This window comes from Gossypium raimondii, chromosome 6 (assembly GCF_025698545.1).
Source record: "Gossypium raimondii isolate GPD5lz chromosome 6, ASM2569854v1, whole genome shotgun sequence".
Lineage (NCBI taxonomy): Eukaryota > Viridiplantae > Streptophyta > Magnoliopsida > Malvales > Malvaceae > Gossypium > Gossypium raimondii.
Window position 1 is genome coordinate 1,345,462 of NC_068570.1, and position 144,179 is coordinate 1,489,640.

The 144,179-nt window shown below is 31.6% G+C and overlaps 12 protein-coding genes and 1 long non-coding RNA gene across 21 annotated transcripts; 8 read left to right on the plus strand and 5 right to left on the minus strand.

Moving 5' to 3' along the window:
- Positions 1-6,033: 6,033 nt before the first annotated feature.
- On the plus strand, positions 6,034-13,502 carry LOC105772498 (uncharacterized). Of its 2 annotated transcripts, none has more exons than XM_012593768.2 (16): positions 6,034-6,274; positions 6,800-7,222; positions 7,334-7,559; positions 7,666-7,905; positions 8,023-8,138; positions 8,382-8,480; positions 8,588-8,675; positions 8,802-9,031; positions 9,173-9,357; positions 9,527-9,726; positions 10,380-10,712; positions 10,801-10,902; positions 11,078-11,375; positions 11,499-11,647; positions 12,092-12,376; positions 13,068-13,502. In XM_012593768.2, exons 2-16 carry the CDS (start codon positions 6,930-6,932, stop codon positions 13,275-13,277), a joined length of 3,054 nt encoding a protein of 1,017 aa, XP_012449222.1. In that variant the 5' UTR covers positions 6,034-6,274; positions 6,800-6,929; the 3' UTR covers positions 13,278-13,502. The 2 variants fall into 2 exon arrangements, with proteins under 2 accessions (XP_012449222.1, XP_052488492.1); XM_052632532.1 differs by having other exon boundaries at positions 6,829-7,222.
- Positions 13,503-15,999: 2,497 nt separating this feature from the next.
- Positions 16,000-20,064, plus strand: LOC105772499 (patatin-like protein 2). Of its 6 annotated transcripts, none has more exons than XM_052632329.1 (7): positions 16,000-16,189; positions 17,033-17,214; positions 17,661-17,850; positions 17,921-18,148; positions 18,330-18,674; positions 19,515-19,687; positions 19,788-20,064. In XM_052632329.1, the coding sequence occupies exons 1-7, from the start codon at positions 16,058-16,060 to the stop codon at positions 19,864-19,866; spliced, it is 1,329 nt and encodes a 442-aa protein (XP_052488289.1). In that variant the 5' UTR covers positions 16,000-16,057; the 3' UTR covers positions 19,867-20,064. The 6 variants fall into 6 exon arrangements, with proteins under 6 accessions (XP_052488289.1, XP_012449227.1, XP_012449224.1 ...); XM_012593773.2 differs by having other exon boundaries at positions 17,921-18,082; XM_012593770.2 differs by having other exon boundaries at positions 16,001-16,189; positions 17,921-18,214.
- Positions 20,065-21,265: 1,201 nt separating this feature from the next.
- Positions 21,266-26,903, plus strand: LOC105772500 (patatin-like protein 2). The gene is made up of 7 exons (XM_012593777.2): positions 21,266-21,517; positions 22,363-22,544; positions 22,959-23,148; positions 23,858-24,019; positions 24,644-24,943; positions 25,897-26,069; positions 26,622-26,903. The coding sequence occupies exons 1-7, from the start codon at positions 21,386-21,388 to the stop codon at positions 26,713-26,715; spliced, it is 1,233 nt and encodes a 410-aa protein (XP_012449231.1). The 5' UTR covers positions 21,266-21,385; the 3' UTR covers positions 26,716-26,903.
- Positions 26,904-31,661: 4,758 nt separating this feature from the next.
- On the plus strand, positions 31,662-34,383 carry LOC105772501 (26S proteasome non-ATPase regulatory subunit 14 homolog). Its single transcript, XM_012593778.2, has 6 exons — positions 31,662-31,905; positions 32,470-32,647; positions 32,810-32,891; positions 33,420-33,596; positions 33,685-33,852; positions 33,985-34,383. The coding sequence occupies exons 1-6, from the start codon at positions 31,764-31,766 to the stop codon at positions 34,174-34,176; spliced, it is 939 nt and encodes a 312-aa protein (XP_012449232.1). The 5' UTR covers positions 31,662-31,763; the 3' UTR covers positions 34,177-34,383.
- An 811-nt stretch (positions 34,384-35,194) lies between these two features.
- On the plus strand, positions 35,195-38,157 carry LOC105772502 (succinate dehydrogenase subunit 5, mitochondrial). The gene is made up of 4 exons (XM_012593779.2): positions 35,195-35,470; positions 36,669-36,979; positions 37,076-37,261; positions 37,869-38,157. Exons 1-4 carry the CDS (start codon positions 35,296-35,298, stop codon positions 37,923-37,925), a joined length of 729 nt encoding a protein of 242 aa, XP_012449233.1. The 5' UTR covers positions 35,195-35,295; the 3' UTR covers positions 37,926-38,157.
- A 619-nt stretch (positions 38,158-38,776) lies between these two features.
- LOC105772503 (uncharacterized) lies at positions 38,777-39,766 on the minus strand. Its single transcript, XM_012593780.2, has 2 exons — positions 39,577-39,766; positions 38,777-39,486 (listed from the first exon to the last, which is right to left on the minus strand). Exons 1-2 carry the CDS (start codon positions 39,745-39,747, stop codon positions 39,022-39,024), a joined length of 636 nt encoding a protein of 211 aa, XP_012449234.1. The 5' UTR covers positions 39,748-39,766; the 3' UTR covers positions 38,777-39,021.
- A 4,091-nt stretch (positions 39,767-43,857) lies between these two features.
- On the minus strand, positions 43,858-45,053 carry LOC105772504 (uncharacterized). The gene is made up of 2 exons (XM_012593782.2): positions 44,734-45,053; positions 43,858-44,425 (listed from the first exon to the last, which is right to left on the minus strand). Exon 2 carries the CDS (start codon positions 44,365-44,367, stop codon positions 43,936-43,938), a length of 432 nt encoding a protein of 143 aa, XP_012449236.1. The 5' UTR covers positions 44,368-44,425; positions 44,734-45,053; the 3' UTR covers positions 43,858-43,935.
- Positions 45,054-46,228: 1,175 nt separating this feature from the next.
- Positions 46,229-50,761, minus strand: LOC105773588 (hypothetical protein). The gene is made up of 7 exons (XM_012595596.2): positions 50,294-50,761; positions 50,087-50,175; positions 49,838-49,976; positions 47,704-47,802; positions 47,462-47,584; positions 47,117-47,385; positions 46,229-46,714 (listed from the first exon to the last, which is right to left on the minus strand). The coding sequence occupies exons 1-7, from the start codon at positions 50,445-50,447 to the stop codon at positions 46,604-46,606; spliced, it is 984 nt and encodes a 327-aa protein (XP_012451050.1). The 5' UTR covers positions 50,448-50,761; the 3' UTR covers positions 46,229-46,603.
- A 9,622-nt stretch (positions 50,762-60,383) lies between these two features.
- LOC105773177 (probable protein phosphatase 2C 12) lies at positions 60,384-65,944 on the plus strand. The gene is made up of 10 exons (XM_012594878.2): positions 60,384-60,551; positions 60,902-61,199; positions 61,343-61,514; positions 62,408-62,561; positions 62,645-62,708; positions 63,180-63,287; positions 64,448-64,573; positions 64,694-64,923; positions 65,090-65,292; positions 65,389-65,944. The coding sequence occupies exons 2-10, from the start codon at positions 61,002-61,004 to the stop codon at positions 65,412-65,414; spliced, it is 1,281 nt and encodes a 426-aa protein (XP_012450332.1). The 5' UTR covers positions 60,384-60,551; positions 60,902-61,001; the 3' UTR covers positions 65,415-65,944.
- A 6,980-nt stretch (positions 65,945-72,924) lies between these two features.
- LOC105773178 (BRI1 kinase inhibitor 1) lies at positions 72,925-74,296 on the plus strand. Its single transcript, XM_012594880.2, has one exon. The coding sequence runs from the start codon at positions 73,125-73,127 to the stop codon at positions 73,986-73,988; it is 864 nt and encodes a 287-aa protein (XP_012450334.1). The 5' UTR covers positions 72,925-73,124; the 3' UTR covers positions 73,989-74,296.
- Positions 74,297-84,625: 10,329 nt separating this feature from the next.
- Positions 84,626-91,799, plus strand: LOC105772709 (phosphatidate phosphatase PAH2). 3 transcript variants are annotated; one of them, XM_012594123.2, is made up of 13 exons: positions 84,626-84,751; positions 85,287-86,826; positions 87,044-87,830; positions 88,094-88,671; positions 88,806-88,879; positions 89,175-89,259; positions 89,635-89,721; positions 89,866-89,938; positions 90,324-90,367; positions 90,476-90,604; positions 91,086-91,184; positions 91,272-91,414; positions 91,512-91,799. In XM_012594123.2, the coding sequence occupies exons 2-12, from the start codon at positions 85,435-85,437 to the stop codon at positions 91,326-91,328; spliced, it is 3,405 nt and encodes a 1,134-aa protein (XP_012449577.2). In that variant the 5' UTR covers positions 84,626-84,751; positions 85,287-85,434; the 3' UTR covers positions 91,329-91,414; positions 91,512-91,799. The 3 variants fall into 3 exon arrangements, with proteins under 3 accessions (XP_012449577.2, XP_052488276.1, XP_012449575.2); XM_012594121.2 differs by lacking the exon at positions 84,626-84,751 and adding an exon at positions 85,011-85,184; XM_052632316.1 differs by lacking the exons at positions 89,866-89,938; positions 90,324-90,367; positions 90,476-90,604; ... (1 more) ...; positions 91,272-91,414; positions 91,512-91,799 and having other exon boundaries at positions 88,792-88,879; positions 89,635-89,725.
- A 17,152-nt stretch (positions 91,800-108,951) lies between these two features.
- Positions 108,952-117,626, minus strand: LOC105771654 (probable calcium-binding protein CML23). Its single transcript, XM_012593070.1, has 2 exons — positions 117,474-117,626; positions 108,952-109,164 (listed from the first exon to the last, which is right to left on the minus strand). The coding sequence occupies exons 1-2, from the start codon at positions 117,624-117,626 to the stop codon at positions 108,952-108,954; spliced, it is 366 nt and encodes a 121-aa protein (XP_012448524.1).
- Positions 117,627-120,395: 2,769 nt separating this feature from the next.
- LOC128041821 (uncharacterized) lies at positions 120,396-122,086 on the minus strand. Its single transcript, XR_008196690.1, has 2 exons — positions 121,174-122,086; positions 120,396-120,712 (listed from the first exon to the last, which is right to left on the minus strand). It is a non-coding gene; the product is annotated as an uncharacterized LOC128041821 (long non-coding RNA).
- Positions 122,087-144,179: the final 22,093 nt, after the last annotated feature.

Here is a 144,179-nt window from a genome sequence, read left to right on the forward strand (position 1 = left end):
TATAGGAAAATTTAGTGGAGAAGATCATCATGGAAAATGAATGTGGGTTTGAAATTAATTGGGAAAACAGTGAAGCAAGATTTTTTTTTTAATTTTTTTACTGTTATAAATACAATTTATTCACATAAACATTTAACAGATGATTAGGGACTTCCATGAAAAAAATAATTCCAAAGGCCCACTTGATTGCAATTTATAATTCAAAGTGTTTATTTGATGTGATTTTCGATCATAGAGACTTAAGGAAAAGCACACTTAATTCACGTCTTCTTCATTAATGCAATAGCAACAACGTCATTAAAATTAAAGTTTGATCCACATATATTTTCTTTATACACCTTATCTCGACCTTTGAATTAGAATAAATACGCACTTACGTGCGGTCAAACCCATGCCCACCTCCCTATTGCAATAGCAATGGTGCCAACAGAGCTAAATCTCAATTGGCTTCAACCTTTAAATCAGAGAAAAAACACACTTACATGCGCTCAAATCCCAATCAGCCTCAACCCTTAAATCGGAGGGAAAAACACACTTAAGTACGCCTGAACTTGTATAGCAATAGTACCAACAAAGCTAAAGCTTGATAAGGGCATTTTTAAAAGATATTTTTCATGTCCATTTTACAATCCATGTTTGAGATTCGTGGCTGTCTCTACCATTAATGTTATCTTTAATGTTCAAAACAACTTTTTCTCTTTAAAAGTGAAATATACCTTACCATTTCACTTAACATTTGTTAATAGCGAAATATACTTTAGTATTTAAATATCAAATTTATATATGATAATGGATGTAAAACCACATGGGTTCCTTGCAACCGGTTCATGGGCCTGCTTTGTTTAAAGCAGAGCTCATTAGCTTTGGCCCAAAAAAAGTAGACCATTAGGCTCATATGGAGGACCAATGGACCCATATTGCGTATGCTTATCTTCAACTAGTTAGCCTTTTTTTTGGTTAAATATAATGTCGGGTACTATACTTTTGACAAATTTTAAAATTTAATCCTTATATTTAAAAAGCTAAAAGTTAAGTCTTTTAACTTTTTCGCTTTAAAAACCTCAGTCCAACATGTAACATCATTAGTATTTTTCATCAAAATTTGTCAATTTGGCATATTGATTAGGTTACATTTATGATTGAAGAAAAATAAATATATTAAGTTAACAAAAAATACTAATAATGTTAATGATTGAACTAGGATTTTTAAATTAAAAAAGTACGAGGATTTAATTCTTAACTTTTAAATTATAGGGACTACTTCTATAAAAGTAGAATGATTAACAACGGAGGATACTGCATAGCCACCCACTGTGGATGCGGTTGCGGCGGCGGTTGTTGTTATTGAGGCCGTTGATTCTGTTCCGTTTGTGAATCCGAACCACCGTTTTGCTGCATCCTTATCTCCTTCTTATTGCTATTAATTAAAAAAATACAAATAGATAATTAAATTTTCAAAAAAGACTTTGAATGTTTATTAAAGATTGAATTTGAATCTAATTTCTTTTTCTTTTTTTGAAATAAATTTCCTGTTCTTTTTTTTTAAAGCTAAATCTGAGTATTTTCAGGGGGGGGAAAAAGGTACGGCTAGGGTCTAATGTCTAAAGCACTTAAAACTATAAGCAGAGGACTTAAACGAAGGGTGACGGGGAACATGAAACGTGGAGATTAATTGATCGTTAGATGAGTGAAGATATAGTTTAATATTAACCGTTGGATTTTGACATGTTGTAGTGGTGACATGCACGTGATACTGTTTACGTGGGTCTCTATCTCCTACCCTGAATCCGCCGCCAGCTGCATTCTTTTAACCTTTTTCATTTAGGTATAATTGTGTTTCAGTCCGTGAACTATTTACAATTTGAAATTTAGTCTTCATTTTTATTTTTAATAATTTAATCCCTCTATTTGTTTGGTTTGGATTTAAAGTTAAATTCCTAAAATTAAATTTATGTTAATCTAATTATAGATATATTTGTGACTACCGCATGAGCAATTGGATCTAATATTTTAAAGAAAAATAAATAATCCTTCTGATTATTTATGATATTAGTTGTCTTTTAGCACGCCAGACATTATTTTCACAATCGAACTGATTGGTCAAATCGAAAATTGATCCATCATATAAGAAATCAGTCAATTGGATTGAGAATTGGTTAGACTATCGATCTGGAATGAGGAGTAGGATCCATTTAACTCGTGAACTGGTTAAATTAGGCAATCAATCCAGTTGAATTGGGTTTCTATTTTTTAATATTTTAAATAATTTATTTAATTGAACCTCACAAATCGATTGAGCCGGTCGAGCCAAGAATCAGAGGTCTAACCAATCCAACTACTGATCTAATTCTGAAAACCTTGACGTGAGTTCCATTCAATGCGATACATACACATATTTAAATTTTTTTTCATATTTTTTATTCTCCAACCTAAAATCCAAACTATCATTTTAACACCCAAGCTGACTATAAAGTTCGACTAAAGAATTTAATTGATATAATACCGATACTTTGAAAAATTAATCAAAGTATTTGGAAGTTTTCGAACTAATTTAAAATCTTAATCATAATTTAGGGATTTTAAGTGAAATTAACCCCTTGAGTTGTGCAAGTTGACAATTCTTTTCCGGCTCGATTACAACTTGGCCTGTTATTAGAACATGTTCTGTTTTAGGACATCAATCAAAATCCTGAACTTAGTAATATTTAAATTGGCATGAAAATATAAATAAAACTAAATTTACTTTTATTAATTATAACATAAAAATTCATTGTATTCAAATAAACTAATTCAAATAAATTAAAGGTGAGTTTGGATAGGCGGTGCGTTTACTTGCGGTTAGTGTAAAAACAGTGGTGGCGATGAGATTAGATACTGTAGCGATACTGTAACGTGAGACAAAAAGTAAGCTAAACGCACCGCACCGCACCCAATCGTCCATCCAGACCCACCCTAAGTATTAAAGAAGAGTACACATAACACATCACATTATCGTACATCGCTGACATATATATAATAAAAGGTTTATATTTAATACCGACAATCTATGCATCAACTATAAATTTATATGATAAGCGATAGACCTTGTTATGATCATCTCTGTTTGGTCCAGTAGAATGACCTGCGCCGGGGCTATGACCGGGAGTTTTGGGCCGGAAATCATCAGTACCATACTCCGTACCAACTTGTCTGCAACAAATGCTTCATAATGATCAGCTTTCAAAACTTTCCTCATTAAATGAAACTCCATAAGCAAACAACAACACAAAGAGAAGGGCAATTATTTAGCCATGGAAACTGAAATATTCAGTAACTGTAAAAACCTAACAATGGAATACAGAAAAATAAATAAAAGAAGTTGAGATATGGCCTTAATGCTTTGGGAAATATGGGTATTTATAGAAGAAGCTACCATTGTGGAGCTTGGTTGATTATAATGGAAGTCCCCTATTGAATTCCATTATGACAGGACATGTTTCAGTATAGTCCAATGTTGTGTTTAAAAAATCTTGAAGTGTGCTGTTTTTTTGCCATGCAACTATCTGTTCCCCACTGTTTCTTTATATTTAAAAACATCGTATATGTATGGTGGCGTTGGTAACTTCACGCTTTTGCTAAGATGAATGAGACTTTTTTTTTTTTGGTATAAAAGCAACATGTAGACCTTTTTTTTGGGTTCAATTTTGCTTCATTGAATCTCTACCTTTAAAAGTTCTTGGAATGTACACCGTCCATGCATTACGTATCACGTGGTAGCTAGATATAGACTTTGATTATTCCGAATCCGAGCTCGATCCAATTTGATTTTATCGTACAAAGGAAATTTTGATTTTAGGGGAGTAAGATAAGAATATAAATGGTTGGGGTAAACTTATAAATTTCATACTAAAAAGATTAAATTGGATTACAAAACAATACTAAGAGGTGAAATTGTAATAAAGCCACTTTATCCAGGGTTTTCCCCTCCTTGGATATGCTCCTCACAAATTCAACAATCTGAATTAGTCCAACTCTAACTTGAAAATAACTTGACTCAAAATTGATCTAAACATAAAATGACATAAACATTAAAAAAAAAAAACCCGACTAGCAAGCTTGACTTGCCTTAACTAAACTGACATGGGCCAAAAATAAAATAATCCAAGCCACGGTTATCTTTCTTTTTTCTGTCAATAAAAATTTAGGGAAGAAAAGGCTAATCTAATCTAGGGTTGGAGCATGACATCAATCTCACAAAGAGTTTGATAGGGGCATTTTAAAAAAAATATTTTTCATGTCCATTTTACAATCCATATTTGAGATTTGTGGCTGCCTTTACCATTAATGTTATTTTTAATGTTCAAAACAACGTTTTCTCCTTAAAATTAAAATATACCTTACCATTTCACTTAACAATTGTTGATAACGTTATCGACATATACTTTAATATTTAAATATCAATGATAATGGATGTAAACCACATGGGCTCCTTGCAACCGGTTCATGGGCCTGCTTTGTTCAAAGCAGAACTCATTAGCTTTGGCCCAAAAAGAGTAGACCATTAGTCTCATATGGAGAACCAATGGACCCATCTTGTGCATGCTTATCTTCAACTAGTTAGCCTTTTTTTTTTTTTTGGTTAAATATATTGTCGGGTACTATACTTTGACAAATTTTAAGATTTAATCCTTATATTTAAAAAGCTAAAAGTTAAGTCTTCTAACTTTTTCGCTTTAAAAACCTCAGTCCAACATGCAGCATCATTAGTATTTTCTATCAAAATTTGTCAATTTGGCATATTGATTAGGTTACCTTTATGATTGAAGAAAAATAAATACATTAAGTTAACAAAAGATACTAACAATGTTAATGATTGAACTAAGATTTTAAATTGAAAAGTACGAGGATTTAATTCTTAACTTTTAAATTATAGGGACTACTTCTATAAAAGTAGAATGATTAACAACGAATTTTGACCTTTTACTTTTTCCTTTCATTGTTGAATATTGGGAATTAACTCATAATCCCTCTTCAGCCCATAAATAGAAGAGTAATACACTTTAGCGTACCTGAACTCACGTCCTCTTGCCTTTGCAATAATGTACATGCCGATCAAGCTTAAGACTCAATCGACTATATATAAAATTTTGATTTAATTCAATTCTTGTAAATTATTAACACAATTATTGATAAAACATCGTTTTATGTTTATATATTGCATACATAAACAATTTGTATTTATTTTTTAAATGCGTATAATTAAATTAAAATCAAAGTTTCAAGTATATATTTCAACCACAATTAGAGTTTCATGTATACACGTGCATATTAAATTAAAGTTCAAGTAATATTTTGAGATTTATATCTATAATTTATCATATTTGGTCAATATATTGTTACTAAAATTATGTGAAAATAGTTTAATTTTAATATAAAATATTTATTTTTACATAAGAAATAATTAAATTAATTATAAATATAATAAAAAGTCTAATTTAATACCAACATACACCACAGGAATATTGTTTAAATTGGATTAAATCGATTGGTGAAATCAAAAATTAACCTAAGTATTTTTTAGGAGAATGACATTAAATCAATTAAATCGAAAATTGAAATGAAGTGATTGAATGTATAGGACGAATGATATTACCGGTTGGAAGTAGACCTGTCCAGCCGGGCCTGGAAAAAATTTCGGTCCGACCCGAAATATGGGCCTAAAACTTTGCCCAGGCCAGGCCCGGGAAAAAATAATAAGCCCGGCCCGGCCCGGCCCGATTTTTAATAAACACAAAAAAATATTTTAAAAATAAAAAAATAAAAAAAATATTTTTAAAGTATGTTAAAAATAAAAAATAAAAATAAAAATAAAAATATTTATTATATTCGGGTCGGGCTGAGCCGGGCTCAAGCCAAAAAAGTTGAGCCCGAGCTCATATTTTGGGCCTATATTTTTACCCGAAACCTCCGATATTTCGGGCGGGCCGTCGGGCCGGGCCGCCATGGACAGGTCTAGTTGGAAGAGGGGTTGAGTTCTAAAAACATTTCGCACCAGTAGCTCGTCTTCCACTTGTCGGATTCTCAACTCTCTTTAACCTTCAAGCAATCTGCCCCCAAATCAAACGGTTTTCAATACAATCCTCACAAATCCTGAACTTAAGAAATTCATTTTCAACATCACTCCCTCTTTAATAACAATAATTAAAAACTCTCCAACTAATTGGAGATGTGAAAGAGAATATGCCATTGCCATTATCAACTGCTTCTACATGCATCCTTTCTTTTTTCTCTTCAGGTACCCTCCCTATCTCTATTGAACTTTTTATTTTAAAATTTTCAAATGATCAAAGACCCTTTGATTGTTTTCTGGTTTTTTTTTTTGTTTTTTTGTTTCTGATTGTTATCGAATGATTTAAATGCTTTGTAATAATGAATTATTATTATTAATATTTTTAATATAATTTGAAGCGAAAACGAAAAACCCTAGTGGCATTTTTGATCGCAGAGGAACGTAGGAAATAGTTAGGCAACTAGAATTTTAATTTTGGGTTTACGTTAATTAATGATTTTGAAGTAGAAGATTACAGTTTTAACTTTATAATCAATGTGGTTTTTGCGTGTTGGTTTAGTTAGCCCCTTTTTTCTTTTTATAGAACATTTTAGCTTGATGGAAATGGTTCATTTGATTTTGTTGGATCGTTAGATTGTTTATTACTTTGGAAACTAAAAATTTCTTATTAAAATCTAGTAGTCTTTTCTGTTTTTGTTACATATTCTAATTTAGAAATTCTCTAAATTTTATGTTTTTTTTTCCTTCCAGTTTAAGGCTTTATACAGTATTGTTATCAGGAATCTGGAGCAGGTCATGTCCATGGTTTTCAACTTCCTTTGTGGGGGAAATGTGGGTGCAATTTGTGAGACATTGAATTAAGCTAAATAGTTCTTGAGAAATGGGTTCTGATAAGCGTTCAGCTGGATTGTTACCCAGAATGGAGAGGGTTCGGACGATTTTAACGCATAAATACCGTTATCCGCATGAACATTCACGTCATGCAATAATTGCAGTAGTTGTGGGTTGTTTGTTCTTTATCTCATCAGATAACATGCATACTTTGATAGAAAAGTTGGATAATAATATCAAATGGTGGTCTATGTATGGCTGTTTACTTGGATTCTTTTATTTCTTTTCGTCTCCGTTTATTGGGAAGACTATCAAGCCAAGTTATTCAAATTTCAGTCGATGGTGAGTGTTCTAATCTGATGCCTTCATTAATCATGTTGCAAATTGATATTCAGTTGGATGATAATGAGCAGCCATGGCTTATTTGTGGCTTCATATAACTTAAATTCACAGGTACATAGCGTGGATTTTAGTTGCAGCCGTGTATCATCTTCCGAGTTTTCAGTCAATGGGAGTGGACATGAGGATGAATTTGTCTTTGTTTTTGTCAATATATCTCTCTTCTATTCTCTTTCTCCTTGTCTTCCACATTATATTCTTTGGTCTGTGGTATCTTGGTCTTATTTCTCGTGTGGCTGGAAGGAGGCCAGAAATTTTGACTGTTGTCCAGAATTGCGCTGTAAGTGTTGAAGATGCAAATGATGGTTTTTTTTCTTTAGACAGCAGATTTTACCTTTCGTGTGATGCTGTTGCTTATAGGTATTTTCTTCTCTTGCCCTTTGTAGGTTATTAGTATAGCCTGCTGTGTATTTTATAGTCATTGCGGCAACCGTGCAATGTTAAAGCAGAAACCTTCTGTAAGAAAAAATTCTATTTGGTTTTGGGAAAAAGGTGAGAGAAACACATGGCTTGCAAATTTTCTTCGTATGAACGAGTTGAAAGACCAAGTCTGCTCATCTTGGTTTGCTCCAGTTGGCTCTGCAAGTGATTATCCACTTTTATCGAAGTGGGTTATTTATGGTGAGGTATGGCTCTTACTGAATACAAGATTTATATTGTCTGTATCACTCTATGGGTATTCTTATGGTGTGTTTTGTTGTTTTTAATCCTTACATATTTTTCTCTTGATATTTTATTTGCAGATAGCTTGCAGTGGTTCATGTTCCGGTCCTTCAGATGAAATTTCTCCTATATACTCACTGTGGGCTACATTTATTGGCCTTTACATTGCCAATTATGTAGTGGAAAGGTCAACAGGGTGGGTAGCAGTATATTAGCTTGTTCCAAAATGTGTGAACCATTTGTATTTGTTGCATGTTCTTGAATGAAATTGTAATATATCTTGCATGAGATCCACTGTTTAGATTACTAGGTATTCTTGCATTGAGGTTCATTTTCATAGCAGTGGCACTGGACAGTGAACATTGAGGTACACTTTGTTTCTACATGCCTTGATCTTTACTCTTTATCTTAAATTTTTGTTGTTCTACATCAAATTCAGGTGGGCTCTTACTCACCCTTTGTCTGTTGAAGAATATGAGAAGCTGAAAAAGAATCAGATGAAACCAGATTTCTTAGATATGGTTCCTTGGTATTCAGGGTAAATATTTAATATTTCTTTGTCTTTTACCTTTTGCTTCACCATGTGGTAGGAGTGAAAAGGTTTCAATCTTTTTAACTTTAGTATGCTTATCACAAACTTTGCAGAACATCAGCTGACTTGTTCAAGACTGTTTTTGACCTCTTAGTATCAGTAACTGTGTTTGTTGGCCGGTTTGACATGCGCATGATGCAGGTGGAGTTTTAAAATTTGATAATTTATGCATTTATATATTTTCCTTTTTTGTTTTGTAAGGATAAATCTCCTGATAAATATTCCATCAACAAATGACTTTCTATCCCCCTTTATGCCTTTTGTCAGGCCTCAATGAGCAGGGTCCATGAAGGAGCTCAACAGTATGATCTTTTTTATGATCATTTGAGTGAAAGGGAGGATCTATGGTTTGATTTCATGGCTGATACCGGTGATGGTGGAAACTCGTCATATGCTGTGGCTCGGCTACTTGCTCAACCTTCCATACTGCTTACTAAAGATGATTCTCTACTTACGCTGCCACGCGGGGACCTGCTACTTATTGGAGGAGATCTTGCGTAAGTTAGTACTTTCATATTGATTGTTTATTATTCGTGAAGCTAGAACCTTTAACATAGCTGTTTGAATTTTTGGTTGATGATTTGGTCATAAAGTACTCTCATAATACTAGTTATCGCTCATAACCTGGTTGCCTGTAGGTATCCTAATCCATCAAGGTTTACGTATGAAAGGCGCCTCTTTTGTCCTTTTCAATATGCTCTCCAGCCTCCACCTTGGTACAAACCTGATCACATTGCTGTAAACAAGCCCGAATTACCTGAAGGGGTTTCTGAACTCAAGGAATACAATGGACCCCAGTGTTTTATCATTCCTGGAAATCATGGTAGGTCGTACTTTTTAACACAAAATTTATCTTCAGTGATCTATTTTTCTCATGTAAGAAAAATTCAAAGAATTTGTTTTCATGTATTTGTTAATAAAAAAGTTCACTATTATTATTGCTATCTAAAGATTCAACTTAGTGCAATGGAATTATACTTCTGACTTTACAGATTGGTTCGATGGACTTAATACTTTTATGAGGTATATATGCCACAAGAGCTGGTTGGGTGGCTGGTTTATGCCACAAAAGAAGAGTTACTTTGCTTTGCAGCTCCCAAAAAGATGGTGGGTATTTGGTCTCGATTTATCACTCCATGCCGACATTGATGTATACCAGTTCCAGTTCTTTTCTGAATTAGTAAAGACCAAGGTATCGTTACTTCTAAGATCTATCCCTTTCTGTTATGTTTGCTATGAGAAAATACACTGTAGAAGTACTATGGAAGCCCTTGTAGTAGAAGTTAGATTGCATTTTGCCCCCTCTACTCAAAAACTGGGCAAATTAGTCCCTTTACATTAGATCAAGGAGCAAATTGGTCCTTTCAGTTAAATATTTCATCCATCTTTACTATTAAAAACTGGCGTGGTTGATAGAATAATCACAGTGCCACGTGTACCTTATGTTGACGTATAAGAATCATTTTTTAACGACAAAAATTGTCAAGACTTATTAACAGAAAGATCAGTTTGCTCTTTGATTTAATGTATAAGGTCTAATTTGCCCATTTTTTTAGTAAAGGGAGTAAAATGCAATCAACTCCTAGTAAAAGGGCTTCCATGGTACTTTTACTTAAAGTACACCTAAGTGAAGGAGGGAGTGTATTTTAACCTAATGGAAGACTCATCTATCTTTTATGGTTTCATAGTAATGTCATGCATTAATGCATTCCAAAGATTTCACATTGCTATAACTCTAGTTTTCTTTCCGAGTCCTGTATGATGCATTTTGATTTTGATGCCTAAGGCATAAGGCATACTGCGATTCATGCGTTATGCTGGTTGAACCCTACATTTTCCTTTCAGGTTGGTGAAAATGATTCTGTGATCATTATGACCCATGAACCACACTGGCTTCTTGATTGGTACTGGAATAATGTTTCGGGCGAGAATGTCTCACACCTGATATGTGATTACTTAAAAGGAAGGTGTAAACTTCGAATTGCTGGTGACCTGCATCATTATATGCGTCATTCATGTGTTCCTTCAGAAGGTCCAGTTCATGTGCAGCATCTTCTTGTAAATGGGTGCGGAGGTGCATTTTTACACCCCACTCACGTGTTTAGTAATTTTAGCCAATTTTATGGGAAAACATACGAGTGCAAAGCTGCTTATCCTTCTTTTGATGATTCAAGCAGGGTACTTTTCCATTTCTTTTCTATTTCTTTGAATCCATTTGTCTTGTTCCCTAAGTTCTCACTCAAATTGGGACTGTAACTTGATGCAGATTGCATTGGGAAATATCTTGAAGTTCCGTAAGATGAACTGGCAGTTTGATTTCATTGGTGGTATTATATACTTCATATTGGTTTTTTCTATATTTCCACAGGTATATTTCTTTTAAATCCTTTGAAGTTCGTTTTGTTTGACTCGGTTTTTCTAACTTTAACTCTCATTGAACCTAAAATGACCTGATTATTGGCTGTGATCCCCTTCTCTCTCTTAGAATGTTTCATGTAATATTGTAATGTTCTACCGACTAATCTGTTTCCCTCTTTTTCTAGTGTCAGCTCGATCACATATTGCAAGATGATTCATTTTCTGGTCATCTTAGGAGTTTCTTTGGCACGGTGTGGAATTCTTTTGTATACATGCTGGAACATTCTTTTGTATCGTTGGCTGGTGTGGTGCTATTGTTGATGTTGGCATTCACATTTGTTCCTTCCAAGTTGGCTCTCAAGAAACGTGCAATAATTGGAATTCTTCATGTTTCTGCACATCTAGCTTCAGCCGTTATTCTCATGCTGCTCTTGGAACTAGGTCTGGAGACATGTATCCGGCATAAACTGCTAGCTACTTCTGGTGAGTTACATTCTAATCACCTGTTCTGCTATCGTAGGATTGTTAATACGTGATAGTTTCGTGATGACTGTATTCATGCTGACTTTTTAATTGAAGTTAATGACGATTGGTTACTGTGTTCAGGTTACCACTCTTTGTACCAATGGTACCAATCGGTGGAAACTGAACATTTTCCAGATCCTACTGGTCTTCGAGCGCGTATAGAGCAATGGACATTTGGCCTTTATCCAGCATGTATCAAATATCTTATGTCTGCATTTGATGTTCCTGAGGTAAGAAACCTCTCCTTGTTTGGGAAATGTGATAACTTTCACGATAAAAGTACCATGAGGCCCTTGTATTAAGAGTTAGATTGCATTTTGCCCCCTCTACTCAAAAAATGGGCAAAAATGGGCAAATTAGTCCCTGTACGTTTAGATGAAAGAGCAAACTGATTCTTTTGTTAAAAAATCCATCCATTTCTATGGTTAAAAACCGGTACTTGTATGTCAAAATAAGGTACATGCGGCTGTTTTGGTTATTTTGTCAACCAAACCAGTTTTTATTGATAGAAATGGATGAAATTTTTAATAGAAATGACCAATTTGCTCTTTAATCAAACTTACAAAGATTCATGTAAAGGGGTAAAATGCAATTTGACTAATAGCATGGGGCCTCCATGGTACTTTTACCAACTTTTCACTTGTCAATATTGATGGAAAGAATTTGCCTGCCAGGTTATTGCTGTCACTCGGAGCAATATTTGCAAGTACGGAATACAGTCACTTTCCCGAGGAGGTGCTATTATATATTATGCTTCTGTCTTCCTTTACTTCTGGGTTTTCTCAACCCCCGTGGTTTCATTGGTGTTTGGAAGCTACTTGTATATTTGCATTAACTGGCTTCATATACACTTTGATGAAGCATTCTCCTCTCTTAGAATTGCTAATTACAAGTCATTTACACGATTCCACATTAACTGTGATGGTGATCTCGAGGTTTTCACTCTTGCAATCGATAAGGTAAGAAGCCAATATTTATTCACTTGTTACTATCTTTTTTCTTTAGGTTTCTCGTCGACATTTGAAATTGCCGTTTTCCTTTAGCTGCATGTTAAGAACACAACTATCTGTTTTCTCTCAACGATTTTAGCAGTTCAAATGGAATTTGGTTAAAACCAAGTTAGCTGACCGAATCCAGGCAATTTGGTTAATTTGGTTTCGGTTTCTGGATTAGTTTAGGGTATTTGTTAACTGACTTTATATTGCCCAAACACAAATCCTATGTGGCTCGGACTCTTTTGTTTTCTTGAAGTACTCGTGTCTGATACATGGATATGAAGATATGATTTACAAGGATCTTTCAAATACATGGAAAAAACTTAGAAAAACTTAATCATATCTGTGCCGGATATATACTCATATCCAATACTCACACTTAAGTTGCACTAACATAGCCTAGATCCATTATAATATTCCCCAAATCCAAATATAAAATAACAAAATCCATTAATATTCCTTATTTTTCTGTTAAGGCGGTCAATAGATCGAACCTATTGAGTTAAGTCAGTTTTGTTATTGCGGTTTTTCTTTAAAGTCAGTTCGGCCATCGGTTTTTATTTCTGAAAGGTCGGTTAAGTTCGTTTGTAAGTTGAACTGATTGATCACACACTTGGAATATATACATTTGGACACTCATCCATTTGACGTGCAGGTTCCAAGGGAATGGAAGCTAGATCCCGATTGGGACGGAGAGGCGAAACAGCCGCAGCAGTGGAGCCACCGGATAAAACATCCTAGCAAGTGGAGTGCATCTGTAAGTCATCAAGATCCACTGAATACTGTGAGGATTGTTGACCGATTTATTATTAAACAAACAGATAATCAGGATTTTGCATCAAGTAATGGGTCAATTAATAGTTGATTCTTGGTGCTTTTAACATCACTTAGATTGTCGTTTCATTGCATTAGGGGTTGTTAGTGGTGGTGTTTAAATGGCTATCATCATTGACATGTCACGGTTTATTTACGTTGTTCCGATTTTTTTATTTGAATTACCTGTGTTTATATTCGTGTCAGACCCATATTTGAATGTAAGAATCGGGTTAAAGATTCTTCTGAGTATATAGAGATTCTTGAAATTTTTTTAGTTGGGCTGGAATTAAATTATAAAATTTTGAGATCAAGATATAATTTTATCTTTTATTATTTTATGATTTCATCATTTTTAATGGGATTAAATAGAAAGGATTAAAGTGTAATTTTACTATATATTAATTTAAAATTCCATTATTCAAGAAACGGCTAAATTGAATATTTTTCGGGGTGGGGGGCTAAGTCCCTTGCCTGCCTCTTAAATTCGCCTTTAGTTAAAACTGACTTAACTGGTTGTATTCAGTTGATCCGGTTTAGTCAGTTTTAAGATCAGTTATAGTAGGTTTTAATAGACTTCTAATAAATAAATATTATTTTTAAAATTTTTAAATATAATCTATAATTCATAAGTAAACTTTCTGTTTTTCTCCTTTTTGAACAACATGAATTCAAAATGATTCAAACAAATAACTCAAAATGATTAACACTTAGAGTGATCAAAGTTCGTAATGATTACTTGACTCATGGATAACTTTAATCAAGACGATTCTAAAAGTTTGACCAGACTGATTGGTCGAATTAGTTGAATCGAAAATCGATCGAAATATCAGTTTAAAAAGAGCTGTAAATCAATATAGATAGATTGGATCAACGGTTAAATTAAATTTTATTATAACTATTTAATAAAAGTTTATAACTTTAATTTTTTAAATAATTTATTCATTTTAAATCAAACAAATTATTTAAATCAATCCGGTTCCTAAACATTATCCATCCTATCCTTAGTTGTAATTATTACGTGAGGTCCATTGTTTCTCCTTCTTGAGTACCTCACATCTGTCGTCAGCATCATAGGTATGAAACACTATTTCATTTCTCATAAGCCAAAATGTTGACATTGTAACACCCACAACCACCAATCATCTCTTCTTCATTGTACCTCTAAAAGAGGGAACCTTGCCATTGAATAATCAAATCAAACCCCAAATAATCCAATAGAAAGAGCATGAACCCAGTCCACTAAAGCTGCTTTACACACCACTTGGACATACAAATTGTCTGCTCAACTGGAAAGGGAAAAATTGGCAAGATATTGTATCCTAATTATGTGATATAATAAATTCTAAAATAATGTCGCTTAATTTAAAGGAAATAAGAGTTTTACTTTGAATAGAAATTAAATTCTGTTCATTCATGATTTGGTTACTTGATAGACGTACTGAATTAAAAGTTGATCATTATAAATTGATCCTCCCTCTATCTATTAGGGTTACACATGCAAAAATGCATTAAAGATTATAACCTCCATCACTTAGGGTTTGTATAATTAAGGAAAAAGATCAAGAGGGAGAAATCAATTTATCGCGTTCTTAAGCTTATGAAAGTCATATTATTCTAAAGATCTTAAAATAATTATTTATGATTTGAAGGAATTGATTTACATAATATTTAGATCTAATAGATCTTACAAAATTGGATTGCAAGAACATATAATTGAATGTTAGAAAGTAGAGAATGTTTCATAATACCAGTCATTAATTACCCCCCATTACCAAATCACACTTCTTCTGGAGCCACTTAAAAATTATGAGTTTGAATGCATTTAAACGTTTTTTTTTTAAGTTTAATTCATGATTTCACTTTTGAACTATAGCCGTTTTTTTCATTTTGGTATCTAAACTATTTTTGTCTCACTTTAGTACTCGAATTATTACTTTCGTCTCAATTTACCCAAAAAAAATACAAGTTGTCAATTAGAACGTGACATCACATTCTAATTGGATGTCGGTATTTTTTTTTTTGGGTAAACTAAGAAGAAAAGGATAATTCGAATACAAAAGTAGGACAATAAAAGTTTAATTACCAAATTTTAAAAAAAAACTACTTTAAGGGCCATATCAATACATGAACTATATCTGTTTTTTCATTTTGGTTTCTAAGCTTTTTTGTCCACTTTGGTACTTGAATTATTATTTTCATCTCAATTGACCCAAGAAAATAAAAGTTGTCAATTAGAACGTGAAACGTGTCACATTTTTATTGGAGTCGATAATTTTTCAGGTAAAATGGGACGAAAATGATCATGTAAGTACCAAAATAGGATAGAAAAATTTACATACCAAAGTGAAAAGATATGTATAATTTAAGTGTCAAATTCATGCTATTCTAGACAGGAATCGAGTGAATGTAGGATCGATTACAATGTAGAGTCTTGATAGATATGGTGTACTTGGGAACTAAGTGCTTAGAAGTTAGGTTATAGATCTTCAATGGACCACCTAACTCTTAAATTTCGTATCTACCATTCTCTGGGAACTTGGTCTAACCAACAGTTCTCCAAAAAGAAAAGTAAAACCAAAACAAAACCCTTCGATTAATGCTACAAACTTAATACACTTATATTTTATTTTTTCAAGTGGTCCATTGACGTACCATTAAAAGAAAAGTATAAAGTTTGGTCAAATTTGATGCAATTTTTCCACATATAGTACCATTAAGGATAGGATCAATGTGGTAGAAATTAATATAAACTAGACCAATATCAAAGCTCTTTAAGGTTTTATCAAGCTTCCCTTTCAATCACAAACACCATTTAGATTATATATATATATGGAGGGTGTAAAGGAACAATTACAAGCTCCTATATATAGAACTTTAACCACCGTACATAGCATTGATGGTGGTGGAATAAGAGGGATCATCCCTGGAATTATACTTGGTTTCTTAGAATCTGAACTTCAGGTACGTACGTGCACTCGGTCACTATAATATACATGCATGCACACAAGCATGTCTATATATATATATATATATATACATATACTATGTGCTATATTTTAGTCTTATTAATATGGGTCAAGTTTAGGGAGCTAGAGAAGTTGACTAGGACCCAGGTCATTTGAGTTTGATCATTAGGATTTTCAGATCAGGTTATTTCAAGTTCAAATCATTTTATTTTTTGATCGCTTCTAGTTACTTGTCAAGTTATCTTAGGTTATTTGTTCTGGTCATTTTGGGTTTGAGTCAATTTTGAATTCGAGTTGGGCACGTTCAAGTTTGTTGAGAAAATGTCAATGGACCTCTCAACTGGTTGTGGTATTGTCTATTGTCAGGGTTGTCTCCCCACTCTGCGAAGAGGTGACAGGTTTACAGAGTAGGAGCTAGATTATAAAGTAGTATCATGTGCTCCTCAAGATTACCTATAAGCCCTATGCTCACATTTCCTTTAGTAGGTAGCCGTGCACCATTCATGGTCCCAATGAGACGCTCCCGTTCTATCAATTTGTCATTTCTTCCGGCAATCTTAGGCATTCAAATTCTCTATTGAATTGAAGACAAAACTCTGACTAAGAACATGCTGATCTGTTGATGAATTTATCGTTACTTTAAAACCATTATAAAATAGAGACAATTTCTCTCCCAATAAAGGTATTAACCTTTTATAATCATATCCAATCAATAACAACGAATTAGAGTTGAAAGGTCTAATATATACAAACCAAATTGACATAGACTACCATAAGTACATTGACCTAATTTTGCTTATCACTAGGTACAGATTTTATGTTTTGTGTTATTACATAGAAACTGGACGGTGAAGATGCAAGACTAGCAGATTACTTCGATGTGATAGCAGGGACCAGCACCGGTGGCTTGGTGACAGCCATGCTAACTTGTCCGAACGACAAGAACCGACCATTATTTGCTGCCAAAGACATCAAAGACTTTTACTTAACTAATTGTCCTAAAATATTCCCTCAACCAGGGTACAGCACACTTTTTTAGCAGTAAAACTAAAAATCAAATTGTATTTTGTTCACTCTATTAAAAAAGAGTAAATTAGTCTTTGTATGTTAAATCAAAGAGTAAATTAATTTTTTCTGTTAAAAATTCTATCTATTTGTATTGTTAAAAACTGGTATGACAAACAGAATAGCTAGGTAGTAAAACGTGGCACGCCACGTATACCTTATGCTAATGTATAAGATCAGTTTTTAACAGTAAGAATGGATGAATTTTTTAACAGAAAAACCGGTTTGCTCTTTGATCTAATATATAGGACTAACTTACCTATTTTTTCGAGTAAGAAGAGTAAAATGCAATCTAACTCCTAGTAAAATGACTCCATGATGCTTAATTTTACCACCCAAATAATGATTCTAACAGTATTTTATCAGATAAAATTAAGTAACATTTTTATTTTTATTACTAGATTTCCATTGTTTTCTCAAACAACAAAAGTTCTCAAAGCTCTATCAGGACCAAGATATGATGGCAAGTTCTTACATTACATTATTAAAAAAAAACTAGAAGGGAGAAGGTTGAATGAGACATTAACTAATGTTGTTATCCCAACATTTGATATCAAGCTTCTCCAGCCAGTCATCTTTTCAAGCTTTCAGGTTCCCACATATACATATACATATACATATATGTATGGTTTGTCTTATCATGTCGTGTTTGAACATGCAGGTGAAAAAAAACCCTACTTTGAATGCCTTACTTTCAGACATATGCATAGCAACCTCAGCTGCACCAACATACCTCCCTGCTCATTACTTTAAAACCATAGTCTTCGAAAGGAAAAAAAGAGAAAATAACCTCATTGATGGTGGTGTGGCTGCAAATAACCCAGTATGCATCGACAAAGAGGAAAGAGAAAATAACCTCATTCATGGTGGTGTGGCTGCAAATAACCCAGTATGCATCAAAGAAGAGGAAAGAGAATATAACCTCATTGATGGTGGTGTGGCTGCAAATAACCCAGTATGCATTCTCAAAATGATAACACTTATTCAATTATATAGTCAAATATGCAGTAATGTCCTTGTAATTTTACCAAATTTACAATTTTGTCCTTAATTTGCATTTTTTTTTTCAGACTTTACTGGCTATGGGGGAAGTGAGCAGGGATATTATTGACAAAAACGGTGATTTGGGTACCCAAAAAAACAAAAACGATAATTCCAAGCCGTGTAATGAAGCCATAGACTATAGTAAATTTCTGGTTATTTCGTTGGGGACTGGCTCTAGCTCTGAGGCAAAAACCACAACGAAATACAGTGCTAAACAGGCGGCCAAATGGGGTATGTTAGGGTGGTTAACCAGCGGTGGTTCGACGCCGTTAGTGAATGTTTTTACTCAAGCCAGTGGAGACATGGTCGACCTTCACCTGTCTGTTTTATTTAAAGCTCTTGACCACTCAGATAAATACCTTCGAATCCAGGTAATTTAATGCATGCATTCGCACTTAATTTGAAAAATAATTTGGTTAAAATGTGCCTATAATTCCTATACTTTTTGAAAATTAGGAAATTTAATCCTTGTTCTTGTATTTCTAGAAATTTAATCTCTCTACTTTTTAGATTTTAAAATTTAGGTCAAACTGTTAACATTGATAATTTTTTTGTTAAATTTGTTGTTGTGACATTTTGAAATAAAAAACTACTCACTGAATAGTTGTGTAATTTTAAAATGATGTTATAATTAACTTGACTTTAACAAAAATATTTAACAATATTAACAGTTGGACCTACATATTAACTATCTAGTTCGAATCGGTCAAGCCATCGGTTCATCAGTCTGTCTAATTCAATTTAATAAATCATTAAAAAAATTAATTTTTTAAAAAAATTAAACATTTGGTTCAATCTGTTTTAAGTCCAGTCCAATCAATCCGTACAGGTTCCCATCTCATCCATATCTAAGGCCTTTCTTCCGACAAGTAGTATCCTAGTTGGTTCACGGTCCAATATATTTGAGGCCGATTCAAATAACCATGGGAAAATGACTTAAATGGCTTTCTTTTTACAAAGTAAATTATATTGTTAGGAGAGTATTTTTACCTTTTTATATTTCTAAAATTGTTAATTAATATAATCGTAAAATTATATTTCTTCGTTCTAAAGTTTAAAATTTAATTTCGGACCCAAAAATTTTCTACCCCACCCTTGCTAGCATTCCCTAATTGAAATTGTGCACCAGCTCGAAAATCATTAAAGAGACGACGGTTCTGGGTAACAATGTTCTAATCTACTGCTTGTTATCATCATTGAATTGTACGTAGGATGACGAATTAAAGGGGGATGTATCATCTGTGGACATAGCCACGAGGAAAAATTTGGATGAATTGGTCAGAGTCGGCGAGAAACTGTTGAGGGATCCAGTTTCTAGGGTTGACTTGGTAACCGGCAAGTTCAAGCCCGTCACTGAAGAGACTAACGAAATAGCCCTTAAAAGGTAATATATAGGAATTTGCCCCCCATAAATTTACATTTTGGTCCCAATAATTTTTTAGTTTTACTTCATCTCCTATTTAGAGAAAATTTGATGTTTGTAGGTTTGCAAAATTACTGTCCGAAGAGAGACAGAAACGACATCCTAAACCACTTCAAGAGAAGGCTGAAACACAAAATTAGTAGTTTTCACCCATAAATATTGGAAGTCAATTGCACTTCCAATAAAACACCACATATTTGTACCTTAGAGTACAAATAACTTTGTGATTTAATAAAAATCCCAAAATGGGATAATAACTTGTAATTCCTTGCTGTTGGAACTCTACTCATTTTCTTTGGATTGTATGCGTACAATAATAATATTTCATCATTTGTTTAGAGCGCCTGACTAGATATGTTTATGGGTTAGGTTAAGGTCTATTCGTATTTGGGATGGTTTGGATAAAAAAAATTAGACGCGTTTAAAATATGAGTCTAGTTCGGACTTGAACATTTAAGGCTCGAGTTCAACTAAATTTAAACTTTATCTAAAAAAACTTTGTAATGCAAAATATTTTGTTATTTTTATATATTACGTAAATTATAATATAGAAAAATTAGATCCATAGTAGTATATAATCCTGCTATAATGTAAACATTAAAAAAATGCTGACATGACTATATATAAAATTTTAATAAATTTAAAAAATATAAAAATATTAAATATTAAATTAAAAATAACATAAATAATTTTTATTTTTTCTTAAAAAATAATTTGAGCGGGCCTAAAATAGGAAAATTTTAGGTCCATATTTCAAGTCAAGTTTGAGCAAACATAGAGTGTGTTAATATCATGTCTAAGCCCAACTCGATTCGGTCCATGAACACCTCTAGTCACGAAAAGAAAAAAAATGATAAAATTTTTTGTTACACACAATAAATATATATTTTATTTAAAATAACACAAAATATGTCACAATGTACTTAGACATTCTAATATTAGATATGATATAAAAAAATTGGCACACATAAAGAATGAATATTTCGAATCTAGGGGATGCTCATAACTCCGTGACACAGGCGAAGTCCTCTCAAAATGGAAAACTCACCTTTCAGTTTTTTATAAATAGTAAATTTTACATTTTAGTCTCTAAAAATAGAATAAAATCATTTTAGTCCTTTTAAAAATAATAAAATTATAAATTAATAAATGATAAAATTACATTTTAACATCTCAAAAATTTATAATTCAATTCCGACCCCTAAAAAATTCCTAAATTTGCCCCTTCCCTACCCCCCGTGAACTTATGAAAGTGCTTAGCAGTTAGGTTATAAATCTTCAATGAATCACCTAACATTTTCGTACCTACAATTCTCTAAAAACTTGGTCTAACCAACAATTCTCCTAAAGGAAACGTAATTTTTAAATTGGTTAATGCTACAAACTTAATGCAGTCTTAGATTTTCTTTCAAACTTACCATTAATATGCCATTAAAAGATAAGTAGAAAGCTTGGTCAAATTTGATACAATTTTCCCACACATAGTACTATTATGGATTGGATCAATATGTGGCTATAAATACCCAAGTAGAAATCATTATATGCTCGACCAATATCAAAGCTCTTTTAAGGGTTATCAAGCTTCCCCTTTATAGCACAAAACTACTATCACAATACCATTTTGATCCTATATATATAGATAGATATAGATATATAGATATGGAGGGTGTAAAGGAACAATTACAAGCTCCTACATATGGAGATTTAATCACCATACTTAGCATTGATGGTGGTGGAATCAGAGGGATCATCCCTGGAACCATACTTGGTTTCTTAGAATCTCAACTTCAGGTACGTACGTACATTTGGTTTCTATAATATGTATGTTCATGCACACAATGACACAATCATGCGTATATATATATACTATATTTCGTACGTATCAATTGGGAGGGTCGTGTTTAGGGACGTAGCTATGGAGGTTGGTCAGGACTCTAGGGCCTTCTCCCCTTTTAAAATTTTTTTTATACTTGTTTCGGGTGGGGAGGAGTTTTTCGAGAGAAGTCTTTAAAATGTCCTCGTTTCCGGGTTTTAATGATTCGCAAAGGGAGAGCACTTTGATTGGTGGAGATACGACTTGTAAGGCTCAGAGGAGAGGCGTCATTATGTAGGTCACCTGCGTGCGGGGAGACTTGAACTATCAACTTAAGGCATATAGCTCACATGGTACTGCTTGAGCCTTGGATGGAGACAAAACCTAAACCGAGATGCTTCCCTTTGTGAATCGTACATGACTCTCAGTCGAGCAGGGAGACAAAATCTCGATACAAAGACAATATCTTACCACTATTGAGGTTTCGATCGGCTGAAGGAGTTGCCCCTCAACAATACTTCATACGTAGAAATAGTAATAAAAAAAATACTTCAAGTTTCTTATTCAAGTTATATAAAATTACTTGTTCTGGTCATTTAGGTTTGGAGAAATTTTAAATTTAACCAAGTTCAAGTTATTAATTAATTTAATGAAGTTGAAGTTATTAATTTTTAATAACTAAGTCAAATTTTATTAATTGAACCGAGGTTTTAGGTTCAGATCGTAATCGAAAGGTCCTTTTATCATAAATTTACGTAAGTACATATACGTGGCCTTTTGCTTATCACTAAGTAAAGATTTTACGTTTTGTGTGATTACATAGGAACTGGACGGTGAAGATGCAAGACTAGCAGATTACTTCGATGTGATAGCAGGGACCAGCACCGGCGGCTTGGTGACAGCCATGCTAACTTGTCCGAACGAAAAGAATCGACCATTATTTGCTGCCAAAGACATTAAAGACTTTTACCTAACTAATTGTCCTAACATATTTCCTCAACCAGGGTACAATACATCATCTTTGAGTTAGGTTGCATTTTGTTGTTTTATTCAAAAATTATTAAATTAGTTATACATTAGAGAAAAGAGTAAATTAATTTTTTTTGTTAAATTTTTTTATTCATTTGTACTGTTAAAATTGACGTGATTAACGAAATAATCAAAGTACCTTAGGTAGATATATATATATATATATATATATATTAGTTTTAGCAGTAAAATAGATAATTTTTTTACAGAAAAGCCAGCTTACTCTTTGATCTATTTAGAGGACTAATTTGTCTATTTTTAATAGAAAACGTAAAATATAATCTAACTTCTAATATATAAATCTCTATAGTATTTTTACCGACTAAATTATGATTCAACAGTACGTTATTATTACGTAAAATTAAGTAACGTTTTTTGTTTTATTACCAGATGTCCATTGTTTTCTCGAACAACAAAAGTTATCAAAGCTCTATCGGGACCAAAATATGATGGCAAGTTCTTACATAACGTTGTTAAAGACAGGCTAGGAGAAACAAGGTTGCACCAGACATTAACTAACGTTGTTATCCCAACATTTGATATCATGCATCTCCAGCCAGCCATTTTTTCAAGCTATCAGGTTCTTATATAAACATACACATATATATATTGATAGGAGAATACGAGTTTGGTGGTTGATGGCAGTTCACCCAGAGGCCAAGAATCACAAGTGTTTTTATAAGAGATGGGGGAGAATGCTTTTATTTCTAGTGTTGAGAGAAAGAAGGAATCCCCTAACTAAGCCATAGGCAAAGGCTTATATAGCCCTGTGAAATGTAAAGGTCACGCATGCATTGCTATGCAACGTTTGGCAAGGTCACATTTGAAGTTGACTGTGCAAGATCTTTCTGCGTGATAGTTGCTAGATGAAGTGGTATCATGTCTCCCTTCTAGTGACCTATATCTTATAGGTTTGGGTTTGCCTTATCATAGGCAAATACAATCACTATTTTATCGGGTAAGTGATTGTGCATCACACACGGTCTGACCCAACGAAATGCTCCTGTTTCATAAACCCGTGACCCAAGCAGCTTCTTCATGTATTCAGGCTCTCCACAGAGTTGGGAAACAAAATCTTAACTCGACCTGAGACAATACCAACCTATTAAAAGGTTCAACAATATATATATATATATATATATATATATATATATATAGATAGATAGATAGATAGATACTTCGAAGATTTCTTGGAGGCAACCTCCCCTCAACAACATATATAGAGATAGATAGATAGATAGATAGATAGATGTATGATTTGTCTTATTATGTTGTGTTTCAACATGCAGGTGAAGAAAAAACCTACTTTGGATGCCTTGCTCTCAGACATATGCATTGCAACCTCAGCTGCACCAACATATCTCCCTGCCCATTACTTTAAAATCCAAACCGACGATGGGGACGTGAGAGAATATAACCTCATTGATGGTGGTGTGGCTGCAAATAACCCAGTATGCATTTTCTAAATTGATATCTGTTTAATTACATGGTCAAATATGCTGTCATGACCTTTTACTTTTAGAAATTTTACAATTTAGTCCTTACTAAAAGAAATGGTAAAAATACCTCTCTGGCCCCTCCCAAAAAAATCGGAGCAATTTAATCCCTGCCAGTTTTGAAAGTAAGCAATTAAGGACAATTAATCGCAACATTAATGTTTTCCGTCAATTGTTCATATATATGATTGGTATAATAATAAATTTAGTCCTCGATTTTTACATATTTTGTCAATTTGGTCTTGATTGTAAAAGATTCAACAAATTTAGCCTCAACATTTACATAGATCTTGTAAGCTAAATTTGTTAAATCATGATCAAATTGATAGAATATCTAAAGGGATAAATTCATTATCATACCAATCAAAATTATGTATAATTGGTGGAAAATGTTGACACCGGTTAATTATTTTTAGTTGCTCACTTTTAAAATTGACAAGAATTAAACTGCTTCGATTTTTTCAAGAGAGATCAATTTTCTCTATATTGAAATTGAGAGAGACTGGAGAGGTGTTTTTACAAATTATACTTATGTTTGTATAAATGTATATTTTGGATTTAGCCCCTTTTATTTTTCAGACTTTAGTGGCAATGGGGGAAGTGAGCAAGGAGATCATTAAGGGAAACCCTGATTTTTTTCCAACGAAACCCATGGATTATGGGAAATTTCTGGTTATTTCATTGGGGACTGGCTCTAGAAAAGACGAAAAGAGATACAATGCTAAACAGTCGGCGAAATGGGGTATATTAGGGTGGCTAACCAGCGGTGGTTCGACACCGTTGGTGGATGTATTTACTCAAGCTAGTGGAGACATGGTGGACCTTCACCTTTCTGTAGTATTTGAAGCTCTTCACTCAGATAAATACCTTCGTATCCAGGTAATTCAATGCATGCATTTGCCTACTAGGAAAATGTTTGTTAGTTTTTTCTTTGAAATAAATATCAAATTTATACACGAACTTTGGTCCGATTTACAATTTAATACATGAATTTTAATTTGATACAATTATACACGTGAAACTTAAATTGTGGTTTATATATATATATATATATAAAGCTCTAATTTTGATTCAATGGTATACATTTAAAGAAATGGATGCATATATATATATATATATTTTATATTGGATTAATATAATTTTTATATACGCAATATATCAACTTAAAATGATGCTAATTCGATAATGTTGTTAGCGATTTGTGGAAATTAAATCAAATCAAAATATCATTTATAAAAATCGTATAAAATCAGAGTTTATATATACTTAAAACTCTTAATTGCGTTGATGTTACAAATCAATAAATACCAACTCAATTGGAAAATAACTTAAAATTTATTATTTTTACAAAATAAATTATAATATTACAAGGATAATTATTTATTTATTTATATGTTTATATAAAGTCAATAAAAGTTGCACATATTGAATTTCAACCTAAAATATTAAAATTTTAGATTTTAATTTTAACATTTTAGCCAAAATTTAATTTATTTTTACACATTTTTTGAGTTTATAATCTAGTATAGATATAATTTTGTGTCTTTATAAATACATAATTCTAAATAAATAAATTATGAAGTTTTTGCTTGAGGGGGGAGCCCATGGTAAAATTATAGTTTGCTCCTTCTAAAATTGTAAAATAGTAAGTTAATATAATAGTAAAATTGCATTTTTTCCTTTCCCAAAATTTATAATTCAATTTACCCCCTAATTTTTCTACCCCACCCTTGCTAGCGTTCTTAATTGAAGTTTGTGTGTACCCTTGACAACAATTTTCTGGTAATTGAGTGTTGATTTGCTGATTATTAACATCGTTGAATGGTATGTAGGATGACGGATTAATTGGGGATGTATCATCCGTTGACATAGCGACAGAGAATAATTTGAATGAACTGGTGAAAATCGGTGAGGGACTATTGAAGAAGAAAGTTTCTAGAGTTAATTTGGAAACCGGCATTTTTGAGCCTTTCAAAGAAGAAACTAATGAAGAAGCCCTTAAAAGGTAATAGATACATACATGCATGCATATATATATATATATATATACAGAGAGAGAGTGAGAGAGGAATTAAACACTACAAACTTTGCATAAGCCATATTTCATTCAAGGGCACGACATTAAGGGGAGCGCAAGGGCACGACCCTCAAAATGAAAACTTTGCTATATATTTGTTAGGATAATTCCAGCCAAAAATCTGAATGGGTTTAAGCTAGATTCTATTGTGCTCACAAACTGAACTCGCAAATCAAGCTTGCTCTCCTGCAAAGTTACACATGCATGAGACCGTATAAACATATGTTAGGTCTAAAGTAGGATACATGTCTTGTATGTATGAAACTTACCTAGTATGTCATATCAATGAACAATACCCATATGATCATATAAATATACAAACACCATTATCTTAGAGAAACAGAGAAAAATACTCAACAATATTATAAATTAAAACAATAATAAAATTCTTATTTTGATTTTTCAAAAACATATTTTTCAATTCCCACCCAATTTCATAATGTATTTAATTAGAAAAAAATTTGATGTTTCTAATTGTAGGTTTGCGAAACTACTGTCCCAAGAGAGACACCGCCGGCATCTTAGGTCACCCCAAGGGAAGGCTGAAGCACATAAATATGAAGTTAAAATTTAGTGGTTTCTCTATATTTATATGTTGTAAGCACAAATAATTTCATGATTTAATAAAAATCCCAAATGGGATGATGTTTTGTAATTCATTGCTATTGGAACTTTATTGATTTTCTTTGGATTGAATGTATTTCAACAACAACAATAACATTTCATTGTGCTAATTTAATCTATATGTCCCATTTAATTTCATCTATTTGTTTAGAGTTTACAATGAGCTGTAAATACATATCTGATTAAGGTAAAAGTACTATGGAAGTTTTTGTACTATAAATCAGATTGCATTTTGTCTCCTCTACTTTAAAAATGGGCAAATTAGTCATTGTACATTAGATCAAAAAGTAAACTGATCATTCTATTTAAAATTTCATCCAATTCTATTGTTAAAAACTAGTTCATGTATGCTAGAATGAGGTACATGTGACACGCCATGTGTAATTATCTAGTTAGTCCATCTGCCATGCCAGCTAATGAAATTTTTAACAGAAATTATCAGTTTGCTCTTTAATCTAACATACAGGAACTAATTTGCCCATTTTTTTAAGTACAGAGAGTAAAATGCAATCTAATTCCTAGTACAGTGACTTCCATGGTACTTTTAACCATCCAGTCAATTATAAAATAGAATCAAACTGGAATATAACCGAACACAATCTACACATGGAATATGTGTCTAATAAGACTAGAGAGTAGACATGTTCAATGGTTTATATATCCATCCAAGCCCGAGGCTCGCTTGAAATATGAGAGGGTTTGGACAAAAGTATGAGACTTGAAAAACAGGTGTGGGTAAATAATCAAGCCCATTTAGAATATAAGCCAAGTTTGTGCTCCGAAATTCAAGGTTCGAGCCTAGCTTGGCGCGTTGCGTTTTCTACTTTGTAATATATATATATATTTTATTTTTATGTATTATGTAATTTATAACAAATAAAATTCAATATTTAATACTATAATGTAAACGTTAAAAATTGTTAAGTTATCTATGCTTAAATTTTTAATAGATGGTAAAAAATCAAATATAAATAAATATTAAATTAAAACTAATATTATTTTTAAAAGAATTAAATAATAATAATAATAACATGGGCGGGTCTAAAACAAGATTGGGTTAGCCATTTATAAATATAGATGAGCTTTGACAAAATTTGAAGCTCATATTTTAGATCCGACCAAGCTTAAGCAAACATAAGGTGTATTAATATCATATATAAACCTAACCTAAACCTAATCCGACTCACATCTATTGAAAACCCACATATGACAATTACATATGGTGGGACTCAAATTCAAGTACTTAAAAATTCAGAGCTTTAACTTTTGCTAACAATATCAAAATTCATCCAATCACGAAAAAAGGAAAAAAAAATTCAAATTTATAAAAGATAAGAGCTTTTTATTACACAAAAATTACTAATAGATATTATTTTTTCTATTTGAAATAACTCAAAAATAGTTACATCATATTTTTTAAAAATAGTTACAACATACTTCGACACACAAGAGTTGAATTATTGTTCCATTACATCAACTTTCTTTTCATAACGATAAAATAAAAGATTTTGTAAGAATATTCTAAAAATTACTAGTAATATCTCGACATTTATGATTATCGAGTTTACAATAAAATCCATTCATTATCCAGAAACGATTGGACAGTAAAATTTATACATACAATTCAATTTATATTACAGAACTTCACACCCATAAATATAAAGTCTTTTTTAAAAAAACATATTAAAAATAAGTTTGTGAATCTAAAATAAACCCTAAACTCTAATAATATTAAGGAATCAATGTGAAATACTTAGTATGGGTTTGAATAGGTGGTGCACAGTGATGACGATGAAATTAGATGCTATAATGATATTATAACGTGAAACAAAAAAAAAGACAAAACGTATTGCACTGTCCATCCAAACCCACTCTTAATTAGCGTAAATTTAACTTTATGAAATTTCGTCACTATTGTCAATTTATACCCCATTAGGCAAGTTGAATTAAAAGTCAATTATTTAATAATAATTTGTTATTTTTATTATCAGCATGGGGGTTGATATTGAGAGTTTTTGGTGCTGAAATTTTGACCCTTTGGAATTTTGTTGATGTATGTTAGTATCTACTCGTCAACTTTGGTTAATGATTATGGTAGCTACCAACCTATTCCAAATAATTATAGTCTTTTGACGAGTTAATTGGTCATGGGTTTTAAGAATCCATACCCATTCATTTTTTGATTTTATCCCTATAAATTAAACCTAAAGTTATTAAATCATTAGTAAATTTACATTTTAGTCATTCAATTTTAAAAAGTTATAAAATGATCATTGAATTATTCAAAAGTTTTTATTTAAGTCATTGGGTTGTTAGGTTTATTTTTCTAAGAAAGCCTTGCTAACGAGCTCCAAGTAACGATTTGACGATCAGTGTGGTGGATCAATACACATCAAAGAGTAGAAGAACATACATTAGATCCAAGTCGATCTGAAGGTCAATGTCGGAGATAGGAAAAGAAAGTTGTTTAGATTTTAGTTCGCAGATTTGTGACATTCAAGTTATTTCATGGAAAAGAAAAACAGAACTGTAGAAGAAAAAGGTAAGGAGAGCTTTCAGTTTGTACAAGCGATGCGAACAGAGAAGGCTATACAGCAGCGATTTTAAAAGCCTAGTGAATTAAACGAAAACTTTTGAATAGTTTAATAACTATTTTATAACCTTTTTAAAATTAAATGACCAAAACGTAAACTTATTAATAATTTAATAACCTTAACTGTAATTTATTAACAACCATCATATATTTGAATTACGATATATTGAAAAAATCAAGTTGTTTAAGGAATATTCGAGGAAATAGTGACATATCGATCTTTAATACTATGATAGTGTTGGGAAAGTTGACATTTTTTGGGTTTTAAGCATCCGATTTGAGTTTTATCGCGTGGAATTAAATGTTGGAGTTGCCATTTTAGAACGGCTTTACTTAAATTCTACTTCTAACTCGAATATGACTAGTCTTAGATAGTAAAATAAAGGGATAAATTTCAAAATTATATATAAACTTTAATTTAATGTACATATACATAAACTTTAATTTGGTGTAATTATACACGTAAAACCCTAATTGTGGTTCAAATGTATACTTGAAATTTTAATTTTGATTTAATCATGCACATTCAAAGAAATAAATATATCAATTTATTTTTATATTGGATAAATATAATTATTCATGTATGTAATATATAAACATAAAATGATGTTATATCAATAATTGTATTAATAATTCACAAGAATCGATCAAAGTTAATGTATACAATTGCACATTAAACTATAATTCATGTATAGTTTTGGGATTTATCCTAAAACAAATTAAGGAACTTGTGATTATACCAAAAAGATATATATACTGGAAATTATGTTATGTGTAGGTTTTCCGTTAGATTATTCTAAGTTTGAGTCCCACCATGTATGGGTTTGTTTGAATTTATTTTGGTTTCCAATCCATCGTACGTAGTTGTATTGGGTCTCTTCGAATTCTAGCTAACCGAGCATGTATTAAATGTGATTTGTATTATACTTATCCATGTAATCATACTTTTAAACTCTTCGAAATAAATAAATAAATAATGCAAACCTAGTGAAAATGTGATATTGGTAGTGAAGTGTACCAAGAAATATGGGTATACCGAATGATATACTAACATGCATACATAGAAAGAATAGAAATCTAAAATAAAAGTAGTTGTTAACGCAATTCGGACTTAATCACGCTTGTAGGGCCTTGCCTAGAGAAGAATTTCACTAGGCTAAATCTCACATTTCCTACTAAACTCTTCCCCACTCACTTTTTAGGTTGAAGGAAAAAAAAAAGGCAAAAACACCTCTCCAATCCCTCTCAATTTCGATATTGAGCAAGTTGATCCATCTAAAAAAATTTCGAAGATGAGCAATTAAAGACAATTAGTCTCAAAGTTAATATTTTCTGCCAATTGTACGTAATCTTGATTGGTATAATAACAAATTCAACTCTCAAATTTTAGACTTTCTATCAATGTGGTTCTGATTTAACAAATTTAACATGCAACATGTGTGAATGTTGAGGCTAAATTTGTTTATTTTTTTTAGATTCAATCAAATTGACAAAAACATGTAAACATTAAGGACTAAATTAGTTATTATAGCAATCAAAAGTATGTACAACTAACAAAAGACATTAACGTCGTACTCACTTATAATATTAAAAAGAATTAAATTACTCTGCTTTTTAAAAAAAGCCCAATTTATTCGATTTTAAAAATATTGAGAAACAAATTGAATTATGCACCCTAAGCATCACACAATCCCATTGCAATACCATCTATTTATAGACCATTATAGTGTTTTCTATAAGAAATGGATAATTGTGGGATAATGCATGATTTAGTTTAGGATATTGCTACCAACATATATCAACATCTATTCACTTATTTGATTTGGGTTGGAAGTGTTTTGGGTTTTGAGTAATATTGATTTTGGGTTATTTGGTTTTAATGTCTCTGAGTCATTTCAGGTTCGAATAATTTTAAGTTATGATTAATTTTAGTTTAAATCATTTTAGATTATTTGTTTGGGTTAGTTCGAGTTTAGATTATTTTGTGTTTATATCATTTTAATTTAGATTGTTCCAGGTTTGGGTCAATTTTAAGTTTGAAATGAATTTAAGCTGAATGGAATTTTTAGAATCAAATCAAGTTAAACCAGGTTTGGATTCGATTTGATCAGAATGACCCGAATTTATTATTATTTTATATATACAAATAAAAAACCTCCATTGGTACCCTGATTACTGGGCTCAAATAAGCCCATCAATTTGATTTTTGGGCCATTTTAGGTCCACTATCTATTGCTTAAATTGGACCGGACCTGGATCGACATAACAAGCCGTACTATATATATTAGCCTTTACAGCCCATAAGGATTTACAGAGAGCTGCAAACCGAAAGGGACAGAAAAAAATCAGAGAAATTCTCACTTGTCTTGCTACCAAAGAAAAGTTCCCAAAAACTCCGATCGACGATGTCCGGTATGGAACGATTGCACAGGATGTTCGCCGGCGCTGGTGGTGCGTTGGGTCACCCGCCGCCGGATTCGCCGACTCTCGATTCGTCGGAGCAGGTCTACATCTCCTCTTTGGCCCTCCTCAAAATGCTCAAGCACGGTACCCCTCTCTCTCTCCCGGTGTGTGTATATGTGTGTGTGTATTTATATATACATATTTCCTATTCTCTTCTGCTGATTTTACTTGCTTAAGTGATTAGGGTTTCTCCGCATTATATTTTTGTTGAGAAAATTGATAGAAACAATCGATGGGCTTATACTGTTTTGCTTTTTGCGTTTTAGTGTTTACTTTATTGAATAAAAACTTCGATTTTCTGATCTGCCTTTCATTTACTTGCTTATGAGACATGTGAGCTGTTTCAATTTCGATTTTAGGAATAATTTAGACTTTTAAATCCTGACCTAAACGTGAAAGCCTAAATCTAAACCCGACCTGGTGTTATTTGACTATAAAAAATGAACAACCCGAACCAGAATTAACCTTATACGGAAGTGATCTGAACTCGAAACTGATCCGAACAATTTAAAACTTGAATTAACTCGATCCAGATTGACTCTACCTAAAATCAATTTGACCTGTCCAATTGTTAGGTCTAGGATAACCTATACCTGATGGTTGTTGTGATTCTGTTTCTGAGTTTTGCTTGATGTGAAAATTTTATAGGAAGAGCTGGAGTTCCCATGGAAGTTATGGGTTTGATGTTGGGAGAGTTTGTCGATGAGTACACCGTACGTGTTGTGGATGTCTTTGCAATGCCACAGAGTGGTACTGGTGTCAGTGTTGAAGCTGTGGATCATGTTTTCCAAACAAATATGCTTGATATGCTCAAACAAACTGGAAGGTATTAACTACTCTTGAGTTTATTTCATATTAGCTTATAATTGTTGCTGGAAATAACTCGAGCTTTGAAGAAATAATACTTTTTTAACAAGATTTGATGGTTTTGTACTCCTTGATTACCTGTTTCTCTCAATTGAGCTGATCCTTTTGCTTGGTCTTGCAGACCAGAGATGGTGGTGGGTTGGTACCATTCACATCCTGGATTTGGCTGCTGGCTTTCTGGTGTTGACATAAACACACAGCAGGTTGTGTTCAAACTTTTTTGCATAGTGCTGCATTAGACACATGCTAGGACACTTACTATTTTACTGTTGCTTAGAAGATTTTCTTGTCAGATCATGAGCTTTTTTTATCTTCCATCAGTGTTGGCATTGATGCAGCCTATTGATCATTTCATTCTTTTCTTAGAAAGAAACAAAAAATTCAACTTATCTAGCTCTTATATTCAGTTTCATGATATTATTTGTCTTATAGGGTTCTTTTTCCTCTACGTTTCAATTCTTTCTTTTCTGTAGGTAGGGGGTGGGGTGGTTCGAGGGCATGGGTATTGCTTTGATAACACTGTCCTTAATTGATACCTTTAAGGCAATCATTTTGGACGCTGCATTGTATTGATTGTGATTCATAGTTTTGTAAACTCTCCAATCTCTCCTGCCCCGTTCCTTCTCTCTTTTTCCACCTTTCCTGGTTTTGAAGCTTTGATCATTGGGAAGACATCAAAAACGTGTCAAAGTCTTTCATGCTCAGGATTTAACATCTTTTATTGCTTGCAGAGTTTTGAAGCTTTGAACCAAAGGGCTGTAGCAGTGGTGGTGGACCCAATTCAGAGTGTTAAAGGGAAAGTGGTGATCGATGCATTCCGCTTGATCAACCCACAAACCATGATGCTTGGCCAAGAACCACGTCAGACAACATCTAATCTCGGGCATCTTAATAAGCCATCTATTCAAGTGAGTGCCAAATGAATACGTCTTACTGTTTTAGTGTATCTTCTTTTACTTGTGAAATCTCATTCATCTCACCATTTTCATTTGTCAGGCATTAATACATGGGCTAAACAGACATTACTACTCCATAGCCATTAACTACCGGAAGAATGAACTCGAGGAAAAGATGCTGTTGAATCTTCACAAGAAGAAGTGGACAGATGGACTGACACTTAGACGTTTCGATACTCATTCCAAAACTAATGAGCAGACTGTTCAGGTGATTGAATAGACTTTATCATCCAAGCTATGCTGTTGTATGTATATGTGTATATATGTTGATGTCCCCCATGGAAGCGAGGTATCTTCCATAAAGTTATGATGTTTTGTTGGTTTATTTTGATATGTGCAGGAAATGCTGAATTTAGCTATAAAATACAATAAGGCAGTGCAGGAGGAAGATGAATTACCTCCTGAGAAGCTGGCGATCGCAAATGTCGGCCGACAAGATGCCAAGAAGCACTTAGAGGAACATGTCTCGAACTTGATGTCGTCAAACATAGTTCAGACATTGGGAACTATGCTCGACACGGTGGTGTTCTAAAACTCTTTTAGCACCTGTATACTCTTTTTTCATATTCAGGAACTATCATAGCTTGTTGGTCAAAAACTGCCATTGTATTGTGAAATTTGAAAGGGACTATCATGTTGTCTCATTAATCTCTCTGTTATCCCCTCTGATGTGTAAGTGGGATTGTGAAGATGTTTAACTTTTGTTACTTGCCTTCTGATAGTTTTCTGAGATTCTTCATATTGCAGTTATTGCTCAAGTTTTTTAAAACCAGACCAGTGGCTCAGCTCAATCAGTCGGATTAGGTTTAATTAAATAAATTATTAAAAATTTATAATAAAAAATGAAAAATATTAACTACAGTTTTTTAGTCTGGTTTAACTAGTTTCAAATGGTTCACTCAAAAAGTCAGTTTAAAGCCAGTTCATGATTTTTGGTTTAATTGATTTGATTGTCCAGTCCAATTTGATTTCAATAGTGGTTCTGCATGTTTTTGGGTTACATTCGTGATCTGGAGAAATTCAAATATAATTAGGTTATTATCAAGCTTTGCTCAAGTGAACGGAGTTTTGAGTATCATTAAATGGTTATTAAGACTATGTTTTGGTACAGAAATCCTCATTGAACTATTCGTTTTCATATAAGTTAGTGAGTTGTTAAGGTCTTCCATTTTAAAGTCCAGCTAATGAGCTGCTAGTGATGATTTAACGATTTGTATGATAGATCAATACTCATCGATAATATAAAAATACACATTAGATTTAAATTGATCTGATGGTCATTATTAAAAATCGGAGAAGAAAGTTGTCTGGATTTTGATCCGTGTTCGATTGATGTAGTTTGCATATGGTGCGAATAAAAATGGCATTAAGTTGTAATTTTAACAGATCAATGAATTAAATGAAAATTTTGAATAGTTTGTGTAATTATTTTGTAAGTTTTTAAAATTAGATGATGAATGACTTGACCCTTTCTAAATACTGTTAATTAAGAAGAGACTAAAGCCCAGCCCAAAATTGTTAAAAACATTGATTTGCCAAAGCTTCCCGTTTATTAAACAACGCTTTCGATACTCGGCTGACTCTGCTTTTCTCTGTACCGTCTCTCTGCCAATTTGATTAAAAACTAAAAAAATAAAAAGCTTCAAAAAAAATGGAGAAGATGATGGCGTTGAGATCCGTTTATAGAGCAGCACGTTTCAGATCTTCCCGTTTTACCCCCATCGCCGTCACGGCCGCCGTCAACCACAATCGCCACTTGGTTTCCCGGAGTTTCTTCTCTATCTCATCGCCTATCGCCCCTAATCTGCCTAGAAACACCCCTTCTGGTACTTTTTTCTATTCTTTTGGATTCTTTTTTGATTACCCATTTCTCGTTTTTTTAAATTATATTGGAAATCGCTGAGTTTATCTTTCTCCTTTTTCTGATTATATTGGGAATCGCTGAGTTTATCGACTTAGATTTAGTGTTTTAGTAATAATATAGCTCGTGGCTGACTTTTTCTTCTTGGGATTTCAAATTTGTAGCTATTTTTTTACGTCTGCGAGATTTGAACTTGTTGAGGGATTCTAACTGTTCGGGGAGAAGTCTGTGAAGTATCATTTGCCGAGGGCCTACCGACTCCTTAAGTCTATATTTGGTTTTATTTCTGGGTTTTATCTCCCGACTCTACTGAGAGTCCGAGTGAGTTCAGAGGCTGATTGTGCCAAGAACCTGAGGAGGAGGGCCCACGAACCTCTTAACAGGTCCGGTATTAGACCTTGGATGTCTATGTTCAGTTTTATTGTTGGGTTTTGTCTCCCGAGTCTATTGAAAGTTCAAGTGGGTTCACAGACTTAGTTTGCCAAGAGAGCGGGAGCACTTTCACTTATCAAGTAAATCTCAACATTTGCTCTTGGTAGGACTTGCAAATGTTGAGTTTTCTTGCTAGGTGGAGCTGGGAACCGCCACCACGGCAGGCTCTCAGCACAACCATTCTGTGAACGCACTCAGGCTCTCAGCGGATTTGGGAGACAAAACCCAGGGATAAAACCGAACATATACATTCTGAGCCCAATGCTGGACCTGTTGAGGTGTCTGTCGTTCCTCAATGGATGACATTTCACAGACTTTTTCCGGAGCAATTCTAAATCCTGTCAACAGAACTATACTCCTTGAAGGTTGGATTTTTAACCTCTTTAGAATCCCCTTAAGGTTGTGAGTGTTTTCTGCTAATTTATGGGTTTTTGATGTGTACTTGTGTGTATGATATTAGGACGCAGCTACTTTAATGAAACTATATTTTGTACCTGCTTACAATTAAGGGCTGGTATTTGATACACTATATATATGAAAGTGAACTAAATGCTGTTACCTTGATAAAGGCGTTGAAATTAAATTTAGACATAGACAGTGTATAGATTTGTAAATAGAGTGCATTAAATGTATACGAACTTCTAGTGGATTGTGTAGCATGTTGTAACTTGTAATAATACCAACTTGAATCAAGTTCCAACACATTTTTATTCACGAGTGAAAATATGCAGGTGGGAGGTCGTCCTTTGCGTTGAGATCGGGAAGCATGCGCTATTTTAGTGAAGATGCAGCTCATTTGCCTGACATAAACGACACTGAGATTCTGAATGTTTTCAAGGACTTAATGGCTGCAAGTTGGGATGAGCTTCCCTATTCGGTTGTACAAGATGCAAAGAAAGCCTTATCGAAAAATACTGATGACAAAGCCGGTCAGGAAGCTTTGAGAAATGTTTTCCGTGCCGCTGAAGCTGTTGAAGAGTTTGGTGGTATTCTAATCACCATGAAAATGGAACTCGATGACAGCATCGGAGTGAGCGGAGAGGTATTACTATAATATATAAAGACCTCGTTTTTCCCTTTTCTTTTCTTTCTATTGCCGATTGTTGGCATTTGATGAATCGAATCCTTTATTTCGTAGAATGTAAAACCTTTATCAAGCGAGTTTGCTGCTGCACTTAAGACAGTGTTCCAACGATACGCGACTTACTTGGATGCATTCGGTCCTAACGAAACCTACTTGCGAAAGAAGGTAGAGAATGAGTTGGGATCAAAGATGATCTACCTAAAGATGAGATGTAGTGGCCTAGGTTCTGAGTGGGGAAAGGTAATAAACTTATTTACAGCATATCTATGAATTCGGTTACGACTGCATGATCAGCGTTTATTCATGCACTTCTTATCATTTTTCATGTAGTTCATGTATTAATATGAAACAAGAGAATTATGACTTAGGTTAAAGTGCCAAAATGCCTCAGATTATATATACTATTTGCAACATTTCTATGAATTCAGTCACGACTTCATGATCTACCTCGACCATGTTTTAACACGGTTTATTCATTCACTTCACATCATTTTCACGTAGTTCGTGTTTTAATACGAAACAAGAGAATTACAATTTAGGTTAAGATGCCTCAGCTTGTACATGCTAATTGCTATTTGTTCTTCTGTGACCATGGTTAACATCTTAAATGTCCGGTATTCCAGAACACCAAGCTGAACCCCGGGCTAAACTTTAACCTGTTTTCCAATCCATCTTCATCCGCCGAGACTTATATGCATTCACCCGTTGTTTTCCTTTGCTGCCTTTTTTATATTTGACAATGTCACTGGTCACGGAAACAGTTTAACGCAAACTTTAGGTGTATGAATCATGCAATTACGAAAAATGTAATTCGGTCTAATATTTTTTTCGGTTGCTTTCGATGCAGATTACCGTTCTTGGTACCTCGGGACTCTCTGGATCTTATGTGGAACAAAGAGCTTAGCACTAAATTGTTGAGACATTTCATGTGAACTCTTTTTTTTGTTCTGTTTTAGATCATGTTTATGAATAGTAGGAGACAAGTTGGTGTTGTTCTCCTAGAAAACCTTGGAGTTTGCTTGGAAAGCTAAATAAAAAGGCTTATGTTGTCAACAAAACAATAAATCAAAGTGTAAAATCATGTTTCTGAAAATTTTTTTATGGGAAAATTTTGCATGGAAAATTTTATGGGAAAATTTTTCTCCAGCTTGAGGGTTGTTGGGTTTAGGTCAACTTTAGGTATGATATTAACACATTTATACTTACTTGAACTCAATTTAATCTAAAATATAAGTTTAAAATTTTGCTCAAATTTCATATTTGTAACTAATTAACTCATTTATTTTGGCCATGCATATATGACTTTTATTTTTCTAAAAATTATATTATTTATATTTTATTTTTTCATTTATTGAATTTTCATATGTAAGCAATTTTATTTAATGTTTACTTCATAGTATTATAAATTACTAATGATTTATTTATTTTATTATAAATTATATAATATAGTATATTATAAATTTAGAAAACAAATTGAGTTAGTTTGAATTCAAGTTTGAATGTTTGAGCTTAGATTTAACTTATGTTTTAAACAGGTTTAATTTTTTATTTAAACAAATTTTTAGATCTAATATTTTGACTTCAACTATCTCGAATTTGAGTAAATCTTCGAGTTTAAGTGATAATTCTATCCTCAAATAGGTCTACTATTGACCTTATCTTACCCCATATATTTGCAAATGAGGCTTAATAATATTTCTTATTAGGATATAAATACTCAAGTATAAATGTAATAGGGCAATTCTTCAAATATATAAAATATTCATATTAAATGTATATTCGGCTTTTATTGTCAAAATGAAAGAAAAAAGAAATTGAAACAAAAGTGACTAATATATCATCTGTCTTTGTACTTTATTTTAGTATCATAATTTTTCTCAGTCCAATTGTTGACACTAAAGACATTGATGGATGTCAATGATTGGACTAAAATTCTTTATAGATAAAAAGATTTTTTGAAGTAAAAGAATTATATCAAAGTATAGAAACTTGCAACATATTTAAATATATGGAGTCTTGGCTAATCTAGTCCCTTTACGCCAAGACCAAGATTCCGAGGGTGATTTAGGCAAAGGTGGTAGCAACACAACTTTCCTACATAACCCAAATGGCCACCCTTCACAATGACAAAACTCCCTAATGATCGATCGCCTTCGAAAATCTTCTGAATCAAACTTCCAAATCTCTGGGAAATCAACATTCTTTAAACTCGAACAACGTGAGAAATTTGATTTAGCCGACATAAACGCTTCCCTACTAACACCACTCGAACACAATGAGAAACAACTCCCTACTGAAAAGAATTCATCATCTTCATTATCGTTGTCTCTTCTTTTAAAATGATTCGAGCTTATGTAAATCTCTCCCGTCGATGGAGATAACACCCACGAAAAGCTTCCCGTCATTGAACTCGTCTTTCTGTTCATCTTTTCCATCGCTCGAGTCCGGATTTCCGAAACAACTACCTATAAACAACATATCACAAACAAAGAAAGAAACGAATCGAAACAAAATGAACATTCGTACGTATAGAAAGAGTGGGAAATTGTTGATACCTCGGACTCATCATCGATGTCACTCGTTGAGTGTTCGTCGTCATCGTGACCCGAACTCGAAAACCGACCATTGAAACTATGGCAATGGGAAAATGCTTCCTTTAAAAGTGTAGCTATGAATTTGCATCTCTTAGAATGATGAGAGTGCTCTTCTTGGTAAAAGACACTCATGTTTGGAAATGCCAAATTGATTTCTAAGTTACTGACTTTATATCATACATATTCTTATATAACAATGATTATTATAAGACTTTTATGGTGAAATTATAGTTTTGGTCCCTCTATTATGTTGATTTTGAGATTTAATTTCTATACTTTAGTTCGACATGATTCTTAGTTTAAATGGTTAACACGATCAACTATTCCAGTTAAATATAAAAGCACTGATTGTTATAGACATATGGTGGTCAAATTATGGTTTTTATCCTCTATTATGCTTCAATTTAGGAGTTAATCATTGTGTTTTAATATGATATAATTTGATCCTTTACTTTTATAATATCATTAGGACTTCCAGTTAAAACACCGATGTAAATTTAAAAAAAACACTTCTAACAAACAAAAAGGATCCATGTCTTCATTCAGAACCTGAAAATCTATAACCCCAATTGTTATAAGAATATCATTTAATTGACTAGTGACTGCTTGAATAGACTCGATTAATCCAGTATTTTTCTTTTATAAAAGTCAATATGATTTTTATAAAGCTCTTCTTCATACCGAAATTTAATCGGAAATAGTATAGAATATTAAGTATTTGGACTAACTAATAACATTGTAAGAACAAAGGTACCAAATTAAGGTATAAGAAGATCATAAAAGAAGTATACGGGCTAAATTCCAAAAACGAGCATAGTTGAAAGATCAAAATTAGAATTTAACCAACTTGGTATAGCTCCTTTATTTGTTTTGATGTTTGTGTTGATAATGGCTTTACAGCTTACTGAAAATAGTGGGATTCTATATCCTTTGGGGTAAAGACTAAGTTAAATTAAAACACACAAAAAAAAAGGGAGGCTAAAGACTTATCAACAAATAAATTGGGATTAAATAAATAAATAAATTCCCTATTGAGACCCTTCAAAGTGAATTTATAAATTTGTTTTCACCTTTTCCATAAAATAGTTTCCTTTGGAGTTACTTACAAGTAATTTCCTGAAGCTGAAGTCACGGTGAAAACTGAGACTCGGTACCAAACGATGACGGATTGTATTGGGACAATAAGGATTCTATCTTTTTTTTCAAGTAATTCGTATATTATTAACCTTAAATTTTATTATCGAACCAAGCTCGAATACAAAAATTGGTAAACGAGTTTAATTGAGCTGGAATAGCTCGATTATATCTTGAGTCAAGCTCAAGTTTAAATATAGATGTTTGATTGAGTTCAAGCCAAGTTTCGAGTTTCAAGTTGAGCTCGAGCTTGATAGTATCCGAGCTCAGCTCGTCTCGATTACACCCTTACAAATTATTCAAGTTTGACTCGAAAGAAAACTTGAATATGATTTGATCATTTATCGAGCCAAGTTTGAGTTATTGCGCAAGCTAAAGCTCGAGTACCTTAATACTTTGACCAATTGGTAAATCTAGTCTAGCTTTTTTTATAGTATGTTTTTTAAAAGTTTTGTATAGAAAACGAGTTTGAACTCGAACTCAGGTGTAAATCATGTAAACAAGGTTAATCGAGCTGAGCTTTAGCTTTTATAATAGTGTATTCGATTAAACTCTAAGAAAGTTTTCAAATAGTAAATTTCAAGTCAAGTTTTAAACTGTTCAAGTTGGCTCGTATAATAGTATACCATTGGGTCATTGTCAAGTCGAACTCGAGCTAACATACAAGTCGAGTTTGAATAACTTAAATATTCAATTTGAGCAATTCACGAGCTTAACATACCTTTTGTATTTATAATATATTTATATTAAATTACTAATTTAGTCTTGATATAATTCAAAAATATACCCTAAACATAAAATTTATATATGAAACGAGTTTGAACATGAGCTTAAAAGTACAAATCATGTGAACTAGTTTAATCAAGCCAAGTTTTTTATTGGTATATAAAACTTGTTATATGCAATTTTTTCTTTTAACCCCAAATTCTTGCACTCCTTGAAAATTTGAAATTTAGTCATTCTGCTTTTATTTTTAGAAAACTACTCTTTATAATTTTTAAATATTAAAATTCAAGTCCAATTATTAACCCAACTTCCAACTTTAAAATTTATGACTTTTTGAAATTCTTAATGGCACCTCTTTCGAGGAACTGGTCTTTCATGCCTGCAAGGATAAAGATAAACATTGAACTAATAATCGGAATATCCAAATGGTATCCATACATGATCAGACTTAAACCAGAATATATCATACGTTGATTACTTAATATCTAAGCTATCAAATCTTTCAACCAAGAACCAATAGTTTCCATTGATCCATCTCCTTCAAGTATCAACTTCCCTCGAACACATAACAAAACTCTAAAGTTGAGTTCTTTTAGAACGAGTCGGGTAAAAATACCATAAAGGCCCTAGTATTAGGAGTCAATTTGAATTTTACCCCTTTACTCAAAAACAGTTGAATTAGTCTTTATACGTTAGATCAAAAAGTAAATCAATTCTTCTGTTAAAAATTTTCATCCATTTTTATGGTTAAAAACTGGCATTCCTGACAAAATAACTAAACAGTACACATAACGTGCCACATATACCTTATACTGACATACATGGATCGGACTGATTTACTCTTTGATCTAACATGCAAGGATTAATTTGTCCCCTTTTTGAGTAAAGGGAGCATAATGAAATCTGATTCCTAATACAAGGGCCTCCATGATACTTTTACCCGAACCGGGGTATAGACAACCAGCAAATCAGGTAAAATATTTGCATGCATGCTTGGCAATTATTGTATGAAAAAAACAGAAGAACAAACAACTAGAGCAACTGTTTTGGTGCAAATAAACATACATGCTTCATGTTCCTAACACTCATTATTTACCCTAAGAAATTCAACCCTAAACCGTAAAACTATACTTCTAGAAGGGAAAATGTGATATCATCAATTAAACCATATCATGAAATATGATAGGACAGTCCAACTAATAGCATTTGCATTTGTCAGAAAAGAAGAAAAAGTGATCTCCAACCTCAGACAAACTTCATGAATGGAAAAAGGCAAAAGCAACAAATAATGACAAGCTTTTTTGTCTGGTTTCCCACCTAATTTTAGAACCAAACAGAAAAAACTAGAACATGAATGAATTGTACACAATGTTCAAATGTTAGAATTCGATATACTCGATGATTTAGTATGCAATCCCTAATAAACCTCGAAACAGTCTTTTGTATGGTATTGACGCAATGTATAGTTTACAGTTCTTTGACTCGATCATACGATGAGGCCATCTAACTTCACCGAGAATATTGTAAAAGTAACCACCTTGGATGACAGAAGTTGTATTGAAAAAGTTCAACTCGACCGCCAGTATCCAAATCCCGAATAAACCTCGAGGCGGTCTTTTGAATGGTATTGACACAATGTATGGTTTACAGTTTTTTGACTCGAAGAAACAATGAGGCTATCTAACTTCACCGAGAATATGGTAAAAGAAACCACCTTGGACGACAGAAAGTCGTATCAAAAAGTCTAAAAAACTGCCAGTATTTGAAATAGTCTTTTGTAGGTAAAAGTACCATGGAAGCCCTTATACCGGGAGTTAGATTACATTTTGCTCTCTTTACCTCATGCTGATGTACAAAAACCACTTTTTAACAGTAGAAATGGATGGAATTTTTAACAAAAGGACCAGTTTACTCTTTGATCTAACGTACAAGAACTAATTTGCCCATTTTTTTAGTAGAGAGGGCATAATGCAATCTAACACCTAGTACAAGGGCCTCCATGGTGCATTTACCATTTTTTGTACGGTATTGGCACACTGTATAGTATATAGTTCTTTGACTCGAACATACTATGATACCATCTAACCTCACTAAGAATATAGTAAAAGTAATCCAATCAGGAGGAAAACATGCTGCATAAGCAAACCTAGACGGAACTTAAACCGGAATCAACACAACAGCCCAAATTTCGAAAGGATGTGAAAGTTAAGTGTCACCTATTTAGCTAGAACATCTCTCTTGAGATGCACCTTTCCTTTTTCCGTAGCTACTAATCAAAACATGGTTTAAAATTGAAAACCAAGTGGTAATTAATCTAAGATTCTTACGAATATCCGAGGATCGAAGCAAAACACAAAGCAAAAGCATATGAAAGAGGCAACATAATGCAATAATTTTAACTGAAATTCAATTGAAACGGTGATAATGGAATTTAGAAAAAAGTACCCTACAAACACAGGGCTAGTCCGAAACAGGAGATTTGTTGAGTTGTTGAGAAGTAAGAGATATAAGAGACTGAAGCTTAGCAACAGCAGAGGCTTTCTCGGGCGGACATTTAGAGAGCGAAACATTCAAAGAATGAAAAGCTTCATCGAGCTTACCAGCAGCTAATGCGGCACAACCGGCTTTATAAGCCTGATCAGCCATCTGAGCATCATACTCGGATGAATCACAGCTTTTGTTTCTTGACAATGACGAAGACGGGGAATCGAGGAAAGCCGTGGCACGTGCGTATTCGAGATTAGTGATAGCAGTGTTGATATCGGCCATGAGAGCTTCGGGTGTTAATGAGAAAGTCTTCACTCCATCAAAAACACTGAAATGAGGGTTCCCTTCCCCAGAACCCATCTGCTTCGTTTTTAAGTATTTTCCGTCAAAATCCGTATTTTCCATCAAAATTCACCATTTTCCGTCAAAATTCGCCATCAATATGCTCATGCAATCATATCAACTTCATATACACAAACAATTATAAACTCAGTACACAGTTTATACTAAATTTTAACAGAAAATACTAACAATATCAACATTCGAACTAAAATTTCTTCTTCTTTTTTTACTAAAATCTCTATTTATAACCAAAATTTAACGATTTAATCAACTCTAAATTACTGAATTAACAACCTTTAACATTTATAAAACAAAACCCAGAAAAGTTATGGAACATGTTAATGATTAAAGGATCAAAATGAACAACTTTTAAACTAGAATCAAAATTCCAAAAAAAAAAACATAAACAGAAATAATAAAAACACTAACCTTAAATGATGATAAACGTCTTCAAGATTCAAAAACAAAGCTTCTTTGCTCCGATAATGAATTGGGTTTATCGATGTTGTCGTAGAATCGAGATTTGGAGCAAATTTCTATTGAAGCAAGCAAAATTTTCTACTTTAATTTTTTTTCTCCCAACAATTGTTTGTAATAATCAATTATATCCTTTTTTAAGTTCTAATGATCTAACTTCCTAAACTTGAACTTAAGTGATGATTAAAAGACGACGAATCGATTTGTTTCCAACAACCGATTTGATTGTGTTTTTTTTTTTTTTTGTTTCTGGGATAGACCGGTTGGTTTGGTCCTCAAAACGATCTTGAAATTACTGGTCAAACTTTATAATTAGTATCTTTATTTTACTCAACTTATAAATTTAGTCCCTTATTTTAAATTTTATAATTAGTCCCTGTATCTTACTCAACTTATAAATTTAGTCCCTTTTTATTAGTTTACCCGTCCCAACATTATTTTGAGTGGATTTTATCTTTTATATAAATTTTAAAAACAAATACCTAATTTAAACTCAAAAGCAAGGCTAAAATATTGTTTAAAGGACCAAAATTGAATAATAAATTGGGGGTTAAGGTACTTAAAAGGTAAAATTTTCACCATTATTAATTTATAATTTTATAAATTTTAAAAGAGCTAAAAAAAAAAAATCCAGGGCCAAGGCCACTACTTGCCCTTAGCTATTACCCTTGTCAAAACATGATATTTAGGGTTCATTTGGTTCAAAAATATATAAAATTACGTTTTATAATAAGATTACAAAAAGAAATGCGTGATATATTACATTTAGAGATATTTGATTGACAAATATAAGATAACTTAGAAGCACATTTTATTAAATTATCTTTATTATTTTCTTAAACAAATCTCATTCTTTAATTCTTTTTAATCTCAATTTCTAATAAATAAATCATTAGAGTAAATATAATAATTATAAATTTTATTTTAAATCAAACTTAAATCTTATTTGAAAAAAAATTAAGATAATTAAAATAATAAAAGAAAAAATACAAAATAATAAGATTATGCATTATACTACGAGATAAACGCTATCTACTAAAATGTTGAGCCGTAAGATAAGATTCAACCAACCGACCACATTTACTTTCTCAACTTTACCATTTCAATCAAAACTATATTTGATTTTTTTTTTATAAATTTGTTATATAATTATTTTAGCTAAATGCTTAAGTTGAACTTTTAAAGATTTCTGACATAGGAAAACTATTTTTTTTTTAAAATGATCAACTAAGAACAACCGTCATCAACATTCATCTAATTTTTACTCGTGAACTGAAGTGAGTGAAAAACTTACTTTGAGCAACCATTTACCCTAAAATTTTAGCCCGCATAAGTGTATCATAATTTAAAGAATAATTACTCAGATTCAACACAAATTAAAATAATGCTGCAAACTCACACCATGGAAACAATAACAAAACAAAAACTAAGAGGTCTAAAGAATTCATTCACATTCATATTGCCATTGCAGGCATTTTTTTCCATTTCTTTTAATTGTAATCTCAACCTAAGAACGATAACAGGGTCTCTTTCTCATCTCATAAAAGTCTATCAAATTCTGCTTGAGATGGAAATTAGGCCACATCCGATAGACACCATTACTGGTACAAAAAGAATTTCCATGTCAAAAGTGGAGGTGAAAAGGTTCCATTTTTTCCCCCATGTTCCAAAAAGACAACACATTATATTGTAACAACCATAGGTCTATTTGTCTATGATATAAATGGGGCCATCATCAAAAGATTTCAATAGAACTAGAGTCTGTTATGTTGTCTCGAATTGACTCTGCCTGTTCTCGGTGTCTCCGTTGATAAAAATTCAGTCATTCACTAATAATACCTGATACCCAAGGAACCATAACAGGTGCTTTTGGGTGTCTGTCTCGATATTGTTCGGAATATCGGTTTTTAAAGTTCAATCTTGGCTTCTCTGACTGCAAAATTTTTGTTTAAAATTCGGATTAGCTTTTACGTTGCAAAGAAGTGTAACTTGATGGTAAAAGTACCATGAAGGCCTCCTATAGTCGGAGTCAAATTGCATTTTGCCTCTTCTACTGAAAAAATGGCAAATTAATCCCTATACATTACAACAAAGAGCAAGTGGTCCTCCTAAAAATTTCAATCTATTTTTACTGTTAAAAACTGATCAGGCACGCCAGTTTTAACCGTACAAATAAATGAAATTTTAACAAAAAAAAAGAGACTAATTTACTCTTTGATCTAATGTATAGGGACAAATTTGCCCATTTTTTTGAATAAAATGCAATCAAACTCTTAATACAGAAGCCTCTATGGTACTTTTACCGTTAACTTAATGGATACAAAAGGAGACTTACGAATTTCAGCCAGCATTCCATGTGTTTGTGTTGATATATATCTGGGGAATAGCAACCGTTCTCTAACGGACAATAAACCCATATGTTGCATTTCTTTTCACCTGGCTTTGCATTTTTTGCTTGATCTAAACAAGCTTGGCAGCAATCGGCTGCACTTTCTTTGTGGTGGGTAAGACCCCATCTAACGGCTGCACCATCATAATCCGTGTGAAGTTCAGCATGGCATTGTGGTGGAAGCGGCCTCCCAGCTAAAATTTGGTCCACCTCTTCTGCAGTATAAAAGAGTTACACCTTAGTGACAGGCTTTCTTTCGATATCGTTAATATATCGATTTTGCACAATTACCTGTATCTTCCACACCCTCAGGTTTATCATCATGTTCTTGATTAATGACTTCAGTGGGTATCCAAAGGCCGATTTCTTCCGATAGTGCAGCCCAATTGGACTCCAAGGCTTTTACTAACATCCCTACAAAATGGTATGTTCGGGTAAAGTTAACATTCTGTAAAAAAGGAAGAAGGTTAAAGCTTTTATCTCAATAACATACAAAAAGTACCGAAACATGCTGTGTCCAGATTACAGGTTACCTGCTTCCTCTTGCAAAAGAGTTGAATTCAACCCCTCTCCTCCGAGGGCCAACGTTTTGGCTTCTTTTAGTTTCTCCTTGCGCCAGGTTTCAACCGCTTCTGTTAACCCGAGAATGATATCAACAAAAATAGTACATTATAATGAAAAAAAAACCCGAAAAAAGCCACAGCTGATTAGTTCGTCCCTAAACATGGGACCTATGCCATTGCTGATTACTTAACTCTTCTAACACACAGAAAATTCTTGTATGATAAACAGTAACTAATGCCTAAAAAATTCTAACCAAACCGTGTTAGTTAAAATCAAATTGCGGTTGATATGGAAAGAGCAACACATAGAGCAATACAAGCTTCCATTTCTGTCAACTCGTAAAACTAAAAATCTTTAGACTTAGAGCTGATCAGCATCCAGCAGAAAAGCATTGCCAGCTAAAAATGAAACCAATAAACATTCGATTTGGGCAATGTCAAACCCGTGAAACTTGCACTTCCCATCATAAATTATACTTTGGCCTCATTAAGACTATTCCCTTGGGCTTAAAGCAATTTTCTACCTATTTTACATTCCTAAACAGTCGGCAGGAGAGCATGTATTGAGGTACAAGTCAAAACCAACATCTAAAAGTAAGAACACGGTCCTTTCTACACCAAAGAGAAAAGTAAACAAAAGGACAAGTACAAGTTGCTATCCAAGTCAGTGTAAGCGACCATGTAAAGACACCTAAAAGTAATAATTATATCTATTTCTAAGAAGTCCATGACTGATTACAATGACAAGAGATAAAAAGGTGATAGAACATCATTTAATCATATATTCGGACCCAATATATTTCATAAAGGAATAAGGTACAAGAAAAAATGGGAAAAAAGGTAGCAAAATGTAAAAGCAGGATATGATAAGAGGACCATTATATACTAATATCTTACAAGTACTACACAAAATTCTTTGAGGATAATTTCTCATAAAAAATTAATGGACACCAACAAAAAAAGTGGGGGGTTTTCCTTTAAATTTATTATCAGAAATATATCCTAACCAATGAATCGAAAGCTTTCTTCAATCAAGAATCATAATGCATAATATGATTTCATTGATAAAAAAATGTTGCATTTCATCTTAATGCGATCAGTCAAATGAACCACAAAGTTCTGCAAATTGTGATTTAGTGGCTAGCTAACTTCGAGGAGATTATGAATATGAAAGAACTGATCTATGCTGTTAATTGCTATGAATTGAATATAAAGCATTTCCACCTCAGGACAATTGGATGATATTGAATCAATAAGATTAGAGACCTTAGCAAGATGAAAGGAAGGAAGAGAAAGCATAACAATGCCTAAGGAAATCAAACAACATGAATCCTAAAGCTTACATGCGTTAGGAATTGAACTTCCCTAATTTTATAAAGCTTTTTAAGGTAGTCAAATTATGAAAACATCACAAACACGCATCACGTATGATGGAAATAAAGTTTCAAAATGGATTTCTTCAGGATTTATAACAGAATTCAATTGGAAGCTCATTTTCCAGCAGTCGTAATGTTTCAACTAAAACAAGAGGGGACTAATCAGTCTGTAATAGGTAAAACAGCGCAACTTTAATATAACACCACAAGAAACCTAATACAACTTTAATATAACACCACAAGAAACCTAATACTTACCAAATGAGGGATAATACCAACTCTGCATACTCAAAAAGTGCAATGTCATTATAGCATTTCTCTCTCCTGCCGGGGGCATAGATAAGGGAGGGCAGGCAGTTTAAGAAATTTATGAAATTACAAGTTAATATAATGGTAAAATTGTACTCCCCCCCCCCCCCAAAAAAAAATTTATGGCTCATCTCTAGCAGGGCAAAGGTAATTTTCTGGCTTCACCCTGCATGCTAAACCAGCTAATCACACATCTAAAAGTTTCCTTAATAAGATGCAGTTTAAGACTCTGATTCATTCATTAACAGATACAAAGATACAATCTTTGAACTTAAACCTAACACTCCTGAATAGGATAAATCATAAATGTTCAATCTATATACTTACTAAATAAGAACATATAGAAATACAATAACTTTAAAACTGAAATACAATTAAACAAAACAATCAAAAAGTAAAAAGGGAACTAAGACACCAACCTTGCTGGTCACTGATACTGGCATTTGGTCTTAAACTTCTCAATCTCTGTAAGATTTCATCAGTTATCTTATGCTTAACCGCCCGTGGCAATTCGGCCAACGATTCGTCACTCGATAATTCATGCTTTATTCGCTTAACCTTTATATATAAAGGTCAAATAGTAATCTCATAATTAAAAGTGTTATCACCAACAAAATGTGAACTATCAAAAAAAAAAAGAAAGAGGAAATATGGGTGTTTTTGCATACCAATTTAACAAGCTCTATAGGTTCACTAGCTCTTCGAATCTTATCTGATTCTTCCATTTTCCTAATCTGATCTGGTGTATACTTTACAGCTACAAAAAGAAAAAAAAAAGAACAAAAACCCAGATATTCAAAACACTAAACAATACAAAATTTCTTACAAAAACTCCAAAAAAATTTGCGCAAAGCTGATAAAATTTAAAAACTTGCCATTATCTTTATTTGAATAAATGTAGAGCGAAGAATAAAGAGAACGAAGAACAAAGAGAGCAATAACAATGTTAACGAAGCAAACAATCAGTGTTATTCTTTTATACGAGCACTGCCCGGAACCCAAAGCCTTGGGTCTACTTTCTCTAGCCATTTTCCCCTCATCCCACCATATCCCTTTCTCCTTTTTATTTTCCCCTTTCCTTTTCTAATTTCCACACCTCCCCAACAGATCGATTAAACAGGAAACTTTTACCAGATCCCTGCAACCAACCAAACTTCCCTTAAACCACAGAAAAATGGAAGACCCTTAACAGCAGTGAACTTGATTTCCAGCTTTATGATTGCGTGCGTTTGAGGGTTTCAGTTTTTGTGGTTAATAACAAAGAACTAAGAAAGGTAATTATTTTTTTTTTTAAGTGGGGATTAATTCGGTGTTGGTTGAGGGTTTCCAGTTGATTGATCAACAAATTTTAGGTTTTTAAAAAGAAAATTTTTTACCCACTTTATCCTTTTTCTACATTTTTTTAAATAGACGTGATTATCTACAGTTCAATAAAACACTCGCGAGTGGATCGAGTATGAAGAAATATTATAATTATTATTTTAACGATATTTTTATGTACTTTTTAAATAAAATTTAAAATTAATGCATCTATAAATCATCCTCGTGAGTCATGTTTAATGATGTTATAAACAAATTTGTGTATTTATATTATTATTTAAGTTTTTCTTTAAATTGATGTTAATTTTAACCGGTCACTATCTTAGTTAGAAAAATTACAAAGTCATCAACTCGCTTATAAAATTATAAAATATCTTTTCATAATTAAAATAAATTATATTATTTGAGGGTATTTTAATTTTTATTTAAATAATAATAATAATAATAAGCATATTATGGAATTTGATCTCCAACCAATTGCATTAATACAATATTTAATTTACCACTAAGTTAAAGCTTTATTTTAATATTTTTACATATTTTAATTTTATTATTCACACTTTATTTTTAAACATACATTTATGTTCGAATTTGTGATTTTACACGTATACGTGTGTGATCGATTTCTAATGTACTTTATTAACAACTTTGATTTTCATGTTACCTCAATAAGTAAATTGCCAACTATAAAGTTTAAGCATATTTTTTATAAGGTTTAGTTTTACCTTTAACCCTTTTATTTTTACACTATTCAAATTTAGTATTTTTATTTTTAATTTTAGATTTTTATAAATATGAACATGAGTTCATTGTAAGGTCAAAGATTAGTAAATTGTGGTAAAAGTATCATAGAAACTATTGTATTAGGGGTCGGATTGCATTTTACCCATTTACACAAAAAATGGATAAATTAATCATTGTATATTAGATTAAAGAGTATACTGGGCACTGGCCCTTCCGTTGAAAATTCTATCCATTTTTGCTACTTAAAACTGGTCTATATACGTCAGCATAGGGGACACGTGGTGCGCCACATATCACTATTTGATTATTCCGTCAACCACACTAATTTTTAACAGTACAAGTGAATAAAATTTTTAACAGAAATGACCCATTGACTTATTAATATAATGTCAAGGTTTAATCATCACTAAAAAAAAAAAGTTAACCCATTAATATAATAATTCAATAAAAAATTTTATAAATATAAATATAAATATATATGATATCTAAACATTTTAATCTTCACTCGAACCAAAATTCAATCCTATCAACTTAAGTTTAATCTTAAAATTCACTCAATTTCAAATCATATAAATTAAAATAATTTAAAATTTTATATATAAATTAGATCTATTAAAAACACTATTAATATAATATTTCTTTATAATTTGGTTTATCTATAAATTCTTAATCGAGTTAATTATATATAAATTTAGATAATAATGGTTATAAAGTACAAATTATGTACCTAAAATTATACCAAGTCTTCATATTTTTCATGTTTTATTTTCGGATTTTTTTCTAACAATGATATTGATTTTCAACGAAAGCTCAATCATGTGTCTGATTGGCCACGTATATATGTCTGGTCAACTGCTAATAATTAGGTATAATTAATGTAGGAATGATATTAAACTCCGATATGATAGTTAAGAGTCACACTAGTCGTATTTGTTATTCGGGCTTTGTCCTGTTATTGTAATTCACCAAAAAAAATGATACGTCTTAACTCAATTAGCATGGGCATTGGGCATTGTCTTACTCCAAAAAATTACCAAAATACCTTTTATAACTATTTTTATGTATTTTATATTTTAAAAATCACAAATTTTTTAAAAAATTATAATATAAAAATATATATAATACTTCAAGATAGATAAAATTGAAGTTTGAGAATTTTGTTTTCGAGATTGAATTCAAATATTAAAATTTTAAATAAAATCGAATTAAAAGAATTATAAAAATCTAATCACATCAAGATGAGTAAAAAATTGTCCTGTTCGTCCGAAAGTGCCATCCATATTCATATTTTTTGGGATAAATCTCAAAACTACATATAGATTTAGGTTTAATGCGAAATTGTATACATAAACTTTGATTTTGTGCAATTTTATATATTAAATTTTGATTTGATCTAATTCTCACAAATTATTAACAGAACTATTGACGTAACATCATTTTTTGTTTATATATTGCATACATAAATAATTATATTTATCCCATATAAAAATAAATTGATGTATTTATTTCTTTAAATGTGTATGATTGAATCAAAATTGAAGTATCATGTATATATTTGAACCATAATCAAAGTTTCATATGTACAATTGCTTCAAATTAAAGTTTATGTACCAAATTACAAATTGAATCAAAGTTAATGTATAATCTTGAGATTTATCCCTAATTTATTTGCCTTTTTAACTTTAATTTGGAAAATGGTTGGGCTTTGGGGCTTTTCACACGGGGCCAGCACTTGTAACTATTGTACATAATTATTGTTAAAAAAAATGGACTTTGAAAACAAAAATTGGAAAAAGAGAAGAGAAAAGGGGTAATTACTTTTATTTAATAGATTTTGGTTCGAATTTAGTAAAATGTATTGGATAAATTTAGCTCCTAATATTTTCTTATTTTATTATTTTAGTCTTTTTTTGTCATTTTAGCCTTAAACTTTTAAAAATTAGTCAAATTGCTTGCTTTTAAGCGGAAAATTGATTGAATTGTTAAAATTTTAACGGCATTAATGTGACTACTTGTATGGCAGTCCACGTATAATTCATAAAAATTTAAAAAAATATTTTTAAAATCATCAAATTTCAAAAACTTCATAAAAACTTTTTAAAATTTATCCATATTAGCAATGAAATATGCGTAAAATGCCACATGAGTTGTTACGTTAATACCATTAAAATTTTAATAGTTCAATAAGTTTTTTTTGTCCAAAAGCAAGTAATTTGACTAAATTTTAAAGGTTGAGGGCCAAACTGACCCCTAAAAACCAAAATGACGAAATGAATAAACGTTAGGGGCTAAATTTATTTTTATTTCTATATTTGGGAGCCTTCCTTTCATCTTAAATTTTGATGTTGCTAAATAGGTAAGTTTGGTTCGATCGGATTTTTTAGATTTTTCAAACTATCCATGATAAATTAGTTTGGTTTGATTCTTGATTTTTTTCATTACTATTTTTGCTTTTCGTATTTTGAAATTAATTTTACAGCAAGAGATTTTATTTTATGGCTTTTTAAACATTATTTTATAAAGTTTGAAGTTTTTCCGTAAATATTTTGTTAAATTTTTAAGTAAATAAAATAATTAATAACTCTCGCATAGTATTTTTGAAAATAATTTTTATACAAAGTTTTAAAGTGTTTTTCACTATTTTAAAACTAAATTATATATTTTAATCATAAAATTGTAATTAATTACAAAAAAAAAAAAGAATTTTGTTCAATTTAAAGTGACCACAACTTTTTAACTTGTAATTTATAAATCGTCCAAATACCTCAATTTGGATCGGTTGTCATTTTATTAATTTTTCTTGCTCAGTCTTATTTCTAAAGAGTGGTGATATTTTTATTTTTACTATTATTATCATTCTTTAAGTTTTTCTTTTATTTAACTGGATGGTTCAACCAAATAAAATATTAAAATTGTAATAATAACTAATAAAATGAATAAAAATAAAAATTTGAATTTTTATTACTGATTTTAATTGATTTTTCATTTTATTATTCAATTCATTTGATTAAATCCGAATCAATCAGTTCTTGATTCAATTCAATTTTTACTATCATTGCACAAAAAAGGGCTTTAATCAAAATGATAAATATAAACTTCTAATTTGGATGTTGAAAGGCATACCAAAAGAGTGAGTTTTAGGTTATCATTTTGGTTGGGAGTGTCTTATAAAGTTAGATAACCATTGATATTTCTTAATTTCTTAAAGCTTTATCAAATGCTATGTTAGGTAATGATTGCAATCAAAATATCCAATGCAATGGAATCTTGATAAAGACATCATTTTTCCTTGTAACTTGCAAAATATGCAAATGTTTAGTCTTCTGTGATTAGTACTAGGGTATAAATAGGATGTTAGTGTACATAAATTATTTGAGTTTGATTTTAAAAAAGTTCGAATTTAATTCGGTAATTATCGAATTAAGTTTGAGTAACTTGAGTTTTCGGTTAAAACAACTTGATTTGGTTAAACGTAATGCGAGCCTTATCAATTTTTTTATATTTTTATATTATTAAATTATATGTTATTATTTTTAGTATATATTTTTAACCCTAAGCTTAATTATGGAGTTGAGCCGAGTATAAAATATGGTAACTGAGCTTAATTGAGCTTAAGTAGTTCAATTATATCTCGAGCTAAAATCAAACTTAAAAATAGATGTTTGATCGAGCTCATGTCGAGTATTGAGCTTCGAATTTCAAGACAAGCTTGATAGTATTTAATCTCGGCTTGGCTTATTTACACCCCTAATTGGACCTGCAATTTTATTTAGGATTCAGATATCTCTTAAACAATATCTCGAGTTTGAGTTTTGTAGATGAAGAAAATAGCATTAAAAGAGTTTTATTATTTATTTAAAAATTCAACTTAACTCGATTTTAAATTTAATTGATATTGAATAATGAAAGTTCTCGAACATAAAATATATATAATATAACATTGGATTCCATGTTTCAAGTAAACAAGTCCTATAGAACTACTATTATTGTTGTCTTTTAAGTTATGTCAAACAATATGGTTGGGAAAGTATATATTTATATATTTATTTAATCCTCAATATCCTGCAATATATTTCATTTACCGTTAATAGTAGGGATTAATCTTTTCATTGTGAATGCTTTTCAAAGAAGTAAATGGTGACCATGAAATATGTTTTATTCTCATGAACGAGGATCGAATCCTTGACTATATGATTATAGGATAAGGTGAATAATTATCACACCACATATCGCATTTTATGGTCTACATCTTATCGTTTTTAAACTTGAAAGGCTTAAAATGTGGTTTATCTTTTGAAGTATATAACTTTTACTATTTTTGTATCAAAACTTTTTTTTGTCCAAATTGATACCTAAAGTGTAATATTTTTCTCACATTGGTATTAATCCGAACAAAAAATTTGATATACTTTATTAAATAGTATATTGCTTGTGAAATTATTGAAAATCCGTTCATTTTATTAAATAACAAGCATTACCTTGATGGTATTTTGTCATTTTATATTATACGTAAAGTTTTAAAAATACACATAATAAAATTTGAACCTAAAATATCTGTAGTCTTCAACATCTTAAGTTTAATTTTTTAATAGAATTCGATTTAGTTCAGTATAATTATGTTTTTTAACTTGCTGATAAAAATCAAACCCAATTAAAATACATTTAAATAATAACTGAATCTAAACAAGATTGAACTGAAATTAAACACTACGATTCAAATCAATTCTTCTTTTACAATTTTTTTCTCATCATAATAATTTATTGTCATAGTATACGTGGATAATGACAATAAGAAAAAAATAAGAACACACGGATTTTACGTGAAAAACCCTTATCGAAAAAAACCCAAGACAGAGGAGGATAAATTTACTAATGTTAAAAAACAACAATATAAGAGATTTTTAACTATACGTTGTTTTAAGGTCAAACAACCCTTTTATAAATTAACAAGCAAGTTGTACCTCAAACTTTTCAGACCAGATTAAACGAGATTCGAGTGACATAATTCTATCATTTATAAATTTAAAATATGGATAAACATGACATAATTGTCAAAGTCTTAAACTACAAAGTCAAAATCCCTTTTAATTTTATTGTGGGGTAGGGGGGGCAATGGAATATGATGTGGTGAGCTGTGTCGTTGATTAGGCAAAAACAATCAGAAAAGCTGGCCCTTCACTCATTCACTTTTTCCAGCTTGCAATATATATATAATCCATTAACAATGCTAAATAACAAGAAAACGGACTTTATAAATCACTTCCACGCGCCTGCTTCTTTTGCCAATTTCGATATTTGATTTATTTTTTTCGGATTTAGATAATTATTAAATAAAATATTTTAAATACTTTAATCCTTATTATATTTATTATTCGATTTCATTTTACATTTAAAGGTAACGGGTTTGAATTTGGATAATGGATATCTAAATTCATTTTATTTATTTAAATAATGGGTTTGAATTTTTCTTTATTTTTAAATTTTAATTTTATATAATGTCTACATTTATCTATAACCCTTGATGGAAAAACATGATTCTTGATTACGCATTTGATTCCAAGTTATTTTTATTGTTACAATAACAACTATATCGATTAGGTTAAGACTCTATTGATTTTTCTAAAAAAAATTGTACTTACTAAATAAGGATATTTAGTGGAGTCAAAATAACTGATGATTAATTTAATTAAATACGGATAATAAATATATTCGAATTTTAAACTGGATATAAAATTAAAAACATACTCAACCCGTGCCCCTCCCCAATCTATAAATAGAAGGATAATGCATTTCAACGCACTCGAATCCACATCCTCCTGTATTGACAACAATACCCATACCAATCGAACTAAGACTCAATTAATCTTATTTTTTTTATATTTTAGTATTCTTTTGAAAAATATAAAAGAAAAATCAACGTAAAATTTGATAAATAACATGTAAGCCTATCAATTTTGGCTCAAATTAAAAAATTGATTCACTTCAACTCGACAAATTAACCTAAACCCAAAATAATTCCTAATGATTTAACTCGAAAAATAAAAACTTTAGACCAGAACGATCCGAATCCAATACAATATAAACTTGAAATGATGAAATCTTAATATATTTCAAGTGCTAAATTGATATATAAATTTATTAAATTTAAATTGACCCGAATCAAAATTAACTCAACGTAAAGGTTCAAAGTGCGACTGGGATTGGTTAGGATGAGGAGATGGTTAAATAGAGAGAGCAATTGGCTCCGAGAATTCCGCGGTCGACCGAGGGCTCCAGAGTCCAGATGGAGGTCAAAGGGTTAGGTTGGCAATCGGAGAAATTTTGGTTGCTTAAATTAAGTGGGCCCATGGTCAATGGGGCCCATATTAATCTCACAGCTACGTGACATTAACTGACGAAAAAAAAATATTTTTGACTAAAATTTTTGGATTATATATATATTGGTACTTGAGTTTAGTTTTCATGTTCAATTTAGTACTTGAGTTTAGCTTTAAAATTCACTTTGATACCTGAGCTTTTTCAATTTGATACTTGAGTTTTTTTTCTCCTATTTAAATATTTGAGTTTGATTCCAATGTTCAATTTGATACATGAGGGGGTTTTTTATTCTAACTCGGTAACTAAATTTGGCTTTAATATTCACTTTGATATTTGAGTTTAAGCTCAATTTGGTACCTAAGTGTTCTTTTTCCTAATTAGGGGTGTAAACGAGGCATTGGTGCTTACAAGCTACTTGAGTTCGACTAAAAAAAACTCAATCTTGATTAGGTAATTATTGAATTAAGCTCAAACATTTCGAGTTGTAGGTCGAGTTGAGTTTGAACGGCTGATGAGCCTTATCAAGTTTTTCATTTTTCATTTACATTTTAAATATTTTTATATTATTAAATTATGTTATTACTTTTAATATATTATTAACCTTAAGGTTAATTATCAAGCTGAACTTGAGCTCGAGCTTCAGTATGAAATTTGACAAACGAGCTCAATCAAGCTTGAGCTCGAGCCAAGTTGGAGTTTAAAAAACTAATTTTTGATTGAGCTCCAGCTCCAAATCTAGAGTCATTCATGAGTTCGAACTTTCCAGTATTCAAACTCGACTTAGCTTAATTCCACCATTAGTCCTAATTAAATATTTATCTTTTTTTTACTAGAGCACATGTTAAACAATCATTAGGCCAATGATACTATTAGGTCTGAGTACTAAATTGAACATTTAAACTAAACTAATATTTCAAGATGGAAATTTTATGTACCAAATTGAATACTGAATTCAAAATTTAAGTATCAATTTGTATATTAACCCCTTTTTAAAATAGTAAACATTTATTGATTATTGATTGATTTTGTTTTTCCTTTTTTGCATGATTTGCTTCGCTTTCCTCGTCTCGTAAGGGAGCTGGGTGGAAATTGACAATTTGACTTAGTCCTTTCTTAGTTTTCGCTATCGTGCGCCTACATGTCGTTTTGCTTAACCGGCGCCAACCATGTCTTAAATTAATACTCAAAATATTTTTAATAAAAACACACACATCAAAATCAATTCGCTAGTGGTCGGCTTCGTTCTATAAAGGGTTTAAATTTTACTTTAATCCTTAGCTTATGTTAAATTTTGATATTCAGTCTTCTACTCGAATTTGAAGCAATTTGATCCTTGTTGAGACATAATCCTTCTTACACTATGCTGTTAGGTACGAGGATGCATTTTTGGTCAATGGGGGACGGTTCACACATTTTTTTTATATTTTTCATATTCATTTCACGTTTCATGTTCAGGGTTTGTAACCGTCCCTATCAACAATATTGTTTCCAAAGTTCAAACCTGCATCTCCCGTTAAGAGTGCATTGTGCCTTATCACTAGATCCAACCCTTGTTGGTGACTGTTCACACAATTGAGAAGTAATATTGAGATCCACAAGTGATTCTGACTTTACTATAAAAGAAAATTATGAAGTGTAGTAAATGCTTGAACAAACCATCAAGTACGAGCACCTCATTGAACAGTTTATGCATGACGGGGGTTTGAACCCATGACCTGTATGGCACATAGGCCATTTATGGGTAAGATGTTTCCATAGTAGGTGAGGCTCTCCCCCTCTGCAGTTTCTTCAAATGCATACAAATTTCACAAACTTCTTTATGATAGAATGAACATCTCTTGTAGCTCATTTGTACATTGTTGTTAATTTGTGTGAACCACTCTCTATCGGCCAAAAGGACACTCTCATGCCCTCTTCAAGGATGAGGGAACAAAAGTTTGATACAAAAATTGAGCATAGACACCCTAAGAACACAACACCGAGGATGTTGTGAGTTTGACTCCTCAACAATCTTTTATTTTTACAATGTTATTAGTAGGTCCAAATTGATAACATTGTTAATTGATTCCACTAAATAAAAGTGACATTAAACATTTAATTTGGCATCTAAAAAGGACTGATTGAATTTTCACATAACCATAACTATATACATGAATAGTACAGGGATTGCTTTATATTGACCAAATTATACAAAGTTAAAACCAGAGGGATTAAATCCTAAATTTCTGCACAATAGAGGACATAAAACAAAATTAGACCTTTATGTAAAAAAGAGAGTAAAGGTGTGGCCCACGAATATTTCTCATTGTGGGCCATAGTACTGAAAATACGTTTGATTATGATCTTTAGATTCTAAATCAACCTTAATCCAACGGTCAATACACACCCAATGGTGGGACCCAAAGGTCAAATACATACATCGGCTTGAAAACGAACGGCTATTTCTGGTTCGTGCAGCCGAGTCAAGCAAAATCCCGCCGTTTTTGCCACGTCAGATATTATAAAAAGGCAAAAAAAGGGCGTTGTAAAAAAAAGGGAATTTGTTATTTATTTATTTAAAAATTTTCCCCTTTATGTTTCTCATTTATCCTCTCTCTCACAGAAAGAGTTTTTTTTTTTTTTATCGATCAACAAAATAAAAATTGTTTATTTGCAGGGCGCCACGATCTGCATTTCTCTCGATCGTAGAGATTAATTCAATTCCTCGGCGTCGTAATCTCCTCCTCCATTTGCAAATCAATCGATTTCTTTGTAATTTTCCGTTTCTCTTTTCGTTTGGATTATTCAATTTTGTTTTGTTTTTCATATCCATATCTAAGATTCGTTTTGTTTTTCTTTTCTATTATGGTTAACAGATTCAGAGGATTTTTTTTGTAATTTTTTAATGTCTACATTGATTCCGGTTTTCGATCAAGAATCTGATCGACTCGTTCAGATTTTTATGTAAATCGGATTTTTTTGTGGAAGATCTCGATGTTTTTTGCCCTAGCCATTGTTGTTTAATTGTAATTGTTTCAGATTATTGTTGATGGATTCAAATCTTAATTTCGGTTATTTCGCGATTTGATTATTGAAAAGCCTGCATCGTGTGCATCTTTTAGGATCTTTGAGTGTAATCCATGGAGGGTTAAGAGGCATTGTTTTTGAGGTGAATTTTAGCCGTTGACGTGGTTTTTTTTGGATTTGGAAAATTAAGAAACAATGTCTACGAGAGGTGAGCATCAAACGGTACCGCTGTCGGTTTTATTGAAACGTGAATTAGCTAGCGAAAAGATCGAAGACCCGGAGATTGTACACGGGCTAGCAAGTCACAGCAAGAAAGGTGAAGATTTTACGTTGCTTAAAACCGAATGCCAAAGAGCGCTAGGAGATGGTTTCACCACATTCTCGGTTTTTGGGGTATGAATTTTGGGTCTCTCATACTACCTAAATCAACGCTAATCTTAAAAGCATGTAATTTGCAGCACTGGAATATAAAGATTTATAAACTTTTATAGGCTGGTATTGCTAAACGTTATTTAAAAAAATATATATTTTGGCAGCTCTTTGACGGACACAATGGATCTGCAGCTGCTATTTACACGAAAGAGAATCTTCTTAACAATGTTCTAAGTGCCATTCCGGCAGATCTTAATAGAGATGAATGGGTTGCTGCCCTTCCGAGAGCTTTGGTTGCAGGTTTTGTTAAAACAGATAAAGATTTTCAACAGAGAGGTAAGAATTATTTTATTTTTATGTCAATACATCTGTGTATAGTATATGTTTTATAGGATAACCTTTGGATAAAAAGGAATATTTGTCTATACAGTTATGCACTTTCTTTGGGAGTGGTTGCTACTGTTTATGCATGTTGTTCATGCACTCCTCTATTGTAGTACTTATGCTCATATCAATGTAGACTTAGGTAGTATCCTTTCTTACTCAACTAACTGTTTTATGTCCATATAGATATGGAATTTTACTAATTTATCATTGTGAATATCCATGGAGAAAACGTTCTGATATGTAGGAAGAGTTGCTTTTCGGAAGTTGGTAGATATTGTTTTGTGATAGTTGATTTGTGCCACCTGTGGTTACTCAGGTGTTAGTGGGGTCACTGTTTGGTTGTGATGCTATCATGGAGCTGTAGTGCTTTCCCTTATACAACAAAAAGGGATAGCAGATTAGCAGATATTTATCTATAGATCAGCTTGTCTAATATTCACATGATCTTATTATTCTGATCTTTGGTTTTTGACTATTTGGTCAATAGTTAACTGATAGTCTGGATATGTCAACATGACATTGGTCTACATATAGTTAAGTTGGCACCACCGATCACTGTCCAGCTTGATAATTCACAAGCTCTACCAACAGTTACACCAGGCTGTTTCATCAATAATTATTATACCATACTTTTTATGATAATTTTACTTGACCATAAAAGTTCGTGTACATAAGCACGGAGATTCTTCCATTCATTGGACAGGGATTGCAATAAAGAGGATTGGACATATTATTATTAGCTTTTTATTTTGCTTTTAATTTTTAAAGTTTTCGGTAATAACTTCTTGAGTTCACTCTCTCATGTTTAGTATTTGATAGACATGCTATGGTTTTCTTTCCAGCAAAAACGTCAGGAACTACTGTAACCTTTGTGATATTAGAAGGATGGGTTGTAACAGTGGCATCTGTTGGTGATTCCTGCTGTATATTTGAATCAGCTGAAGGTGGAATATATCACTTGTCCGCTGATCATAGGCTTGAATGCAATGAAGAGGAGTAAGTCTTTGGCATAGTCTTTGCTGTATCTTAAAACTTTCCCCAAAATATTGAGGCCTTACTTTCTGTTTTCATCTTCTTAGGAGGCATCGAATCACTGCAAGTGGGGGTGAGGTTGGTCGGTTAAATGCTGGTGGTGGTGCAGAGGTATTTCCACTTCCCCTACGGTTGTGCATCTTAATGCTTTTGTGTGCTTTAACAAATTTTATCTAGAATGTTAGCCTTTTCTTTCCATCAGCAAAACGCAATGATACATTAATGTGAATGGATGTGCAACCACAATACTTAGAAAACACAATCCAGATGCTAGTTTCAGGCATGTGTGACACTTTTGACAAATGCACCAAAAAGACATTAAACTTATTTGATAATTTTGTGGATTAGAGGACCCCTTTGTAGACCTTACTAATTTTAGCTGTAACAATTGTACTTAGAAACAACATTTTTGTACCTATCTTGTTTTGTTGCAGAAATATGAAAGATGATACTGATATGTTTGTAAACAATGATAAGTTGATTCTTTGTCGAGAATTTCAATATATTCAGTATGGGAGAAAACTCTATTTGATCATTTGTGTGGATTGAAGCTGGTGATCTAATGGTAAAGTTATTTTACAGATTGGTCCTTTGAGATGTTGGCCTGGAGGCTTGTGTCTTTCACGATCCATTGGTGATATGGATGTTGGGGAGTTCATTGTTCCTGTTCCATACGTAAAGCAAGTAAAGGTTTGTCGTACTCTTTCATAATCTACTTGCATAATGTAATTTATATCTTTTAGTTTGCCTGTCCTGATATCTTGATTTAACTTGTGCACTTAATAGCATTGGATATCAATATTTTATTTGAAAGGACCAACTAAAATTATATATTTTTCTATTTTTGTTTCAGTTATTTCTTCAAAATTGTATAATATGAAAGATATATGCAAACAATATACCATTTAAAAAATAAAAATCTCATGAAATGCATTAGTTTTAGTGATTCATAAATTTCAAATCTGTTATCAATTTAGTCTTCATTATAAAATCTCAATAAGCAAAAGTATCTAGTTTTAAGTTTTGTAAAAGAAAAGTTTTTCATAAGCGGTTAAGATAAGCTGATTTATCTTGCACTAAACAGAGACATCAAAAGAACACCTGAATTTTGAGAAAAAACAGAACTTTTAAGATATTCATATGAAGGCAAGAATATATGTATATATATTTGAAAAAAAGCTTCTTAACAAAAAATTGGCTTTGTAAAGGCTGTTGGTAAGTGGTAACTCAAATGATTAAGCTGGAACATTGAAAACAATCACAAAGATATTTAAAAGATTGAAATATATAAGAGGATAAGTTATTGTGAGAAACTAGGAAGTGAAAATTTTTTTTCTTATCGTTAAGATAAAACTTAAATAATAATGTTGGAGGGTCCATTTAAGTGTATTTAATATGAAAACATATCCATGCTAGGGGATTTAGAAAATCTTTATTTTTTGGGGGGGGTGGCAGCGGCAGCAGCTAGGCTCCCATTATTGTCTGCCATTGGCGCCAAATATTGTGTTCTATACATCTTGCTTCACAACATGTTAATTTTTTCCCTTATGCCACTGTTTTAAGAGATTGGATATGTACTTGGTTGTAATGGAGTTCCTTGAACTTCCAAACCAGTAACATTTCTGAATTTGTGATCATTAACTCCATAGAAGAGCCATTAATTTCATATCCGTATCCTCATGTGTCCTATACTTGCAGGTTGAAGTGCTTTTGCATTTGGAATTTTCTTTCTTAATCAGTTTTCTTTAAAAGGGTCTGTTTGAACGAGTTAGTGTTTTATCTAAAATTAGAAGACATTTTCTTGATTGTTATTAATTGTTTTATTTTACCAACTAGCCTATTTTCTGCAGTTGTCTACGGCGGGTGGTAGGATGATTATCTCTAGTGATGGTGTTTGGGATGCTTTAACAGCTGAAGAAGCTCTTGATTGTTGTCGTGGAATGCCTCCAGATGCAGCGGCTGCCCAGATTGTGAAAGTATACTCCTGATATTCTCTCGTCTACATTGTGCTCTTTAACTATTGCTGCTGGGAGCAATATGTTGGTATAAGTTTGCATTTCTTCATGTATTCTGATTCCTTGGTATCTAATGAACAGGAAGCTGTAAAGCCAAAGGGTCTTCGAGATGATACAACCTGCATTGTTGTTGATATCTTACCACAAGAGAAGCCAGCTGCTCTGCCACCACCAAAGAAGCCAGTCAAAGGTATGTTAAAAGCCATGTTTCGCAAGAAGAATTCTGGATCATCTTCTCAAGATAAAGATTACATGGAACCGGATGTGGTGGAGGAATTATTTGAGGAGGGATCTGCTTGGCTTTCGGAAAGGTTATTATTATTATTATTTTAAATATAGATTTGATCATCGATTGTCAGATAAAGCATCGAATCCATTTTTAACTTTCTTGTCCATCGGTACCATGGGGCATGGCATGCTATGAATGACGAGAGGATGAGGTAGTTTATCTCATGAGGACCCTTCTATTGTATGCAGGTTGGACACTAAATATCCACTATGCAACATGTTTAAGCTGTTCATGTGTGCAGTCTGTCAATTGGAGATGAAGCCCGGAGAGGGCATTTCTATTCATGTTGGCACATCTAATCCAGTAAAGTTACGTCCATGGGACGGTCCATTCCTTTGCTCTAGTTGCAATGAGAAGAAAGAAGCCATGGAAGGAAAAAGACCATCAGGAAGTAATGACAGACCTCTCTCCCTTCCTATCTGTTCTTCATTTCTAATTTATGTTGCTAAAGTAAAGATCCTTGATCCTTTTTTTCCCCTTTTTTCAGATAGACATGGTAGTGATAGTGACTAGCTAGATCTTTCCAAATACTGTTGGGTTTTGTGGGCACTATCAATTGTTCCAGCGGTGGTCATAAACGGGGAAATAGTGCATTCTCAAAATAGTAACTTCCTTCAATTTCTTATCAGTGGGCATCGAGCATCCATTTGAATCTATACTCTCAAGTTCCGGCTTTGGGAGTAAGAAGACAAAAATGATTTAAAAAATAGCTAGAAGGTTTTCATAGACTCGGCAGTGGATACAAGCATGCCTTGAAGGTAATTCTTTTCTCCATCTCTATTCATCCCATCGTATACCAGTCGCTCCAAATTCATAGATCTAACACTAAATGACAGTGGACTTCAATGTAATGTTATAATATAGGGAATTTGATAAGTACTCAATACTCATTTGTGAAAAAGTTAGGGGGGCATGCTGAATGAAATTTATTCATGTATCATTGGTTATTCATTCCTTCGTAAAAATCTTTGGTATAGAAAATTCTGCAAAATTCCATTATTATTATTTCTTTTAAGCAATGCCATTCCATTATTAATTTTTAATCGTTTAGCCATAAATATACATATATACTTGGTTGATGTAAATATGTATCCCTGTACTGTCTTGATGCATTTATGATATAACCTAGTAGCTGGATCTTGCCCCTTGTGTGTGAGAATATAGATATGTATTACATTTGGGACCAGCTTTGCTGTGGGGACGAGTAGACACGGCTTGACTGGAGGATGTGGACTCTAGTCGACATACATGTGAACTCGCTTTCCACACCCTCTTCCTTGTACCATTGAAGTTCTTTTTGAAAGGCAAGTTGCCTTACTTTTATGAACATTAGGTAGAGTTTGGTTTTAGAAAATAAAATTACTAATCAATTGATTATAATCTATTTAAATCGAATAAACTAACTGATTAAGAGTAAGATTTTGATTAAACAACGTCGTTAATTGCATTAGAAACAAAAAAAAGGGGTCAAATTCTTGTTTTGGTTCTTTTACTATGCTGAAAAATAAGAATTAATCCCTCTAATTAAGAATATTTTGGCCTTTTACTTTTTATAATGTTATTAGTAGGTCGTAATCAATAATACTTTTAGTTCTCGATAAAATAATGATGTAAAATTTTTTAATTGTTATAATCTTGGTCATGGAACTAACCATTGTTAGGTGTTGTGGTAAGATACACTGCACAATCTCAAAGAGAAAATGTAGGTTCAAATCGTGAAGATAACATTATTGGGAGTAGTCACAAATTCTGAACATGGATCATGTTTAACATGGTTTACATAGTTTGTCAAATACTTAATTTTGTTTTACAGGATACTAATGGTGTTATTGAGTCGGGGACCTACTAATAACACTTTAGAAGTAGATGGATTGTCAAATTAAAGGGATTAAATTTTATTTTATTTTACATAATAAAGAGATTAAAACTATAATTAGATTAATAAAAAAAAAGTCCAAACAAAATACTTAGCATATAAAAAACATTTATAAGTTGTCGAATTGAGTGATAAAAAGATCAACATAGTTTTCGACCATGGAAGGAAAAATGGAACACTAGGAAAGTTTTACTCATTTTATCATTTAATTTTGTTGAAGTTGAATGTTTTGTAATATTTCCATCTCTCCTAGACCTAGTTGACTGTTTGTCTATAAGATATTGAGTGGCCAACGACAAAAGAAGAAAAAGGGGAAAGCAGAAAAAGCTTCCCTACCAAAAAGGATCTTAAAATGGGTTCTGAACGTGAAATCTTTGTTTTATATCCTGTTTGTTTCTTCATCTTCATCACCTTATCTTTTTACATAGAAATAAAATAATAGAATTATTAGATTTTTGAGTGGAGAAGATGAGTCAGTCCACCAAAAAAATAATGCCTCCATGATTGAGATGTTGACCTCTACTAAAATGAACAAAATTCCCCCCATGGTGCAAAAACCCAGAACCCTAAATGCTATAATGTAAACCCTAATAGGACCACTTTGTTATATACACGTGTGTGTGGGTCTACCATCTCTCACCAAACTGTCAAATGCCTCTTTTCTTTTGCTTCCATCTTTTTCTTATCAACCCCACCTTTTTTATTTTAATCAGACGGTTTAAACTTATTGTCACAAGATCATGTGTAGACTGTATACCTATCTTCACATGTTTTTTCTTCTCCTATTTAGTATGGGTTTGGATGAGTGAGGTAATGCGGTGCGTTTAGTTTATTTTTTGTCTCATGCTACAGTATTTAATTTCATCGTTACGGCTGTTTTTACACTAACCACAGATAAATGCACCGTTCATCCAAACCCATCTTTAGTTTATATATTCTTTGTTAATTAGGGTTGATATTTATAATTTCAGTCTTTGAATTTGCATTATATTATTTGAGTCCAAATTATTTATTGGATAATAAATTTGAATATTTAATTTCGTTATTTATAAAAATTAAGCAAATACGAATAATTTATATAGAAATCCATATTCATAAAAGTAAAAGCTGATTTGTGTGATGGGTATCGGAAGGTAAATATTCACGTGTGCTTCAAATTTATTGTGAATAGTAATTTGAATATTTGAACCTCATATTATCTAAATCCTTGAAAAACAATATTGTTTGAACTAGATTGGATAGGTTGGGGTATTGGTCTAGTGAGAGGTATAAAATCGGTTGATTCGTGGATCAGTACAGGTTGGTTGAATAGGTTTTATTTGTATTTTTTAAATTTTTAATAATTTATTTATTTTAAATTACCTTAGATCGAAAATCGATGGTTTAACCGGTTCAATCACCAATCAGTTTCCCAAAGCATTATCAAAAACCAAATAAAATAGGGATAAATCTCAATTATGCATGAACTTTGATTTAATGTGCAATTTGATACATGAACTTTGATTTGGTGTAATTATATAAGTTTTAAAAGATAAATACATAAATTTATTTATTTTTGTTTATAATATATGCATATAAAATTATACTATATAAATAATTGTGTTAATAATTTAAGAAAATTGGATCAAAATCAAAGTTCATGTATAAAATTACACATTAAACTAAAATTCATAAATAATTTTAAGGTTTTTCCTAATAAAATACCTACAAATATTTCAAATCTACAGAGTGTATTACAATCCCTACTTCAAAAATGGACTAATGAATGAAAACCAACCTATGCACCAATGCTTGATTTTGCAACTTCCTTACCACACGCTCATAGCTCTAAACTAGCCTTAATAGCTCATTCGTTGCAAGTAATGGTAACGCCTTTTTAGATGGTTGATTATTTTCAGTGTGATGCGTTTATATATATTTTTTAATTTCACATTACAGTATCGTTATGGTATCTAATTTCATTGTCATTGTTATTTTTACACTAACTGTAAATAAATGCACCGCTCATCAAAAGAAGCACTTAATTAATAATAAAACACTAGGTCTTATGACCCAAAGAAATAAGAAAAAAAAATCGTTGATTTTCCACATGGTAGGGAGGTTGGTCCATCTCCATCCTAACCATGAATATCATTTGCATTTAAACCTATAACCAAGTCATAGATTAAACTACACCTAAGGTTATTAAACTAGTAATAAATTTACATTTTAATCATCTAACTTCAAAAAATTACAATAAGAGTGACGGGAGGGGAATAGTAGGAAATTGACTCCCTCTGCAACGAAAAATTGTTGCTTTATTCCTCTCCCCCAAATTGTAAAATCTTAAATTAATGTGGTAAAATTATTGTTTGGCCCTCCTAAATGCTGGAATTTTAATTTAGTTTTTTTGAAAACCATAAAGATATAAGCCAATACAATGATGAAATTCCATTTTATCTCTCACAAAAATATATAACTTAATCTTGACCCTTTTAGAAAAAATTCTAGCTTTGCCTCTGAGTTACAAAATTGTCATTGGACTGTTAAAATCACTGATGTATGGCCTCTCTGGTCGCACCGCTTGCATCAGTCGGAAGCTCTCATCCCCATTCTTTTCTACAGTTAAGTCTTTTTTCGTGAAACAACTTTAACATCACGAATCTGCAAACCAAAATAAATAAATAAAATTATTCTTTGATCTTCGGCACTAGCCGTTAGATCAACTTGGATCTAAAATATGTTTTTTTACTCACCGATGGATACTGACACATCATACTATTGTCGAATCATCACTTGAAACTCGTTAAAAAAATTAACAATCCAATAACTTAAATAAAAACTTTCGAATAATTAATTAATCAAAAACATAAACTTTTAGTCAAATTTTACTTAAATTATTTTCTTAAAATAAAATATTATCCATTTCTGTCACGAAAATTCAAACCATTAATTGATAATCATAAAAAAAAATCCAACCAACTTAAAATATTGAAAGTGGTGGTGTGTCAAATCGGGTCCATTTCAAAGAGAAAATTATGATTGAGAAAATGCAAAAAAAATAAAGAAAAGAAAAAAGGTTGTATATATTTCAAATTGGTTGAACCATGGAAGTAGACTAGGGACTTTTAAGCCATTAAAAAAGAAAAGTGCCTTTAACACTATGGGTCGTTGCAACTTCGGACCTTTTCCTTCAATCACATTGTTTCCTTGTCAAGATGGAACATGTTGAAAAACAACCTCTTTGTGTGTATGTTAAACAAAAACTCCAATAGATTGGTAAAAGAGTTTCGGGTTTAAGAGATTTGATTCAATTTGATTTTAAATTTAATTAAAGTTTAATGTAATTACTGACCACTAAAAGATTTTTTTTTTTTAAGAAAAAAACCCAACTTCTTCCGATGAAAAAAGAAAAAGATTAGGGACATTTTCTTTCAATGACGTTGTTTTCCTGTCAAGATTGAACACATTGAAAAATAACTCTTTTTTTTTTATCGTAGAAAGCAGTTGAGTAGTAAAAATTTTGATTCCTTTTAAGTAAAGTTTCAAGTTTAGAGTTTGGAAGAATTTTGTCTTTTGTTTAAAAATCTAATTTGATTTGACTTTTAACTTTAATCAGAATTTAATATAGGGTAAACTATCAAAATAGTCACTTTTGTTTGGCTCAGGTTACATTTTAGTCACTTACGTTTGAAATGTTACGTTTTAGTCACTTATGTTATCACGTTGTAACATTTTAGTCACTGAGCCGTTAGTTTCTGTTAACGGTGTAACAGTAAACTGATGTGGCATGTTAAATCATCATTTCAAATAAAAATTTTAGGTTAATTTATACAATCAGTCCCCATATTTTTTCGTTTGGAGCAATTTAATTTTTTTCTTTTATGTTTTTATAACTTTCTTTCTTTTCCATTCTCTTATGCTTCTCCCTTTGTTTTCCTCCCTTCTCCATTTCTTTCAACGTAGTTTTTCTATGTTTTATTTTTTTGAACAATTTAATTTTTTCGAGTGAGGCGAGCTTGTGGACTAGTTACAAATGGAAAACATAGAAAAACTATGTTAAAAGAAATGAAGAATGGAGGAAAATAGAGGGAGAAGCATAAGAGAATGGAAAAAAAAAGTTAGAAGAACATAAAAGAAAATTTATAAATTGTTGAAATTGAAAAAATATAGGGACCAATTGTAGAATTTAACCTAAAATTTTCGTTTGAAATGATGAGTTAACGTGCCACATCAACTTACCATTACACCATTGTCGACAATTAACGACTCAGTGACTAAAACGTAACATTTCAAACATAAGTGACTAAAATATAACATAAGGCAAACAAAAGTGACTATTTTAGTAGTTTACCCTTTAATATAACTACCGAATACGTCAAATGAAAAAAAGAGAGCAGATTAGGTTATTCCTTGTAAGAGTGAAAAGATAAAAAGTGTTTAGTTTGGTAACTCATAGTTTTAATTTCTCTGTTGAAAATAAATATTTAATTTTATAATGTTATTAAAAATTTAGATTATTTTTTGAACAATTTCATTATAAATTTTGATTATATACGATCTTTTGATATAATATCAACTTATAAATAGGAAAATGATGTGCTTGAATACACTCGAACTCACATCCTCCTACATAAATTTAAACTATTAACATTATTAATTGTTACTATTAAAGTGATGATGATGTATATTTACTCGTATATATTGCTATTAAAGTGATAATGTTGTATAAATCCTTTTAAAATAAGCTTTAAGCATTTTATTTGTATATATTAATCACAATTAACTGGATTTCCGTATCACATTAATCACAGGGGCAGAGCTAAGGGATGGAAATTTTCACTTTTAGTTTTTTATAATTTAAAAAATTTAAATTAGTAAATGATAAAATTACACTTTGAGCTCAAAATGAGAAAAAAGTTATCTAATCTTTTAAAATTATAAAGATATAGACTATTAAAATGATGAAATTTCACTTTACTATCATAAAAATATACGACTTCATTCTGCCCCAAAACATTTTCTGACTTCGCCGTTGATTAATTATGTAATTAATAAAAATAATAATATTAATTTGAATCTATCAAATTAAAATAAAAAAGACTAAAGTCATAATGAAATCAGCAAGTCACATTTGAGGGAATAAAGTAACCATTCCATCATCTGCATGTTTGTGGGCAAATTTGGATGTATGTGATCTAAAAAAAAGAAAAAAAATATTTTCATCAACAATTTAAAAATAAAAAATAAAATAAAAGCTATTGGATTTAACAATGGACCTACCAACCTTTTTTGATCCATATACTGCTAAATGTATCATCTCATCTCAATCTCTTTAGTGAGCCATTAGCCACCACACCCTTTCCCTCCCTTGAAGCTTAATGCAATCAATCTAAATAAAATAAAATATATCAATTCCTATTCCAACTAATCTCGAAAACAATTTGAATCTAAAATTATACGTATTTAAAAAAAATTGTGATTCATTGATTGGGTGTCCATCTTCCTTAAAAATTGTTTGGGTTCAAATTGTAAGAGCGTATGTATTGACAATGATTTGTTCTTACCAATAACATGTGAATTATATCGATAAATTCAAATGACCAAAAAATTATCTAAACCTAAAACTTGTTTCACATGATATTTTGCACTAAAGACACATTAAATACAATTAAAGACGAAAGTTAGTTATTATACGTCGTGCTATATAAAAAATACTTAAATTTTAAATGTCAAAATCAAATGAAAAAGCTCGAAATAACTCAATCCGAAAATTTTGACTAATTCAACTGATAAACCCAAATCGATTCAAAATCAAAACTAGTTTCACATGTACAAACCAAATATATGTGGTATTTTGTATTAAAGAAGCATTAAACACGACTAAAGACATGATTTGCTTCTACAAGTAGTGCATGAATTGTATAAATAAATCAAATAAAAAGTTGGAATAACCCAATCCGAAAATTTTAACTAATTTAACTGATAAATCTATATCAACCAAAAATGATTTAAACCCAAAAATTGTACACATATATAAGATGAATACTTAAATTTTAAATGTCAAAATTAAATAAAAAATTAAAAATCCAAAAAATTTAAATAAATTAATCAAAATAGTCCAAACCCAAAACTCCTTTCACATGTATAAACCAAAACATATGTTGTATTTTTATACCAAGGACACAGTAAACCCAACTCCATTTTAACAATCTGTCTCTCCCACTAGCTCCTAATATCCTCATCCCCTCCATAAACTAAAGCTGAGAAAATAGAATAAAAAATTTTCATTTCAGATTCAGATACAGAATCTGATATCTTTGTTTTAATCTTTTTGTGAGCTTTCTTAGTTTAAAAATTTTGCAACAATGGATACTTCCCACCACCAACAGCACCAGCAAAACACCAAAGAAAGCTCATCATCAACAACAGATAACCAGCAACAACAACCATCAACGGCAGCGGCGGCGGCGGCGGTATCATCATCATCGTCTTCGTCTCCATCACATGAATTCTCTTTCGCTATATCTTTGAACAACAACACGAATGTTAATACAGATAAAGCCAAAACCCCACCATCTTCTTCATCATCATCATCAATCGCCATTGATTTAACACCAGCTGATGATATATTCTTCCATGGACATTTACTCCCTCTTCATCTCCTTTCTCACCTTTCTACAATCTCTCCACGCTCATCCACAGACAGCTTCACCACCACCCTTCCTGTGCCTACCAGCAAAAGTGACAGCAATAACAAGAGTACCAACCATGGTGGCAATAACAATACTGAATCAACAAGGTCAAAAAAATCCAAGTCTTTCTCTTTGTTCAGTTTCAACAAACGGCAGCAGAAAAGGGTTGTTGAAGATGATCACGAAGAGAAAAACAATAAGAGAAAGATTAGATTTGATGTAAGTGATGTGTTGAAAAGGTATTTAAAGATGGTTAAGCCATTGTTGTTCTTTAAAGGTAAGAAAAGAGATAATGAGCTTTATCATGTCCATAGGCAAGCTTATTCATTTTCTGGGAATTTAAGTACTTTGAGGAATAGAAAAAGTGGGGATCATCAATGTTCATCAGCTCCTGTTTCAATGAGGACATCACCTACAAATAGTGGTCTTCTTGTTTCAACAAGTGATAGTACTATGGAAGAGTTGCAGGCTGCAATTCAAGCTGCTATTGCTCATTGTAAGAATTCAATTAGGGGGGAAGATAGACTTCAATGCTAGGTTATAGCTAAATTTGGGGTTTTTGCATTTTGTATCACTTGTTCAAAAAATGGTTAAATTAGTTTCTATACATTATATTAAAGAGTAAATTGATCTTTTTATTAAAAAAGTTTATCCATTTCTACCGTTAAAAGCTGGTCCCTATATGTCAGCATGAGGTACACTATTCGCACGTAAGTTTTTAACGGTAAAAATGGATGAAATTTTTAACAAAAATGATTAATTTAATTTTTAATCTAATCTATAGAGACTAATTTATCAATTTTTTAAATAAAAAAGGTGAAATACAACTGATACCTACTACATAAGTCTTTATAGTACTTATATCGTTATATTTTTGTATATAAGAAAGAAGTATAAAGAAAATTAAGAATTATGAAATTAGTTTTAGAATAAAATTAAACTTTTTTTTTTGTTTTTACTGTGTCCTGGTGACAATAATGTTAAGGGCATTAACTTAATAATGGAAGTGAAAATTGCTCTAAGTTGATTGCATTTCATATAATATAGTGGGTATATTTAATATTTTAATATTTGCACAAACTACAATGCAATTATGTTTCATAATCTTAAAGATTGAGGGTGGGTTTGGATGGGCGATTGGGTGCGGTGCGTTTAGTTTACTTTTTGTCTTACGCTACAGTATCGCTACAGTGCCTAATCTCACTGCCACCGCTGTTTTTACACTAACCGCAGGTAAACACACCGCCCATTCAAACTCACCTTGAATTTTATTTCTTAAAATTGTGTATTAGAATTGGTCAAGTATTTGGATTACCTCTAAAATTGTAAGGTCAAATAGGTTAAACGGGTAATATTTTGTGTGAATCATGATATTTAGTATGAGAGTCAGCTTTAGTGTGCTAATAATGTGTTGTATGGAACAATGGGCCTGATATTGGAGTTATGAATCCCGCATCAATTTTGTACTAAAGTTGATCTTAAGATACACAAGTGTTTATGTCTTATAAAATATTTTTTATGAATAAAATCGTGAGCGTTAATTAATTGTAACAAAAAAAGATGCACACACTTTTAAGCTAAAACCCCATAATGATTCATTTTAGTATCAAGTCAAGGATCGATTTTTTTTTTCAATAAAAGGATGAACACTAGGGCGGAGGGAGAGGGGCAAACAGTGCCAAATGCGAGTTTAAGGGGTTGGCAGGGGTTTTGGCCCCCTAAAAATGAAAATTATGCAATTCAATTCCTTTATGAATAATGAAAGTTTAGGTTAATATATGGTAAAATTACACTTAGACACTTTTAAAATAAATAAAAATTTGCATTTAGCCCCTTCAAAAATGATGAAATTATAAATTAATAAATGATAAAATTATATTTTGACCTCTAAAACTTTTATAATTCAATTCTGTTTCTTACTAAAAAAATTTCTTGATTCACCACCTGAAAGTTGCCTTGGTCCCTAAAATGAAAAATAATCTATTAATCTCTTTAATTTTAAGAAAATACAAATTAATATAATAATAAAATGACTCTTTAACCCCAAAATTTTAATCATTTCTGACCCCTAAAACAGATTTCTAGCTTTAGCCCTAATCTAACTCCTCACCACCAAGCTACCATTTTCTCCTTTTTCCTTAAAAACTGTCATTCTTTACCATTTCCCATGAATCAAACAGTGTTTAGTTGTGAAACCAATAGTAAAAAGGCCATGTTAGTATCTGCAGCTAAAGCGAGAACAGTGTGGCTTTATAATCAATAAAGCCAATGAAAAGGGAACAAAAGCCATTGCTGGTCTTAGGTGCCATAAAAAGAAGTGGTAGTATCTATGAGAAGAGATGTGGGACATACATTTATTGACTTGATAGTATCAAGTACAACAACAACAATGTGCAATATATGCTTTTTATCAACCAATGTTAGGAAGCTTAAATATTATATCAAATGTGGATTGAGTCTTAACTCGATTGATATGGGTATTGTTGTCAATACAGGAGGACGTGGATCCGAGTATGCTGAAATACATTTTTCTCTTATTTATAGGTTGAGGAGGAGTTATAGATAATTTTAAATATTACGTTAAAAAAGAACATATATGATCAAAACTTATAATATATCAAATAATTTCATTTCAGTGCCATTAACAAAGCATTGATATTAATAATGTATGTTGGATGGTTGATTGTAATGATGGTAACCATTGATTGAGTTCTCTCCTTTTGTATGGTCATATAATATTTTGTATCTGCCTGGTGATACAGCCACACACTCAAATATATGAGTTATGGATGTGCTTTTTCTTTGTTGTTTTAAGGGTAAATTAAGGTCGAGATAATTAAAGTATTAGTAAATTTATGTTTTGGTCACTAAATTTTAAAAAGGTTATAAAATGATCATTAAAATATTTGATAGTTTTCATTTAAGTAATTGAACTATTCGAAAATTTTTATTCAAGTCGATGGGTTGTTTGAGTTTTTTTTTTTTAAAGTCTAGTTAATGAGCTCCAAGTGATAATTGGACAATTGGTACGGTAGATCCAAGGGCGAACTGTTACAAGGGCCCAAAATTTTGGGAAATTTTGATTTTTCCCTTAATTTTTTTAAATTTTAATTAATCCCCCCTCAAAAATTTAAAAATTTTCATTAATTTCACAAAAAATATTAAAATTTTAATTAGCCCATTTTTTTTAAAAAATCATTAAACTCCTAATTTTTGGAAATTTTATTAGCCCCCAAAACTTAGTCTTAGGATCCGCCATTGGGTGGATCACTACCTATTGACAAGTAGAAGAACATACTTTAGATCTAAGTTGTTCTGACAGCCAACGTTGGAGATCGAAGAAGAAAGTTGTTTAGATTTTGCTTTGTAGATTTTTGACGTTTAAAATATTTTATAAAAAAAAAACTAAACTGTAGAAGAGAAGAGTAATGATGGCTTTCAATTAGTGCAAGCGGTGCAAACAGAGAATGTCATATAACAGCAATTTTAACAGTTCAATAATTTAAAAGTAAACTTTCTAATAATTTAATGACTATTTTATTACTTTTTAAAGTTAATTGACCAAAATATAAACTTACGGCTCCCATGAATGCATTGCTGAGATTAGTGAAACCAATATTTAAGGGCTGAAATTTCATATTAGTTATACATGGGAATTGGTGAAACAACCTAATAGGCCCCTCTATTACAAAGACTTAATCAAATTAGTTTATTTACTATTATATTGTATTATTAAAATGAATCAAATTAAATTAAATATTAATATTCTTTATTTTAAAAAAATGTTATTCGTTGTTTGAAAAAGTTAATTTTTTTAAAAAAAAATTATGATTTTAGAAAAAAAATATTGTCAATTGAGTTTTAACTTAATTGAAATAAGTCAATGCAGGAGGAGTTTGAGTGTGCTGAAGCACATTATCCTCCTATTTATGGGTTAGGGAGGGGCTATGGATAGTTCTAGGCATTATCTCAAAAAGAGTAGATATGATCATAAATGTTAACTTCATTACATTTTGATCTTATTTAATTCTTTTTAATAATATAAAAATTAAATAAAAAGACTAATTTGATCCGATCTTTAAAACAAAGGGATGTAGAAGGTACTTTCACCCATGGAATTTCTATTTATAAAAGATGATAGTTGCATGTATTGCTTTGAATCATTTCGGATTAGAGTCATTTTGGATCGGATCTATTAAGTTTGCCAGACGTTATTTCAGGTTAAGCTATCTAAATTTGAGTTATTTTAGGTTTAAATTATTTCGAGTTCGTTTTATATTTTGTTTAGGCTAATTTCGAATCCGTATTGAATAGATTAAATTTATTAACTTTTTATTATCATATCGAATTGATAAAATTCGACAAATTTAAAATCGAATTGATTAGGTTGATTCTGTGATTCATCTCTAAAAAATCATGATGTGCCACGGTGAAGATATAAAATTCAACAACAACAAAACAGAAACGACCCCAAAAAATTGGGACAATCTCTAATGTTTCTTACCGAGGAGAAATTAATTACTGTAACAAAATTCAAAGATCCATATTGTCGTGAAACTGCATTTATATATATGTATATATATATACACATAATTCAATGAACATGAAACATTAAAGAGCAAAAGAGTGTTACGAAATCATAAGGTAAGAGAAAGAGACATTGAGATTTCTGTGATATATATAATTATGATCTGTCTATTTCATTTGGACCAACATTAATATCTCATATTTACAATCATCTTTAAAAAAAAATAGTGTTATGAGAAAATTAATGGAAGATTTTTATTGATGTGAAAAAATGTTTATAATTCATCTTTAACCTTTAAATAAAATGATAAAAGTATTTTAGTGCACTCAAATCTATATTTTCGATGCCAATTGACACAACACACACTTATATATAGGATAATATTAGATGCATCCATTGGTGTAACGAGAAATTTTTTGGAGGATCAAAATTACATTAAATTTTTTATGAGAACTAAAATGTAATATTTTTCATTGTAAGATTAAAACTTTATAATTTTAGAAAAATAAATCATAAGTTTATCATTGTAGGGCCTAAAATGCAACTTTATCATATATTGATTTATAAATTTTGAATTTTATAAAGACTAAAACATATATTTTTCATTTTAAGGGTCGGAGTCCTTACCTACCTTCTCTAGTACGACATTTGGATGCATTGTTAATGCATGAATGTTAGTGAACTATAACCAAAAAAAAAAAAAAAAGGAAAAGGCTTTATTGTGATTCCTTACCATATATAAGACTTGTGTGCTTATATATATTACATTATGTCACACTTACAGTGTGATAAATAATAAATTGATATAAAAATGTTGAAACCGTAAAGTTAATATTTTAAAGATTATGGTGTTTTTGATTTAAATCATATCATATATAAAACTACTCTCATAATAATATCTATTACTTTGTAAAATAAATGAGTTTTGGGTACTTTTTCAATGAATTGATACTCGATTGACTCGTGACACTAACTTAATAAAAACTTAAGTATTAGTATATATATATATATATATAATACAATTAGCTATCAACCACATATTTGAAAAAAGATAAAAGAGTTGAGTTGCAAAAAAAAAAATCCACAACAATCCAAAGCTCTCCCATTTGTGGTTTATAATGTTAACATCAAAAGCAATGGCTTAGAATAAACTATCTTATCTAAATATACTATTTGATTCAATATTTCTTTTCTTTGAATTTTATTGAGTTAAACTCAATTTAGTTTAGTTCGTTTTTGGATTTTTTGAACTCTTTATGATAAATCGATTCGATTTGATTCAGTTTTGAGATTTATTTTGATAAAATAAATTTCGTTTTATGACTTTGGCATCATATTTGATAAATTTTCAAAAGAAAATATAATAAAAAAATCAATATCTCTTATGTAATATATATTTTTAAAAATACAATTTTCATAAAAAAAATCATCCAAAACTCTTAATTTGAATACTTTTTTTTTTTTCTTAATGACCCAAGCTAGTTTGGAGTTAAAATGGACCCAACTAGCTATGAACTAGAGGGCTTGGGCTTCGCTTATTTATCCATCCAATACCAATATTCTTCTTTATTGCTCTCCAACTTGAAATTAAGGGGTAATCTAGTTGAGTCGAGTTCAAATACTGTTTAGTTACTCGAAATTTGAAATTCGATACTTGACTTGGACTCAATCGGATATTTTTTTAGACTCGAGCCTAGCTTGAGATATAATTGAATTACTCGATTTTGAGCTTGATTAAGCCAATTACTAATTTTGGTACTCAAGTTCGAGCTCGACATGATAATTAATCTTAATGTTTAATAAGATATAAATTGAGGGTAATAATGTAATTTAATAATTTCATGAGCTGTTCGAGTCAATTATTACTAAACCTGAATTTGGCTCAATTGATAGCTTGAGCTGCTCAAGCTCTACTCGATAATTACTGAATTGAGTTTGAATTTTTTCGAGTCAAACTTGAGTAGCTTGCGATTATTAGTGTCTCGTTTACACCCCTACTTGGATGATGATTAAAATAGCAAATGAAAAAAATAATAATTAAAATATAGTATAAAATAACATTTCTTATAAAGCTTAGGGGATTTTTTTTTAATTTTGATAATAATCCAAGTCCTTTTTAACTTATTTGGCCAAATATTATTTAATGTTGAATGTATAAATATGAAAAAAAAATGGTACATTTCAAAATTTAGGGATTTACAGCTTAGAAAATTATTTTTAACACTATATTAAAAGCCTCTATGGTTGAAGTCCAACTAGTTGTTAGATTAACCATTTAGAAAATAAATAAATTGACAAGAAATTATCAAAAGTAAAAATATAAAAAATTACTCGAATAGTGTTAAATCCAAATTAACTTGAACATAAAGCTAACCCAAATACTGAAACAATTTAAATTCAAAATGACTCAAATAGCTAAACTCGAAAATTATTTAAACTAAATTTATCCATAGATTTTAAAACTCAAATTTACTCGATTTAAGATAAACCTAATCCAAAACCAATCGAATGTGCGAAATTAATATATACTTGGGACTTGAAGCTTTACAAGTCAACTTTTGCAAATAGACCAACAACTTGTTGAGAGACATGTCAAAATCTTTAACCACTTATAAAATAAAGAAAGACATAATATCTTCATGTATTTAATTCATCTATTTTAATTAGATTAATTTTAATTTTTGTATTTTTCGAATTGGTCGATTTTAGTCTTTATACTTTCTCGAATTTTGAAATCCTAGTTCTAACTGAAATAGTAACAGTTAAATTCGTTTGGGTAAATTTAGTTACTAGTTTTGTATTATGTTTACTGTTGTAGGTTTAGTCAATATTCTTCAAATTGATCGTTCTAAGTCTCTATACTTTTCGAATATTCAATTTTCAATCTTGACAAAAATGACAATCATTAATCCATTTACTGAATTCCAAGCGAGTGATATATGAAACTAACAAGCTTACAATGGTATTGAAAAAAAGATAATTTGTTTGCCTCATCAATTTTGGAAATAACAGAATTTAACAGCGGGCATTTAGTAAAAATTGAAATTCTAAATTTTAAAAAAATACAGAAACTAAAATGACTAAATTAAAATATAAATACTAAATCCACAACTTTCACAAAATATAGAAACTATAAAATATAATTATAACACAAAAACAAACCAAAACATCAAATACACTGATTGTAAGCCAACAAATTATAGGTAGCACTAATATGCACACATGCTGGCGTATTTGCAATTCACCAAACTTGCTAGGAGGGGCCTAAAGGGGGGGGGGGTACTCTAAGCCCCAATGTTCTTCTTTCACTTTCAAATCATTTACAAATTTTAATTTTAAAAAATATTTTCATATTTAAAATATAAAAAAATATTTTTATAATTTAATAATTTTTAATATTATATATTTAAAGTAAGTTTGAATGGACGGTGCATTTACCCCATCTAAATCCATCCTAAAACTTTAACTCCGTGAGACGGTAAGTAGTTGGCAATGAGCAGCAACAACTTTGTCTAGTGGTCTAAAAAGATACCATGACAAGTAGCTGAAATATCTAAGAACAAGACAATGATCCGCCTAACACAAACCGTTGTTCATGCTCAATTCCATTTTAGCACGAACAGTTGGAGGTATATGGTTTAATTCTAGTTTTAGTCCCTGTATTATTACTAAAATTCAAGATTTAATCCTACAAATTTGATATGGTTTTTTTTCTTTATAACATTATTAATAGGCCCAATTTGATAATATCGTTAGCTGTTATCCTTAAAAAGATGATTTTATTTAAGAAAAAGGGCCTTAATTAAATTTCCACATTGTTCTAAATATATGATTGAATAATAATAATAAAAATTTCCTTAAAAAATACATGGCTTTGATAGAAAAATTAATGAAATTGTTATTTTGAGCTTATTAATAATACTATACAAATAAAAGAAATTTTAAAGTATAGAGATTAAATTTTAAATTTTAGAAGAATGGGTGATGAATAATCTTTATTTATCAACCATTGACGGAACTAAAGTTGGCCTTGGCCTTCCAAAAATTTTGAATTTTTTTTCATTATGCCCTTTAAAATTATTAAAATTTTTAACTAGGTCCTCTCAAATTTTTTTGAACATTGTAATCAAGCTCTCTGAAAGATTTGAAAATTTTAATTAAACCTGAAGTTATTAAATTGTTGCTAGTGATTTAACTAAGTGTTTGGAATGAACAGTAGAGAAGTGGACACTTCTCTGGCACCAAATTTGAAAACCAATAATACAAAGAGCACACATGAATTGTTTACGTAGTTCGTTTTCTTTATGTTTACAGAGCCTAGCTCAAGGAAAAATATTCACTCTCTTCAACAATTACAACAAGTGACCCTAACCCATCATACACCCCGTAATGATTCAGAATTCTTAGTACAAAAATCTATACAAGTCTCTCCCTTAAGTAGATTTATGTTCAAAACTTGCTAACTAGAAGGTCTATCACAATCCCATTAAAACAATAATAAGATAACTTGTTTACAATGTAAAAATAGAGAATAAACAATCGTATACTTTTAGCAAGTAGACCTGAGGCTCGGCCCGAAGGTTCGCCCGAAAAGTGAGCGGGTTTGGGCAATGAATTGTCTGTCCTCCATGTGAGTTTCCCAAGTAATACGACGTTCGTTGTTGGGCTTAATGTTCTCGAAATAATAGCACAACTCATTTAAAACTGTTCAGTAAATTGCCAAATTTTTAAAAAGATTCTCATTAAGCCCTTCATATCTTAAAAATTTTGATTAAACCCCAAAATTTTAAAAAAATTAATCAAACCCCCCACAACTCAACTCTTTTCAAATCAATACCAAGAGTGAAATCAAACAAAAGGGGTATTAATTATAAAAGGATAATTAATGGTTTGCCAGCAATAGCCAACAATTTTAATCACTCTTCCCTGCTGTTTTAGTGTCTCTATTCTCTGCCAATCATTTAAGAAGATTATCATTCTTAATTTATCCTATTTAGAACATTTTTGTCGGCGCTTTTGTTTGTTTTTTAATCTCATTTTTATATATTTAATTAAATTTGCTAACAAATTAATTTAATAAAACAAACCCAATTTAACGTTTGAACAATTTATGTAATATTATATAATTAACAATTTTAAAAATTTAAAATAATTTTTAATTTATTACATAAATTTAATTTATTGTAATGCAAATTGAGAGGTTAATTTTTAATTAATTTGTTAATTAATTGATGCATAATGATGAGTTTCAATTTTATTTTTGGATAAGAGAATTATTTATGATATTATTAAATTTATTTTATTAATTTATTAATGCCAATGTCAATGTCAAGAAGCCAGAAATGTACAGCCTGTCTTCACACTTACGTTTCCTAATAAATAATAAAAATTGTTTGAATAAAGACTTAAATTTAATAACAATAAATAAATACCAACAAATGAATTTTTGGGTATAATTTTTTTTTAAATGATGACTCTTGTTTTGATTGTATTTGCAAAAGGGAGAAAAAACGACCAAAGCTGAAAATAGGTAAAATTGTTGTTTTAGTCCTTTTAGATATAATTTAGATTAATTCACTTCATTTTATGGATTGCTGTAATATAACACTTAGCTATTAACTATCTAGGCTTCTTAATTGCATGTTTAATCATTGTTCATTCTCCATACACCCGTTCTCTTTTGGGTTCGGCCGTTGAAATGCTTTAAATGTTCCATTGTGCACTTACAAATATTATAATTGACCTGTCACACTCACAACCACAGTTAAAACCGCTTTTAAATCTCAATATTTTGTGCTAATTCTCTGCTCAGTGTTCGTAATTTGTACACTGGCACACGGTTGAATATTATAAAATCAAAAGAAGGCTTGATTAAAGGATATAGACTGATAAACAAAGTCATATAAAATTATTATTTGTTGGCATCATACAAGGTTCGAATACTCTATCACCCATTCTTCTCCCCTTAAAAGAAGGGTAAACTACATTATTAGTCACTAAACAATATGCAAGTTTTCGTTTTGATCACTTAATTAAAAATTATAATTTGGTCACTAAATTATTCAAAAATTTTCATTTAAACCACAAAACTATTTAAATTTTTTTAATTAAGTCACTTGATTATTAAGTTTTTTTTTAAAAGTTCCGTTGACGAATTCCAAGCAACGATTCGACAATCGGTATGGTAAATTAGTACCCATTGACGAGTAGAAGAACATACATTAGATCTAAGTTAAATTGACGATCAGTGTTGGAGATTAAAGAAAAAAGTTGTTTGAATTTTGATTCACAGATTCTTAGCATTTAAAGCTGTTTCATGAAAAAAAATAAATTATAGAAGAAAAGGAGAAAGAGAGCTTTTAATTGGTGCAGGCAGTGTGAACAAAAAAAGCCATATAACATTGATTTTAACAGCACAATGACTTAAATGAGAACTTTCAAATAGTTCAATGATCAAATTATAACTTTTTTAGTTAAGTGACCAAAACAAAAACTTACCCATAGTTTAGTGACTAATGGTGTAGTATACCCTTAAAAGAAAGCATATAGACTAAGTACAAAAATTGAGCATAAGAGAAGGACCAAAACCGTAATTTGACTCTTTACTTAGAATAGCAAAATGGGCTTTGGCTATTTTCTGCTGACACGTAATCTCTTCTCTTCTTTTTCCTACTCACTCGAGTCTCGACATTTCCGAGGTACACACCCAATATACAAAATCTCTCTCTATTTTGCTCATAAGCCTCACTCTCTAAGCTTTGAATTTTCCCAGGTTCGTTTCATTTTTTTTAATTTTTTGTTATATATATTTTTCTAAAAATTGTTATTTGTTGGGTTTTTAATGATATAATTGTTTCTTTCTGGGTACATTCTAATGGTCAAAAGAACGAATATGCTTTAATTCCATCAACTGTCCTCTTTTTTCCCCATTTATTTATTTTTATTTTGATTGGTTCAATCAAGTATTCAAATCCCTTTTTTTCTTTTTTCTTTTTGAGTTTACAACTGAGAAATATACTATAAAATAGAAAAAAACCCAGAGTTTCTCAGCTGTTTTTTTTTATTATTAATCTTGTTTGGTTTGCTTTGATTCATGTTTTTATTGTTTCATTTTTGTGGAGTTCACTTAGCATTGAACAATTCCCAAATTTATACGTTATTGTCTCGCTATTGTTTTGTTCATCAGTTTTGTAACTTTCTAACTGGTGCGTTATTTTTTCTTTAGCTAAGAAAAAAGCATTTTTTTTTATTGATCGGGTTCTTGAATTATGTATTGATTTTGAGTTTTATAATCTGGGTATTTGCAGAATTGTAAGTTCTATACTTTTCGGAGTGAGATTTGAAGAATCCTAATTGACAAAAAGGCAATCTTTTGGGATTGGGATTTTATATTATGGTTGAATTTTCAACTGTTTAAGATCTGGGTGTGTCTTTAGAATTTTCAAAGGGAAGAGGATGTATGCTGTGGGGAGACTAGGTAGCTATATATCTCGTGGTGTTTATACTGTGTCTGGTCCATTTCATCCCTTTGGTGGTGCTGTTGATATAATTGTAGTTGAACAACCTGATGGGACCTTTAAAACATCACCTTGGTATGTTCGGTTTGGTAAATTTCAAGGGGTTTTAAAGACAAGGGAAAAGGTTGTTAGTATCTGTGTTAATGGAATCGAAGCGAATTTCCATATGTTTCTTGATCATAAAGGGGAAGCATATTTTTTAAGGGAAGTAGATGGTGAAGAAGGGGAATCTGAAGGTGTTCCATTTCCTTTTCCTTCTGGATATGATACGGATGAGCCTATGTCTGGTAATAGAATGCCAATGAAGTCTAAAAGTTGTAACTATGATGCTGATAGGTCTAATTCCGCGGGTGAAGTTGATGTGAGTAATGGGAAGATTTTGGCTAGGACTACTTCTCGGAGGTCACGGATATTTGGACTTGTTTTTGGACGGAGGTCGATGAAGGAGGATGGTTACCAGGAAGCTATAGGTGCTGCTGATGTAATGAGGTTAGATCCATTGGAGCGTGCTGAAATTGCTGCTGACTTGTTGGAGGTGAAGTGGTCTACTAATCTTATATCTAATAGATCAAATACTAATGGTTCTGGATTACCTTCCACGAATGATGCATTGGATGATAAAGGCTCCGAAGAGCATACACTGATTACTCGTGAAGAAAACCAGTTTCAATCTTCAGTACATGATGAGGAGGGAAAGAATAATGTTGAAGAAAACCAGTTTCAGTCTTCAGTACATCATGAGGAAAATGGTGTTGGTCACCAGACATTACTAGAGGAAACTGAATGCTGCAACGAGCAAAAGGTCAGTTCTCATTCCGGCCTTGAGAATGTAGAGTATTCTGTCGAGGAATCTAGCATACAAGTGTCTTATCTAGGCATGGAGCAACAACTTGATGAAACCTCATCATTAGGTGAAGGTTTTATGGAAGATAAAAGCAAAGTAATAGTCAATAATTCAGTAAGTATTGATGACCTAAGTGTTGTAAATTCTGATCACAATGAAAACGACATGGGTGCTGTCTTAGACATGAGTGGTCCTGATCTACAATGTCAACTTAACTTTGAAGAATTTACGGACAAGCGGTTTGGCGAAGAACCCGATGGTAATGAAAGGAATGTTGTTTTACCAGTCCCCGGGAATTCCAATAAGGAGGTTGTTCCAGAGAGTCTTCAATCTGTTGTTTACTCCAAAATGTCAGAGAGCTCGGTAATAACTTCGGATGGTTCAAGCGAACAAACTCATCAAATAATGAGCTTTTCCAATGTAGGAAATGGGAAATTACGTGTTCATGCTGAAACACTGGTTAAAATGACTGCGCTAGTGCCAGAGGTGAAACGCTTATTCAAAATGTTCCATATAGTTGCCGAAACATTTTAAACAAATCTGATTTTAAGTATATTTTGCACCTTATTTAATGATGCATTGCTCTTTTGAAGGCAACCACATTTGAAATTATATGAACCTAAGCTTTTTCTTTGAATAATATTCTCTTGATTGATAATTAAAAATTGTTACTGAAACTGATGGAATAGATGGTTAAACTCAGGTTACGGTTCTTAAGCAAACAGAGGACATGGAGTTGGATTCTGAAGGGGAAATAACAGTCTCGGAATCCTGCTCTCAAATGGCTAGTGTTGACCCTGTAATTGGTTTAGAAGAAATGAAGTTACATAGCTTTCACACCTCTTCCCCCATCAGTGATTTGGGTGATCAAGCTGAAGATGAGAAAAATACTGACGATGTTGTCCATTGTTCTTTGGAGTCCGTTGATGATTCTCAAAACTTTTATCATGATCGTGACCCCAAGAGATGTATTCCACCATCAGAGAGTTCTGATGATGAACAATTCCTTTTTAGTGACCTCGATGAACTCAAACTTTGTGAGCCAGATTCTGTAAATAAAGATCTCCATCCTTCAGCTTGTATAGAAAATGAAGGAAATGGTTTGTGTAATGTTAATAACAAGTCATATTTAAATCCTGATAATTTTGTTCAGGAGAATCCTTCAAATGATCTAGAAGACTCTGTAGGAAAGTCAAGGACTATATCTAATCCTATTAGTATTTCTAGAAATCATAGAGTAGCTGGTGAGAATAATGGGTTGCAGGTGGAATCTCTTCCTAATATGTGGTCTCTTGATGCCAAGTTTGATGCAAATAACCATCGTCCTGTAAGCCATTCTATGGACTCAAGTTCTGGAACCATGAAGTGGACATCAAGCACGAAAGATGATATGAGCTGTAAAAGGTCGGATGCAGAACATGGAAGGTCTAGTAGTGATGAGAGCGAGACTTCAGGGAAACTGAAAAATACTCTTTATAATCCTGCTGTCGGTAAGAGCAATTCATTATCCTTTTGTTTTTCTTTTCTTTGATCGTTAAGAGAACATGGGTACTATGTACCATATTAAAATAGATTTCTTGGTCCCAAAAGGACAATAGAAAGCACTCAAGAAATTAATTATCATGCTAAAGTACAACATGCCTGCTACTTGTTATGATTTTTGGTTAAACATTAAAAGAAATATTGTCTTTTTGGTGTAACTGCTCTCTAGGCTATAAATTGTGGAAAGTGACATCCATTGTGCTTTATGCAGAGATATCTCTTTGCAAACACTTACTATATGAAGGGATGGGGGCTGAAGCTGCATGTGAAGTGTTTGATGCTGAAAAACTGGATAGCAAAAAAATTAGCTCTTTAGGTCCTCCTGTTGTGAAGAGTGATAAACTTGTTGTTCGAATTGGTGGTCGTTACTTTCCATGGGATGAAGCAGCACCTATTATTTTAGGGATGGTTGCGTTTGGAAGTGAAAAAATATTTGAACCCAAAGGCATGATACCAGTTGACAGAGTGGAGAAATCCATTGAAGGGGATCCATCAAAAGATGTTTCCCGTAGTGGTAGCTGGAGGCTTTGGCCTTTTTCTTTGAAAAGATCAAGATCTAGAAAGGCTGTGCAACTGGCTTCAGCCGATACCAGAGATTTGGATGCTGAGATTGCTGCAGAGGTTACTGTTGCTATTGACGATGATAAAAATTTGCTTAAATCCAAGCAGATGAAGAAAATGATCAGGGCAATCACTCCAACCTCTGAACAGTTGGCTTCGTTGAATCTAAAGGATGGGATGAATCATATAACCTTCACGTTTTCAACCCCAATGCTAGGGAAGCAGCAGGTCCTTTTTGTTGAATCCTTACTTGAAGTTACATATTCTTTCTGAAATCTTATTTAGTTTTATGTTGTTAAGATCATTCCTGATTTATCACTTGTTGTCCTGGATGTGCTCACTCAAAAGCATGTAATAAACAGGTTGATGCCAGAATCTATTTGTGGAAATGGAACACTCGTGTAGTAATCTCAGACGTAGACGGGACAATTACAAAGTAAGGATGTTTCTTAGATTTACTGGCATTTAATTTATTCTTACTGGCATTATTTATTCTTACATGCAGCTTTAACATAAACTTTTGGATAACTTTCAGTGATATTTTGTTTTGTCTGCAAGTCTTAATCTTGGCTCAAGTTCATGAATGACTTAATATAATCTTGAATTCCTTCTTGAATTTTTTTTACAGTGGTTTCTTTTATAATCTGGTTCTTTCCTAAGTTCTTAAGTGCAGCAGCTAAGGATTTTCTTGGTCATTTCTTGCTTCCCTAATTGTATATATATGGTTACAGATCAGATGTTCTTGGCCAGTTCATGCCTTTGGTCGGGATAGATTGGTCACAAACAGGTGTTGCGCATTTATTTTCAGCTATTAAGGTTGGTTGTCTTCATTTTCCGTTTTAATTTCTTAGTTCATGGTTTTGCTAGTCCTTGCACAACCAAAAAAAGAAACATCCTTTTGGTTTGTGAACCGTATATGGTCTTAGTGCTGATGTTCAAGCGCACTTAAGCTTGTATTATCCTTCGATTTAAGGGTCCCGGGGGGGGGGGGTTAGGGGTAGTAGGAGGAATTGTATCAACATTTATATATGCATATTGTCTTAGTGGAGGCCCTTGCATATGTGCAACCATTGTCTTATTTCATACCGTAGAAAGAAGTGCATTTCTATATTTTAGATGGATTCTAATGCATGGATATGAATAACAATGTTAATATCATTAACGGATCAAAATTCTTCTTCTATATTATAGGAAAATGGTTATCAGTTGCTTTTTCTTAGTGCACGTGCAATAGCGCAGGCATACATCACCAGACAATTTTTAGTCAACCTTAAGCAGGTAATCTATGCTAGTCTAATGCTTTTCTTTTATCGAACCGTAAATTCAAATATTTCTTGTTTCCGGTTGTCCTTATGTGTTAACTTACCACCATTGCTCTTAAAAAGGAGAAACTTTTTGACAAACATGATTTTTTATCTATAGGATGGTAAGGCATTACCAGATGGGCCAATTGTTATATCCCCTGACGGACTTTTTCCATCCCTATATCGAGAAGGTAACTCTCTTGCATTTCTGTGACTTAATAGATTTATGACATTTCTGCAATAACTAACACGACAATCCATGGCTGTACCTTCAGAAACTGATGCATGAGACTGAGACCTGCAATTATAACCTGAAAAAAAGAATCAAAAGTTTAGTTGTTATGACACTTTGAGCTGCAATAAAGTCAATGAAACCTTGTCCTATTTTATTTTGTTTCTGCTATCATGTAGGAATTAAGCTTCCTATGAAGTTAAATGGGCTTCATATTCATATTCAATATGTTATTATTCTGGTTTGGGTCATATGATTTTAACCCTTCAAGCATACCAGAGTTTATTACATATCTATATCTCAAACCACATTATTTAAACTGAAACATCCTATTTATTTTTCAGTTATTAGAAGAGCTCCTCATGAGTTCAAGATTGCTTGCTTAGAGGTTAGTTTCTCTGCTCGGTTATTGGAAGAGCTCCTCATCATGAGTTCAAAATTCGGAACATTTTAATTTTTTAATATATATATTTTTATATATATATTTGATTTACAGGAGATTAAGGCATTGTTTCCATCTGATTGCAATCCATTCTATGCTGGTTTCGGGAATAGAGACACAGATGAAATCAGCTACGTTAAGGTCGGAATCCCGAAAGGGAAAATCTTCATTATTAACCCAAAGGTAATTAATTAGCGCTTTCATGCTTAAAGAAAGGCGACTGTATACTTCTAATGTTTCTGCACTAAACTTTCGGTAAAAGTACCATGGAAGCCCCTGTGGTAGGAATTAGATTGTATTTTGCTCTTTCTACTAAAAAAATGGGCAAATTAGTCTCTGTAAATTAGATCAAAGAGCAAATTGATTATTTCTTTTAAAAATTCATCCCTTTGTACTGTTAAAAAGGCGTGGCTAATAGAATAATCAGACAGTGACAGGTGGCATATCGCATGCTCCTCATGTTGGCGTACAAGGACAAGTCTTTAACAGAAAAAATGGATGGAGTTTTTAATGAAAGGACTAATTTGCTTTGTGATCTAATGTACATGAACTAATTTGCCCATTTTTTGAGTATAGGAGCCAAAATGCAATTTGACTTCTAATACAAGAGCTTCCATGATACTTTTACCCCAAACTTTCTCTTCTAATGGTTTTGTGATTGTAGGGTGAGGTTGCCGTGAACCGTCGTGTTGACACAAAATCTTATACATCTCTTCACGCCCTTGTTCATGGCATGTTTCCACCGACGACCTGCTCCGAGCAGGTTTTGCTACGTTTTCTTTTCCCTTTATCTCACAATGACTATTGGTACTGGGTTGTTGCTTAAGTTCTTTACTTCTATCGATTACAGGAAGATTTCAATTCGTGGAATTTCTGGAAACTGCCACCTCCTGTATTCGACATATGAAGTTGTTGGCTAAAGTATGTTGCTTTAGCATTTGGATGCCAAGATAGATGGATGATGATTTCTTCGATCATTCCGGAGCTGTCCAGGTATAAAAATTTGATGTTGGTTTTGCCTGTACTTCCCGAGATACCACCAGCTATTATCATAAACTGTTTATAACATGATAACGGTGGCGAATTACAGGTTATAAATAATCATGACTGCTTGAAGAACTTTCACCCCGCTCTCGAAGGTGCAGATTTGGTCAACTTTCGGTTGTCGTCGAAAATAATTTATTTGAAATTTTTTATAGAATCTCTGAAGCATTATATTGGCTTCATTGTAGTTTGATTTATAATTTGTATAGTGAATTATTGTGATCCCACAAACAGTTCCAGTATGTATACATTCATGGGAGAAAAGGGTAGTTCTAATTATTGTTTATATATATATTTGTTGCTTATACAAAATAAATCTTTCATTATTAGTTCATAGGAGATTGCTTGTAACCCAATCAACCCAATTCTTTCAAGTACATAATGTTATCTTTTAAAGAAGAGTGAATCTATTGGATTTACCCTTTGTGTACACTGATGAAAGGAACTCAGAATTTTCCCATTGATTAACAAAAAAATGGAATAAAGTAAATGGATACGATTCAAATGAACGCTTCACCAATGCAAAATTCTCACATTCAAGTGTTTCTCTGCAAATTCCGCAAGGTTTTTGATCTCATTATCATCAATGAAGCCACTACCATTGGCATCCACCGATCTGATTAGACGCTTGCTCTTCCTCCTAGTGAACCATCCACCATTGGAGACTCGTATAGCATTGGCAAGCTCGTCTCTGCTAATCCTGCCATCTTTATCATCATCGAATTTCTTTAACCATCTTTTGAACTCATCTATCGTCATTTCCCGCTTGCCATCCATGGAGTACGCACGAGTTTTAATGGCCATTTCTGATAAATAGAAGCCCGGAAATTCCCTTCGTCACACTGTAATTTGCTTGCTAACTTCCCCAATGTACAAACTTTTGAAGGTTTCTAATATTTATACCATTCCCTTGTGTTTTGTGCCTTTGCAAATACAATATATAGAAACTGATTGGCTTTAGCTTAATTTAAACATGCCGAAAGCGTATTTTAAGCAAAAGCAAAAGTCCTTAAAACTTTAAGGTTAAATTATAGTTTTGATCCCTCTATTATACTTAAATTTGGGAATTAGTTTTTATGCTTTAATTTGATATGATTTGACATTCTACTTTTACAATGTCACTAATTGATCGAAACATGTAACACCGTTAACCTTTTGTATTGCTTTGGTCTGTATACTATACATAAATTTAGGATTTAATCTCTCTATGCTTTAACTAAGCATAATTTAATATTCTACTTTTATAATGTCACTGGTTAGTTGAAAAAAGTAACACTAACTTTTCCTGTTAAAATATTGACATGGGTTTTCTCTTAAAACCAATCCTCCCAACTCATCATGCTGACATGGAATTTTTTTATGACAAAAACGGTGTTTTAAAGAAAAATTTACTACAATATTTTAACCGAGATAGTTAACAGTGTTAACTAATTAACATAATAGAGGGACTAAACCCATAATTTGTCCAAACTTTTAGACTCAAAATTGTTTATACCATAGGAAACATTAATGAAATAGATTTATCAATAGCTTTTTTTTTGCAAACTTTGCCTAATATACTTTTATTCCTTCTTTACTTAATTATAAACAAAACCTATAAAAGCCATAAAAAAGTACTAAAAGTGTTTGATGCATGTTCAAATCCATGGAACCTGGCGATATGTGGTGATTAATATATGAAACCTTTGGCATTGGTAGCCAAAAAAAGGACATTAAAGAAAGGATATTTGAGCCACTTTATAGGAGCCAAAGCTGTGTACCCCTTGATGGCTTTGATAGTGCTATTGATATTTCACAAATTAGTAGTTTAAAATCCAGTTTTTTTGGTGTAGAATTAAGTTTTTTTTCATGTCTGTTTTGCGATCTATAAAGATATTATATCGGGATTTATAGTTATTCTTCTAACAATGTCATCTTGAAGGTTTGAACTTGAGTTCTTTCCTTAGAAATACAATGTGCTTTATTATTGCACCCAATACTTATTTGTAAAATTCGATATTTTTAAACCCTTCTTCTGTCCTCAAATTGCACCCTCTTTTTTAACCGAAAAAAATGATTTTTTTAAATGAAAACTAGATTATGACACACCCACAATATAAGTAAAAAAAGATTAGGTATTAAATATATTTATTAAAAGTTTATAAAAAATTAAATGAATAATTGGTTGAAATGGTAAACTTAAATATTTAAAATTCATTGTGACACAAGTTCAAATCTTACAATAGTTGAGTTGTTATTGATTTTATATGAAATGTAAAAAATAAAACACTCTCTTAATAATGTAACTTACTTTATATATAAAAGGGTATTTTAATATTTTTCCAATTGAATTGGTGCCCGATTGATATATGACACCAACTAAGTTAGAAGCTTAATATAAGTATAGATACTAGAATGACTAATTTTCGATTTTCAAGTCCATTTAATTGAAAAATGAGCATTTTAAGGTTGTTTTTTCCTCCCTTAATTTCTTAAATTACTCTTAAACACTTAAATAATTTTACTTACTTGAGGTTAACTAAGTATTAGTCATTGATGGAGTCTTAGCTCGATTGGCATGGACATTGTTACAAGTCCAGGAGGATATGGGTTCGAGTGTGTTGAAGCGTATTATTCTCTTATTTAATAGTTGAGAAGGGATTATTGGTAGTTCTAGACATTGTGTGATTAAAGAACTAGATTAAGCTAACGAAGTTGAACACATTCATGGGAGAAAGGGGTAGTTTAGTTATTGTTTGAAAGAAGCGAGTCGACCACTAGAACTATTGCTTTTAGAACCAGAAATAAATAAGCTTACCCTTTCAATTGATTCAAAATTATCAAACGTAGACTGATGCTTTAGTCAAAAAATTTGATAATCAAAATTATCGTGTTGTAAGAAAAAATAAATAAAAAATTGAATCCAGTTGGGGAAGAATCATCTTGTTTTGATGACCTTATCAGAATCAGAATTTTTTATCATATTGATTTCTACTCTACCTTTCCTAAGTTCATTCTCGAGGAACTCCATTTCATTTAAAGCATTTTGTTGAATTCTTTCCGATCTCCCTATTTTCTAATTTCGTTGGAAATCATGTAGACAATTCCTATTTCACAAATCATATATATTTGTTGCTCTTACAAAATAAAATTTCATTATTAGTTCATAGGAGATTTGTAATCCAATCAACCCAATTTTCTGAAGTACATACTGAGATGAATGCAATCTTTTAAACATGATTGAATCTATTGGATTTATCTTCTGTGAAAAGAACTCAGATTATTAACATTGTTTGATCAACCAAAAAGGAATAACTAAAGGGATACGATTCAAATAATCACTTTACAAATACAAGATTTTAATGTTCAAGTATTTTTCTGCAAATTCCGCAAGGTTTTTGATCTCATTATCATCAATAAAGCCATTACGATCGGCATCCACCGATCCGATTATACGTTTGCTCTTCCTCCCAGTGAACCATTCACCGCGGGAGACTCGTATAGCATCGGCAAGCTCGTCTCTGCTAATCCTTCCATCCTTATCATCATCAAATTTCTTTAACCATCTTTTGAACTCATCCATCGTCATTTGCCGCTTGCCATCGACGACAGAGTACGTACGAGTTTTAATGGCCATTCCCGATAATCGAAGCCCGGAAAACCCTTGGTCGCACCCTGTAATTTGATTGCTTGCTAGCTATCTAGCCAACTTCCCCAATGTACAAACGTTTCAAGGCTTCTCATATTTATACCATTCCACTGTGCTTTTGCAAATACAATATAGAAGTGGATTGGCTTTAGCAGCTTAATTAAAACATGCGGACGCGTATTTCATGCAAAAGCCATTACTCTTTAAAAGTTTAGGTCAAATTTTAGTTTTGTCCCTTCTATTATGCTTAAATTTAAGATTTAGTCTCTATGTTTTTTTTTTAATTTTAAATAATCTCATTATAGATTCTGATCATATCTGATCTTTTTGATACAATACCTAGAATTACCTATAGCCCCTTCCCGACCATAAATAGGAGGATAATGCGTTTCAGCACACTCAAACTTATGTTCTCCTGCATTGATAAGAATACTTACGCCAATCGAACTAAGACTCAATCGAGTAGTCTCTATGTTTTAGTTTGGTATAATCTATTAAAATGTTAACATGGTTTTTTTTTCTTAAAAAGATCATGCCAACTCATCATGTTGTGACATGAATATTTTTAAGATGAAAGCTAAGTAAATGATCAAATTACATCAAATTAAAGTGTATTGACTAATTCTCAAAGTTGAACATATCAGAGGGACTAAAACCAAATTTGACCAAAGTTTTAAACACAATTGTTTTTTTTTTCTTTGGATAGAATTAAAGACAATTGTTGGTACCCTAAAAAGCATTGAAAAAAAAAATAGATATATGGGTAGCTTTTTTGCAAACGTTGCCTAATATTCATTTGTTCCTTCATAAGTTAGCATAAACAAAGGCAATAGGGTCATAAAACAAGTGCTAAAACTATATGATGCATGTTCAAATCCAAGGAACCAGACGACAAGTGATTAATATATGAAAATCTTGAGTGAGTTGTCGGCCACTAAGTTAGGCAATTATGTTAATACAATCTTTGGTGTAAAGGGTCATTAAAAAATGGGATATTTGAGCCGCCCCGTTTTATAGCAAATGTTGTACCGAATGCATTTAACAGATGGGCACCCTTTGATGGCTTAGAATAGATTAATGGTAGTGGGCTACATATTTAGAGATGGCATGGGGGACTCCATTTCGAAATTATATATTAATTTATTCATCGTAAACTCGATAAAAAATTAAAATTATATTCAATTTCGAGTCAACTCGATTCAATATGATATAATTTTTAAAATTTTTATATTTGTATCAAATAAATAATTTTTAATTTTTATTATCTTATACTATTAAATAATTTTTAATTTTTATTATCTTATACTATTAATTATTTTTAAATATAATTATGTTGGAGTAAATATTAAAACCAATTTATTATCATATATTTTAAATTAACATTAAAAACTGTATTTTGCAAAGCGGTTGTACTCGTGATATTTTTTGTTGCTTCTGTTGTCACTTGAAACGTTGATATAATTTGCAAGTATGTTATCAACTTAATACAAAGTTGAGAAAATTCATTTGCAAAAATAACTTCAATCTATAATGCATCAAGATGCGGGTAATGCTGGTTTACCAATGATTGCTTAAATTACCAAACATACTCTTGAAAGAACAGAAGAACGAGATAATAGAGACAACACATAGTGTTATTCTACTATGTGTAAGTGATAAAGTATTACAAGGGGTAGCTGAAGAGACCACCGCGCCTATTTCTGGCTCCAATTAAAGAGAAAGTACATGAAGAAGTCATTGATGAACCGACTCTACCTTAAGCAACAACTTTATACCAAGAAGATAGAGGAAGGTACATCTATTTCACAACACCCTAAATTAGTATAAAACGAGTGAACAAAATGAAAACTTACTAAAGTTGGGTGACTAAAATGAATGTACAATAACATTGTCTAACCCCAAATTAACGGCAGGTAATCAAAACGGAAATGGTTCGTAATACGGTGCCCTTTTTGCAAATTTTTTATCTGCAGTACTCAAAATAAAAATTAATGAAAGTTGGGTGACTAACTATGTAGTTTACCATTGTTATACAAAATATATCTTCATTATTATTTATTAGTTCATAGGAGATTGCTTGTAATCCAATTTTCTAAAGTACATACATCATAAATATAAGATGAATGTGTATGCGGAGGTTTGATTTTAGATAAACTCTGATTGTTAACATTGTTCGATAGACCAAAAAAAAGGAAGAATAAATAAAGAGATACGATTCAAGCAGTACTTTACAAATACAAAATTTTTGTAGTTGAATGATTAATATTTGGAGAAATAAAACAAAGAAAATGATAAAGAATATAATGGAGAAGAGAAATAAATTTTGTATGGAAAAATTCTTTCAAATAAGCTTTTATTTCAATCACACAAGTTTTTAATTATTCTTCATCACATACAACTATTTATATAGGAGTTGTAAGTGACTATTCATCTATATCACTATATGCTAGGAGTTGTGACTATTCATGCATGTGTGTATCCTTTCATATTCAAGCCTCTTAACTTTTCATCTTCAAGTCTCTTCACTATTCATATTCAAGTCTTTTCACTCTTCATATTCAAGTCTCTTCACTCTTCTAACTTTTCATAATTTATTTGTGCAAGGTTAATTTAATTATGTGCCAACAATGCCTCCCTTAAATTAAACTTGCTTTGAACTCCCAACCTTTCAACATTTTTCTTGAAGACTTGTCCACTTAGAGGCTTTGTGAAGATATCAGCCATCTGATCTTCCGTCTTGCAATATTCAACTTGAACATCACCATTATTCAGTAGTTCCCTCAAGAAGTGATATCGAATGCGAATGTATTTTGTCTTTCTATGAAGAACTGGATCTTTTGTGACCGAAATAGTAGAACTATTGTCACAAAACAAAATTGTTGACTTGCTTTGCTTCTGCTTAAGACTTTCCAAAATTCCACGTAACCAAATCAATTGACATCCTGCATAAGATGCAGCGATATATTCAGCTTCTGTAGTCGAAAGCGCCACAACTGATTGTTTCTTTGAGCTCCATGAATCTGCACCACTACCAAGGTGAAAAACATAACCAGAAGTGCTTCTGCTATCATCAATGCTTCATGCTAAATCACTATCTGTATAACCAATGAGATCAACTAATGTATTAGCTTTATAGAAAATTCCATAATCAATGGTTCCCTTCACATATCTCAATATTCTCTTGGCAGCCTCCCAGTGATTGGAGTAAGGTTTCTCCATGAATCTACTTACCAAGCTAACAGCATACACGATGTCAGGCCTTGTAGAAGTCAGATACATCAACTTTCCAACCAAACTTCTGAATATGGTGGAATTGACTATCTTTCCTTCACCCTCTTTAGATAACTTTAGACCTGTAATGCATGGAGTAGAGACTGAATTCACATTTTCCATCTTGAACCTTTTTAGAACTTCCTTTGCGTAGCTCTCTTGTGAAATAAAAATTCCTTTCTCAGATTGATGAACTTCAATGCCAAGAAAATGATGAAGTTCTCCTAAATCTGTCATCTTAAATTCTGCCATCATTGAGTGCTGAAATTCTTTCAACATCTTCACATCATTTCCTGTGAAAATAAGATCATCAACGTAGAGACTTACAGCCATGAATCTTCCTTGAGAATTGTCTTTGATGTAGAGAGTATGCTCATATGGACATTTCTGGAATCCACACTTCTGAAAATAAGCATCGATGCGGCTGTACCAAGCTCAGGGTGATTGCTTTAACCCGTACAAAGATTTCTTCAACTTGTAAACTTTTTCTTCTTCTCCTTTTTTGACAAACCTTGGTGGTTGATCAACATAGACTTCTTCTTTGAGAACACCATTCAAAAACGCAGATTTTACATCTATTTGGAACATTTTCCAATTGTTTTGGGCTGCAAGAGAAATAAGTAACCGGACTGTCTCAAGTCTTGAAACTGGAGCAAATACCTCTGTAAAATCTTCTCCTTCCTTTTGCTTGTATCCTTTTGCAACCAGCCTTGCCTTATACTTGTTGATAGAGCCATTCGGATTCATCTTTTTCTTGTACACCCATTTGACTCCAATTGAATTCTTATGCGGCGGCAAATCTGTAAGCTCCCATGTATCATTGTCTTCAATTGAGCAAATCTCTTCTTTCATGGCTTTCCTCCATATTTCTTCTTGATATGCATCATCAAAAGAAATTGGATCTTCTCCTGCAAAGAAGGCAAAGAATACAACATCATTTTGCACAACTTCATCAGTTACATCATATAACTCTTGGATGCTTCTCGTTTTTCGAATCGGGCTAGATGAAGAAGAATTTGATGAAGAACTTGGGGAAGCAGGAGGATTTTCTGCTTGAGCATCATCTTCAACATTCTCAATTACTGCCTCTTCTTCTTCTTCTCCAAGTTCAAAAGGAAAAATTGGCAAATTTTCTTTTTCAACTTCCATATCTTCAAACATGGAATTTTCATCAAACCGAACATCTCGGCTTATCACAATCTTCTTTGTCACCGGATTGTACAACTTGTATGCCTTACTTCTTTCACTATAACCAATGAAATGCATTTCTCTGACTTGTCATCCAACTTGCTTCTCATTGTATCTGGAATATGAGAGTAAGCAACACTCCTAAATACTCTAAAATGACGAACACTAGGCTTTGTACCATACCATGCCTCGTGTGGTGTGCAATTCTCCAAGCTTCTTGTCGGTGATCTGTTGATAAGATAAACTGTACAGGAAACAGCTTCAGCCCAAAATCTTCTTGATAACCTCTTCTTCTTAAGAAGACATCTAGCCATTTCCATAATTGTTCTATTCTTTCTTTCACACACACCATTTTTTGAGGTGTATGGCGGATTTGTCATTTCATGTCGGATGCCACTATCTCGCAATATTTCTCAAATTTTTGAAAATATTCACCTCCACGATCCGTCCAGTAAGGTGTTAATTTTCACCCGATAAAGTTCTCCATACGCCTTGAAATCTTTGAATCTCTGAAAAGCCTCGATTTTCTTTTACACAGTACACCCATAACTTTCTTGAGTAATCATCAATGAAAGAGATAAAGTAACGATTACCTCCCAAAGATGAAACTGTCATTGGACCACAAAGATCTGAGTGAATAAGTTGCAATAGTCTTCTTGCTTTCCACGATGATTGAAAAGGAAAAATAATTTTGTGTTGCTTTCCAAGTTGACATGTTTCACAAATATCATCAAGCCGATTGATTTTTGGTAAACCTCTGACCATCATCTTCCTTGAAAGCATCTCCAAATTTCCATAGTTCAAATGTCCATATCTATCATGCCATAACTTTGAAACTCCTTTATGAGCACCAATAAAACAAGACATATTTTGATTTTGAAGGGTGAGAGAGAAAAGATTATTTGATGCCACTCCAACTCTAGCAACAACCTGATTTTTCCTTGATAAATAGCAAGCCATGTCACGAAAATGAATATCATACCCCTTCTTCAAAAGATGCCCAATGCTAAGCAGATTATTTTTAAGACCAGGAACAAAATAAACTTCAGACATTTTCTCTACCCTTCCTTGCTTTGTTTTGAACTCCAACTCACCAACACCGCTAACTTTGTAAGCCTTGCCATCTCCTACTTTTACTTCTCCACAATCAGATTCAAAGAACTTCGAAAATAAATTTTTGTTACCTGTCATATGCTTGCTAGCACCACTGTCTATGTACCAGACATCATCAATCTCTCCACCATGAGACACGAGCAACAAAGTTTCTTGCTTTTGCTCTTGATTATTTTGTACTATATTAGCTTCATCTTTCTCTTCTTTCTTGTACCAACATTCACTTGCCAAATGACCAGGTTTGCGACAATGATAACATTCAAAATAGCCACGACCTCTTCCTCTTTGATTTCCACGTCCACGTCCTCTTTGTGATCCTCTAAAATTCTGACTTTGGTTGGCTTCTTTCCATCCATTCTCCGTGCTTGCATTTTCATCTCTTTGACGAGCATTTGAGCCTCTTCCTCTAAAATTTCTTCCTCTTCCTCGATCTCTCCCTCTTTGATTTTTAAATTCTCCTTTCTTCTCATTTAGAGACAACTTTGACTGAAGTGCTTGATCTAGATCTACTTCCTTCTTCTTCTTGTTTAATCTTTCTTCATGGGCTTGCAACGAACCTGTGAGTTCATCAATAGTCATGGTACTCAAGTCCTTTGATTCTTCAATGGCTACCACAATGTAATCAAATCTAGAATCCAAAGAACGGAGGATTTTTCAACACCACGACTATCATCCATAGTTTCACCATTTCTTTTTAATTGGTTGACTATGGACAAAACTCGTGAACAGTAATCAGAAACTGATTCCGACTCTATTTTTTGCAATCTTTCAAACTCCTCTCGAAGAGTTTGCAACCGAACTCTTTTCACCTTTTCATCTCCTTTAAAAGAATTTTGTAAAATCTCCCATGCTTGTTTTGCCGTTGTGGCACAAGCTATTTTTTCCCAAGCCGCTTCATATGATTGAACTCCTTGATATATCCAAAATAAGGCTTGTTGATTTTTCTTCCTTGATTTTCTTAAACTCTCTTTCTGAACTTGTGTTAATCATTCCTCCTCTTCAGCCTCAACTTCATTGTAACCTTTTTCAACAATCTCCCAAACTTCTAGAGATCCAAGAAGAGCCTTCATTTGGATACTCCATTTGCCATAATTTTCTTTGGTTAATTGGGGAACGGAAGAAAGAGGAATAGAATTGTTCATTTCGATCGAACAAGGCTCTGATACCAATTTGTAGTTGAATGATTAATATTTGGAGCAATAAAACAAAGAAAATGATAAAGAATATAATGGAGAAGAGAAATAAATTTTGTATGTAAAAATTCTTTCAAATAAGCTTTTATTTCAATCACACAAGTTTTTAATTATTCTTCATCACATACAACTCTTTATATAGGAGTTGTAAGTGACTATTCATCTATATCACTATATGCTAGGAGTTGTGACTGTTCATGCATGTGTGTATCCTGTCATATTCAAGCCTCTTAACTTTTCATCTTCAAGTCTCTTCACTATTCATATTTAAGTCTTTTCACTCTTCATATTCAAGTCTCTTCACTCTTCTAACTTTTCATAATTTATTTGTGCAAGGTTAATTTAATTATGTGCCAACAATTTTCACATTCAAGTATGTTGCTTTAGCATTTGGACGGCAAGATAGATGGATGATGATTTCTTCGATCATTCCGAAGCTGTCCAGGCATAAAAATTTGATGTTGGTTTTGCCTGTACTTCCCGAGATACCACCAGCTATTACCATAAACTGTTTATAACACGATAATGGTGGCGAATTACAGGTTATAAACAATCATGACTGCTTGAAGAACTTTCACCCTGCTCTCGAAGGTGCAGATTCAGTCAACTCTCGGTTGTCGTCGAAAATAATTTATTTGAAAATTTTTATAGAATCTCTGAAGCTTTATATTGGCTTCATTGTAGTTTGATTTATAATTTGTATAGTGAATTCTTGTGATCCCACAAACATTTCCAGTATGTATACATTCATGGGAGAAAAGGGTAGTTTTAATTATTGTTTATATATATATATATTTGTTGCTTATACAAAATAAATCTTTCATTATTAGTTCATAGGAGATTGCTTGTAACCCAATCAACCCAATTCATTCAAGTACATACTAAGATGAATGTTATCTTTTAAAGAAGAATGAATCTATTGGATTTACCCTTTGTGTACACTGATGAAAGGAACTCAGAATTTTCCAATTGATTAACAAAAAAATGGAATAAAGTAAATGGATACGATTCAAATGAACGCTTTACCAATGCAAAATTCTCACATTCAAGTGTTTCTCTGCAAATTCCGCAAGGTTTTTGATCTCATTATCATCAATGAAGCCACTACCATTGGCATCCACCGATCTGATTATACGCTTGCTCTTCCTCCTAGTGAACCATCCACCATTGGAGACTCGTCTAGCATCGGCAAGCTCGTCTCTGCTAATCCTGCCATCTTTATCATTATCGAATTTCTTTAACCATCTTTTGAACTCATCTATCGTCATTTCCCGCTTGCCATCGACGGAGTACGCACGAGTTTTAATGGCCATTTCCGATGAATAGAAGCCCGGAAAATCCCTTCGTCACACTGTAATTTGCTTGCTAACTTCCCCAATGTACAAACGTTTGAAGGTTTCTAATATTTATACCATTCCCTTGTGTTTTGTGCCTTCGCAAATACAATATATAGAAACTGATTGGCTTTAGCTTAATTTAAACATGCCGAAAGCGTATTTTAAGCAAAAGCAAAAGTCTTTAAAAGTTTAAGGGTAAATTATAGTTTTGATCCCTCTATTATACTTAAATTTGGGAATTAGTTTTTATGCTTTAATTTGATATAATTTGACATTCTACTTTTACAATGTCACTAATTGATTGAAACATGTAACACCGTTACCCTTTTGTATTGCTTTGGTCCATATACTATACATAAATTTAGGATTTAATTTCTATGCTTTAACTTAACATAATTTAGTATTCTACTTTTATAATGTCACTAGTTAGTTGAAATAATTAACACTCCTATTAAAATATTAACATGTGTTTTCTCTTAAAAGCAATCCTCCCAACTCATCATGCTGACATGAAATTTTTTATGACAAAAGCGGTGTTTTAAAGAAAAATTTACTACAATATTTTAACCGAGATAGTTAACGGTGTTAATTAATTAACATAATAGAGGACTAAACCCATAATTTGTCCAAAATTTTAGACTCAAAATTGTTTATACCATAGGAAACATTAATGAAATAGATTTATCAATAACTTTTTTTTTTGCAAACTTTGCCTAATATACTTTTATTCCTTCTTTACTTAGTTATAAACAAAACCTATAAAAGCCATAAAAAAGTACTAAAAGTGTTTGATGCATGTTCAAATCCATGGAACCTGGCGATATGTGGTGATTAATATATGAAACCTTTGGCATTGGTAGCCAAAAAAAGGACATTAAAGAAAGGATATTTGAGCCACTTATAGGATCCAAAGCTGTGTACCCCTTGATGGCTTTGGTAGGGGTATTGATATTTCATAAATTTGTGGCAGTTTTTCGGGTGTAGAATTAAATATTTTTGATATCTGTTTTGCAATCTATAAAGATAATATTTCGGGATTTGTAGTTGTTCTTCAAACAATGTCATTTTAAGGTTTGAACTTGAGTTCTTTTCCTAATAATACAATGTGCTTTATTATTGCACCCAATATTTATTTGTAAAATCTGATATTTTAAACCCTTCTTCTGTCCCCAAATTGCAGCCTCTTTTTAATCAAAAAATGTGTGTCTTAAATAAAAATTAAATTATGGCACACCCACAATATGAGTAAAAAAGATTACCTAATAAATATATTTATTAAAATTTATATAAAAATTAAACGAATAATTGGTTGAAATGGTAAACTTAAATTTTAAAATTCATCATGACACAAGTTCAAATCTTACTATAGTTGAGTTGTTATTGATTTATATGAAATGTAAAAGGGTATTTTAATATTTTTCCAATTGAACTGGTGCCCGATTGATATATGATACGAACTAAGTTAGAAGCTTAATATAAGTATAGATACTAGAATGACAAATTTTCAATTTTCAAGTCCATTTAATTGAAAAATTAGCATTTTAAGATTGTTTTTTCCTCCCTTAATTTCTTAAATTACTCTTAAACACTTAAATAATTTTTCTTACCTGAGATTAACTAAGTATTAATCACCGATTGAGTTTTCGCTCGATTGGTATGATTATTGTTGCCAGTGCAGGAGAATATGAGTTTGAGTGCGCTGATGTGCATTATCCTTTTATTTATGGGTAGGAGAGGAGTTATAAATAGTTCTAGACATTGTATCGAGTAGAATAAACTTTTCACGCAAGATTTATTTTTTAGCCATTTGAATTTTGCTTATTAAGTTCGTGAAGTTGAATACATTCATGGGGAAAAGGGTAGTTTTAATTTTTGTTTATATATATATTTGTTGCTCTTACAAAATAAAATTTCATTATTAGTTCATAGGAGATTTGTAATCCAATCAACCCAATTTTCTGAAGTACATACTGAGATGAATGCAATCTTTTAAACATGATTGAATCTATTGGATTTATCTTCTGTGAAAAGAACTCAGATTATTAACATTGTTTGATCAACCAAAAAGGAATAAATAATGGGATACGATTCAAATAATCACTTTACAAATACAAGATTTTAATGTTCAAGTATTTTTCTGCAAATTCCGCAAGGTTTTTGATCTCATTATCATCAATAAAGCCATTACGATCGGCATCCACTGATCCGATTATACGCTTGCTCTTCCTCCCAGTGAACCATCCACCGCGGGAGACTCGTATAGCATCGGCAAGCTCGTCTCTGCTAATCCTTCCATCCTTATCATCATCAAATTTCTTTAACCATCTTTTGAACTCATCGATCGTCATTTGCCGCTTGCCATCGACGACAGAGTACGTACGAGTTTTAATGGCCATTTCCGATAATCGAAGCCCGGAAAACCCTTGGTCGCACCCTGTAATTTGATTGCTTGCTAGCTATCTAGCCAACTTCCCCAATGTACAAACGTTTGAAGGCTTCTCATATTTATACCATTCCACTTTGCTTTTGCAAATACAATATAGAAGTGGATTGGCTTTAGCGGCCTAATTAAAACCTGCGGACGCGTATTTCGTGCAAAAGCCGTGACTCTTTAAAAGTTTAGGTCAAATTTTAGTTTTGTTACTTCTATTATGCTTAAATTTAAAATTTAGTTTCTATGTTTTTTTTAAAAAAAAATTTCATTATAGATTCTGATTATATCTGCTCTTTTTGATAAAATACTTAAAATTATCCATAGCCCATCCGCGACTAATAAATATGAGGATAATACGCTTCAGCGCACTCGAACTCACATTCTCCTGCATTGGCAACAATGCTTACGTTAATCAAGCTAAGACTCAATCGAGTAGTCTCTATGTTTTAGTTTGGCATAATCTATTAAAATGTTAGCATGGTTTTTTTTCTTAAAAAGATCATGCCAACTCATCATGTTGAGACACGAATATTGTTATGATGGAGGTTAAGTAAATGATCAAATTACATCAAATTAAAGTGTAGTGACTAATATCTAAAGTTCAACATATCAGAGGGACTAAAACCAAATTTGACCAAAGTTTTAAACACAATTGTTTTTTTTTTCTTTGGATAGAATTAAACACAATTGTTAATACCCTAAAAAGCATTGAAAAAAAAAAGATATATGGGTAGCTTTTTTTGCAAACGTTGCCTAATATTCATTTGTTCCTTCATAAGTTAGCATAAACAAAGGCAATAGGGCCATAAAAGAAGTGCTAAAACTATATGATGCATGTTCAAATCCAAGGAACCAGACGACAAGTGATTAATATATGAAAATTTTGAGTAGAGTTGTCGGCCACTAAGTTAGGCAACTATGTTAATACAATCTTTGGTGTAAAGGGTCATTAAAAAATGGGATATTTGAGCCGCCCCCTTATATAGCCAAAGTTGTACCCAATGCATTTAACAGATTGGTACCCTTTGATGGCTTAGACTAGATTAATGGTAGTGGGCTATATATTTAGAGATGGCATGGGGTACCGAGTCGAAATTAGATATTAATTTATTCATTCTAAACTCGATCTGAAAAATTAAAGGTACTCAATTTTGAATCAATTCAACTCAATATGTCATTTTTTTAATTTTTTATATTTTTATTAAAATAGAATAAATAATTTTTAAATTTTATTATCTTATATTATTAATTAATTTTTAAATATAATTATGTAGGAGTAAATATTAAAATAAATTTGTTATCATATATTTTAAATTAATATTATATATAAAAACTGTATTTTGGTAATTATCTTAAAATAGGATGAGGCGTTTTTTTTTTTAAAATTGAACCTCGACCCAATTTAAAAAATTGAAAAATTAAACCAACACTAAAATTTGATTTAAAAAAAAAAATCTAACCCTATCAAGCCGAGTCAAGTTAGAATTCATCATGAGTATGTTTACGATCCCTATATATTTTATTGGAAACCTTAGTTTGCACCAACCGCCAACCACGAATAGATGGTTCAAAGAATTAAGGTTTAGCTTAGTTAGTGTAGTCATACTTCAGAGATAATATCCAGTAAATAAGGTATTGATTCAATGGCAATGTTTAAGCTTGATATTTTACAATGTGTGGGTAAATTTAGGGGTTAAAATTATATTATAAATTTTTGGGGTCAAAAGATAATTTCAACATTATATTAATTTATTATTTTTTAAATTTTAAGGGATTTAAAAGAAATTTTACCATTTTAAGATGACCAAAATCATTGCTTGCCCCTTGCATTCACTCCTATGTGTGGGATCTCAAATTTGTTCTGGTTATGTTAGTTAGGTTGTGTTTAATTAATTATTCAATTTAGTGTTTATAATAATTGATTTTAATTGGAATGATTTATATAGCTGTAATTTGAAATGAAAAAAATGTTGTCCAACAAATCTATGGGTTATGTCACATATGGCTTGAAAGCCTTAAAATTTTAAAAAATTCTAAGATTTGTAGGCACCAAATTGGTGTGGCAATAAATATTTGGTGTTTCAATTGTCAAACCATATTAAATCACTATTGAATTTAAGGCCATGAAAAATACTATAAATAGGTTTTAATTCTTAGCCATGAAACACATTAAGAGAGAGTGAATGAGAAAATTAATTAGTCTGCGTTCAAAAAGATTGTGTAATAGTTTATGGATGTGAGTTGTAGACTTTTCAGGGTTATGCTTTGAGGGTTGAAATACTTATAATATTCATTTTGTTAGGGTGAAATGTTTTGTCGTTTCCGTCTGTGGATGCAAGTTTTAAAGTATTAGTTTCTTTTTGTACATTATTTGCTGTTGTGTGTCTTATTTATTCTTAGTAAATTCATTTATAGTCATATTGATATATTTGTTTTAATCCATTCTCAATAAATTGGTGTAAAAGTTTCGTTTCAATTGCTTTTATGGTATTTGCAAAGCGATTGTGCTCGTGATATTTTTTGTTACTTCTGTTGTCATTTAAAATGTTGATATAATTGCAAGTGTGTTATCAACAGAATACAAAGTTGAGAAAATTTATTGGCAAAAATAACTTGAATCTATAATGCATCAAGATGCGAGTAATGTTGGTTCACCAATGGTTGCTTAAATTATCAAACACACTCTTGAAAGGACAGAAGAACGAGATAATAGAGACAGCACATAGTGTTATTCTACTATGTGTAAGTGGTAAAGTATTATAAGGGGTAGCTGAAGAGACCACCGTGCCTATTTGTGACTCCAATTAAAGAGCAAGTGCATGACGAAGTCATTGATGAACCGACTCTACCTTAAGCAACAACTTTATACCAAGAAGATAGAGGAAGGTACACCTATTTCATAACACCCTAGATTGTTATAAAACGGGTGAGCAAAATGAAAATTTATTAAAGTTGGGTGACTAAAGTGAATGTACAATAACACTGTCTAACCCCAAATTAACGGCGGGTAATCAAAATGAAAATGATTTGTAACACGGTGCCCTTTTTGTAAATTTTTTAACTGCAGTACCCAAAATAAAAATTAATAAAAGTTGGGTGGCTATGTAGTTTACTGTTGTTTATACAAAATAAATCTTCATTATTATTTATTAGTTCATAGGAGATAGCTTGTAATCCGATTTTCTAAAGTACATACATCATAAATATAAGATGAATGTGTATGTCGAGGTTTGATATTAGATAAACTCTGATTGTTAACATTGTTCGATAGACCCCCCAAAAAAAAAAGGAATAAATAAAGAGATACGATTCAAACAACCACTTTACAAATACAAAATTTTCACATTCAAGTATTTTTCTGCAAATTCCGCAAGGTTTTTGATCTCATTATCATCAATAAAGCCATTACGATCGGCATCCACCAATCCGATTATACGCTTGCTCTTCCTCCCAGTGAACCATCCACCGTGGGAGACTCGTATAGCATCGGCAAGCTCGTCTCTGCTAATCCTTCCGTCCTTATCATCATCAAATTTCTATAACCATCTTTTGAACTCATCGATCGTCATTTCCCGCTTGCCATCGACGACAGAGTACGTACGAGTTTTAATGGCCATTCCCGATGATCGAAGCCCGGAAAACCCTTGGTCGCACCCTGTAATTTGATTGCTTGCTAGCTATCTAGCCAACTTCCCCAATGTCAAGATATTTGAAGGTTTCACATATTTATATCATTCCCTTGTGCTATGTCCTTTTTGCTAATACAATATAGAAATCGATTGGCTTTAGCTTAATTAAAACATGCAGACGCGTATTTCAAGCAAAAGCCACGTGCATTAAAAGTTTAGGGTCAAATTATGGCTTTGGTCCCTCTATTATGCTTAAAGTTAGATTTTAATCTATATACTTTAATTTGACATAATTTAATTATCTACTTTTATAATGTCTCTTATTAGTCGAAATAGATGACACCGTTACTTTTCATATTAAAATGTTGACACGGGTTTTTAAAAAAAAATCTTGCCAACTCATCATGACATGGACATTATTGTGATGGAAGCAATGTTTTCTTTCTAAAAATATCTATGTTTGCATGTTATCCAAAATAATTACAATGTTATTATCTATTCAAACTAACTAATCACGTTATATAAGTAAAGGATTAATTATACTAAATTAAAATGTAATTACTAATTCTCAAATTTGACCATATTAAAGGGACTAAAACCAAAATTTGACCAAAGTTTTAAACACAATTGTCTTTTTTTCTTTTGTTGTTGTTGTTGTTGTGGCGGATATAATTAAACACAATTGTTAATACCCTGAAAAGCATTGAATAAAAATAGATTTAGGGGTAACTTTTTTGCAAACGTTGCCTAATATTCTTTTGTTCCTTCATAAGTTATAGCAAAAACAAAGGCTATAGAGCCTTAAAGTGTCATTAAAAAAAAAGGGATATTTGAACCACCCCCGAAGCTGTACCCAATGCATTTAACAGTTAGGGACCCCTTGATGGCTTAGAATAGATTAATGGTAGGTGGGCTACATATGTTATTGGAAACCTCGAAGGGGGCCTAAATAATATATTATAATAGAAATGAGGGACAAGATTAGGCCAATCCCCAATCACTAATAGAGGGTTCAAGGAATTAAGGTTTAGCTTGGTTTGTGTAGCCATTCTTAAGAGATAATCTCCGATCAATCAGGTATTGGTTCAATTGGTAAGGTAGAAATTTTGAAAACTTTGAGATTTTGGTTTCAAGTTTCACTTGAGGTAAATGTGTGGGGTGTTTTTTCTCTAGATTTAATTTATTTCGGTCATAATTAGTTCCTGTTTGGTTAATTATTGAGTTAGTGGTCCAGTTCTGTATTTGTAATTGCTGATTCTGATTTAAACCCAACATTTTAAAATCTTCTTTTGAAACGACCATTGAATTACCTTTAATTCTTTAAATCCTCAATTAACTTTACTTATATGATATTAATGAATATTAACTCGACTGACATTTATATTATTGAAAACTCTTGAAGGTTACATGTTCGAGCGAACTTAATTGCATAATATCTCACTTTAAAAAAAGGTTATTTGCCTATATCAATAATCAGTGCCAATTAATCTAATATATAGCTTTAAAATCTTCCTCTACATGAAACTTAATTGCTGTGGCTATTTAGAATTTTTTTTTGCCTGAATTGTCAATATGTATACAAGAAAGAGTAACACAATTAATATATTTCAACCTTGAACATGTAATGAAAATAGCTGATTGAGTCTTAACTCGATTGACATGGGTATTGTTGCTAATATAGGAAGACGTGAGTTCAAGTGTGCTAAAATGTATTATCCCCTATTTATGGGTTGGGAAGGGGCTATGGGTAGTTCTAGGTGTCAAAACCCTTTTTTTTGAAATCGACTTTTTATTAAAAAAAGGAAAATAGGGTCACCACCAATCACTTTCAAGAGGTGTGATTGGGTCATCTCGTAAATTGGTCGTTTTAATAAGAAGTTTGATTTACTAAAACAATGTTTTTCGGTCTACAAAAATCCAAAAAATAGGTCCGGGAGTCGGTTACGCACGAGGAAGGATTAGTGTAACAACTCGTTTTCAGTGAAATTAGAACAGTGGTTTTGAGACCACAAATTCGAGTTCGGAAGGAAAATTATTTTAATAATAATGCATGGTCTGCATTATGATAGGAATGTTGTATGAAAATTTCGTTAAGAAAATTTTACCGATTACATGTTTAATTGATAAAGGGACCAAATTGCATGAAATGCAAAAGTTGAGTTCTAGTAGCTATAAGTATCAAATAGCTATGGAATTCAAAATTAGAGGTCCTTATATGGCAAATAGACCATTAAGAGGAGTTAGTAGATAAGTATGATGATTCATCTATGGAAAATTGATTAAAGAAAAGGACTAAATTGGAAAGTAAAAATAATAAAAGATGATAAGTAATTAAATAATGAAAAATATCATCATATTATCATCTTTCCCAAATCATTTTACATGGAAACCCTAGTTAGAAGAGCTTGAAGGTAGCAAGCTTATTTGGCTCAATTAGCTGAGTATTCAAGTCCCGTTTTTAATAATTTTTATGTTTCCGAGATCGTAAAAGCTTAATTTAGCTATCTCGGGGATTAATTTGCAAAGTTATCAAAGTACTAGAGTTTTTCCATGGATGAATATAGTTGAATTATGAATATTTGTGGTAGAAAATGAAAGGTTGTTGATAGATAAACAACTTTTGTAAAGGGAATCTTGATGAAATTATGATTTAGGGACTAAATTGAAAAGTTGTCATATTACATGGGCTGCTATTGTTACATGTAAAAATTAGCTAGGCTTGGAATAATGATTAAATTACATGAATTTTATTTTTCGAGCATAGAGACAAACTTGGAATTAATTAAAAGTATAGGGGCAAAATAGTAATTTTGCCTAAGATATGAAATGGACAGAATTGAATATGAGTTGTATTTAATTGATGTTAAATTCATTCGTATAGATCCGGATAGATCAAAAACAGAGTTAGATCGTGGAAAAGAAAAACTGTCAGATTAGTAGATTTTATGTACACGAACAATTATCGAGGTAAGTTCGTGTAACTAAATTGTGTATATTTATATGTTTGAATTTAATGTTGTATATGTGAATTGTATAAATTCTATATGTATGAAGTTGATCACATATCCGATAATGCTCGATAAATAATAAGTCCCGTTTGGATAAATGAGATTCGATGGATACAGGGTTCCCGAATTGGTTGTGGTCCTGCATTGCGGACACATCACAGCTCGAAAAAGCGTCCTGTTCTTAGCCCTCTCGAGCTTCTCGTTATATGGTTCCTGCGAGCTTCCCGTTAATAGCTCTTCGGAGCATCCCGATTGGTTGTGATCTTGCATGTGTTGTGGACACATCGCAACTCTTATGAGCGTCTCGATATATGACTCTTTGTGAGCTTTTCGATTAAAGGCTCTTTGTGAGCTTTCTGATTAATGGCTCTCCGGAGCTTCCCGATATAGCTCGCTTGAACTTCTCGATATATGGCTATCCGGAGCTTCCTGATTAATGGCTCTTCAGAGCTACCTATTATTGGCTCACATGAGCTTCCTGAATATGACTCTTATGAGCTTCCTGTTATACAGTGTGGATAAACTTCCCGTTATATGACTCGAGAGAGAGCTTCCCGTTTATGTGCTTATATGAGCATTCTCGAATATGAATTGATGGTTTACAGTTTTGTACACTTCAAATGTACTACCCTTGTATCCATCGATATTTTAAATGATTTAACGGGTATAGTTCTGATATGAGATGATATGAATTCAAGATGAATTATTATGAGAAATACTTGAAATACAAAGATATGATATGTACATGTTCATGGACACTTGAAGTGATAAATACATGTATGTGGAAATTGAATATTGATGAGCTCATTCATGTTTCTTGGTATTTATGTGAATTACATTACTAACAAGCTTGATGAGGATATGTGTTTAGGCAATTAGCCAAATTGGTTTGAGTATGTTTATTTGCTTACCTTAAATGTGAATTAATTGGTAAGTTAATTTCCTGTTATACAAACTTACTAAGTATTAAATGATTACTCTATTTTATTTCCTCTGTTTTATAGTAACCCAGAAGCTTGTTAAGGTTGGAAGTTGGTCGGAGCCATATCACACTATCAATCGCCCTTTTTCGGTATATTTATTAAATCAACTTTGGGATAATGGCATGTATAGGTTAATTTGGCCATTGATGGCAAGTAAATGTTTTGTTGTGATTAGCCATTTGAATGACTTATGCTTGATACATTTTGATATATACATATAAGTATATGGCCTTATTATGGTTAATATGTATCTTGGTATAATTGATTGATGGTTAACTAAAAGGCAAGTTGTAACATGGCTTGAGTTGATATAGTTGGTACAAATATGAATATATATATGTAAGTGATCAATTTGTTAAGTATGGATACTTGGTTATATATGATGATATGATATGATATGATATGTATAAGACTTTGTTTTAGCTTAATTCAAATATTTTATATTGGTTTGAGAATGTACTTAAGTGTTATTGTAGGTGGAAGACAAGTTATTGTGAGAAATATGGCTAGGAAATGACCTTATTTTGTCCACATGGGCAGAGACACGGGCATGTGTCTCAGCCGTGTGTGACAAACGGCCTAGCGCATGGGCATGTGTTTTGGCCGTGTGCCCTTAGCATCTTAAAAATTTCAAAATAAAATGCTTAAAATTGATCACACGGCCTGACACACGGGTGTGTGGCTTGGCCATGTGACCCCTACACCTATTTAATGCAAATTTTCATGTTCACACGGCCTAGCACACGGACGTGTGGCTTGGCCGTGTGACCCAAGTTAGAGAGTTACACGGGTATGCACACGGGCTGGGACACGGTCGTGTGCCCTATTTTGAATATCCACATGGCCTGAGAGACAAACGTGTCTCTTGCTCACACGGCCTGACCACACGGGCGTGTGTCCCTTGTACCTTGGAAAAATTTTGAGATTTTGCAAAAAAAAAATCTTTAAGTACCCGGTTTAGTCCTGACTTGTTACTAATATATGTTTTGGGCCTCGAGGGCTCATATAAAGGACTTTATGAATAATATCTGACATGAATGTTAACTAATATGAAATGTTTGTATTTGATATGTTTATTCCGGTAATGCTCCGTAACACTGTTCCGGCAACAGATATTGGTTAGGGGTGTTACAATTAGCACCCTCGTTACGCCCAAAATTGGTACCTAATTGATTACTTAATGTCATAATGCGAAAATTGAAAATTTGAAGGGAATTTAAAATGTGATCCCTTTGTATTAAGATATTTTAATAGAAAATGCTTTATTTCGAATAAATCGAGAAAAAGGATCATGCCCCGTGAGTTAGAACACGACGCCTTTAGTTTTCAAAAACCATAATAATCGCCGTATTAATCGTTACTTAAATCTCGTTTTTATATTTTTGAAATGGATATTCAACTATTTCAGTTTTAGAAAAAAGTCATATTCCGTAAGTTAGGAACATGACTCTTCTAATTCCAAAAATAATGAACATTTGCCTCGGTTTAAAAATTTTCTTTTTTATGCATCGTGCGAAGAAACGAACGTAACACTTAAAACGATGTGCATTTAACTTATTCGGGCATAATATACAAATGGATAAATGCTTAAACCTAATGTATGATATAGTGACAATGAAATAATTCAAAATGGCCATGTGGGTAGAATGATAAATAATAAGTAAATAACGAGTACTATAATAATAACATAATAATAATCGATTATAATAATAAAATAAATCGTAAATAAAAATAAAAATAAAATGGAAAATACATGATTAAAAGGATAAATAAACATGACATGAAAATGTCAAAATTAATAAAATAAATAATAAAATAATGAGAAAAGAAATAAAAAATAATGACAATAAAAAAATACACAAATAAAAGAGTATAAACAATCTAATTTTTAAGTTTAAAAAGAAAGAAAAATAGATAAATAAATAAAAACACTTTGTAAAAAGTTAGAAATTAAATAAATAGAGGATTTAATTGAAATTTAAATGAAATTAGGGGGTATAAATTGTAAATAATAGAAAATAGACTAGTAAGGATTAAAATGTAATGCGTTAAAAAGGACAGGGACTGAATAGGAAAATATCCCCTGTCCTTATGTGCATCGTTTCTCAGAAGGACCAAAATGAAACAAAACCAAAATTATGTGGTAAAAATTAAAAAGAGAAAAAGGAAATAGGACTGGATTGAAATGCCATAAAAAGCGGAAGGACCAAAAGCAAAAATAGACCCTTTCTTAAGGAAACGTGCGGATCCTGTTACTAACCAGCTCGGGTCGTCGGGCCCTACTTCGAAACGACATCGTTTTGGGGAGTTCGAATAAAAAAATAAAAAATCATTTCAGATAGTTTAAAAAAAAACAGTTTTCTCTCTTTATTTTTTCGTCTCTCCTTCGTCCGGCCACAGGGATGGTGGACCTCGCCGTGGCCACCGGTAATCGGCGACGGCCACCGTCGCCTCCGATGGCTGGAATTTAAAAAGTCTATATAATATTTTTTAAAAAAAATGGGAAGACTAGATCAGATGGTGATTCCCTCTATTATTTTTTTAAAAAGCAAAAGAAAAAGGGAAAGGGGGTTTCGGCCTCCTGGGCGTCCCTTTCACACCCTCTTCTTCAATAGAGCCCCAACGAATCCCAAGGGAATCAAGGGCTCCTCCACGTCGGAGATGGGTCGTTTCTCCTCGAGGGCGACGAATCTGCCCACCCACAGCGACAGTGCAATAAGAGCGATAAGGTTTTTTTGTTTTTGTTGTATTTATTTTTATATTTTTTGAAAATAAACAATGAATAAAACATATACCTTTTGAATCTTTTTGTATTGTTTTTTTTATTGCTCTTCGTGTAAAAATTACAATCTATTGTCATGACCTTTATAGCCAATATTACACTGTTTATTTCTGTTTTGCTATTGTTTTGCATCTGTTCTTGCACGTTGTCTCTGTCCTTTTTTTGCTCTTTTCTTGCAGGTGGCGGAGTCAATAGAGGGCGATGGGACGTGCACCTTTGCTATTTTGGTGCAACGACGATAGGGGTAGACCTCGGGACGAGCATGCTGATGTGGAATGAAGAGTGGCACCAAGGGGGCTAGGGTTTCTTTTCTTTTACTGAAAATGATTAAGTTTTTTGGACCATTGGGTCTCTTTTTTCATTTGGGCTTGCAATATTTTTATTTTGGTTTGTAATTAATTTTTTTTGTTTATTTGTAAATTGGGCCTGAGCGAAATTGAGCTATTACACTAGGTATTATGTCAAAAAGAGCAGATATATTGGACTGTAGATATATAGCAAGGGCTAACAAAATAAAATTTTTTCCCTTTAATCCTTTGAATATTTGCAAAGTTTTAAGTTAATTTAATAGTAAAATTGTATTTCAATCTCTCCTAAAATTTAAAATTAAATTATACTCTATATTTTAATCCCTTGAAAACCGTGAAGATAATCTTCATCTCATGAAACGAATAATATCTCATTATGAGCACAGTTCAACCATAGTAAACAAATTTCAATAATTGCAATTCTTTTACTATAATGATGGAAGCAACAAGCAATTTTAATAAAGCTTGGCATTTACTGTCTAAACTTCAATAAAATCACAAACCAATAAAGCATTATATAAAAATCCATAATTTATATAGTTATGTTATGGTATTCGCTATTATGGATTTATTATTTTATTATTTGATTGGGTCTTGACTCATGGTCTATATGGTTCGCACTTTGAGTTCGCATGTTAGGTGTTCGTATCCTTCTATGAGACCGCATGATGTGAGTTCCCACCACCATGAAGGTGAATCTACATTTAGAAAACATGTTGGAAAAAATGTAATTTTTGAAAACTTTGAGGCATATTCTCGATTGGTAAAGGTGGAGAGTTGAATCATAAAATTATGGTTTTATATTCTACTCCATGAGACCTTTACAACGGTATACCATATGCTCAAAATGAATGAGTGATTAATGAGAAATTGATGCTCAAAGTAAGCTACTTGTGAATATTTGTTGAGAAAAAGAAAAGCTTAGATCTGTCATTAGTTAAATACCAAGTGTGAGATGTGTATATATATGATAATCCACTTAAGAATTATTGAATGATTAAATTAATGCTTTTCCTTACACGTAAGGGGTGTAAATCTAAATTCATTGAGGTTGAGGGCATATGATGTGGCTGATGCAAAATATTTGTTTAAATGTTGTATTATTTTCATTTTCTTCAATAAACCCACTACCGACCGCATCCGCGGATTTTATCGCACGTCGGCTCTTACACCAGGCAAACTGTCCCCCGGTCTCGTAAATAGCGCTGAGGAGCTCTTCTTTGCTGATACGGCCATCATTGTCGGCATCGAATTTTTTTAACCACTGCTTGAATTCGTCCATCGTCATGATACGTTTTCAGTCCCTAGAGATGCTCTTATAAGTCTTGATGGCCATAACAACACAGCAAATTAATAAAAGATCTTATGTGTTTTCAATGCTCACAGTAGGTGACAATGGCCTTTAGTTCCGTGAAGAGTACAACCCGAATTTATGCTATATCATATTTCACTTTACATATGTTCCATGTGTTAATCAAAATATTAAAATATAAACCACTGCCTTTCTTTTCACTTTATTAGATTCTACAATAAGTTTTCTTCCCTTTAATGTTTAATTTGGTATTTGAATTTTTTCTTCTTATTAATTTAGTACTTAAATTTAATTTCGATGTTCACTTTGGTACTTGTGTATTTTCATTTGATATTTGAGTTTCTTGTGTCCCATTTAATTTAAATACTTGAGTTTGACTTCAATGTTTGATTTGGTATTTTAGTGGTTTTGTTTTTGTCTCAATTAAGTACTTATATATTTTTACTAGAGCACACACGTCAAATATTCACTGGGCTACATGATGTCATTTGGTCTGGGTACTAAATTAATCATTGAAGCCAAACTTAGGTACCAAATTGAGACAAAAAAAGAAGATAAAATTGAATATTAAAACTAAATTCAAGTACCAAATAATATATTAACCTACTCTAGAATTAAAAGGAATTTAATCTAATTGGCATCGCAATACTTACTCAAACATGTAAAATATCTTTAATTACAATTGATTATACTTAAATTTAATTACTGTACTATAAGTTCTGATCATATATGCTATTTTTTATACCAAAAAATTCAACCCTTAAATATGAGGATAATAGGCTTCAGCACACTTGAACCTATGTCATTCTGCACTGATAACAATACCGATACCAATCAAACTAAGACTCAATCAACATTAAATGTAATCTCTTAAATGTAATTGTAGAAAGTAATTAAATTTAATTAGTTAAAAGTAGAAAAAGTAATTCGGTCGAGTCGTATAATATACTTTCTTAATAAAACTAAAATTAAATAATTTCACTTTCTTCCACATGAGAAACACGACCCTTGTTTCAAAGCATGTATGTATTATTTAAATTAAGTCCATATTACTATAGCTCATTTTGAGAGTATGCTTAGAATTATTCATCGTTTCTTCCTAACTTATAAATAGACGGATAATGTGCTTCAGCGCACTCAAACTCATATCCTTACAATACCCATACTAATCAAACTAATACTCCATCAACATCCTTAGCTTAGTTTTAAAATATATAACTATTAATATAAGATATTACTAATATTTTATAATATATAAAAAGAAAAATATCCATTGAATTGGCTGAATTTAAGCTTAAGTATAAACTTGTTTTTTCATCGGGCTTGGTAAATAGATCTACTTTTAACTAAATTTAGAAAGTTTGAACGTTTATGTTCAAGTTCTATCATGTAAATGGATTTAAGTTTCATTATGTGTGGGTCTTAATTAAGTTATATTTCTATTTTAAATTTATTATATTTTATATTAAATTGATTTTAAATCTAATTGATCGGATATATTATTTATAATTTATACCTATACCTATAATTGTACTATAGACTAATTGGAAATAATTTAGAAAACTAGAATATATGCAATGGATTTTGACAAGGACGCAAGGGGTTAGGCAAAAAAGTAGAGAAATGGAATAACTTCAAAATTAACCATTGATACCCCATTTAATATATGAGAAGGGATTATATGAAATTGTGATTCCACGTCATTCCTGTCCGTTTCTAATAGGAGAATGACAAATCAGAATTTTTGTCCTGATTTTCAGCTTTTTCCTCTTGAAAAAAAATTCAAATTCAAGTAAAAATGCTAAAAATCAAGAGGAAAAATCTGATTTGTCATTCTCCTATTAAAAGGGGATAAAGATGATGTAGAATCACAGTTTTATATAATTCTCTCTCTAATGAATACATTTTCAAATTTTTTGTTTGTAATCAATAATGTTGTTTTAAATCTCTTCATAAATTCATATTAAAAATCATATCAATAAGCCAACTACAATTAATTATATCATTTGAAAATTAAAAAAAGAAATTTACCCATGTTTTAACCTTGCCCAAAAGCAATAAAGGGGAATCCAAAGGTCATTTCGTGGGAGGAATCCAGTTCTCTGCATAAGCACGTGGTGGACTTTTTAACACTGAAATAGTGTTGATTCAATGAAAAAAAAATTAATGAACAGTGGTGACTTTTATTTTCTTGCATTCAAATTACCATGGAAAGCTGATTTCAAGGGCGCAAATCATTTTATAAAGTAATTTTTCCAAAGATCTTATTCTAATTTTGTGGTTTTTATCTATATTATATTGATTCAAGAGAATAAGGCTCAGACCCAAAGAAATTAGTAACTCCAACAAGCTTCTAGAATCTCGGTATCTATATAACAGGTAGCCATTAATTCGACAATCATACATTGTTAGACAAAACACATTAACGAACAAAATAAATTAAATATAAATAAATACATATGAAATAAAATATAAATAGAATGATCTATAATTAATTTATCAAATACGAAAATTAAATAAAAACATAATAAACAATTGAAATAAGGGAGAATTGAGATTTTACGAAATGTTGAGGCCTGTGAAACATAGTTTCCTTAAGATAGATTCGGCCGCTCCTACGGTACTTGAAGAAACGTTGGTCGAATGTCTCCCAGGATACAACAACAACAGTGATCAAAATAGTAGCATATCTAGAACGTTTGAAAAATACGGAGAGGAAAAGGAAGAGTTTTGAATTGAACAGAATTTCGGTAGAAGAAATTATTAGAATGTGTGTATAATCCTACAGAATACACAGCCTTTTATAGGCATTTAGGATAGTGAAAATTTGGAAATAATCATAAAATCTGCCATTAAGGAGTAAAAAAAAATCAATTTGATTTAAAAATTATATCAAATCAGATACTGTCCATATATAAGCAGATTATGTCTGCTGAGGAAAATAAATTCGTGTTCGGCTTAAAATATTTATAAGCCCATTTGGGCCTGACTGATCCGAACATATCGTGTCGTTCACATCGTGCAGGTGCGCCCCAACTCCGTCGGGTTTGGACCTGCACCCCCTGCGCGTGAGACAAGGTTATAAACTTAGTCATTCAATTACCTTTTAAGAGAGTTTACATATATAAACACATCTCACACTTGGTAATTAACTTGGTTATAAACTTGGTATTTAAATAATGTGAGATCTAAGCTTTTACTTTTCCTCAACAATATTTCCAAGTAGCTTACTTTGAGCATTAATTGCTCATTCATCACTCACCCATTTTGGGCATATGATATACTGTTGTAAAGGTCTCATGGAGTAGAATATGAAACCATAATAATATGATTCAACTCTCCACCTTTACCTATTGAGAATGTAGGAGCCCAATTTTGCCTGGGCCAATAATAAAACAAAACCAAAAATAATAATATAACAGTCTATTTACAAGGCTCGAGAGCCCAAAGAAATATTACAAGCCCAAATGCAAAAAGAGGCCCAATGGCACAAAAACTTATTTTTTTTAGGAAAGTCAGAAACCTTAAGGTTTCTGCGCACTGCCGCCTTCACCATGTCAACACGAACGCCGCTCGAGGCTTGCCACCATTTCACCAAAACAGCAAGGGAGCGCCTTTCCCCACTGTTGACTCCACCGCCACCTGCAAAAAGGAAACACAAAGACAGAAATAGTAGAAAAACAATGAAAAATAACCGTGTATAATCGGCTATAAAAGCCATCACAACAGCATGTATTTTTTCACGGAGAGAAATATACACACGAACAAGCAATCAAAACATAATACAAAAAAAAACTTCAAAGGTGACTCTTTTTTTATCTACTATTTTTTAAGAAAACATAAAGTAAATATAATTTTTTTTACTTGAACGTCGCTTCGTATTCCACCTTCGAGAGTGTACAAGGACACCGTCCCCGATGAAAGACAGTTCTTTCCAGCGTAATGCCTCCGAATCGTCTTCGTTTCGCCTGAGGACCACGTCGGAGAGGAAGGTGCAGGGAACCCACCAAAATACAGAGAAATCGAAAGGTTTTTTTTTCTTTTGTTTTCATGGGGCTTTAGGTGATATTAACCCCAGATCGGGGTTTTGGGGGTCAAAATGGCAAAAATGGGAGTTGGCCCATGTTTTCTGGCCACTAGAGACGGCGGTTCTCGTTGTCGATGATTCGTGGCCGCCGCAAGAACTCTCCAAACCTCGGGGCTGGACATGGGAAGGCAGAGAGAAAAAAAGGTGTCAAATTTTATTTTTTTTAATCCTGGTTCAAAAATGAATTTTTTGGATTTTATTTGGCATAGATAGGGACATTATACGGCGTCGTTTGGGGTAGGTCTCAGAAGCCCCAAAATGACGTCGTTTTGATGCAACCCGAGGTTCGACCCGAACCACCTCTAGGATCCACGTGTTTTTTTCCTGGGGGTATTTGCAACTTTAGTCCTTTCGCGTTTTGAGTTGTTTTAATTTAGTCCTAATTTCACTATTCTTTCTTTTAGAAATTATGCCATTAAATTTTATTCCGCTTTCAATTAGTCCTCGGTTCGCTGATCTTCTGGAGAAAGGACGCGTGTCCTGAGGATCGAAATAATTGCTTATTCGGTCCGGGTCTATTTTCGCATTTTTCATTTTAGTATTTTTTGTACTTGTTTTATCACAATTTATGCTTTCAATTTCATTTTAATTCTGATTCAGTCATTGGTTTATTTAATTTCAATCTTTCATGAATTTTTTCATTTATTTATTTATTTCTTTACTCTTTTGTATTTAAAATTTATATTGTCCTTTATTATTTTATTTGCACATTTTGTTACTCCTATTATTATTATTATTATGAATTGGTTTTATTATTATATTTATATTATTGTCATTTACAAGTATGACATTTTATTTTCAGTATATCATTATTCCATTTTTATACACTACCATTTCATTTTAGTTTGCTATAATCGTGTCACGAATCGCGTTTAAATATATTTATCCATTTTTGTACTATACCCAAATAAATTAAATATACATTGATTTAAATGTTACATTTGTTATTACTCGATGAAGGAAATTTTAAAATTAAGGCAATGTTCTGTATTAGGAGATTCGAGAAGTTATACCCTAACTTACGGAGTTCGACTTTCTCTTTGAACCTAGATAACTGAACATCCTTTTTAAAACTAAAACACATGAGATTTAAGTAGTGATTAAATGATAGGCAAGCTTATTTTCGAGGATTCAAGATGTTGTGTCCTAACTTACGGGACATGATCTTTTCTTTTTGGTTACCTCGAGATAAGGAGGTCTTTTACACATGTTTTAATTTACTTAAGTGATTTTAATTAAAATATCATCATGCAAGGAGGGATCGTATTTTAAATTCTCTTCAAATTTTCATTTCTCAACGCTAAGACATCAAGTAATCAATTAGGTACCAATTTTAGGCGTCACGAGGGTGCTAACCCTTCCTTGTGCGTAATCAACTCTCGAACCCATTTTCTGGATTTTGGTAGACCGAAAAACATTGTTTTAGTAAATCAAACCTCTTATTAAAACGATCAAATTACGAGGTAATCTAATCACACCTCATGAAAGTGATTGGTGGACACTATTTTTGTTTTTTAAATAAAAAGTCGATTTCAAAAAGGTTTCGACAGAGAATATGCCTCAAAGTTCTCTAGTTTTTTCCAACAGGTATTTCGATTGACATCGGCATTGTTGTCAGTGCAGGAAGATGTGGGTTTGAGTGTATTGAAGCGCATTATTCTCTTATGAGGAAAAACTATATATAATTCTAAACATTGTATAAAAAAGATTAAATAGATTGTCTTGTCGAGTTAATGACATCAATTTCGGTCAATCACATGCGCTAAATGACTTAACCTTCACGCACTCCAAGAAGATTCTCAAATATTCAGTTGGTACATGATATATGGAAAAACGAGTAGCCATCAATTTGACAAATCATATTACCTTAAGTTAGCCAATCACACGTGTAAGATGACTTGGTCTTCATGCACTCTCTAGATTGAGCTCATTGATATGATCCATAATTGAAGTATCTTTAACCATCCGGGTTGAACAAATGGTATATCAGATGCATCTTGTTCGTTGTAGATGAGGCTTTTCGTATGTGTTTGATATCGTCTTCATTATATCAGTCGTTGTTGTTTCCTTCTTGATGTTGTACGCAACGTTCTTATCCAAATTCAATAGAATAGTTCATAAGGCTTTTCCATTTAGTAATGACCATGTGGGCAAGATCAATATTTTTTAGGTTTTTATCTCGAATAAAAACTCGTAGCTTCTTTTGATGCAAATAATCATTCACCTACGTCTTCAAGAAATCAAAATCAACACTTTCAAATTTCTCAATTCTTACTTTGTCAATACCATACAATTATCATTCTCACTTCTCTTTTTTAACCTGAAGCTCTGATACTATTTTTGGGAAATGAGACCTTAATCTAAATAAATAAGAACACTAAATTTACATGATTTAGGTAAAAACCTCCTACGTCCGCGGTTGCACTATGCTTTTCACTATGAAAAAGAGAATTCCACAAATCACAGTCAAATTATTATTGTCATTGGTAGTTTCCGTTAAAATTTGTCAACATATTTATTTAACATTAATCATATGCTACATTATATAAGGGTAGCCTAATCAACATGCTAAATTGACAAATTTTGACGAAAAATACTTACGATTTTAATGATTGAATTGAGATTTTAAATAAAAAATAGGAGGACTTAATTTTAACTTTTTAAGTACAATGATTTAATCTCAAATTTTATCAAAGCACAATGATTAATTAACATAATATTTTAACAAAAAATCAAAATTCTAACTAAACTCGATTTATTCATTCAATCATGTTTAAAACATTGGTCCAAGCAATCATTTTATTTTATTAATTATAACCATAGATATTCTCATCCATTTTATGGTTTGAATTTAATCTTGTTCAGGCCAAAAGTGGTATTCAAGTAAAATCCTTCCAACAATGATGATTCTAAGATTCGAACTTTTTTTTTTGCTCGATCAAATTATTACACATTTTAAGCATTCGCAAATATGTTATAATCTGCAAAATGCGGCACTCCCCCATGAAAAATGTCCCTATCCCAAGTATAAATCACCAAAATCTCATATCAATAACATCGTGATTCCATACCACCAGACCCCCAAAACCCCCTCTGTTATTCTGCCCTCTAAAAACGATTGTGCAAGCCACCGAAACATAATCCCCATATAACCAAAGATCCTTTAGACACTAACAGCTAACCATTCTTCAAAAGAAACTCAACAACACCACTCATGATATATTCAAACTTAATCCAAATACCCGAGAAAGAAGCCCACTGTCACTCCTTCCAACCACTTGTTGATTCAAGCAATCATTTTAAAGTTTAAAATATGAGTTTAAGAAAGAAAAAAAAGAAGAAGAAATGAAAGATCCATTAACAAAGATTGCAATTCATCATTGAAATCATCTTATATATACGGATTGCAATGAAAAAAACTCGTCTTTTTTCCAGCATATGTAATTGCTGCAACACAAGCAAACAACAAGAAGCAAATACATACACACATACATATATATATATATATATATATATAGCTAATTCCCGTAGATCAACCATCTTATTATACGACATATACACACACAAGATACATTAGTTGATGCCATATCCTTGCTTGGCAACATATTTGACAAGCTCATCCAGTTCATCCAAACTGATGGTTCCATCTCCGTTGCCATCGGCATGGTGCAAAGACCGACGAACTCGCCAACTTGGGTTCCGGGAACCGAGTTCACGGAAAGCTTTCATCAACTCGTCCTTACTTAGACAACCATCACCATTGACATCGTGTTTTCTAAAGACAGCCTTCAATTGCTCTTCATTGAGGCTAAGGTTTATAGATTTTGGCACATAAAGAGGCATGTTGGCAAAGGGGGACAACTTAACGGGTTTAGAACTACTTGAATTTGCTATGTGATCAAAATACGTTACTAGAGGCATGAATTTATATAGAAATTTCTTGACCATAGTTCACCACTTTTTCCTATGTTTTATTCTTAATTTCTCTCCTCTCTTTTTTTTATGGACCCTTTTTATTCTTATTCTCTTCCTTTTGTAACTGTTTATTATAGGGATCATATATATATATATATATATATATATATATTACTCCAATAAAAAATACTGATCTTACTAATATAATTGTGCGAATTTATCAGTGTTGTTAAAATTTTTGTTTTCTTTTAACGAATTGCTGACATGGTACATTTGCTCATTAAGCAACTGTCATGTGGCATTCTTTTTGTTGACTTTTGACTAAAGTTTAAGGAAAAAAAATTTTGGACTAATTATAAGGAGGTCTCTAAAATTTAGTCAAAAGTCAACAAAAATGCCACGTGTTAATCACTCAATGTGCCATGTCAGCAATCCGTTAAAAGAAAACAAAAGTTTTAACGACAGTAACTAATTTACACAATTATCTTATTTAGAGCAATAAATTAAGAAAAAATTTGAAGTAACCAAAATAAGATAAACTCTATTTTAGAGTAATCATAAGTGTAATTTACTCTAATTTTATTCTTACATACCAGGATATATATATAATTTTTGGGTAGGGGCAGAAATAGATATTTCTAGACTTTGAAGGTTATTATTATTATGGCTTCACGTTTTTAATAGTACTTAGATGTGTTAATGAGTTCGATTGGATCAAATTGTGGCTTGATTTTAAAATAAAATTATTCAGACTCAAGTCCAAGCCTGGCCCTCCCAAGTTTGCACAAAGGTTGCTTTTACTATTTAAAATATAAAACAATATTTATTTAAATTAATCTAATTGTCAAAAATATAGATATTAAAGTCTGACTTAATTGTGAAATTTAGAGGTAAAAAATTATATTATCCTTAACTTATAATTTATCCTGATTTTTGCAAGAAAATAAATTTTAAATTAAGTTGGATTTTCATTTTTAAAAGAAATTTGTTAACATATTTATTTAACGTTAATCATATGCTACATCACATGAGGGTAGCCTAATCAACATCTCAAATTCACAAATTTTGACAAAAAAGTTCTTATAATTTTAATGATTGAATTGAGATTTTAAATAAAAAGTATGACTTAAATTTTAACTTTTTAAGTACAACGATTTAATCTCAAATTTTATCAAAATACAAGGATTAATTAACATAATATTTTAACAAAAAAATCAAAATTCTAACTAAACTTGGTTTATTCATTCAATCATGTTCAAAATATTTGTCCAAGCAATCATTTTATTTTATTAATTATAACCATAGATGTTCTCATCTATTTTATGGTTTGAGTTTAATCTTGTTCAGTCTGGAAGTGGTATTCAAGTAAAGTCCTTCTAACATTGATGATTCTAATTTATAATATTCGATCTTAATCCAAATACTCGAGAAAGAAGCTCACTGTCACTCCTTCCAACCACTTGTTGATTCAAGCAATCATTTTAAAGTTTAAAATAAGAGTTTAAGAAAGAAAAAAAAGAAGAAAGGAAATAAATAATGAAAGGAGACAAGTTAAGACCCATCAACAAAGATTGAAATTCATCATTGCAATCATCTTATATATACGGATTGCAATGAAAGAAACTTGTCTGTTTTCCAGCATATGTAATTGCTGTAACACAAGCAGCATATGTAAGAAGCAAATACATATATATATATATATATATAGCTAATTCCCATAGATCAACCATCTTATTATACGACATATACACGCACAAGATACATTAGTTGATGCCATATCCTTGCTTGGCAACATATTTGACAAGCTCATCCAGTTCATCTAAACTGATGGTTCCGTTCCCATCGCCATCGGCATGGTGCAAAGAACGACGAACTCGCCAACTTGGGTTCCGGGATCCGAGTTCACGGAAAACTTTCATCAACTCGTCCTTACTTAGACAACCATCGCCATTGACGTCGTGTTTTCTGAAGACAGCCTTCAATTGCTCTTCATTGAGGCTAAGGTTTATGGATTTTGGCACATAAAGAGGCATGTTGGCGAAGGGGGACAAATTAAAGGGTTTAGAACTACTTGAGTTTGCTTTGTGATCAAAATATGTTACTAGAGGCATGAATTTATATAGAAATTTCTTGACCATAGTTCACTTCTTTTTCCTATATTTTATTCTTAATTATCTCCTCTCTCTCTCTCTCTCTCTCTCTCTCTCTTTGGACCCTTTTTATTCTTATTCTCTTCCTTTTGTAACTGTCTATTATAAGGGATTATGCATATATATATATATATATATATATATATTATTCCAATACAACATATTGATCTCATTAATTAATATACTATTTGAATATAGCATATTGATCTTACTAAATTATACTTATGGTCACTTTAAAATAGAGTCTGTTTTATTTTGGTCACTTCAAATAGATAATTGTGTGAATTTATCTTAAAATTTTTGTTTTCTTTTAACGGATTGTTGATGTTGTACATTTTCTCATTGAGCAATTGACATGTGGCATTATTTTTGTTGACTTTTGATTAAAGTTTAGGGAAAAAAGTTTCGTACTAATTTTAAGGAGGTCCCTAAACTTTAGTCAAACTCAATGTGCCAACTGTTAATCACTCAATGTGCCATGTCAGTAATCCGTTAAACGAAAATAAAAGTTTTAACAACAGTGACTAATTTGCACAATTATCTTATTTAGAGTGACAAAATTAAGAAAAAATTTTGAAGTAACCAAAATAAGATAAACTCTATTTTAGAGTAACCATGAGTGTAATTTACCCTAATTTTATTCTTACATACCAGGATATATATATATATATATATATATATATATATATAAAATTTTGGGTAGGGGCAGTAATAGATATTTCTAGACTTTGAAGGTTATTATTATTATGGCTTCACGTTTTTAACAGTACTTCGATGTGTTAATGGGTTAGATTGGATCAAATTGTGGTTTGATTTTTTAAAAAAATATTGAGACTCGAGTCCGGGCCTGACCCTCCCAAGTCTGCGCAAAGGTTGCTTTTACTATTTAAAATATAAAACAGTATTTATTTAAATTAATCTAATTATCAAAATTATAGATATTAAAACCGACTTGATTGTCAAATTTAGATGTAAAAAATTATATTATCCCTAATCTATAATTTATTCTGACTTTTGCACGAAAATAAATTTTAAATTAAGTTGGATTTTCATTTTTTTAAAAGAAATTACCCTTCACTTGAAAAAAAAAATAAGTGACTATAGTTAAGGATAATATGAAAAAGTAAAACTTTTTTTTTCCTTCAATAAAAGTATGAAAATAAAACAGTATTTATAGGATTTTTTGAGTCATATAAATTCGAAATTTGACGTCGGATGTTGACGTGTGCGGCTAGCATCACTCACAAGTCGTGAATGTATTATTATTGAAAAGATTCGTGGTTTTTTCACTGGTGGTCCAAAACAATATAATGATTTGTGATATTCTCTATACTTAATATCTTAATTTATTCTCTTATCTTAATTAATAGTCGAGAGTTTAATTCTCACTCTAAGTATGGAATAATTTTAAAATTTATGATCAACAATTTTTTAATAAATTTACAGAATATAAAAAATTAATTACTAAACTCGCTCCGATAGATATGTTAAGAATAAAATATATATGCATATCTTAATATAGGCATCCAAAACCAAAAGTATATTGTTGCTTTATTCATCGTGCAAGCCTGTAATTACGATGCGTGAGACAAAGGAAGTCGACAGAAGGTTGTGTTGGCGCCACGTTACACCCTTTTGCAATTCACTTTAGCAACGAAAGTGTAAAGACTTGTTTATTCTTTCTTAGCATTTTTAATTATTTTTTTTAACCTTTTGAAGAATTGCGTGCAACAAAATTTGTGGTATATTTGAGGAAGTTTTTCTATTTAAGTAAAGGAACTTAAAAAGTTTGATTATCTTGTCATGTCTATGAGATATATAATCGAGTGGTTTAGTGGATATCTCTACATTATGTTTTTTCATGTTAAGTGCTTTAATTGAAGTGAAATTCTAGAGACCTATCCCATCTAAGTAGCTTTGTTTATAAGGAAAATAAACACACATATCTTGAAGACTATATTTACTATTTTTGTGTGGAACTATAGAGCTCAAAATTCTGTTCATTGTGAGGGAAATTGCAATGTAGTTAAACAGTGTTACTAGATTGAGCTCAGCTTTCCCTAGGAGAGTTATTTTATTACAGTTGTATAGGAGTGAGACTGCAATGAGCACGAGTGAGGTTGAGCTTAAGTTATCTCTTGTACTATGAAAATTATAGTAGATTATTCTTTAAGTGATGCCTCGTAAGCAAACGTAGGATTGAGTCTGAATTGTGTAACCAATTGGCTATGTTAATGTTTACTTTTTAATTTTGAGCTGTTTCTCTCAGCCACGACACACCGTACCTGTTGGATTAGATGTCCTGAGTATAGTATTTTCGTCTAAGTACACTTATAATTTTTCAAACAGATTCATGAATTATATTAATACTTTGTATATTATCCTCAATTTTATTTACTAACTGTAGCATTCTATATTTGTTGCACTATTCCCTCTTTAACATTAAACATATACTTATTGTAATAATTGCTTAATCCTTCTGCGTATAAATAATTAATAATAAATGCTATATAATTTAGTTAAAATTAGTATAAGTAATTTATAATAAATATTATATAATTTAGTTAAATATATAATAAGTCAAAATGTATTGAAAATTATCAACCGTCAATAAAATTTTCAGATTACTTAAACATGACTAGTAAATAACACATAATTATATCTTAAAAATAAAATATATTTCTTAAAATTAAAATATTATTATTGTTGTATAAAAATAACTTCCTTATAAAGTTAAATCGGTAGGAGTTTTATTGGAAAGTCGCATTGCAATTGTTTGTAATTATCCCAATTCGATGAGAATTGAAGAGTGTAATTCAGTGAGATTCACTGATTATAATGGTTACTCAAACATACCACATATATATGGTCAACCCATATAAATGTAAAATTAATATTTTTCCACACTTTTAAATATTAAACCTATTACCCTAATTTGAATCTATATGAACTTATTTTATTCTATTTCTTATATTTCTATTATAGAAAATAGTTATCAACCACAGTGTTATGTCTTCATAATTAAAAACAAAACATTTTAATTACCAAACATATTTTTCAATTTAAAAATAAAAAAATCTTCATTTTCAAGTAGCATATGATTCTCAACAAGAAAAACTTCCTTCTTAGCTTTTGTAACAAGCATGTCCAATAAAGAAATAAAAAGAAAAACTATTCCTAGCAAGATTTGTCAAAGATAAAAGTAGAATATTTTGTTAAGATTTTTGTTTAAAAATAACAAGGCGACTAATATGATTTAAACTCAAGTTACATTTGGGGTGGTGAACACCTTAGAATTATCAGGCCAACACATAGGGTTCAATTGTTAAGCTTTTTTAGCTTAAGATTAATACAATAACATATTGATATTTAATTGCAATTAATTCCTCACTCAACACATAGAAATTTGGAATGAACCCTTTAAACAAAATATCACAATCTCAACCATGGAAGCTAGGTGAAATGACAAGGGTCTTTCCTACCTTAATAAGTGGTCAAGGGTTCGATTCTCGCCTTGGGTATGGAGTAACTTTAAAACTCATGGTCAACATCTACCCTCTTAATCGGCTTATAGAATGCGAAGAATTAATTACTGAAGTCGCTCCGATAAATACCTTAAAAAATAAAAATATCACAACTTTTTTTTTTCTTTTCTAGCTCTTTTCTAGTTTTCAATTCACTTGCCTTGATTTCCACCATTGGATGAATGAATAATTGATGAAGAATTGGAATAAATATCATTCTTGGTAAGTGTTAAATCAAATAGTATTTAGATTCATATAAATCTATAAAGGAATAATGTTTAATGTATTATGAGTGAATAAAGGGATTATGACATGTTTGGCTTTTGTATTTTATCTAATCTTTTAAGTAAGTACCCATACTTTTAGTCTATCTATCAATGTGGTATCTATGATCAATAGTGTTAAGCTTGGAGTTATCACGACACATGCTCCAATTATTTATTTCAAATCATCCTAGGGACCTTAAATTAAATAAGTCATGCGCACAACTCTTTTAGTTTCAAGATGAATCAACCAGCGATCTGAGAAGAGGCCGATATGATTTTCAAACGACAACATTGACATGGTGGCCGGACTATGACTAGAGGTGATCATGAGTTGGGCTACTCGGCTCGACCTGACGGCCCGCTCGAAAAATGGGAGGGTTCAGGTAAAAATATAGGCCCGAGATATGTGTTTGGGCAAAAAAATAAGGCTCATTTAGAAAACGAGCCGAGCCTCGAGTAAAACTTTTTTAGCCCGCCCTGGGCCCGGCCCAAATTATATATTAAATATATATATTTATTTTTATTCAAATATATACCTTTTAAAATTTAATATGCTATTTTCTTTTTAAAATATACTATTTTGGTGTTGTAAAATTTAATATGGGCCAGGCCGAGTTCGGGCTTAGTAATTTTCTTTCGAGTCGGGCTTGGAGAAATTTTTAGACCTATATTTCGGGCCGAGCCCAGCCCTAGACTAGAAAACGGGCCTAAAAGCCCAAACCCAACTTGACCCATGATCACCTCTAACTATGTCTGTTCATTCTAATAACATTAGTTTTTCAATTTAGTATTTTTTTATATTTTGATTAATTTTAAATGTAGAGAATATTTATTTTTTTGGTCCCTTGATGTGACTCGACAAAGTGTGTCACTCTTTTGGTGGTTAGATGCCATTTCATTAACAACTTTAAGAGTGAGTAATACATTAACAGACATGATGAAACACGAGATGCCAAAAGTCGTTATTTTTAAAATACAAATATTACATTGAAATATTTGTTAAAGTTCAGAGGTCAAATCGATGATAGATTGATAGTCAATTATTAGACATTATTTATTAAAATTTAAACATTTATTCTCTCCTTTTAATTAAAATAAGTTATATTTATCTAATTTATTAAAAATTATATGTTTATTTTTTAGTTTATTAGAACAATTATATTTTAATTAAGATATTTTTATGTTTCAGCAATATAAAAATTATATGCAAGTATTATACTAAAAAATAAAATTTCATAAAACCATTATTTTATTAGAACAATTGTTTTTTATCACAATTATATTATTTACGGATAACCCAATGTTATTAAAATCAGATCAGGTCATCGATCAAACCGGAAATCTATTAGTTCGTTAGTCTAGAAAGTGTTATTAAACCGTTTTAAATTAAACCATTAAGAATTCTATAAAATTGAAAATCAAATCGATTGAATCGAAAAAAATGGTCTAAAACCAGGTTTTCTGATTCTTTGGGTTATAGTTTTAATTTGTGGCTAATATTATTAAATTTTAGCCCAATTTTATCCAATCCTACTAATAACCTGTTGACCCATCTAGCAGAAGGGGCTGTGCTGATTATTTTGATTTTTTCATGGGCTGCTTACCTATGTAGAGGAAATGTAATGGTTGTGGAATTATGAAGGAGACGTTGGAATATTAAAAGAAAGAAAAGGTAATAACATTTATGAATAGTTGAATATATATGGTTTAATTGGTTGAATCGAGAATTTAGAAGAATTTGGTTTTTAAAACATATGTTTATAATTTGAATTTTTTGAGTTTGATGCACATTTTTAACAATAATTTAACAAATACTCATTTTATAGGCAACGATGGCTTTTGGCTTTCTACTTCTTTATTCATTGTCAATTCAACTTTCTGATATGTTAAAAGAAATAGAGAATGTAGGAAATAGAAGAAGAAACATAAGAGAATGGAAAATAAAGAAAAAAAAAGAGAGGAAAATTTAAAGAACATAAAAGAAAAAAATTGTTCAAAATAAAAAAAAATACTGGGATTGATTGTATAACGTGCCACGTCAGCTTACCATTACACCGTTGACGACAATTAACGGCTCAGTGACTAAAATATTATAACACGATAATGTAAATGGTTAAAATGTAACATTTCAAATATAAGTGACTAAAATGTAACTTAAGATAAACAAAAGTGACCATAGTGTAGTTTACCCAAATATTAAACAAGTTGAAAATAAAAATCAATGTTTATTTAAGATGACAACGATGATGACAGATTGCAGAAAGATCTGTTGTACTATGGCCTAAAAGCTAAAAGCCCAAATGGCCCATAAAAGTAACACAAATAAAATCAAAATTGGGAACATTTAAATCTTTTAATATTATTAAGATCTATTATTTTTTAGATAATGTCTAAAATTATCCATAGTTCCTCCCCAACCCATAAATAGGAGGATAATGCGCTTCTACACACTCGAACTCACATTCTCCTACATTGACAACAATGACATGCCAATCGAGCTAAAACTCAATCAGTTTTGTTAAGTTTTATCTTAATTGCCTTTAAGAAGTTTGATTTTTTTTATTTATCTAAACATAACATAATTTTAATTGTTTTTGTTAGAGTTGTGTGACTCAAATTCTAAGAGATTGCTTGCAAGTCAAGTTAAACAAAATATATCTTCTTTCTAGAAGATTTAGTATTTATGAGTATAATATATTTAGCATTTATTAGCATAATATATTTGACTTTGATTAGAATTAGGTTTTTTCAACCTATAAATAGATGTAGTCGAAACTCTTCTTGTAATCATTCGAATTTGACATAGTGAATTTTCTTCTCCTCTATCTGTGATTTTTTTCTCGAAAGAGTTTCTACGTAAAAATCTGTATGTTCTTTATGTTTATTTCTCTTTTCTTTGCGATATATTGTCATTACCGACATTCTATTTTTACAGTTTTTAAGAAGTTCAATTTATTTTTAGAAGATTAGGGTCATGGTGCGAGAGATTGGAGCCTCCATTCTTCTTGTTGGGCTTCATCATCGCATATAACTATTTCTTTGGGTAGTGATTTGTTTTTTTTTGAAATAGAGTAGTTTTTTAATGGTGGGTGAAGACAAAGATAAGCTATAAGCTTAAACGTGGGTACTAGGTGGGGGACATTTACCTATTGTTTTTTTTTTAAAGATAGAATAAAATAAAACACTATCATAGAATTATGAACAATAAAAATATAAAGACTTGACATATTATTCAAATGGTAAATAAGCCTATTGATACAATGAATCAACAAGGGAAGAGACAAAAAGGAGATGGTGGTTGTTTGGAGATCGATTCACATGTGACATGCAGAGAGCTCAAGGAAAGGATTGAGAAGGGAAGAGAGGAGGAGAAGGGCGCGAAGTGTTAAGTATTCAGGTGTAATATGTGGAGGGAGATACTATTTGATATCTCATGGTTGGGGTATATATAGGGGAGGTCCCCTTGTCATGTAGTGTCATGTCGCTGATAATAGAAATGGTAGGCTACTCATGTGGTCGGTTAGGTGGCAAGAAAGTTTATTACATGTTAGTTGTTGTTAAGTGCAACATTGTGTGATCCTATTTTAATATTCTCCTTGCTGAGGTGATACGTTGTTGTTATGCCTTGGTAGTCTTTCAATGGTCTCCCTAAGAGGATAAAAGTGGACTGTGTGGTATATACGGGTGGCAGATCATAAAGGGCCAGCCAGATGGTCACCACAGAGGGTACAAGGCGGATGGCCTTCCACTGGTGCTTGTTGAGACATCCTTCGTCCTGGCACATGTCCAAGTTGGGGTTGGGGTATAACAAAGACAATACAAATTGATGCAAAAATGCCATCTTTATAAAATAATCCCAAAAATAGAGAAAGGCAAATTGACAGAGAAGAATTCAGAAACAAATCAGAGATGCATCATCTTGATCAAATCATTGAAAATTGCATCGAAGCCCCCCATCAACAAGCCAACTTGACTATTAACTCCAGTTAACCAAGAAACCACTTCTAAGAGACCTACTTCATCAATGATGCACAAAAGGGCAAGTCTCAGATGGCCTACCCTTTTCTTCCTCATCTTGGATTTTAATTTTACAAACACCATCATTGTGCTCTATCATAATAAGCGAGAATAGATTGTATGAAACTATGATTCCACATCATCCCTATCCCTTTCCAATAGGAGGATGACAAATCAGATTTTTCCTGCCCCTCAAGAATGGTTTTCAATAGATCTAACAACACCCTTAACTTGACAAATCTCATATATACGCCAAAATATGATTATAAACTAAAACTAAAATTTCCATTACTTTAATGGAAAACAGAATAAACAAAACACAAACCATGATAGTGTAGACAAAACAAAAACTACGATAGTGTGGTCAAAGTTAAAAATTTTGTGTTAAAAAGATTTAATTTTTTAAGAGGGCCAAAAATAGAATTTTCCCACTCAATGCTTAAATTGGTAGTTTTAATTTTTCAAAAGGATTTTTTTTTTCCCCATTTAGTTGGAAGTCGAGTTCCTTGACCTTTACCTACCTCTTTTGGCTACGGCCCTTTGGATGGATAGATATTGAATTTCAAAGAAAAGCAATAGGTAAACATTTATTGTGAAATCTTTTGAGTAGATTCGCCAAAACTTTTAGCCCTTTAGACCCTACATTGATATATTCTTTACTAATGTTGAAGGAATTTTGAGATAACTTTTAAGATAGAAGTGTTTGATTGAAAAGCAAAAGAGTAAACCGAAAACCTACGGAAACTTTTGAGATAAAAGTGTGTGTTGAAAACAAAATTGTAAAATTAAGCTTAGTTGATTGCACTTGTTAGCTCTAATTAGTATTAGGGATAAATTTTAAAATTATACATGAATTTTAATTTAATTTATACTTTTATATAAGAGTTTTGATTTTATGCACTTTCATAGATGAAAATTTAATTTGATCTAATTCTCACAAATTATTAATAAAATTACCGATATAACATCATTTTATGTTTGTATCTGCATACACAAATAATTATATTTATCCAATATAAAGATAAATTAATGTATTTATTTTTTAAATGAGTATAACTGAATCAAAATTAATGTTTTATGTATACATTTGAACCATAATCAAAATTTTATATGTATAATCACACCAAATTACAAATTTGGTATGTAATTTTAAGATTTTTCCCTCATTATTATTATATGAATTGAAAGCTCTAGAAATTAACACGGCATAAATTCTATATTTTATTCTTATCAAATAAATAGCTTTATATGATTGTCACTTTTAAATTGGATTAAGCAATTTTTTTGTGTGTATATATATATTTTGTAAATTTAATCAGCTTCTTTATTCCAAAAGAATAATGAATTTCCCCACCCATTTTAGCAAGAATTTAACTTTTAAAAAAGTGGAAAAAGAAAAGAAAGGAAAATGATTTCCTTTTGTGCTATTTTTTTGGTGAATTAGTGAATTATAATAATAGAGCAAAATTCAAACAACAAACGAGACTAGCACTACTTGAACCTAAACCACACCTGAGACGATGAACACCCTTCACTATCATACTTTCACATGAAATTCCCTTTTATCCTAATTTAATACCTTTTAATTAGCCTTATTCTCACATGAAAATTGAGTGAATTATTCATTGTAAATGGATAATGTCAAATTTTGTTGGATTCGGTGGTTTAGTTGGTTAAAGTAAAGTACAACTTTTGAATCTTTCTCTTTAATTTGAATTTTGTTTTTGGATGAAGATATTTTATGTCGTGTATATGTATATACACTAAGTGTACTTGATAGAAGCTCTGGCCACTGTTCCAAGTAAATTTTAGTTAATATATGATAATTTTTCATACAAAATAAATCAAATTTTGTTATCAATTTCGGTAGTATGCATAATTTGATCATTTTAGTTTACATATTTTTAAAATTTAAAATTTCAATCCTAGCTCAAACTATAACCATTCAAATTATTAAATTAAATTTTATTATTTTCAAAATTTTATGTAGCAAATATATTATCACGTATATTTTATCATATCGGAAAATGAAAAGAAAACAGTTAGAATATTATAGTTTGGCAAGTGGTGAATGGTATGTATTAATATTCATATAAATGTAAAAAAATTCTTGAAAAAAAGAACCCCGATAGTACCTATTGTAGGATGCCATGTATACAGATCAATGCAATTTGAATATATGCTTTAGATTGATTGTGTCCAAAGAAAAATCAGTAGTTTTCAACTTCATGTGGGATGATATTTGGGGTTTGTGTTTAGTAATAAGTTTTATATTGGGGTTTGAAATTGTTTTGGTTCAACTTAATGTTTGAAATTGGCAATTGTTCTCGTATTAAAATCTGAATTTTAAGATTTTAAGAAAATATTAGGGACTAACTTGAACCAAAAAAAGGTTTAGGCCCCAATGTGTTAACCGTAGTTAAACACGTACTTTTCCAGGGAAAAAAGAGTGTTAAGGTATGGGGTGAAGACAAAATATTGCTTAAAGAAAACCAGTAATGAATAATAAATTTTGAGGTCTAAAATAAAAAATTACCATTTTATTAATTTGTAATTTTATAAATTTTAAAAAACACTATATAATTAATTTACCATTTAGGGGATACTTCCTCCTTGTCTTCACCCTTGTCAAAGTTGCAATGTATTGGTAACTTAATTAGGGTTCTTCATTCTCATTCTAAACTAGACAAGAGTTTCGCATAAATAATGCATTAATTTTTTTAAAAATTAAAACTTAAGTAGCCTAACAATGTATCAAGAAATTGCAATAGGAAGTGTTGAGACAATATGTGAAGAATAAAGATGAGTGGTGCAATTGGTAGTGTTTACTGTAGACTGCCATTAAAGTAGTTTATTGTTTTCCTCATTCGATTTGGTAATTCAATGAAGAAAATTTTTAGACCTGTTAACATGTTATTATATTAAAGATACTATGGCCTATTTATGAAAATTAATCTTTGACTTTTTAAGAATTTGGATCGACAACTCTAATAAGGAGAATATATATTTTCTTGCGGCTATAGTTAACTTAACTGAGAGAGAGAGCATTGCTAGTGTAGCTTTATTTATTAATTAATTCCAATATCAAAATTATTTAAAGAGATGACCCAAAATGTGATTGGTACCCTTTGATTTATTTGATATTTATACACAAATGGTCTAATTTTAATTTTAGTCCTCATATCATGTAAAACTTTGTAATTTAATCTCTCCAGTTTAATATGACCTGATGTTTACTTTTTTGTGTTAATAGTGTGCGTAAATTGATGTTGTAAGTGATGATGTGAAAGTTTTTTAAAAATAGCTTTAAGCTTTTAGTTAATTTGTAAATCACATACATTACACATAATTTTATGTATTTTTTAATTTATTAAATAGTATATTTTTATAATTAAAGCTCACCCAACATTAAAGATATAAGGAGCAATAACGTTGTTATATGTATAAAAGGTGGAAGAATATTATAGTTTGGCAAGTGTTGAATGGAATGTAATTATATTCATATAAATCTACAACAATCTTGCAGAAAGGAAAAGAACAGTACCTATTGTAGGATGACATGTATATAGATCAATGCAATTTGAATATATGCTTTAGATTGATTGTGTCCAAAGGAAAATAAGTGATTTTCAACTTTATATGTGGATGATAAATTTCGCTTTATGTAGTTGGAAAAGGCATCCTACATTTTGGGTTTTTTTTTTTTTTTGAAATAATAAAGTCCTAACAGCAATGTGACTAGCGCAACTCAAACTCAAGTCATATTTGGGACGGTGAACATCCTGACCATAATACTAACACATGAGAATCTGTTAGGTTCCTTTTTAACCAAGTCATCTAGCCATCATTATGGAATGCGTGAGAAAGATGTTTTTAATGGGACGAGGATGTCTGTGATAGGACAAATCCTATCATTCATTCCAACTTGATGGGATAAAGCAATTTTACCATTACTAATTTAAAATTTTATAAATTATAAAGAAGCCCAAATGAAAATTTTTCCATTTTAGGGGGGGCGAGGCCCTTGCTAGCTCCCCTGGCTTCGCCACTGCCAACAACCTCAAATTCTTGATGAAGGTTAGGCCTTCCGTTGTTCGGATGGTCATCCCAGAATGGTGAATTCACAGGTTACCTCCCAATTTCGAGCGTTTTTGCAGCTTGCCACGTGTCATGATGCAGTTGAGAATATAACATATTAACTAAGCTAACTAAACCGAAACCAAATTAATCAAATCACATTACATTTATTAATTCAATTAACTTGATTTTAACCAAATTCTACGCTTATTTAAAGGGATAAAGATCATGAACCCCGTGTATTGACTTGATGGTCAGGGTGTTCACTGTCCCAAGTGTGGTCTGGGTTCGAGTCGCGCTAATCACCTTGTTGTTAGGACTTTGTCTTCCTATTGTGATTCACAAAAAAAAAATCATATTGCAAAATTTTAAAAAAAAAGATAAAGATCATACCTAAAAAAGGATAAATATCATTTAATAATAATGTCGGATTCCTTTTATTATTTCAAGGACTATATCGATCTTGAATTGTCATTTAGAGTTTGTTAGTCGAATATAAAAAAAGAAAAAAAGAAATTTATTAACCTAATGATTTAAATGAAAACTTTCAAAATATTCAGTGGTCATTTTGTAACTTTTTGAAATTTAATGATCGATCAAAACGTAAACCTACTAATAATTTAATGACTTTGGATGTAATTTACCCTAATTATTATGTTAAGTAACCCAGATGGCTTAGATTAAAATAGCATCAAATAAACATTTTAACATGTTTGGTAAAATTACCATAGCGGCTTTTTTATTAGGAGCCGGATTTTATTTTGCCCTCTTTACTGAAAAATAGATAGATTAATCCATATATATTAGATCAAAGAGCAAACTGGTCTTTCTGTTAAAAATTTAGTCTATTTTTACTGTTAAAAATTGGTTATTATATGTCAACATGAGGTACACATGGCATGCCATGTGTCTCTCTGTTTATTATGTTTGTCACGTCAGTTTTTAATACGAAAAATGGATGTAATTTGTAACGGAAAAGATCAATTTACTCTTTAATTTAACATATAATTTACCATTTTTTTAATAAAGAGAGTAAGATGTAATCTAACTCCTAGTATAAGGATTTCCATAATACTTTTACCTAAGTTGTTATCTTAGCAATGTGAGATTGCTCAACATTGCAAACTACCAATAGAAACTGAATTAGAAAGATTCTGTAGTAGATCATATCGGAATCCAGTCATATCATGCGAAACCTAAAGGAAAAATATTTGTGTCAATTTCCTGTTTTCATCCCTATACTATACTTAATTTAGAGATTTAATTCTTCTATTTTAATATAGCATAAATACTACTGTTATTAATGTTATGCTTTACTAGTAATCATCAACACCGTTAGAAAAAAATTCATAAGTAGACTAGTGTGATTTAAAAAAAGAAAGTCGATTATCGGTATTATTGCCAGTGCAGGAGGATATGAATTTGAGTACACTAAAGCGCATTATCCTCTTATTTAAGGGTTGAGAGAAGTTATAAGTAATTTTAGGTATTGTATAAAATAAATAGTTCAAATCATGAAACTGGGTTTTTTAATGGAAAATTAGTGAAGAATTTTACCTTTTAAAATGGCACAATGAATTAAGGGTATTTGAAAGAAATTTCACATTATCCAAAAATTAAATTTTAACAGAGTTGATGATTTAAAATTAAAATTAAATTATATCAAATTAAAATATATTAATTAAATATCAAATTAATTATAGTACGAGGATGAAATCATAATTTGACCAAAGATTTTATATTCTTCAACGAGTAGAATACAAAATATTATATTAATATTTCAGCCATTAAAAATTGCATCACAGCTTTGGCCACATACAAATTAGGTAGAAGATGTAAGTAATTAACTCCTTTATATAGTTGTCGAATTTTTAGAGTTGGACTTTTTATTTTTAAAGAAACGAAAATTGAGTCGCCACTAATCACTTTTAGGAGGTGTGATCGGGTCACCTCATAATTTGATCGTTTTAATAAGAGGTTTGATTTATTAAAACAATATTTTTCTGTTTACAAAAATCCAGAAAATGGGTTCGGGATTCAGTTACGCACAAGGAAGTATTAGCACTCTCAATTACGCCCAAAATTGGTACCGAATTAATTACTTGATGTCTTTAGTGTCGAGAAATTGAAAATTTGAAAAGAGTTTAAATCACAACCCCACTTTGCATGACGTTATTCTTAATTAAAACTAAATCAAAACATATATAAAAAGGCTCTCTTATCTCAAGGTAACAAAAGGTCACATCCTGTAAGTTAGGACACGACATCTCGAATCCTCGAAAATAAGCTTGCTCTTTATTTAGATACTATTTAAATCTCATGTGTTTCAATTTTAAAAGGGATGTCCGGGAATCCAATTTTCTCGTCGAATCTAAACAATCGAATTTTTTTTAGCATACAGATTTCACATAAATTAAAATTCATTCTCGGGAATTCGATATATCGTGTCCTAATGTATTGGATGTGACGTGTCGTTTTCTCGAAAGGAGGATTAAAAAATAATAAGGGCAATATTCAATGCTCGGAATTTTGAGAAATTGTGCCCTAACGTATTGGGTTTCGATTTTTCATCTGACTTAAAGCAATTGAATATCCTTTTTAAACTTCACCACACAAGTTTTGAAAATCAAAAGACAAACTTATTTTCGAGGACTAAAAATGTTGTGCCCTAATGTATTGGGTGTGTCATTTTATTACTCTGAGACAAGGTGGTATTTAGCACTCGCTTCGATTTATCCAAGCATCTTTTTATAAAATTAACATTAATAAAAAAGGGATTGTATTTTAAAATCTTTTCAAAATTTCGACACTGAGACATTAAACAATCAATTCGGTACCAATTCTGGGTGTCACGAGGGTGCTAACCCTTCCTCGTGCATATCCGACTCCCGAACCTGTTTTCTCAAAATTCGCAGACCAAAAATTATTTTCAGGGTGATCCGATCACACCTTCAATAAAGGTCGGTGTCGACTCCGTTTTCATTTTAAAAGTCGACCCCCATTTCTCAGATTTTAAAATTGGTTTCGACAAACATAATGCATGATGTAATGATTATAAAATGGCTATACGGGTAGAATATTAGAATGATATATAATAAATGAAGAAGGAAATGCTATGATAATATCAATATGATTATAACAATAATAAGAATATTAATCCATTGTATAAAATAAATAAAGTAATAAAAATAAAAGAAATAAAATGCTAGATGCCTTATGAGTTATGACGAATATAAACATAAATAATGTGAGAATGATAAAAGAAATGACAAAATAGTAAAAATAAGATAAAAAATAATATAATAACAATAATAATAAATGAGTAAAATGTACAGATAGAGAAATGTACCAATCTTGTTTTTAAATATATATAAAATAAGCAAGTAAATAAATAAATGGATAAATAAATAAATAATAGTAATAAGAATGATGATAAGAATAAAAATAATGGACAACAAAGTGCATAAATAAAGAAAATGTAAACATTATAATCTTTAAATGTATAAAAAGGGTAAAAGATAATAAATAAATAAATAAAACAATATATATATATATTTTTAGAACCATAAAACAATATATCTATATATATATATAATCTATAAAGGGTTGAAATTAAATAAATAAGGGTTAAACCATAATTTAGACAAAATTAAGGGATAGATTGTAAAAAAAAAGGCAGAATGAAGGGCTGAAATAAAATGCGCGCCAAGGGACGGGGACTAGATGGGAAATTATTCCCAGTCCCACAAACGCGTCGTTTAATGATGGACTGGAACGAAACAAAATCAACATCGCGGGGTAAAAAATTTAAAAAAAGAAAAAAGAAATAGGACTAAATTGAAACTGGCCATAAAAGCAGAAGGACCGAAAGCATAAATATCCCCTCTAGGTGAAAACATGCTGATCCTAGGGGATGGATCGGGTCGGGCCACAGGTAGCGTCAAAATGCCGTTTTGGCGTTTGAAATGAAATCCCAAAACGACGCCGTTTGCATGGGTTATATAAGTAAAAAAGTTAGAAAAAAAATCATTTTACCTGTTTTTTTTTTTTTAAACCTCATCTTTCTCTCATTTTTCTCTCAACCCTCCCATGTCCGGCCATTAGGTCTGACGAGGACATCAGCGGCCGCCGCAAAAAATAGCCCTCTTCATCCTTTCGACCCTCCCAAACCGAGATCTGGGATTGTTGTTTTTTTTAAAAAAACGTCGAAATAGCCGGAATCCTTAGAAAACCTTTCGGTTTTCTAGGTTTCAAAAACCCCTATGCCCGAAAGATGTCATCTTTCATCGGAGATGACTATCCTCAACCACTTAAGGCGGCAAAACACGAAGAACCCGGAAGGTTTTCCACCCTTTTTTTATTTATTTATGTTTTATTTATAAAATAGATTCGTAAAAAATAAAAGAAAAAAATCACCTTTTTGAAGTTTTGAGTTTTACTCTTGTGTGTGTAAAAAAATACATGGCGTCTGGTTCTTATAGCTGATTTTACAT

Excerpts from the sequence above, each read along its gene's own strand:
- LOC105773177 (XM_012594878.2), top strand. The coding sequence starts at position 61,002 with ATGTCTACGAGAGGTGAGCATCAAACGGTACCGCTGTCGGTTTTATTG. Across the intron at positions 61,200-61,342 it reads CCACATTCTCGGTTTTTGGG|CTCTTTGACGGACACAATGG; the intron begins GTATGAATTTTG and ends ATATTTTGGCAG. Across the intron at positions 63,288-64,447 it reads CATACGTAAAGCAAGTAAAG|TTGTCTACGGCGGGTGGTAG; the intron begins GTTTGTCGTACT and ends TATTTTCTGCAG.
- LOC105772504 (XM_012593782.2), bottom strand. The coding sequence starts at position 44,367 with ATGGAAAATACGGATTTTGACGGAAAATACTTAAAAACGAAGCAGATG.
- LOC105772500 (XM_012593777.2), top strand. The coding sequence starts at position 21,386 with ATGGAGGGTGTAAAGGAACAATTACAAGCTCCTACATATGGAGATTTA. Across the intron at positions 21,518-22,362 it reads TCTTAGAATCTCAACTTCAG|GAACTGGACGGTGAAGATGC; the intron begins GTACGTACGTAC and ends GTGATTACATAG. Across the intron at positions 26,070-26,621 it reads AATGAAGAAGCCCTTAAAAG|GTTTGCGAAACTACTGTCCC; the intron begins GTAATAGATACA and ends TTCTAATTGTAG.
- LOC105772502 (XM_012593779.2), top strand. The coding sequence starts at position 35,296 with ATGGAGAAGATGATGGCGTTGAGATCCGTTTATAGAGCAGCACGTTTC. Across the intron at positions 36,980-37,075 it reads GCATCGGAGTGAGCGGAGAG|AATGTAAAACCTTTATCAAG; the intron begins GTATTACTATAA and ends TTTATTTCGTAG. Across the intron at positions 37,262-37,868 it reads TAGGTTCTGAGTGGGGAAAG|ATTACCGTTCTTGGTACCTC; the intron begins GTAATAAACTTA and ends CTTTCGATGCAG.
- LOC105772503 (XM_012593780.2), bottom strand. The coding sequence starts at position 39,747 with ATGAGTGTCTTTTACCAAGAAGAGCACTCTCATCATTCTAAGAGATGC. Across the intron at positions 39,487-39,576 it reads ACATCGATGATGAGTCCGAG|GTAGTTGTTTCGGAAATCCG; the intron begins GTATCAACAATT and ends TGTTGTTTATAG.
- LOC105772501 (XM_012593778.2), top strand. The coding sequence starts at position 31,764 with ATGTCCGGTATGGAACGATTGCACAGGATGTTCGCCGGCGCTGGTGGT. Across the intron at positions 32,648-32,809 it reads ATGCTCAAACAAACTGGAAG|ACCAGAGATGGTGGTGGGTT; the intron begins GTATTAACTACT and ends TTGGTCTTGCAG. Across the intron at positions 32,892-33,419 it reads TTGACATAAACACACAGCAG|AGTTTTGAAGCTTTGAACCA; the intron begins GTTGTGTTCAAA and ends TATTGCTTGCAG.
- LOC105772498 (XM_012593768.2), top strand. The coding sequence starts at position 6,930 with ATGGGTTCTGATAAGCGTTCAGCTGGATTGTTACCCAGAATGGAGAGG. Across the intron at positions 10,903-11,077 it reads TTTTTTCTATATTTCCACAG|TGTCAGCTCGATCACATATT; the intron begins GTATATTTCTTT and ends CTCTTTTTCTAG. Across the intron at positions 11,376-11,498 it reads TAAACTGCTAGCTACTTCTG|GTTACCACTCTTTGTACCAA; the intron begins GTGAGTTACATT and ends TACTGTGTTCAG.
- LOC105772709 (XM_012594123.2), top strand. The coding sequence starts at position 85,435 with ATGTATGCTGTGGGGAGACTAGGTAGCTATATATCTCGTGGTGTTTAT. Across the intron at positions 86,827-87,043 it reads TGACTGCGCTAGTGCCAGAG|GTTACGGTTCTTAAGCAAAC; the intron begins GTGAAACGCTTA and ends GGTTAAACTCAG. Across the intron at positions 90,368-90,475 it reads TCAAGATTGCTTGCTTAGAG|GAGATTAAGGCATTGTTTCC; the intron begins GTTAGTTTCTCT and ends TTTGATTTACAG.
- LOC105773588 (XM_012595596.2), bottom strand. The coding sequence starts at position 50,447 with ATGGCTAGAGAAAGTAGACCCAAGGCTTTGGGTTCCGGGCAGTGCTCG. Across the intron at positions 47,803-49,837 it reads CAGTATCAGTGACCAGCAAG|AAGCGGTTGAAACCTGGCGC; the intron begins GTTGGTGTCTTA and ends TCGGGTTAACAG. Across the intron at positions 47,386-47,461 it reads TGAGGGTGTGGAAGATACAG|AAGAGGTGGACCAAATTTTA; the intron begins GTAATTGTGCAA and ends TTTATACTGCAG.
- LOC105771654 (XM_012593070.1), bottom strand. The coding sequence starts at position 117,626 with ATGACGATGGACGAATTCAAGCAGTGGTTAAAAAAATTCGATGCCGAC. Across the intron at positions 109,165-117,473 it reads CGATAAAATCCGCGGATGCG|AAATTTGATGATGATAAGGA; the intron begins GTCGGTAGTGGG and ends AGATGGTTATAG.
- LOC105772499 (XM_012593770.2), top strand. The coding sequence starts at position 16,058 with ATGGAGGGTGTAAAGGAACAATTACAAGCTCCTATATATAGAACTTTA. Across the intron at positions 16,190-17,032 it reads TCTTAGAATCTGAACTTCAG|AAACTGGACGGTGAAGATGC; the intron begins GTACGTACGTGC and ends GTTATTACATAG. Across the intron at positions 17,851-17,920 it reads TCATCTTTTCAAGCTTTCAG|GTGAAAAAAAACCCTACTTT; the intron begins GTTCCCACATAT and ends TTGAACATGCAG.
- LOC105773178 (XM_012594880.2), top strand. The coding sequence starts at position 73,125 with ATGGATACTTCCCACCACCAACAGCACCAGCAAAACACCAAAGAAAGC.